General features: G+C 36.9%; 12 protein-coding genes across 14 annotated transcripts in view; 10 read left to right on the top strand and 2 right to left on the bottom strand.

The window, feature by feature from the left end:
- Positions 1 to 2,133, top strand: part of LOC126791496 (DNA polymerase I B, chloroplastic/mitochondrial-like) — a 7,751-nt gene extending 5,618 nt beyond the window's left edge. Inside the window, exons 8-12 of the mRNA XM_050517953.1 lie at positions 1 to 162; positions 553 to 645; positions 731 to 943; positions 1,039 to 1,128; positions 1,605 to 2,133. The exon at positions 1 to 162 is cut by the window's left edge and continues 33 nt beyond it. Of these exons, the coding sequence (XP_050373910.1) occupies positions 1 to 162; positions 553 to 645; positions 731 to 943; positions 1,039 to 1,128; positions 1,605 to 1,766 (720 nt within the window). The 3' untranslated portion in view covers positions 1,767 to 2,133. The remainder of the gene's footprint in view (positions 163 to 552; positions 646 to 730; positions 944 to 1,038; positions 1,129 to 1,604) is intronic.
- A 26,777-nt stretch (positions 2,134 to 28,910) lies between these two features.
- Positions 28,911 to 30,802, top strand: LOC126791499 (pentatricopeptide repeat-containing protein At1g60770). The gene is made up of 2 exons (XM_050517957.1): positions 28,911 to 29,149; positions 29,365 to 30,802. Exons 1-2 carry the CDS (start codon positions 28,922 to 28,924, stop codon positions 30,607 to 30,609), a joined length of 1,473 nt encoding a protein of 490 aa, XP_050373914.1. The 5' UTR covers positions 28,911 to 28,921; the 3' UTR covers positions 30,610 to 30,802.
- Positions 30,803 to 48,903: 18,101 nt separating this feature from the next.
- On the bottom strand, positions 48,904 to 49,709 carry LOC126792178 (protein FAR1-RELATED SEQUENCE 5-like). Its single transcript, XM_050518656.1, has 2 exons — positions 49,180 to 49,709; positions 48,904 to 49,105 (listed from the first exon to the last, which is right to left on the bottom strand). Exons 1-2 carry the CDS (start codon positions 49,707 to 49,709, stop codon positions 48,904 to 48,906), a joined length of 732 nt encoding a protein of 243 aa, XP_050374613.1.
- A 3,660-nt stretch (positions 49,710 to 53,369) lies between these two features.
- On the top strand, positions 53,370 to 57,014 carry LOC126791501 (uncharacterized). Its single transcript, XM_050517960.1, has 3 exons — positions 53,370 to 53,836; positions 54,335 to 55,233; positions 56,152 to 57,014. Exons 1-2 carry the CDS (start codon positions 53,733 to 53,735, stop codon positions 55,194 to 55,196), a joined length of 966 nt encoding a protein of 321 aa, XP_050373917.1. The 5' UTR covers positions 53,370 to 53,732; the 3' UTR covers positions 55,197 to 55,233; positions 56,152 to 57,014.
- A 2,373-nt stretch (positions 57,015 to 59,387) lies between these two features.
- Positions 59,388 to 66,154, top strand: LOC126791504 (protein WHAT'S THIS FACTOR 1 homolog, chloroplastic). The gene is given in 3 exon segments (XM_050517963.1): positions 59,388 to 60,508; positions 65,245 to 65,716; positions 65,718 to 66,154. Coding segments are annotated over 3 exon segments (1,431 nt in total). The 5' UTR covers positions 59,388 to 59,861; the 3' UTR covers positions 66,030 to 66,154.
- Positions 66,155 to 79,179: 13,025 nt separating this feature from the next.
- On the top strand, positions 79,180 to 81,727 carry LOC126791503 (glycolipid transfer protein 1-like). Its single transcript, XM_050517962.1, has 8 exons — positions 79,180 to 79,281; positions 79,384 to 79,434; positions 79,559 to 79,689; positions 79,841 to 79,896; positions 80,007 to 80,137; positions 80,245 to 80,380; positions 80,904 to 81,035; positions 81,366 to 81,727. Exons 3-8 carry the CDS (start codon positions 79,572 to 79,574, stop codon positions 81,399 to 81,401), a joined length of 609 nt encoding a protein of 202 aa, XP_050373919.1. The 5' UTR covers positions 79,180 to 79,281; positions 79,384 to 79,434; positions 79,559 to 79,571; the 3' UTR covers positions 81,402 to 81,727.
- A 1,477-nt stretch (positions 81,728 to 83,204) lies between these two features.
- Positions 83,205 to 91,344, top strand: LOC126791498 (fanconi-associated nuclease 1 homolog). Of its 2 annotated transcripts, XR_007671822.1 has the most exons (16): positions 83,205 to 83,364; positions 83,442 to 83,613; positions 83,765 to 84,192; positions 84,279 to 84,383; positions 84,802 to 85,060; positions 85,151 to 85,213; positions 85,847 to 85,921; positions 86,012 to 86,130; positions 86,958 to 87,028; positions 87,130 to 87,217; positions 87,309 to 87,449; positions 87,525 to 87,739; positions 89,115 to 89,388; positions 89,478 to 89,708; positions 90,404 to 90,892; positions 91,071 to 91,344. XR_007671822.1 is itself a non-coding variant. In XM_050517956.1 (15 exons), exons 1-15 carry the CDS (start codon positions 83,230 to 83,232, stop codon positions 90,839 to 90,841), a joined length of 2,814 nt encoding a protein of 937 aa, XP_050373913.1. In that variant the 5' UTR covers positions 83,205 to 83,229; the 3' UTR covers positions 90,842 to 91,344. The 2 variants fall into 2 exon arrangements, 1 of the variants encoding a protein (XP_050373913.1); XM_050517956.1 differs by having other exon boundaries at positions 90,404 to 91,344.
- A 1,401-nt stretch (positions 91,345 to 92,745) lies between these two features.
- Positions 92,746 to 98,687, top strand: LOC126791500 (uncharacterized WD repeat-containing protein C2A9.03-like). Of its 2 annotated transcripts, none has more exons than XM_050517959.1 (10): positions 92,746 to 92,870; positions 93,520 to 93,661; positions 93,762 to 93,920; positions 94,021 to 94,107; positions 94,205 to 94,339; positions 95,016 to 95,126; positions 96,771 to 96,862; positions 96,942 to 97,047; positions 97,237 to 97,323; positions 98,022 to 98,687. In XM_050517959.1, the coding sequence occupies exons 2-10, from the start codon at positions 93,527 to 93,529 to the stop codon at positions 98,433 to 98,435; spliced, it is 1,326 nt and encodes a 441-aa protein (XP_050373916.1). In that variant the 5' UTR covers positions 92,746 to 92,870; positions 93,520 to 93,526; the 3' UTR covers positions 98,436 to 98,687. The 2 variants fall into 2 exon arrangements, with proteins under 2 accessions (XP_050373916.1, XP_050373915.1); XM_050517958.1 differs by having other exon boundaries at positions 93,753 to 93,920.
- Positions 98,688 to 105,347: 6,660 nt separating this feature from the next.
- On the top strand, positions 105,348 to 108,874 carry LOC126791497 (probably inactive leucine-rich repeat receptor-like protein kinase At3g28040). The gene is made up of 2 exons (XM_050517954.1): positions 105,348 to 107,095; positions 107,199 to 108,874. Exons 1-2 carry the CDS (start codon positions 105,546 to 105,548, stop codon positions 108,676 to 108,678), a joined length of 3,030 nt encoding a protein of 1,009 aa, XP_050373911.1. The 5' UTR covers positions 105,348 to 105,545; the 3' UTR covers positions 108,679 to 108,874.
- A 3,262-nt stretch (positions 108,875 to 112,136) lies between these two features.
- Positions 112,137 to 113,960, top strand: LOC126791502 (uncharacterized). Its single transcript, XM_050517961.1, has 8 exons — positions 112,137 to 112,270; positions 112,378 to 112,423; positions 112,457 to 112,608; positions 112,714 to 112,822; positions 113,031 to 113,076; positions 113,352 to 113,437; positions 113,599 to 113,657; positions 113,737 to 113,960. Exons 1-8 carry the CDS (start codon positions 112,188 to 112,190, stop codon positions 113,840 to 113,842), a joined length of 687 nt encoding a protein of 228 aa, XP_050373918.1. The 5' UTR covers positions 112,137 to 112,187; the 3' UTR covers positions 113,843 to 113,960.
- Positions 113,961 to 124,728: 10,768 nt separating this feature from the next.
- On the bottom strand, positions 124,729 to 130,075 carry LOC126790654 (eukaryotic translation initiation factor 3 subunit H). Its single transcript, XM_050516978.1, has 12 exons — positions 130,046 to 130,075; positions 129,881 to 129,957; positions 129,659 to 129,775; positions 129,469 to 129,572; positions 128,414 to 128,480; positions 127,546 to 127,679; positions 127,398 to 127,446; positions 126,824 to 126,895; positions 126,638 to 126,739; positions 126,494 to 126,561; positions 125,745 to 125,897; positions 124,729 to 125,152 (listed from the first exon to the last, which is right to left on the bottom strand). Exons 1-12 carry the CDS (start codon positions 130,056 to 130,058, stop codon positions 125,095 to 125,097), a joined length of 1,014 nt encoding a protein of 337 aa, XP_050372935.1. The 5' UTR covers positions 130,059 to 130,075; the 3' UTR covers positions 124,729 to 125,094.
- Positions 130,076 to 141,192: 11,117 nt separating this feature from the next.
- Positions 141,193 to 143,396, top strand: LOC126790653 (amino acid transporter AVT1H). Its single transcript, XM_050516977.1, has 3 exons — positions 141,193 to 141,519; positions 141,887 to 142,494; positions 142,854 to 143,396. The coding sequence occupies exons 1-3, from the start codon at positions 141,267 to 141,269 to the stop codon at positions 143,388 to 143,390; spliced, it is 1,398 nt and encodes a 465-aa protein (XP_050372934.1). The 5' UTR covers positions 141,193 to 141,266; the 3' UTR covers positions 143,391 to 143,396.
- Positions 143,397 to 144,179: the final 783 nt, after the last annotated feature.

The following is a 144,179-nucleotide window of genomic DNA, read 5'->3' as shown; positions in this document are numbered from 1 at the left end:
TGTAAGAGCATGTTGGATGCCTTCAAAGCTGGTGGAGATTTCCATTCAAGGACTGCAATGAACATGTACCAGCATATTCGTGAAGCTGTTGAGAATGAGGAAGTACTACTCGAGTGGGATCCTCAACCTGGTCAAGAAAAACCTCCAGTTCCAATGTTGAAGGTTAGATGTGTCTTTGTGTGAGTATATATGTGACTGAGATTATAGTTAAATAAAATCAATTTGTGATTCCTTAGCAGGGAATCTTTTGTAGTTTTTTCATGGGAAAAGTTCTCTAATGGCCATCAAAAGAAAACTTTTATCTTACCTTTACGTCTCAACTGTTGCAAAGTTATGGTGAATTTATCCAATTTTTATTTTTCTATCAATTGTTTATTAACGTGTACTTGTTACCATCTACTTCATGTAACATCTAAATATATATTTTTTTCTTTCCTTTTTGCCAGTCAAATCTGATTTGTTGATGAGGTTACTTCTATATGTATAAGGAGTCCAAAGTAGATCTGGTTTAACTCCATATAGTCATCACGCATTCTAATTATTATGTTTCAGGATACATATGGATCTGAGAGAAGGAAAGCTAAAATGCTCAACTTTTCCATTGCATATGGGAAAACTCCAGTTGGGCTTTCCCGGGATTGGAAGGTATAGTAGCTTTAAATTATAATTTGGCAGTCATTTTCTTCATTTTAGCAATTTCCATGATCCATTAGTGTTTTGTGGTCCTCAGGTATCTGTCCAGGATGCAGAGAAAACAGTTGAACTCTGGTACAAAGAAAGAAAAGAAGTGAGAAACTGGCAAGAAGAACGTAAAAAAGAAGCTAAAGAATTCAGGTGCGTTCGAACATTGCTAGGACGGGCACGCTGGTTTCCCTCAATAACTCGTGCTAGCCGTGCTCAAAGAGGACATATTGAAAGGGCTGCTATTAATACTCCAGTCCAGGTATGTGTGCTACATTATCTATCTCCTTATTAATGCTCCAGTGCAGGTTCTATTGCTATCTATCTCTCAAGTTTTTAATTAGTTGACTGCAACAGGGTAGTGCTGCTGATGTTGCCATGTGTGCCATGTTAGAAATCTCCAATAATGAGCATTTGAAAGATCTTGGGTGGAGGCTGCTTTTACAGGTTAGAGCTCTCTCTCTCTCTCTCTCTCTCTATATATATATATTATCAAGCGAGTTATGAACCTGTCCCAATGCCAGAAGGATAATTGCGAGTCTTAAATATTCTACCAATAGCGGGGTTTGCAGAAATGGCCGTTTGCTCTGTCTGGTCTGGGTTCAAACCCCTCATGGTATATGGACCTAGGTTTGCTAGAGTTTCTGCTTTCCTCGCTTCTTCATGTTATACCTACCTGTCTAGGAACAGGTCTTGGGCTTTCTGCATTTCACATACATATAAACTACATATTGTACAAAAAGAATAAAAAAAAAAAAAGCTGAGAGCTTAAAACATGCTTCAAGTGTAATTTCATATATGAAAATGACTTTATGATAAAAAATTTGTCTCTGGAGAGTGGTGATTGACTTATTGGTAATTGGGGGATATTTGAGTGAAGTTCCTTTTGGCCGGACTCGAAATTAACTTTTTATGGAAAGCAGGTTCATGATGAAGTCATCTTAGAAGGGCCATCGGAATCAGCGGAGGTTGCAAAGGCCATAGTTGTTGACTGCATGTCAAAGCCCTTCGATGGCAAGAACATCCTCAATGTCGACCTCGCTGTTGATGCCAAGTGTGCACAGAACTGGTATGCTGCCAAGTAGATGTGGTCTGTTATAAAATGAATCCGACTTTTGGTCTATCAATTGTAAAGTTGCCTAAATTGCATTCACTCCCAAGAGGTTTTGCCCAATGAATCAGTTCATATAGCCTGCGGATGTGAAGTTGTCATTTTTGATGATGCGTTTGTCACACTTCGGGCCGAGGATTACTAGAAGGGGTGCTCTGCTTTTATGTCATCATATGGTTCTTGGACCAGGGAGGGCGATTTGAAAAGCACTTGTACATAGGTTATTCTAACCATTGACACATTCGTGTATTTAGGAGTCATGATATATTTGTGGTGACACAATGTGTAGTCTGAACAATTTGCAAAACAACAAAAAAGCATCTCGAGTTATATTTGAGTAATTTGTTAGAATTTCCAAATCTAATATTGGCAAACCATGCCAGAACTTCATTACAAAGTGAATTAGAAAACCTCATCAAGAAAACTAATCTGCAACCACATTGTTCACCTAAACCCATTGTCGGTGCACTCTCCGACGGATCCAACGTTTGAAACTTGTTTTGATTTTGTTTACCAAAATGTAGGGCATCAGAGAACAGACGAGAATAACGTGTGCCAAGAAACACAAATATCAGATCAGTTCAAGATCAGCAATATGTAATATAACTCCAGAATTATCTAACAAATAAGAGTAAACTTCATTATGCATGCTCTCTCTCTCTCTCCTCGAATATGAAATAGGTGCAGAGTCGAACTGTCTAATATATTCAAAAGCAGTATGTTGAGAGCTTGGCATTTGTAGATGCCCTGGGGAATCCATTTAATAAAGCAATGGTATCATCTAGGGCATTGGTGGGAGAGCAGTTCCGCTCCTCCAAAAATGAAGAATAATGTTTTGCAGACCTGTTCCATATTTGAGCATAATCTTTGCGAAAGTTAAAGCATTCTCAGATATGATCTTACCAAGGTGAATGTTGACTACCTTTAGGCGAATAAGAAAGGGGATCAAATATTGAACCTGAGTTTCCAACAAATCCAAGTTCCACTTATCCTCTTCTTCCCAAAGAAACCAAATACTGAGGGTGTGGAATACGGGAGAGCTCTTCAACAGGCATGCAAAACCCCGGAGATGGTTTTGCCTCATTGTGTAGTAAATTCTCATGGTTTCAAGTTTTCCGAATGAGAAAGGTAAGCCACCAAATTCAAGATATATTTCTGATAGAATCTCGAGGTAGTCATGGGATAATTCAAGGCTTCAGCTCGGGAGGAATTGGAAAGAAGATCGATCACAAAACTATGACTAGTCGTTTTAAACCTTGTACTGTCGAACAAGTGAGGCATGCGATATATTTTGGGCGTAGGAAAGTTGTGAATGGAATACTCATCAGTAATGTAATTTCCCCAATCTAAAGAATGTAGATTCGGTGCAGAAATGTGGACCCAACCACCGATGTGATTTCCATAAAAATACGTCTCTAGTCCCATTCCAGAGATCTGCATGCTATATAGATCCATTCTACAAACTCGTGTGTCCTTTAGGTTTGGACAACAAATATTCAGAGCAGTAAGTCCTATGCACCTGAGAAAAGGGAATGAAGACACAGTAAATAAATCCACACCTGAGAAATCTACCTCACTTAGAGTTAAATCTTGCAGCGAAAGGAGATACGACGAAACAGTATATGTAGAGGGAAACCCTAGCCATGCTTTTGAGCTCACACTGCTACTACTCATTGAGTGGCACTTAAGTTGACATCGAGGCAATGTAGATTTCTTTGCACTACTACTGAACGCATCGAGTACAAGTTCAAATATTACCCTTACCTCATTGTACACAATTTCTCTAATCTCTCATGCTGAGAACCTGAATACACCCACCTGCACATATAACCATACACCATGGATTGGTGCACCGGATTGTAAACACATAAAACGGCTAAGTTTTTAAAGCTTGTATGCGTAAACTTAACTACATAACACATGCTTTATATTTCTCAAACATAAGCAACGACATCTAACTCTACAAAGTACACGCAAACAAAACGCAAGATAATGATTAATGATTCCTGCATAAAAACATAGTTCAAGAATTTCCACAAGTACATCACCAGATGCTAGAAATGAGAAAACCAAAACCTCAACCCGAAATCAAGAACCCTCATTCAAAACCAAGAAAAATACTGCCACTTTGTTTTCTTTTAAAATACAACATCCCTTTCTCAAAAGGGAAAAGACATGACAAAATTCATGTCTTGGGAATTTAACAACTCAACAACCAACACAAACATAACACGGTTAAATTCTCTTTTAAAAACATGCACTCATGAGACCCAGATAACCCCACTAGGTTACCCCTCATGTCGTGCATTAGTAGATAGACTAGACCTATAACTGATCGTAATCAATCACCTGGCCAAAGGCTTGGTTCTCGATTTAATTGCCATCACCATGTTCGAAGACCAGAAAACGTTTTAATAAGACTCAAATGTTAAAACAACACGTACAATATAATCAATCCACTCATGATAATATTGTACAACAACTAAACGACTCTCACAATATCACAATATGAACAAGTCCTACAAATAAACCAATTTACTGGAAGATACATTTTCTTTCCTTCCGGTTTCTTCCGCCAATAAAATAAATATCACATTCAATAAATCAAATTACCAGAACGTATATTTTCTTCCCTTCCGGTCTCATCCACCAACAATATCAATTAATCACACTCAATCAACCAAATTACCAGAAGGTACATTTTCTTCCATTCCGGGCCCTTTCTCCACATTAAGATATAATCACATTCAATGATATAAAATATAATATAGCAACATATATATGTATATTATTACTACCATTTAATATCCATATATAAATTGGCTATATCATATCAATATCCACATGCATAACCCAATTTTATTCTCACATTCACCATAGTCCATAATCACCAAAACCTTTTAAAATTATTTTATTAAAATACCGTTTTACTTACCCATGAACCGTAGATGATCAAGTTCACGTAATTTAAACTAAAGCGTATTTTTAGAACAAATTTTATAAGCTAGTGATGCAAGGACTATGTTAACAACTCAAACTAAATTTAATAATTATAACACTACTTCGATCATGATGATTATTGTGAGGTTTACTCACCTCTTGCTCCTGCTGCGTTTTCAACACAAAACCAAAGACATTAGCCACCACAACCACACTATAGCACGCATCACATACCTAAACATGACAACATCGCAACTCAATACTCTTCACATACAAAACAACAATTAAAGTTCTATGTCCCCAATCGAAACTACAACTCTAAATCTAAGCCAGTCGAAGCTAAACTTTGTCCGGGTCTCCAAGATACCCTATCCTAGATCATAATAACAACTCAATCAAAAATTTCGAATCCACTTATATTAACATTAACCACTAACTAATTTGACCTTCCTACCATACAACTTATTACGTGACAACTGGAAACTATTCACCACTTATGGAAATACTAAACATCAACTAAAGCATGATAAATGAGATCAAATTGCCACAAGGTACTACCCAGATTAACCACTGCATGTCCACATGGTCACAAACTACAACTCTAGGCAACTCGACTCAACTATCAAATCAACAAGGCAGGAAGTTCATTTCGGTACCTAGTGTGACAATGAAATTGGTCGAAATCGTTGCTAAGAGATCACCCTTGGTCTGCAAATTTGAGGCTCCAACCTCAAGGTGATAGAAAGATCATTAAGAATCGGATGGAGTAAACACAGCATGTAAAACTAACCCAAAAACAGTACACTCACTGTCGGTATAGATGCAGGCTCACTATTCTGCCACCATTAACTTGCTACCTTGAAACATTATTGTGGCTTCGAGTTAGAGCGACCCACCGCATCATGGAGACGCGCAAAGGGAAAGGAAAGACGTCATGGCTGACTGCAGCGCTGGAAATGACATGAATTAGGTATGCTCACAACCGTGAAATAGTTGTCACTGTTCAGCTCGATTCACGCAATATGAGAGCAAAGTGGTCCAAGCAACTATCACTGTGGAGGTCGCCAGGAGGAGGAGATGGAAATTTGACCAATGTCGGAGCTTAGAATCGCCGGAACCGAAACCGGGTCAAAAGTTGAGTCATCGGATCTTCTTTCAACCTTCAATGTGCACAAACCAGCGTGAAACCGCACAATCCTCTAGCATAGGGAGGCGCACACAGAGGAGAGGAAGATTTCTAGGCTGGCCCCATCGGCTAGAATAGCCGGAGCCGGCCAGAAAAGTTGGGTCGGGTCAAAATGAATTTTTTTATAGTGAAGGCGTGCACGCGGAAGAGAAAGAAGAAGGAAATTTGTGTATGCGCAAAAATGAACGAACACTAGGACATTTTTCTACTTATACTCAAAATTTTCAAAACCCGAAACTTGTGTTGATTATAACTTCTTCATACTATCTCCAAATCAGGCGTGCTGCATGTCTACGAACTCGTATTGACAAGCTCTACGACTCTCATGAAAGAAGTTTTTCTAAGAAACCAAACGAGTTAAAAGTTAACTCTTAGACTCGTCAAATTGAACGTTCCCGAACAAATAATCGTTCGAACCCTTTCGTTTTCATCATCGTGAAATAAAATTGAACAACAACCGACTTAATAATATCCGGGAACTCATTGGAAATTAGATATAAATTTTCAGGGTATTACATTTTGTGTACCCGTAACACCACGCGGCACTGTCATGTGGTGTACCTAACCAATCATATTACTCCATGGTGTGGTAAACATGCACGCCGTGAAAGGGAAAAAGATTATTTAAATGAGTAACCAATCATAAAAGAACACAGTAAAAAATGGACCAATAATATTAAAGGGGTATGCCACGTAGACTATGTACCGGGTACATATAATAATTTTTCTTTTTTGACGCTCCATTTTATTTGAACGATTTACAAAAGTTTTCTCGTTTTGAAATTGGCTTTTCTTTAAATTTGTGTTTACGAATTAATCATGACTGTTGATCGAGCCATCACTTGATCTCAACCATTCATTCCCTTATTCCTTAAAATATTGCCAGCACACCCTCTCTTCTGTCTACACCTGACACCTCACTTCTTTCTTTTTCTCTCTGTGTTTTAAAAGAGGGATGGACTCAAGCTAATTGCTTGGTCCACTTATTTCATATAGCTTAATAATAATTTATATCGAGAATATATAAAACTAAAACCCCGAGCTACAAAATAGTAATGACTAATATCTTCATAGAGAACATCATGAATAATATCAAGAGTCTCATCAAACCAAAAATGGTAAATGACACCAATACTCGCTAGGTATGCTAATCTATGAGAAACATCATTTGCTTCCCTATATATGTGTCAGATGTTAAACAACTGGAACGTCTGTAAATACGCCCACAACAGACAGATCATCTCCAATTATGGGTAAAGCCGAAACCAGAAGGATAGTCACTCTCAATGTCTATATCCGACCAACCTTGGTGAATACCAAGAACCAACCCCGCCCTACCTATGATGCACGAGTACGGGTACGAGTACGAGATATAGATACGGCGAGATACGTTATATTCTAAAATGTAGTGTTTTGGATACGTTTTGTAAAATAATATTTAATATATATATTATATATATATATTCTAAAATTTGATCAAACAAGCAATTAAATCACCTAAATTTCATCAATTTTATAATAAACACAAGTTTATGAATTAAATACTTAATAAGTTCAAGCAAAATAGAAGATAATAAGTACTAAACGTAAGTTTATATATTTCCACAAGGGAGAACCCTTGCTATTTTCCCCTGTGGCTTCACCCTCACCCATGGCTTCACCATCACCCACTGCTTCACCCTCACCCACAAGGGAGGTACTAGACGGATCACTCATTTTGCTTTTTGCTACCTACCCAACGCTGCCTAGTCTGGTTCCAGAGAAGAAGACTTGCAGACTGCAGTTGGTAAGTGGTACCTCATATCACATAACTTTAAGAAAGCTCAACACAAACACAAACACACAGACAAGGGATTGAGGATACAAAAAAAAACATAAAGGTACAAACTTAATAAACTATATCAACAAGAGAGTGGCATGCAGTGAAACAAATATTAAAGACTATAATCTTTGACTAGCACAAAATTGTGCAAAGGTGGAAGATTTGGCAGGGATTGCCGGATGTGGATTATTATCAAATATACTGTGATACATTGCAAGAGACATATGGTTTGATTACAAGAGGAAGGTTATTATAACTTTGTTGCTAATGTCTCCAACTCTTTGAAAGACTGTAATCTTTGACTAGCACATGATCTTGGATTCTTGGTATTCACCTAGACCTGCAGAAGCTATGATTTGAACCACTTGAATCTAGTCATGTAATAACCCGAATTTTTCGGAACCATTTATCGAGTTGATTTTAATTTATAAAGTTTGTGAAATTCATTTAACACGATAATTGGTAGTTCGCGATATTTCGAAACGGAAACGGAAACGTTCTCTGAACGTTATTAAGAAAAACGTTACGTTTCCGCAATGTGTTTATCGACTTTTATTCCTTCACTCGTTTGAGAAAACTTCCTTCACGAAAGTTGTAAAGCTCGTTGATACGAGTTTGTAGACGCATCACGCGTTCGAGACGAACGTCGGACGTGAAAGTTATTAACGTCAGAAGTTAGTGTCCGATTTTAGAAACGAGTATAAAAGGGTAATGTTTCAGTTTAGGGTTTCCAAAATTGCAAACCCCTCACTCTCTCTCACTCTCTTCACCCCGCGCCTCCCTCTCTCCTTTTCTCTCTCTCTCTCTCTCCCCCGAGTTCCCTCTCTCTCCGGCGATCTTCCTCTCCGGTCGCCCGTGCCTCTCACCGCCGGGCTCTAAAGCATCGTGAGGACCTCCGCAGCAAGCCACGAGCTCACCACCCCGTGCCTCACCACCGTGAAACCGCACGAACGTAGCCAAGATCCTGTAATTCTCCGCCGGCAGCTCAAGCTCCCGGGCGACGATCCGACGGTCCAAAAGCTCGATTGAGGTGAGGGTTAGCTTAATTAGGTTGTTGTGATGCTTGGTTGTTGATTTGTTGTTGTTTGGTTTGGATTTGGAGGAGATCAGAGGAGGGAGGATACCGCCACCTAGTGGCGGCGTGTGTGGGTGCGTGTGTTAGCTTAGGGGTGGTCTGAGACTGTAGGAGGGTGGAGGAGGAGGAGAGGAAGGTTTTTGGGGCGGCAGTGGCGTGCTACGCGCCAGCCTTAGGCTCGGCGCGTGGGCCCCACGCGCCACCACGTGCGGCGACGCGTGAATAGTGTTTTCAAACAGTAATTTGTAAAAATTTATTTTTACGACGGTGCATGTAAAAAGGTGATTTACGTACTGTAAATGTAAATGTATTTTACGTACGGTAAATGTAAATTACTTTCAGTAAATGTAAAAAGTAATTTAGAAAAGGGTAAATCAGTAATTATTATTTACTGAGACAGTATTTACATTTGAATAGTATTCATACATACAAAAATATGTGAACAGTATGTATACGTACAAGAATACATAATGGATGTGTATTTGTACAGAATTACGTGAATAGTAAATTCATAAAACCAGTAATTGCTTAAGAGTAATATATTATTACTGTTTCAGCATTTAAAGGTTTACGTAACGATCCTAAATTCTTTTCTTATATTTTTAAGGTGATCGATAATTTAAGAAAAGGAATTACAATCGGAATTGTGAAATTACGCACGAGATTATAAGGTGAGTAAAATCTCACTTATTTACGAATCTACCCTTGCAGAGATTCAAGATGATGCAGAAATTTTAAAGAATGAAATATGACATGTATATGATATAGTGGAATATATATTTGCATAAATGGTAAATAGGCAGTCTCTATCCAAAGTGAAGCTTCACTCTGAAATTTCAGAGTGAAGTTCCAATTTTAGCACACTTTTCGGTCAAATTTTTTCAACATAAGCGATTCAATATTTAGGTATGCTATTCAAGATCATCTATACAAAAAAATTTCATCTAATTCGGACATCGTTAAAGTATTGAAATTAGATTAAATCAATGAATGAATTAAAACTATTCAACGTGAACCGTTCGTGTAAATCTCAATTTTAAAAGCTCATATCATTATCAAATTGGATGTAACTTTATAGAGATAATCTTGAATAGCATACCTAAATATTGAATTGCTTATGCTGAAAAAATTTGACCGAAAAGTGTGCCAAAATTGGAACTTCACTCTAAAATTTCAGAGTGAAGCTTCACTCTATAGTTTGCTATATTATTTACTGTCATGATTTCATTATGAATATATTCATTTTGATGATGAGATTATATATTGAGCATGTCGAGTTAATTTGTACAATATGAGGTGATGATTATTGTATGTGGTTTTAACATGGAGTTTGTTAAAACGTTTTGTCTTCGGACGTGATTGATGTCTTCAGATGAGTTTTTGTCTTCGGACGTGATTGATGTCTTCAGAAGAGTTTTTGTTTTCGGACGTGTTTATGTCTCCGGACGTGTTTGGCATGTCGGAACCTAGCCTTTAGCCGGACTAAAGTTACGATACAGTTAGAGCTCCAGTCTGTCTGCCGGGGTACTGCATATGAGGTAACAGATGGGTTAGCGGCTTATGAGTACCCATATATTTTTGATATTGGATAACAGATGGTTATCCAATATCGGCGGTGTACTACATGAGGGGTAACAGAGGTGTACCAGCGCTCATGAGTACCCGTATTATAAATGCATTTGGGTAAACAGAGGGGTTGCCCAATTCTCATGAGTTCATATATTTTCACATTATTAGATAACCAGATGGGCCGTCTAATTTGTCATGAGTGCATTTATATTTGTTGATTTGTGGATTTCCGTATATATTGATATGCGAGTGGTATTTGTTATTTTACTCATACGAGCTGTAAAACTTACCGGGTTTGTGTTTACAATCCCAGTGCACATATTCGATAGTGTAGGGGATAATTCCGCAGGTGTCGATTAGTGGAAATCGAAGGACAACTCTGAAGATTCGAAGTCGTTCATTTTCCATCTTGTGGTGAGGATTTGTGTGAGAATTTGTGAGAATTATTACATTTTCATTTGATGCAATGTTGAATTATAAATTTGTTTTGTAATAACTAGTTTGTCTGAGTTGTATTGTGAACTCAGTAATGATCCACTGAGACATTAAAACGATTTTCGATTTATTTAGATTTGTTTTAGCGTTTTTCATGACTTTGAAATTAGAGTTTCATACTCCAAATTTTAGGGTCGTGACAAGTCATCTATATACTAGGTCCTACTTAAGTGATACCATTATTTCCTATACCTTTACTCATTAATTTCCTACTTAAGTCATCTACATAGTGTCATCAGTTTACTTTTCTGTGTTTGTTTGAATAGTTGCAACTGATATGATGATTATTCTTCAGTCCTGCCTCCATTTCTCTATGTTGCTAAGGGAAACAGAAGATGCCTGTAAGGAGCGAGATATATCAATAGCTCATGTTAAACAGCTGTAGAAAAGTTGGAAATTTTGTGGAAACCAATACCAAACAAGATACATAAATCGAGTTTCTGAGGCAACATGTCCTGGGATATTCTAGCATGAAGAGGGAGTATGAATCCAAGCTTATTCATATGTTAAATGATGTTAGTCATCAGAGGCAGAAGGCTGAAATGTGGGAGAGCAAGTGGAAAGAGCAAGAGGCCTTGCATCAAGAGAAGGCTATTCGTCTGGAGGAGTTTTCCTGTAACCTAGAAGTGGTCTTAAAGCAACTTGGGGAAGCTAATGCTAATCTTTCTGAGGTCACTCATGGTCTTTGTGTGGCTGAGGAGGGTATTGGGAAAATGACTGGTTCCTTGACTCAGGCTGCAATCAAAGTACCTCCAAAAGAACTATGAAATGTATAGGAGGCTTTACAACAAGGAGATGGAAACGAAAGAAAAGACTGCTCTAAGTGATGAGCTCAATGAGGATCTCCAGAAGAAAGAAAACCATAAGCAGTACAACGATGGTACCTGAAAGGATACCCACTTAATACTTAATTGGATATCCAGCAATTGCGGATTTTGAAGTGTACATAGAAGTGCAAGATGCAACTGATACTCCATGTCAACAAACTGATAAGTAGTAATACATACGTACCTTAGCAGGTCGGAGCTCGGGAGACGATGGTGATCTGGCGTTAGTCCCTCAGATCCTCACTCCCTCTTTGTGAATTGGAAACAATAAGGCTGAGGATTAGATCTAGGTTTTCTGAGTTTTTTAATGTGGCCATGACAATTATTCTCCAAAATGTATCTAAAACGTATTTTTACCATATCTGGTGAGTTGACAATACACTACATATTTTGGGTGCGTATTTTCAGTCAAAATACATAAATGTAGCGTATCTATTCCGTACCTGTATCTGATACGGGTACGATACGGGTATTCAAATTTTGCCACGTATCCATGCATCACAACCCCCTACAAGCTTCTACCTCCATGCTAAATGTGGAGCGGCCATGTAGAAAAGGTTTAGCAACTGCGGCAACCCCACACCATCTGTATTGCGAACAATTACGCCAATTCCCCCAGTACCAACACTCGGGCTAAAAGATAAAGATAGAGACATAACTCATCTCTTCCTCCTCTCTTCTCCCTCTCGTTCTCTGCTCGCACCAGACCACCACCACCTCTATCCTCCGTCAACTCCACCGATTGGCGAAGCCAGCAAGCACCACCATCACCACCGTCTTCCTCTCGCCTTCCACTGTCCAATCATGTCAACAGATTTGACATGCAACATAGTCTGCCTCTAAACCGAAGATTCATACAGTAGCGTTCGAAGGAGGAACTCCGGTGATCGATCAAAGCTCCGATCAATCCAATATTTACTCTTTTGGTAAGTATAAACCTATTCTTTAAAACCCAAATCGAAGCCTAATTTCAGTTTCTCTTCTGCTGGCAAATTCTGTTCACCTCCGCCAAGGGATTGGAACTCCGACAACCCATTTGTTTATCCTGACCTTGTGAGAACCTTAGGAGCTGCTGGACGACTTCGAAGGAGAAGCAGCGCCGAGCTTTGGTGCAGAAACACAACGCAGCAAGGTCTAGGAATCACTCATCTCCAATCTTCAATTCTGGAAACCCGACGAGGTAGCAGACTTGTCCTTTTTGGTTTCTGAACTCGATTTCTATGCTTATATTGTGTTTGGGAACTTGGTGTTGCGAACTTTCGATTGCATGTTAGATTTAGGTGTTGTTATCAGTGGCGTAGCCATAATTTTTATCTAGGAGGGTCAAATTTTATTAACTAAAAAATAGAATCATTTTCTTAATCTCTAGTAATAAAATAATTGTAGTAGTGATTAATTGTGTGTATAGTCTTTCTTGTGTTAGTATCGAATTGAAAATTAAATGATGGTGAATAAATTTTTAAAACTCAAGAGATTATGATATATAGGAAATTTTGATATATTTGTCTTATTAAACAATGCAAAGGCATAAATGCCGATTTGTACCCCAAATTTAGCTGAAATTGTCAATTTGCATCCCGAACTTGCATTTGAGTCAATTTACCTCCTAAACTTGGTAAAAATTGCCGATTTACACCATGAACTTGCATTTGAGTCAATTTACCTCCTAAACTTGGTAAAAATTACCGATTTGCACCCTATCCGTCAAAGTTAATGTTTTCAATCCAATTTTAAGTCACATGTCATGCATTTAAGGGGTAATATTGTCATTATATATTTATTCATATTGAATAATGAAATAAATTAATAAAATTACTTAAGAGGAACACTTGTTACAATGTTTGTTTTTTCGAAACATGTTATTGATTTATATATTTATTATTTTATGTGATATGGTATGTTAAAAGATATTAGAACAAATATAAATAAATAAATACATTGAAAATTAAAAATAAATATGTGTTCCAAGAGAATTACTATTCTACCATTGTGTGTGTTAGCCTTATTAAGTTTCCTGTTAGAGATAGATTCACATCTCTGTAATAGATTAGGACTCTGAATCCTACTGATTGTGGTTATGTAATGCTTATATATTGACCTCATTATCAATCAATAAACGGTTACGTTCTGTTCTATTATGTCGTTATTATTCTCGTTTTATTCATCCTCCAACAATGTGTACATATAAAAATATATTTATACACAACACACTATATTTGAATGGGTGGGTATATTGAATATATAATTCAAAGTAGGGTTAAGTAGGTAGAAAAAAGATGTAAATAAATAATTTGATTAACAAAATAATCCTCATTTTAAAGAATATTTTTATTTGTTTTTAAAAAATATATAAATAGAAAATGATAACATTACCCCTCATGTGTATGACATGTGACGCAAAATTAGATAGAAATAGTTAAATTTAACATATGGGGTGCAAATCAGCAATTTTTACCAAGTTTAGGAGGTAAATTGACTCAAATACAAATTCGGGGTGTAAATCGGTAATTTTTACCAAGTTTAGGAGGTAAATTGACTCAAATGCAAGTTCGGGGTGTAAATTGACAATTTCAGCCAAGTTTGGGGTGCAAATCGGCATTTATGCCCAATGCAAAATGGTAATGAAAACATATATGTGTAAGGTAAGAAACCCATGGATTTGTATTATTAATTGGATTAAGCATATATCTACATGTTTGTGTAAATTTTATTTCATTTAATTAATTTTAAAGATATTTAAGGCTAATCAAGAATTTATCAAAACAGAGAATGATCAAATGTATAATTCAACATATAATTGCTTCATAGTTATTAAGATCCATTAAACATGATTCAAACATGAGTAGCTATGCCTATGGTTGTTATGCCGGATTTGTACAATATGTGTGATCGGAGAAGAGCAAGGGTAATATTCCTGGTTTTTATTGTTTTAAAGTTATCCTTGTACTTTTTTACCGCACTTGTGAATTGACCATACTGCGTTGATAGAATTATCGATTTACCTTTTAACTTTTACAGTTATATTAATTACCTTTTTACCAAAACAATTTTACTGAATATTATTTTCATTGTTTTACTTTTTACTTCGAATTAAGTTTTAAAAGTAAAACTCGATTTTACAAAATTGGCGACATAGTTTATAACTATTAACTTAGGTTAAAGAGTTAACCTCAATTTCCACCGTTTGGAACTCGTTAGGTTTCTCAACTTTAGAATAATGACGGAAAGTAATATAATTAAAATATCCATTAGTTTGACCAAGTCGATAATTGTCAAGTCCTCACTTCATTTGATATTCGATTCTTAACACATGTCATGAACCGATTCAGGTTTACCATAGCACTTGGAGTTTAACATAAAGTCTTGAAGCTCAGACTCTACAACATCATATCAGTTAGGGGGAGCCGTCCGTTAAGGTGAGTTAGAACATTCGAGTCAGTGGATTTTTTTGTGTAGTACTCATTTCTTTATTTTATTATAAAAATTGTTATTTTATCCGTATTTCAATCTCTACTTTAAGATTTACAGAATTCTCATATATTATTTTATCAAGACTAGACTTCATCAATAAAATATATTTCGTGAGTGAGTAGACCTGAGAGTGATGAGGTCCTATGATACCGGTCTAGGACACCTCGGTGTCGAAATCGTAAAACCTCTGAAAGGGAAATGCCCTGTTATTTTATTATCTCTTTCCGTGTATCACATGTAAGTTTGAGATTTGGATTCATCTTACATTGTTTAGGGCATTCCAGTTAAATGGACACTTTCACTCCTTCATTATTGCAACAAAGGAAGTTGGCCTCGACTTTTGAGGTCATCAGTTGGTCTCATTAGTCGTTAAATTCGGTCACCATGTCATTAATAAATTCTGCGGATCATTACCTCATTATTATTCTTTCTATTTTGGTGTAAACATTGCATATGGATTACCCTACCAATCATTAAAACCAAAACATTTTGGTTTTACTCTTTGAAGCCTTATTTATATGTTCAACATTTACGGGTACTACACCCTTCATCTTTTCAAACCCTGTTTTAGCTAGGTTCGCCCCTTTTTGGGTTAGCGAGGATGAGTGGTCACCCTCTACGTTTCAGGTGCTAGTGACATAGCTCAGAAGAGATCAGCTTGGAGCTGGAGACGTGGTAGTATCTGACATTCATCATTTTGTAGTAATCTTATCTTCTAAGATTTCCAAGCCTAGCGAACTCTCTACATGTTTGTATTCCAAAACTGTATATTACATAATTGGGCCAAATTGTCTATCTCAAATTACTTAGACTTTGTAAATTGTTGCCTCAGTCTCATACATCACCTTTTACATTCATATGGGTTGTTTGTTGTTGGCTATTATCCTTTCCCTTTTTGTCGATCTTTAATTGAACTTTATTCTTTAACCTTGTGTTTTCAGGTTGATAGATGATCAATACGCCTTTCTGACGTATTGTTTGTTTATTAACTTGAAATCATAGCGGTTGTTGCATGTTTCGGGTCTGTAAAATGGTCTCGGGATGTGACACTTTGGCTCCATTGATGATAACAAGTCCAATAGCGCCCGCTTAACTACGCACTCCTCCTTTTGCTCACCGACAATCAAGGTCATAGAGCACCCGCACCGGCGAGCAAAAGAGGAGGTGGTGCTCGAGCACCGACTAGGACCGCCAAGTTTGATCGAGCAAACCCATTTCCGATCTTGCACCGGACGAGATTTGCTCGCCTAGTCAACCAGAATGATTTGCTCGCCCCTCTGCTCGAGCAAATTTGCTATGGCGATTGCTCGACCGCCTGGCGGAGCTCACAACACGTGGGTGACGTCAGGCGTGTTTAAATTTTGTATTCTGTTAGGCGTGCGCATTCAGTAAAAGATTAAAAAATTAACGAGCCAATGAATAGCTCACACGTGGCTTACCGAATAGCCAACGGTTTAATAGATATGGGTCTTCCATTTTTAATCAGAAATTCCGATCAAATGGTCAGAATTAATAGGAAACTGTTACTATTTGATGATGACGGATATAAACTCAAAAAATAGTAAAAAAATCCCAAAAATTTCAAAAGTCTCCCAAACATTTGCCTATAAAATACTACTTCAGTATTTGATAAACTCACACCAATTTGTGCACAACAAATTTCACATCTTCTGTAACGACCCTAAATTTTCAAGTATAAATACTCGAAATATTAAGGTCGTACAACACTAAAACAATCTCAAATAAATCGAAACATTTTAAATGTACAGCGGATCATTACTGAGTTCACAATACAACTCAGACAACCAATTATTACAAACCAAATTTATAATATAACATTACATAAAATGGGAATGTAATAATCCTCAGAATCTCTCACAACTCAAAATAAATCCTCACAAGTTCTCACACACAAATCTACAATAGAAATCTCACCACAAGTAGGATAATGAACAACTTCGTGTCTCCGGAGTCGTCCTTCTATTCCCACTAATCGACACTGCAATAGTATCCCCTACACCATCGAATTGGTGCACCGGAATTATAAACACAAACCCGGTATACTTTACAGCTCGTATGAGTAAAATAAAACAATATATCTCGCATATCAACATACACGACAATCCACAAATCAACAAATATAAATGCACTCATGAGTCAATGGACGGCCCATCTGGTCGTCCCAAAAATACGAAATGATAGTGTTCATGAGAAATTGGGCAACCCCTCTGATTACCCAAATGCATTTATAATACGGGTACTAATGAGCGCTGGTACTCCTCTGTTACACCTCAAGTAGTACATCGCCGACGTTGGGTAACCTCCTCGCTACCCAACGCCCGACATTGGGCAACCTCCTCGCTACCCAACGTCCGACATAGAGCAACCTCCTCGCTACCCGATGTCCAAAAATATGAGTACTCATGAGCCGATAACCCATCTGTTACCTCACATGCAGTACCCCGGCAGACAGACTAGAGCTCTAACTGTATCGTAACTTTCGCCCGGCCAAAAGCTAGGTTCCGACATGCCACACACGTCCGAAGACTGGTCCGAAGACATAAACACGTACAATAATCTACTCATTATTGTACAAATTGCATCAGATGCTCAATATATAATTCTCATCACCACTGTGATCATAATTCATAAACGAAATACTAACAGTATATAATATAGCAAACTATATATATATATGTACCTATTTACCATTTATACGATATATATATAATCCACTTTATTATATACATGTCATATTTCTTAAACACGTCCGAAGACAAAACGATTTAACAATTCTCAACGTTAAAACCACGTATAATAATCTACTCATTATTTGTACAAAACGCATCACATGCTCAATATATAATTCTCGTCACCACTGTGATCATATTCACAAATGAAATCCTAACAGTATATAATATAGCAAACTATATATATATATGTACCTATTTACCATTTATACAATATATATATATAATCCACTTTATTATATACATGTCATATTTCGTTCTTTAATATTTTCCAAAACGTTGAATCTCCGTAAGGGTAGATTCGTAAATAAGTGAGATTTTACTCACCTTATCGATTCGAGCGTAATTCCCCAATTTCCGAAGATAATTTCTTTCCTTTATTTATCGATCACTGATTACTATTCACGTATTACTGTACAAATACACATCCAATACGTATTTCTGTACGAGTACATACTGTTTACGTATTTTTGTACGTATAAATACTATTGAAATGTACATATTGTCTCAGTAAATAATAATTACTGATTTACCCTTCCAAAATTAATTTTTTACATTTACTAAAAGTAATTTACATTTACCGTACGCAAATAAAATTTATATTTTACCTTACGTAAATCACCTTTTTACATTTACCGTACGTAAAAATAAATTACAAAATTACCCTTTCGGAAACACTGTTCACGCGCCACCGCACGTGGCGGCGCGTGGGGTACATGCGCCACGTCCAGCAGGCCGCGCGTGGCGCTTACGTGCCACTCAATGTGGCAGCGCGTGGGGCACACGCGCCGACACCAACCACGGCGCGTATCACGCCACCGCCGCCCCAAAACCCTTCTCCTTCCTCCCCTCTTCCTTCCCACAACATCACACCGTGCCTAGCCACCACCACGCGTTCACACTTCACACGCGCCCCCTAAGGTGGCGGTATCCCCAAATCTCCTCCTCCTCCGATCCTCCATCAATTCACCTCCGATTCAAACCCAAAATCACAACAACAATCATCACAACCAATAAAAATCAAATCCTCACCTAATCAACGTCTTGGGAGCACTGGAGTTTGTCGGATCGATCGTGCTAGAGTCAAGGTGATGAGCGGTGCGGCGTTGAGTTTCCCCTCCGATCGTAGGCGGTACTGCGGTTGAAGAGCGGCGGAGATGCACCTACCTTGAACCCTAGCTCGATCGGAGGAAGCTTGAGCGGCGGCTGTTCGTCGCAGCAGATGCAGGAGCTCGGCGTAGCTTCCAGGCGACTAAGGAGGTCGCGGCTTGCCTAGTAGAGGGAGGGGTCGAGCTTGCGGAGACTTGGGGAGTGGCGGTGTGAGCCACGGAGGCCGGAGCTTCCAGATCGCGGCGAAGGTTTTGAGAGAGGGAGAGAGAGCTCGGGGAGGGTGAGAGAGAAGGAGGGAGGCGCGGGGGGTGAGTGAAGGAGTGGGTTTCCGAAAATGGAAACCCTACTTCACAAAGTTTCCTTTTATACCCCCCTCTAAAATCGGAAACTAACTTCTGTCATTAATAACTTTTACGTACGACGACCGATTGGAACGCGTGATGCGTCCACGAACTCGTATCGGCGAGCTCTACAACTTTCGTGAAGAAAGTTTTCGCAACCGAGCGACGAAATAAAAGTCGATATATTAGTTCGGAAACATAACGTTTTTCTAATTAAACGTTCCGAGAACATTTCCGTTTTCGTTTCGTAAAGTTGCAACCAATTCCATTCATTGTAATTGAATTTCACAACTTTATAGAATTTAATCAAACCAAATATTGTTTTGAAAAACTAGGGTTATTACAATCTACCCCCCTTAAAGGAATTTCATCCCGAAATTCAAGTTCACTCAACAAACAACTGTGGATATCTGGTCATCATGTCCGATTCTAGCTCCCAAGATGCATCACCCTCATCATGGTGACTCCACAACACCTTGACTAGCTCTACTTCTTTCCTTCGAAGCTTCTTTGTGGATCTATCCAGAATACGAACCGGCTCAACAACAAATGTGGCATTTTCCTTCACTTCAATGGTGCTATGGTCGATCACATGTGACTCATCTGGTACATACTTCCTCAACATGGAAATGTGAAAGACGTTATGAACGCCCGACATGCTAGTAGGCAAGGCTAGTCGATATGCTAGTTCGCCCACCTTCTCAAGTATCTCAAAGGGCCCAACGTACCTCGGAGCCAACTTTCCCTTCTTGCCAAATCTCACTACACCCCTCATAGGTGAAACTTTCAAGAACACATGATCACCGATCTCAAATTCCACATGTCTCTTCTTCCTTAAGTCTGCATAGCTCTTCTGTCTACTCTGAGCGGTCCGGATCTTATTTCGAATGATCGAGATCTTCTCCGTGGTTTCCTGAACCACCTCTGGACCTATCAGTGCCTCATCACCAACTTCAGCCCAACAGATCGGTGATCGACATGGTCTACCATAAAGAGCCTCATATGGTGCCATGCCAATGCTAGAATGGTAGCTGTTGTTGTAGGCAAACTCAATCAATCTCAAATGATCTTCCCAGCTACCCTTGAAATCCAACACACATGCTCTCAACATGTCTTCCATCACCTGATTCACCATTTTCGTTTGTCCATCCGTCTGAGGGTGAAAAGCTGTACTCATATCCAAGGTAGTGGCCAACGCCTTTTGCAAACCACCCCAGACCTTCGAAGTGAAACGTGCATCTCGATCGGAAACAATAGAAACTGGAGCACCATGAAGTCTCACTACCTCATCCACATACAGTTTCCCTAGCACGTCCACTGAGTACTTCATCGACACTGGAAGAAAATGGGCCGACTTCGTCAACCGATCGACAATCACCCATATAGCATCGTGACCTTTCTTCGATCTAGGCAATCCAGTCACAAAATCCATAGATATCTGCTCCCACTTCCAAAGTGGAATAGTCAATGGTTTCAACATGCCAGCTAGTCGTTGATGTTCTGCTTTCACTTCCTGACACGTAAGGCACTTCGATACAAACTCTGCTACATCTTTCTTCATACCGTTCCACCAGAATTGCCTGCATAGGTCCTTGTACATCTTGGTGTTCCCTGGATGAACGGTATAACGTGATCGATGTGCCCTACGAAGGACCTCTTCCTTGAGATCACCACAATCTGGGACACACAATCTTGCCCCAAATCTCAACCCTCCATCGGGTCCAACTCTCCACTCGGAAGGGCACTCATCAAGCGTATCCACTACAAGGTCTGCCAACTGAGCTTGTGAGAATCTATCTCGTGCCTGACCCTGTATGATCCTCGTGATCAATGTGGGTTGCACCGTGACGCTACCAAGAAAGACCCTTGGTTCTCCTCCCGATGGTACCAAATCAAACTCTGATGCAGTTTCTAGCATGAACCATTCCTGGACCATAAGTGAAGCCACCACACCTCTCGGTTTCCTGCTCAAGGCATCGGCCACCACATTTGCCTTCCCCGGGTGGTACTCCAATGTGAAGTCATAGTCCTTGAGGAGTTCCATCCATCTCCTCTACCTCATATTCAACTCCTTCTGTGAGAACAAGTACTTCAAACTCTTATGATCTGAAAAGAGTTGAAATTTCTCACCATACAAGTAATGTCTCCAAATCTTCAGGGCAAACACTACTGCCACAAGCTCGAGGTTGTGTGTGGGGTAGTTCTTCTCATGAATCTTTAACTGTCTAGAGCCATATGCAACAACTCCTCCATGCTGCATCAACACACAACCCAAACCTTGAAGCGAAGTATTACTGTAGATGACATAATCGCCCCCACTTGAAGGAATCGTCAACACTGGAGCTGTGGTCAAACTGGTCTTCAGTTTGTTGAATGCTTCCTCACACGCTTCTGTCCACACAAACGGAGCATCTTTCTTGGTCAACTTGGTCAATGAAGATGCAATACTAGAAAACCCTTCGATAAATCTCCTGTAGTAACCTGCCAATCCGAGGAAACTATGAATCTCTGTAGGGTTCTTTGGACGACTCCAATTCTTTACTGCCTCCACCTTTGATGAGTCCACTAGTACTCCATCTTTTGAGACAACATGACCAAGGAATTTGACCTCTTCCTTCCAGAACTCACACTTCTCTAGCTTAGCATACAATCTTGCCTCCTTCAAGGTCTGCAACACCATTCTCAGATGCACCAAGTGTTCCTCTTGAGTCTTAGAGTATATCAGAATGTCATCCACAAACACTACCACAAACTCATCCAAGTACGGGCTAAATACTTGGTTCATCAAACTCATAAAGACAGCTGGAGCATTCGTTAGACCAAATGGCATGACAACAAACTCATAATGTCCATATCGGGTCCTGAAGGCTGTCTTCGATATATCTTCTTCCTTCACTCTGAGCTGATGATAACCGGATCTCAAATCAATCTTTGAGAACACCGTAGCACCCTTAAGCTGATCGAACAAGTCATCAATCCTAGGTAAGGGGTACCTATTCTTGATGGTCACCTTGTTCAGTTCTCTGTAGTCCACACATAACCACAGAGAACCATCTTTCTTCTTCACGAACAAAACCGGTGCTCCCCAAGGTGAAACACTAGGTCTAATGAACCCTTGGTCTAATAGCTCATCGATCTGCACCTTCAACTCCTTAAGTTCATTCTGCCCCATTCTATAGGGCGCCTTGGACACAAGTGCCGTGCCAGGTAGTACATCAATGCAGAAATCTACCACTCTTCGAGGAGGTAGCCCCGGTATCTCTCGGAACACCTCACTAAACTCAGATACTACCACAATGTCTGCAATAGTCACTTTCTGATCCACCGACTCCACATGTGCCAAAACTCCTGATCTCATGGCGTTATCTGACTTGAGGCAACGATAACGAAACACTGGCTCCCCAGGTATATGAAATGACACCACCATGTCAAAACAATCAATCACCACATGCTGCGGCCTCAACCAATCAATCCCCAAGATCACATCATACGTGTGGTCCGGAATCACAATCAACGAAGCAGAGAACTCTCTACTCCCTATCATAATCGGACAAGCCTTGCAGATTGTCTCTAATTCAAGGGACACCCCAAGGGGTGAAGTGACACATAAAGCGTTCTCAAGAGATGTAGGAATCAATCCTAGCATCTCTACTACCGAACTAGCAATAAATGAATGCATTACTCCCGTATCAAACAGTACTCTAGCAAGGTAGTCAAAAACCGATAATGTACCTTCCACCCCTGTGTCTCGTTGACCCACTGCGAACACTCTAGCTTGGCCCGCTGAAAGCTGTCTCTGCGGCTGTTCCTGTCTACCTTGAAGGGGTCGGGTACAATCCCTAGCAATGTGTCCCACTTGCCCGCATCGGTAGCAGCCAGCTCTCTTCTATTTCGGACATGCTGTTGCGTAGTGCCCCGCTTCATTGCATACATAACACCTTACCGATGCTAATGGTCTAACTGGTGCAGCCCTGATAGTTAGAGGTGCTGCTTTTGCTGGAATCTGATAGTGGGGTCTTGGCCTCTTCCATGACCTACCCGGCGGCCCCGAGTGCTCGCTGCCTGTACAGATTGCCTTGCCTTTTCCCTTTGCATCTCTACTTCCCACATCTCCTGCTTGAGTCTTATCAGCCTGCTCCAAGCTCATGGCGCTCTCAAATATCAACTCCTTAGTAGCCAGACAAAGAACTGATATCATGGTCTTGTACTCCTGTTTCAGCCCTCGTAGATACTTCTGAGCTAAGGAGGTCGCACCCATAGGTCTGACATACCGATACAGCTGTGAAAAACGTGCATCATACTCTCTAACTGTCATGTCTCCCTGCACCTGCGCAAGAAACTCAAGCTCTAAGTTTTCCTGTACTGAAGCTGGAAAATACTTCTCTCGGAAAAGAGCAGTGAAACCCTCCCATGTGAATGTAGATACATCCATTGTCTGTCTCATACTCTTCCACCAGTCTAGAGCATCATCTTTTAGAAAGAATGTGGCTATCTTTCTCTTCTCAATCTCTGTGCACTCTATCATCTCAAAATAAGTCTCCATACCCTCAATCCAATGGTCAGCTACCATATGATCTAGTCCTCCATGAAAGGTCGGCGCTGACAGTGCACTGATATCCTTGATCAGCTTCAACACTCGACCATCATCTCTAACCGCAACAACAGTCTCAACCTGTTCTTCCTGTGGAGCAGCCTCCTCATAAAGGTTCTCCATGTTACGGACTCGGCCTGTTGTCCTAGATCGACCTCGGCCTCTCACCCGTCCTCGGCCATGTCCTCGGCCCTTATCTAAGTTCATCACCTTCAAACAATGAAACACTTAGTCAATACTTGTGAAATCTCGAATTCAGCCACAACATATTCAATAGATATCAACATGAAATTCCAGAATAAGATGAATCATCGAAGTATCATCACAATACTCCATAGAGGACCAAACCATAAGGTATGGCTCCTAAAACACTCTCGCGTACCCGACAACATATCAATACCAAGGAGCATGTGATGGGTGCCCGTCTGCAGTCGGATCATCGCTCCCAGATGATATTGATAATCGCCAAATACGCACTTAGGCTCTGATACCAATTGTAACGACCCTAAAATTTCGAGTATAAATACTCGAAATATTAAGATCGTACAACACCAAAACAATCTCAAATAAATCGAAATCATTTTAAATATACAGCGGATCATTACTGAGTTCACAATACAACTCAGACAACCAATTATTACAAACCAAATTTATAATTCAACATTACATAAAATGGGAATGTAATAATCCTCACAATCTCTCACAACTCAAAATAAATCCTCACAAGTTCTCACACACAAATTTGCAATAGAAACCTCACCACAAGCAGGATAATGAACAACTTCGTGTCTCCGGAGTCGTCCTTCAATTCCCACTAATCGACACCTGCAGTAGTATCCCCTACACCATCGAATTGGTGCACCGGGATTATAAACACAAACCCGGTAAGCTTTACAGCTCGTATGAGTAAAATAAAACAATATATCTCGCATATCAACATATACGACAATCCACAAATCAACAAATATAAATGCACTCATGAGTCAATGGACGGCCCATCTGGTCGTCCCAAAAATACGAAATGATAGAGTTCATGAGAAATTGGGCAACCCCTCTGTTTACCCAAATGCATTTATAATACGGGTACTAATGAGCGCTGGTACTCCTCTGTTACCCCTTAAGTAGTACACCGCCGACGTTGGGTAACCTCCTCGCTACCCAACGCCCGGCATTGGGCAACCTCCTCGCTACCCAACGTCCGACATAGAGCAACCTCCTCGCTACCCGATGTCCAAAAATATGAGTACTCATGAGCCGATAACCCATCTGTTACCTCACATGCAGTACTCCGGCAGACAGACTAGAGCTCTAACTGTATCGTAACTTTCGTCCGGCCAAAGGCTAGGTTCCAACATGCCACACACGTCCGAAGACTGGTCCGAAGACATAAACACGTACAATAATCTACTCATTATTGTACAAATTGCATCAGATGCTCAATATATAATTCTCATCACCACTGTGATCATAATTCATAAACGAAATCCTAATAGTATATAATATAGCAAACTATATATATATGTACCTATTTACCATTTATACAATATATATATATAATCTACTTTAATATATACATGTCATATTTCGTTCTTTAATATTTTGCAAAATGTTGGATCTCCGCAAGGGTAGATTCGTAAATAAGTGAGATTTTACTCACCTTATCGATTCGAGCGTAATTCCCCAATCTCCGAAGATAATTCATTTCCTTGATTTATCGATCACCTTAAAAAGATAAGAAAAGAATTTAGAAACGTTTCGTAAACCTTTAAATGCCGAAACAGTAATAATCGGTTACTGTTAAACTTTTTTTGGTTTTACGAATTTACTGTTCACTGATTACGATTCACTGTTTACTATTCACGTATTTATTATTCATGTATTACTATACAAATACACATCCAATACATATTTCTGTACGAGCATGTACTGGTTACGTATTTTTGTACGTATAAATACTATTCAAATGTACATATTGTCTCAGTAAATAATAATTACTGAATTACCCTTCCAAAATTACTTTTTTACATTTACTAAAAGTAATTTATATTTACCGTACGTAAATAAAATTTATATTTACCGTACGTAAATCACCTTTTTACATTTACCGTACGTAAAAATAAATTACAAAATTACCCTTTCGGAAACACTGTTCGCAGCAGATGCAGGAGCTCGGCGTAGCTTCCAGGGGACGAAGGAGGTCGCGTCTTGCCTAGTAGAGGGAGGGGTCGAGCTTGCGGAGACTTGGGGAGTGGCGGTGTGAGCCACGGAGGCCGGAGCTTCCAGATCGTGGCGAAGGTTTTGAGAGAGGGAGAGAGAGCTCGGGGAGGGTGAGAGAGAAGGAGGGAGGTGCGGGGGTGAGTGAAGGAGTGGGTTTCCGAAAATGGAAACCCTACTTCACAAAGTTTCCTTTTATACCCCCCTCTAAAATCGGAAACTAACTTCCGTCATTAATAACTTTTACGTACGACGACCGATTCGAACGCGTGATGCGTCCACGAACTCGTATCGGTGAGATCTACAACTTTCGTGAATGAAGTTTTTGCAACCGAGCGACGAAATATATGTCGATATATTAGTTCGGAAACGTAACATTTTTCTAATTAAACGTTCCGAGAACATTTCCGTTTTCGTTTCGTAAAGTTGCAACCAATTCAATTCGAATTGAATTGAATTTCAAAACTTTATAGAATTTAATCAAACCAAATATTGTTTTGAAAAACTAGGGTTATTACATCTTTCTCAATTTCCTCTTTCATTTCGTTTAGCATTTTTTCCAAAATAATGGGCACCCATTGGCTTCCTTATGAAGATTTACAAATGTGCATCTCTTTTTTTCGTCATAGCATTGATGAATATGACGGTAACAAACAAATGAGGGACAAATTGTATGAGACAATTCATGCCGATTATATGCAAAATTGGGTGCTAACACCTAGGGGTGGATACGCAGACCCGAAAACAAAAAAAATCAAACCGAAAATAAGAAAATCAAACCGAATCGATTATGTTTGGGTTGGGTTTTGGGTTAAGTCCTTCATAAACCAAACGAAACCGAACGTACCCAAATAACCCGAAGTCAACGGTCAATGTCATCGTTTTGATATATTTTTACTTTTTATGAAAAAAATAGAACAAAACTAAAGTCAGCGTTAACCTAATTAGCCTAATCAATATTGTGACCTCTCTCGTATCTCAAACAAAAAAAAAACTTATGACTCTCTCTCACTTTCTAAACTCTCACTCCTTAGTTTAACGCTATACTACAAATACAATTCAATCTGCAATACCAGTCCACATAGCTTCTCCCTCGACCTCTATCTCATGTCGCCTCTCTTTGTATCTTGACTCTAGAATTGAATTCTTTGATCAATGATTTTGATAATGTTTCATATACTGTAAGCTCCTCTCTTATTTTAACGCAACAATGTTTTTTGTACTTGAGCTTAATATGGATTATGGAGATGTTAGAATTAATTAAGCTTAGAATAATCAATTGGACCTTTTATGTTTAATATTGACGTTAAACTTTGTACTTTTGAAATTAATGTCTAATATTACGTATTTTACGTATGGGTAAAACCGAAAAAAACCGAACCGAACCGAACTATACGAGTTGGGTTAGGTTGTTGGTCACAATCTCTAAAATGAGATAACTGAACCGAACTGAACTGAATTTCAAAATTAGGTTGGATTATGGGTTTTGCCCAAAACCGAACCGCATTGACCCGTGTCTACCCCTACTAGCACCGGGTGAGAAACCTCCGAAGGAGCCGAGGATCCGAATCGCGCTCGCTTCTCACTACAACAGGTTCAAACTACTCTTGCAAAAATGGGGCGAATGTTTGGTGGCGTCATGACAACGTACAGCTAGCGGCAATTCGCTAATGGACGAAGTAAGTTTACATTGTTTTATCATATATTATCATTTTTATTTGATTATATGAATTAAATTATGTAATTTATATCTAATTTATTTAAATATGTAGCAATGACATGTGTCAATTATCTATTAGTCGAAAATCTTATCGGAAATCTGCTCCAATTATTTTACCGACAATGACACGTGACAGTCACACATGTCAATTCTCTATTAGTCGAAAATCTTATCGGAAATTTTGGATAATATCGAGTCTATAACGACACGTGGCACATTATTATTGGTTGTAAATATATCCGGTAAAAAAAATTAATCATTTCACAACAAGACAAAATTGAATTGACCAAGTAAATTGTGAATGAGTGTAAAAAAATCGATTTGCTTGAAGCAAAATTTGCTTATGGAACCACCTTTTGCTTGAGCAAACCATTTTATGGGTACAGATGCTCTTAGGCAACCTTTGTGAACCGACCTACTCACTAAGTTAGGTCCAGTGTCAAAAGACACCTCTTGGCCGACACAAATAGAATCCCCGCCACCACATGCACACAGAACCTTGGTTTTAGTATATTCGTTTCACTATATTATAGACTTTTAAACATTAGTATTGTGAGAAAAATTCATAGTAGATAAACTTGTTCTGAGCAATATCATAGTAATTCCAGTTGTTATTGAATGAGTAAATTACGAGTGATCAACTGGTTATAGATATCAGTTATTGTACATAATAACATTTCTATTGTAGACCACATGTTGTGGATCTTGATTGTAAGTAATCTGTATAAGAGTAGGACTTTGCATCATATCAATATAAGAAATAAACTTTATTCGGTAGTTTCATTAATTAAAGTTTGACGGCAACCGACCAACCCTTTATTCAAAATGAATTTTCTTCAGCCGTTACCTTTGTTTAGTTATTTCAAATTACTTGGCTCATAATTTTCTTTTGTATAAAAAGTAAAAAAAAATGACACGAGTTTGGCAAAAGAGGAACCCGATCCAGAAACAACTGATTCTCACTGTGAGCAAAACCCCGCCCGTCTTTCTCAGTCCTTCAGAAGCCTAAATCAGAAAAATGGCGATGATGCAGCAGTTCGGTCGCACCAAGAGCGTGACGAAGCGTTCGTCGAAATACGTAGAAGAAGCTCTCTACGTCTGGCTCTTCAAAGACGGCGGCGACGAGCTCACCGTCCGCCAGAAGCTCAATGAATTCATCAAGAGCCGCAAGCGCGTCTTCAAATGGGAGGTCGGCGACACTCTCAAGAAGCTTCGCCAGCGCAAACTCTACTACCCTGCTCTCAAGGTAATCACCGTCCTCCATCTCAAATCACCATTATCATCTCCTAATTGATTCTTAGCAATATGTAGAGCTCAAAATTATTATTCGAGAGTTTAGAGGATTTGTGATTGGATTGGATGAAGTTGATGGCTATTTAAGTTGAGCTGTTAATCCTGTTATATGTGGTTTTTTTATATCTGAAATGTACAAGATAGATGCTAAGTTGTTTACTACTACAGCTTTCGGAAACTATGACTGAAAGGGGGATGAACAAGACAGTTAGTGATCAGGCAATACATCTCGATCTTGTTGCCAAGGCTCGAGGAATTCCTGCCGCCGAGGATTACTTCAAGAATCTTCCTGAATCGTCTAAGAATCATCTCAGTTACGGGGCTCTGCTTAATTGTTATTGTAAGGAATCAATGACGGAAGAGGCGGAGGCTCTTTTGGAGAAGATGAAGGAACTTAACCTTCCTCTGACGTCTATGCCGTATAATAGCCTGATGACGCTTTACACGAAGACTGCGAAGACGGGAAAGATCCCTGGCGTCATACAAGAAATGAAGGGTTGCAATGTCATGTTTGATTCGTATTCTTATAATGTCTGGATGCGGGCGCTAGCTGCTGCCGATGATATTTCCGGGGTTGAAAGGGTTGTTGATGAGATGAAGAGAAATGGACGAGTTGCCAGCAATTGGACAACTTATAGCAACTTAGCTTCCATCTATGTTGATGCCGGCATGCTTGAGAAGGCAGAAATTGCACTTAGTGAATTGGAGACGAAAAATTCCCACAAAGGTCTTTCAGCTTTCCAATTCCTTATTACGTTGTACGGTCGAACAGGGAACCTGCTTGAAGTATATAGGGTATGGCGTTCCTTGAGGCTTGCTTTCCCTAAAACAGAAAATGTAAGTTATCTGAATATGATCCAAGTGTTGGTTAAATTGGGAGATCTACCTGGTGCAGAGAAATGTTTCAGAGAATGGGAATCTCAGTGTTCAACCTATGATATTCGCATAGCAAATGTTCTGATTGCAGCTTATGCAAAGCAGGGTATGCTAGAGAAGGCTAAGGAGCTCAAGGAACAGGCACGTAGGAGAGGAGCCAAGCCTAATGCAAAAACCTGGGAGATCTTTGTGGACTATTATATAAAGAAGGCAGAATATAATTCAGCAGTTGAGTCTGTTGCCAATGCAATATCTATTGGAAAAGGGGATGGTAGGAAGTGGCTACCATCTCATGAGGCCATCAAAGCCTTGATGGAGAACTTTGAACAAGCTAAGGATGTCAAAGGTGCAGAAGGTTTTCTGGAGATTTTGAAGAAGTCTACAGAGTCCTTAGGGGCTGAGGTGTTTGAATCACTGATTAGAACTTATGCTGCTGCTGGAAAGACGACTCCAGCCATGCGACATCGATTGAAAATGGAGAATGTGGAGGTTAGTGAGGCCAGCAAGAAGTTGCTCGAGGCCATCTGTGTGGAGTGAGTTTCATTTGTCTCACAATTTTGCTTCAGGATTTTTGAATTTCTGGAAGAGCCCATTTCCTTGGTGTCAGTACTTGGGTTTTTATTTGTCTGATAATAAGTTGTACTTTTCAAGTACTAAGGTTAGGTTCTCTTTTTCTACAGTATTAGCCAAAGAAAAAAATGCATAATCATCTTTTCAAGTTACGGTTAAAAACTTGAGGTTTTTTTTTTCTAACCCCCCTACATTCAAGGTTTTCTCGTGGTCTTTTGTGCACGATAAGCTCTTGATTAGTGTGCAACGTTTTAGATGAAATACTACTGGTGAACCCTTTCGTAAATTCTGTGTCTATGCTCCATTTTTTTCACGACTGTTAAAGCTAAACAGATGTGGGAAGCTCTTACCCTCAGCTTAAGCTTCCTACATACTTTACAGATGCCCTGAAATAGCCAGATTCTATCAAACTTGCAGCCAAAAAGTTAGTATATGAAGCAGTCAAATTGGAATGTGTTTGTGTTTTGTTTTGTTTTGCTTTCTTTCTTTCTTTCAGGCTGCTAGTTTATGTGGAAAGTTATAAATGTGTACAAACTGAGAATCTCTCTTGGTGTAAGCCACACTGGTTATCCTGAATTGAATGTCTGATGGATCAAGATCTACACAGGACTTATGTGCAGATAGTGCAATTAGAGACCTGGATTTCGGCATAGTGGATGTTTTCACTTCACTGCTTCAGCCTGGTAGTAGTTTCAGAAACATATTTAATCTTCAGGTGGCGTCAGATTGTGAAGTCCGTCGCTAACAACAGAAAGATTTAATTAGAGATTCGTAGACCTAGGAGTACGGAGATTCATTTGGTATATTTCTGCCTTTAGAAAAGAGAGGGAGTTCATGGATCTCCAAGTCTCCCACAAAATCTGGAATAGCAAGCACTGGTTTGATCGGGTTTGATATCAACTAGAGTTTAAAATTTTTAGTGGAACGGACTCCGAAAATCTATAGGATTAGAATTTATTTCTGAGAATAAATAGATTCATTATGTGTGCCATGAAAACACGCTGGGAACAAGCTAATGTACTGTACAAAAATATGGCAGATTGGCAGGTACTCACTAAACAAGTTCATATATTCGAACTTTTATCTAAAGAATTGAAAGAAGAATAATAAACACTGTTAAAAAATATGGACAACTACGTACACAATCAATGGTGTACGACAGGAGAGTGTGAGACATTTTTCCTCCACCATGACAGACACATTGCGAAATACTCAAGAAAAAGATGAATTAGATCCAATGATTGCGCCGCGTGACGCCTTATGGCGGACACAAATTAACCTAGATGCAACCACTTGCTAAATCAAACCTACAATGTGTTTTAGTGTAAAATTTGCAAGCTGAATAGAGACAATTTCTTTGAATATACAGTCGAATCTCTATAAATTAATAACATTGAGACCGATGAAATTTATTAATTTAGTGAGATATTAATATATCGATAAATTAATATATATTAATTAATTAATTAATAACTTATTAATTTATCAAGGTATAATAAATATTTTATTTCACTTTTTCGAAAAAAAAAAGTTTTTAACTTTGTTTATGTACTACATTGTTTAATATATCATGTATACCTTATTAAAGTTTTTTCCGACGTATTATATTGTTTAAAATATTATATTAATAAAATTCTTAATGAAATCCTCAAAAATTTAAAAATTTATTATATAAATAATATTACTATTAATTTATATATTCGATGGGGGTCTATATGAATTTTCAAATTTCTATTATCTTATAAATTTAGCGAATTATTAATTTAGCATGTTGACCCCGAGTCGGGTCTTGTAAAAATTATTATTTTAACGAGGTTATTAATTAATCAGGTATTAATTTAACGATGTTTTACTGTATTTTTTAAAATTTTCTACACTAATTAGAAAATTCATGTCGGATTTTGTAATAGAAATGTTTTTCTTTCAAGGGAGAATTCATTCATAAGAACATGCATTCTAAGAAGACAATTACATATCCACTTGCTATCATCTTAACAAATTGATAAAAAGCTTCATGATGCATACACCATTGTGTTACATAGGATAGACAATTCAGATAAAGGAGTGCTTAAGATTCTAGTCGGAAATCATAGGAGGGGAAATTCTTCTTAGATTGGTATTCCTCTAATCTAATCACATATGCTGAGAAGATTCTAAAGCTTGCTCACTTACACCGAGGGGCATATCCAAGGTACGTGGGGCTCAAGCCCAACCAAGTTTTTTGGGGTTAAAAAAAACTAGGTATATATCATTATTTTGTGGTATTTTGCATTTGTTTTCAGCCAAATTCCTCCATATTTTACCCATCTTACGCATCTGACCTTTGTTATTTAGTTATTTTTTCCACACTTTCTTGTTTCAGTTCTTTGTTCTGGTTCCATTATAACGTCTTCTAGTTTTTGATTGATATATGTGTATATATATATATATATATTGTAAGATACTTTTCTTCTTAAATAATCAAAATTTCTCAAGTAAAAACTATTCTAAATATCTTCCCTCTATCTATTGATTTTGAAATTGCAAGTATGAGTTATTGAGGTTCAATCTAATCAATTTGAAAAGAAAAAATTGTTGCTTTTTCTAATGTCTTTGATTTTCATAATATTCTTTTATTTGAATTCACGCCCATTTTTTCATTTTAAAGACTCATTAATATTTACAGTTTACATGATTGTACCGGTAAAAATTGGCCTTCGGTCAAACTTGAAGCCTACCCCATATCCAAATCCTGGATCCGCCACTGCTTACACCCTCTATTATCATCTTAGTAAAAGTTGTATCACAATTATGAAGTGGATGCAATACATGGACACTTGGGATACACTCTCTATGTATGGCTGAGGAACATGTATAGGCGAGTGACATCTGTTTTCGACCGTTACAAGATCAACATTTGCATTCATTTACTAAGTGAACAAGTGAAAATAAGTCACACCACTGCCCACACTCCAGGAAACAAATTTGTCGCACACCCCTATCATGCCAAAGGTTCAAAATATCGGTATCGGGAGATATATTGTTTTTATAAAAGGGAGATATCGGATATATCGGAGATATATAGGGGATATTGGAAAAAAATATCGTTACTCTTCCGAAATTATTTATTTATTAATTTATTATTGAATTACATATAAACAAATACAATTATTAATTTTATCTAGTACCAGAAAGAGGCTCTAGGTGTTTGAAAAGATGCACGTTGGTCAATAAAACTACAATACTTTGCCCAAGACATACGAGCCATATAGTACGAATTGTAATGGTTAACATGATAGTCATATATCTCTTTTGAGCTACTAATAGTTTCTTCGAGAAGGGGATAGTAAGGATAATCCCAACTCGATAATTGATCATAAACGTCTCCAAACTGACCATAATTGTAAATAGAATGACTAGATTGATAGTTGACTTCATGTGATTCGTTTGACATCTTACTGTGCTATGTGCCTAAACTGTTAGAATCAAAACTTAAGGCAACTGAACTAACATCAGATGAAATATTTTGATCATCAATGGCTCTTCTTGTCCTCATCCTGCACCTATTTTACTGTTGCGCACCATGACCGCCTGCTTTAGATCCATGATTCTCATCTTGGGTAGCATGATCAAAATTAATTTCATAAGTAAACTGCTTAAATTCTCCACCTACATAAAATTACCACCTTGTTGACCACCAGCACCACCACCATCATCATTACTATCTGCACTATCTGGAGTTTCTACACTACCCCACACACTAGCATTATCCGAATCATCTCTCGGGTCTCCAACTTCATGAGATAATACCTTGTTTACATCAATTCCAAAATCAGTTGCATTTTCTACGACATGTGGAGGAGGGTTGTCATTTTCATCATCGAGGTGTGCATGCATAATCCAATCATGAAGAGGATCAATGTCATCCTGAAGTGGTTCACTAGCAACATGAAGTAGATCGATATAGTTGTTTTCATTGATCACATTATCCTTTGCTCGTTTATCACGTAGTCGTAACTTCATGTTATAGTAGTAGTATACGAGTTTTTCCAACTTCTGATATGCAAGATGGTTCATTTGCTTTGTATGAATAAGACCAAAAGTACTTCACTTTTTTTCACAAGCAGAAGAGGAAGCTGTTTGTGCTAAAATACGCATGTCAAATTTCAGTATTATCATTATTTCATGATGGGTTCACAGGCTGCTAGCAATCTATGAAGGTATGAGGGAACTTCTAGGAGACAAAGACTACAATGTGACTCATGTTTTCTTACTTTCCCCAATAGTGCTCAAGGAAAACACTCCTTATCTAGATATCTTTTGAGAGGACGTCAAGGAGATAAAGATTACTATTTCTATATTCCTCAAGGAGAACACTTGTTACTAAAATTCTCGATATTCCCTTATGATCGTCATGACTCGTTAGAGTGTGAGACTACGTTGTGACCCTTTATTTTGGATTCTCTCAAGGTTAAGGAGAGCATTGGTCACTGATATGGCTTGATTTTTAAGAGTTAAACTTGAACTTTCACTCCTCATCTCGATATTTTTTACGAAAAATTAAAAATTAGCCGATTGAAAGACTACTCTTCTAGTCTTATTTTTTATATCCCTCGAGGCTTGAGGTGATTAATTAATCTACAACTCCAGGTCAAGGAGAGTCTGAGACATCCTCAAATTGAGTTAAATTTTTTTAAGTAAAAATTTTCAAATATTTCTCTAAAATATCGAAGATATATCGGATATATTGTAAATATCAGAGAAATATCAGAGATATTTTATGTTATCGGAGAAATATTGCAGATACGAGAAAAATAAGATATTTACCCCTAAGATATATCGTTTTTTTTAAAGGAGATATCGGAGGATATATCGGAAATATCAGGGAGATTTTGTTCTTTGATCATACCCACTATCCTAAATAAATGCAAAGTGTCTTTTATAATACTATATTTATAAATTTGTCAAGAAAAATGAGACTTGACATTTACTTAGGGTAGTGGGCATAGGGTGGACATGATAGAAGTGGACAATAAATTTGCTTCCCACTGTCCACACACTACAACATCGCTATGAACCCTCTGCATTTCCACGTTTCCATTTGTATATATATATATATATATATATATATATATATATATATATTTAAATAGCTCGATTGTTTTGTAAAACAAAATGCCTAGAAATTTACGCTAATTGACATATGTAAATCGAGGAAAGCTTGATGTTGCAAACATTTTGAAATTTTGTGACGTTGAGGGTTTTAAGAGGTTCTTGATCTTCTTATTAGAATAAGATAGTACTTTGCGCATCGGGAAAAAAAAAGACAAAGTTTGAGGGCTACATCATAAACCTTCACACAGGGCCTCTGAAAAGTTTGAGACAGCTCTGGAACTAACATGAGCATATAAATCGTAATTGCATCTTTCTTATCCATCCATCTTTACTATGAGCTTGTGTATGAAAGTTGTTGTCAATCAAAACCAAATTGTAAATCCCTTATATCTTTTATATTGTATATTTTTATAGTGAATGATCGTTGGTTAGTATGTTGAAGCACCCTTAGTCCTCGGTTATAAAGACATGTGCTTACTCTTAGTTGAGAAGTCTTATATGCCTTGTGTGTCTAGGATGTCCCAGTCTCCATCATCAGCACCAAAACTACAGTCAAGTTTCTTCTCATTCCTAAGTCTCTCTCTACGGTGGTTGAGGGTGTTTCATATAGGCGAGGGGTGGCGGTCTTCATCTGCACTCAAGGAGTGCACAATCATGGCTGGGTGGCGCCAAGTACAAGAAGGATGATGGTTGGTTCAAGGAAGAAGCCGACAACATTGGTGTTGGGACCAGCGGGAGTCGGCAAGGAGGTATTATTGTGATGGATACTATTGGGATTAGGTCATTTGGCCTGATTTCAACCTAAATATGTTTTTCCCTAACAAGGGAAAAAGGATCGCTTAGATTCCTTTGTCACTCACCTAAGCTATGTGGGGATGAATCCTTTTTTATTTTACCCTGGATACTACTTGCTGCACACCAATTGAGGTCATAGGTGACGGTGATATCTTCTATAAGAGTTTAATAGACTGCTCGGTTCATCATTGGTATACGTAGTTTAGGTTTATTTGTGCGTAATCTATAATGAATGTTACATGTCATAGACTGTTACTTGTACCAGGTGGCTCCGATACCACATTTTAATCTAAGTTCAGGACAACTTATGATATACGTGTCTTCTGGCTGGTTAATAGAACTATTGTTTTCTAAAAAAAAAGTGCAGTATATGAGTGAGGAATTTAGTTAATTTCCATTGATCAGGGTCAAACAGAATGAGGATTATCTATTGGGGATGGGGAGGTGATTGAGTTTTTTGGATGAAAAATCATAAGCTGTTTTTTTTCCTTGGATTAATCGCACCTGTTGAGGCAATCTTAAAGCTTACTCGAACATGCTGGGAATCTACCCTATATCACCATCTCAACAAAAGTTGCAAGTAACTTGCTTAAGAATTATACAGTTGATTCAGCTATATACACATGGAGCTTAGGATATTACTCTTTACAGCTAAGAAACATGTATATGTGAGTAACATATGTTTTGGCCAATAGAAAATCAACATTTGTTGCCCAAATTGTATATCGGAGGACAAGAGAGTTTGGAATCAAAAGTTATTAAGAACTGGATCGAAGAAACAATATGAATAAATATCAATGTGGCTGCCATTGAGGTAAACCAAATTGCGTTGCATGCGTGCCAAGAGGTGAAGAGTGAAAACCAAGAAAATAAGGTGGTGTTCAGTAACGTTTTTCATGTCCATATTTTCATTTTTGAGGTTGAAAATGAGAAATGAAAATATTTTCAACTTTTACAAAGGAAAAGTGAAAACATCAATTTGACGTTTTCACTTTTTATTTTGAATTTAAAACTTATTTTTGAAAACTATTTTTAAAAACGTTACCGAACAAAGCCTAACTCATTTGCTTTTTTTGTGGGACCTCCGTCAAAACCGCATAAGAAAACCAATGGAGTTGCAAGGACGGAGGCATGTCCTATTGTCCTTGGTAGCAAAACACAAGTTTAATATTCAAATTGATCAATTTTTAAGGTCATGTATTAAATTATTGACTTGGTCACAACTCACAAGAGTTTGGACACTGATTGTGAAAATGATAGCCTATATACATCATCACGAATATGAGAAGAAAAACAAAGAAAGAAAAAAGACTATTGACTTCTCCTAGTAACTAGTATCCAGTGAGAAAGAGTGTGTGCAACATCAATTCCCTCTCAATACAAGTGAGTGAAGGTGCTGCTGGGCAGTTTAGAGTTGAGAGAACAACTCAAGCTCATTACCCCATAGGCCATTGTAAGTATGAGAAGTGTTGCCAGTTCTCTGTTTGAACAAAACACATACTTAAATGTGTAAGCTCAAGTTTATATGAATCAAGGCCCAAGACCAAGTTGAAGGCCTATCATGATCTCGTGGTAAAACTAGTAATTCATGCATATGACATCCTAACTTTCTGAGTCTATTATTTCATTAATCTGATCTATTTAGTCTTCTCTGTCAAGTCCTCTCTGAGTCTTTGTGGTTGTAATCAGATTATCTTTGTTCATATCATTTATTAGGCATGCATCACTTTTGTATAACTCTTATGTTTGAGGGTAAATCAAATGCTTCACTTCATTATCCGTTGGATAAAAGATAACTTTTTTTCTTGGGAACCGTCGAATGCAGATCTACATGCCTCATTAATGAAACTCAATGTGTTGAGTCGTGCTAATGAGATTCTTGTTCACTTAGTTGCATTTACTTCCTTTAGAGGAATGTTTTACCTAGGGTTCCTTGTAACCCTAACTAAGTATGTTTACTTGGTTTGGCTGAGTCATAAGCAGCTCCTTAGCTGTCTTGGAGAGCACCCTTGTGCTCCCTTGTCCTATAAAGATAGAGCAAAGGCTCTTATCTCGTTGGTTGTTGAATTTGTCTTAGTACATCTTTTTTAGGGCTAAGTTTCTTTTGTGTCTGCATTGTTCCTCATTTCCTCGTGCTCAGAGTCTTTCATGAGAATATAAATCTCTAAGCTTGAACAAACTGTTTACGAAAAACCATATTGCATTTGCATACTATGAGATCGTGATTGGTAGTGCACCAACCCGTGAAGTGTTCATAGTGAATTAGTTAGGTGCCAGCTAGATTATGTAGGTGAAACTTCAGTATATCTTTTATTCTTGTAAACACATGAGAGACAAGTGAGATAGAATAGATGAGAGACTTGTTGTCAAAGTCAGGATAGGTAAAGTGGATACTATCCCTGTGTTGCTACGATCTTGTAATCGTGTGAGTTTACTTAGTGGAAAGATTTGTCTCTCAAGAGTTAGAGGCATGTAGTTTTTCTCCCTGAGTTCAGGGTTTCTGCGAGTAAACAACAACTCTGTGTTATTTTTGTTACTGCAACTTTGCATTGTTATAATCGTATCCTTCTGATTCAGGATAGCACAATACATTGCCATCCTTAAGCTCGATCTCAAACGAAAAAATTGTCAGTGTCCTATTCACCCTATCTAAGACCTTTAGCCATAGATTCAACTTAATATAGAGATGAATGGTCTGCTTGAATGATTTCTAATGGAGTCAAACGCAAGGCATACTGGAGATGAACCTCAATTCAAATCTTATTAAATTGCAAGCTTCAATCTCTTCTACAAGCAGCCTAATATTTCCACCTGTGCAACAGTATAGAAGAACACCAGCTGCCTCAAGTTGAGAGCTTTCCCAAAATTTCTCTCATGGTTTTTTGAACTCGAGTCAATATTGAAGGCTCCGTTTAGACATACAATGAAACTGCTACGATCCAAGCGGTGGGTTTTGCCAATAGAAATCTAACTGTGCTGCATTTTCGTTTCCCCCATGCTACAAGTTATGTATTTAGTTTTGCAGATTGCTATCAATTGTGTGGAACATCAAGTCCAACGACTATCAATAAGATATTGAACAAGTGTCATTTTGTATACAAGCTAGCTAATATTGGTGCTACTTTGAGGAGACAGGCTAGGGTACCAGTGGGTACCTGATGCCCTCCTTTTTTTTTTTCATCTAACCCTTTAACTTGTTGAACGAGTCATTAGGTTACCCATTTAAATTTTGACATGTGGTTTTTTTTTACAAGTTTAACAACATTATTGATTTCATTTTGTAACTTTGTTAAAAAAACATGCATTACAGATGATTGACCTATTAATTACACCAAATGGGACAAATATTACAATTTACAATCAGGTTCGTGGTAATTTTTGTAATTAATTGATAAAACATATAAATAGAATAATTAGGACAGTTTCACACAATATTACACTATATTACATGAATAATGACAAGTTGATTATTATATGTGAATATTGTTGTAGGAAATATGGAATTGTCTACTCATCTTATTGATAATCCTCTTTATATAAGGGTCAGGATTACAATAGAAGTAAATGGTAATTACAATGGTAATTAAGACTAGATAATAGTGATTGATCTATTACGTCCGTTGACCATAAACGTCATTAACTCATTCCGTCATTTACTTTAACGAAGACACACTAATGGTGTTTTCTCTTCAACACTCCCACTTGTGCCAAGTTGAAAATATAATGGTGCATAAGGTGTTGCCTCATTAAAAACTTTGCCAAGTAACAGAATACAATGGGAGAAAATAAAACCTTGGTCGAAGGAGAAAAAAATACAACACACCTATTACATTTGAGATTAAAATATATGTGCTAGACTCCCCCTGATGTCTGCACCTCCCCTGATTTTTACATTAATCGTGGGAGCTTTGATAACTTTTACATATTTACTTTAAGCACATCTGGCGACAAGGTAGATAGTGTTCATCATTACCATGTCGTTTTCTCTTTTATATATAGGGACTAAATAAGCCTAAATTTTTTAGGTATTATTGTTGTGTGGGCAATGATGCATATTTGCACTTGTATAGGGAATCTTATTTCCCAACACTTACTCGTCATCTTCCATTTAGACAAAGACATATTTATCTTTAAAGACTTTGCTGATCATGGGAGTTATAGAAGCCTCACTTTTAACCTTTAGAGTGCTTAAAACCGATTGATGGTCAATCATCAATATTACAGTCCTCAAGATCCATTTTGAGACTGTGTCTTCCCAATGATCATTTTCATTCTCAACTTAGGATTTGTAATGGCGACATTTTTTTAGTTCATCAAAAGACTCTGAAATCCATATCGAATACGCAATGACATAATACATATGATCCCTATTCATAATCAATTTCTTACTTCGTGAACATTTCAATTCCTTTTGTAACGCTACGTGGTCTAGAACCATTTGTTGGTTAGATAAAGTATGTTCTATGACTTTCATGTATATCACTTAATTTCGATCCCCATAGAGATATCTTATTACAACATTCATAAGCTACATTTATCAGTTTTTCGTAAACTACCAAACTGATAAGGTAGTGGAGTGCAATGACACGCATTACGATAATATCTCATTGTGGTCCATTATAAATGAATATTTTCTCATAGTCGATTCCAGTGCGTTTGTGAAAAACCTTGTGCCATAAGGTGAGTCTAAGTTCTTATTTCTCATTACGCATCCTAACAAAGACATATGATAGGATTTACACTTGCGGTGTCGGCTTCACCTGCCGATATACCTATCTCTTTGTGAACGAACATTGATTCATGCTGGATCACTTCTTTCCATTGGGCCAAAATTACTACGTTGGTATTTCTCAACGAAACATAGTTCGATATCAAAACTCAATATCATACATCCTCATGTGGTTTGTATTTGTAGAGATATCTATATTTTCAAGGATTTGTTCTAACATTTGAGGCATCCCCCAGTGATAACCAAAATCCAGGAAACTCTCATGAGACGGATTTGAGATTATGGATTAATGGATCTAATTGTGCCAAACTCGTTTTCTTCCTTTAATCGAGTATATATCGAACATAAGGTGGTTTCCCCCTCTTCTTTGAAGAGTCACTGCCTATGACACCATTGATGCCACTTTATGACATCATCATGCCACCATTAATGGTGGCGACGCAATGCCTAATTCCTTTTGGGTGGCGTCATGTCCTCTTCTTAAGATATCTAACCTTGCAAACATATTTGCAGCTGATATGATGTCGTCATTTTGTGCAATAGTGGCGTTTAAGATGAGACACAGTGGGAACAAATCATGACAATTCATGTCATTCTATTTGAACATGTTTTGTTCTTATCTACCCCTAACGACGGGAAGACTGTCTCATCAAAGTGACAATCCGCATATCTAGCGGATAGAGATCGCATGTCAAGATTAAGATATGACAGACTATTTGGATGCTCGTCTCCAATAAAAAAACTTATTCACATTAATTAGCTTCATCATTATGCGATGTGGCGTCGCAATTTGGCACATAGGTTAATCTAGTTGGACTCAAGGATTGTAGATCCGTGTCAATCCTGGCGAGCTCAAATATTTCAATCATTCAATATCATTGATTGTAAGGTCGTTTACAATGATGATGGTGATTGACGGGAAACATTGGTACACATTACCACTATTAAGACTATTACTGTAGTCACTTTCTGTGAGACCAAGTGGGTTTGTATTTAATATAAACAACATTTGTTTTAGTAGTGAATAGTGTGATGACACATGACCAGTGTGTCGACACATCAACTAACACCATAAAGTATTTAAGGTGTCCGCAAATTAGTTGGATTCAATGTACTGTATGAACATAATGAGAATGCATGTGTCATTTGCATAAGATGGTCTCAATCCTTATTTCTTTAGTGGATAGGTTTTGAATGATTACCTCTACATACATAATCACAATGGACATAAGAAGCATAATATAGAGTTAGTGCATATACGTATGCATCAAACATTTCACAATTCAGCCTCAAGGAATGCTATGAAAATATGGGGATGAAATAACTTCAATTCCTCCATAAAATTATATTTGTAGGATTTTTAAAGTTCTTTATTTCTTTTGTTCTTGCTTCTATTTATCCAAAACATGAGTGTCTGTATGTAATTCCTTAAATATACATATACATATATCACAACTTAGGGTCCCAATGAATTGTGTCAAAGCCCATATACTTGCTAAATGGACATATACACTTCTCTAATACTCGGTTATATCCGCAGTCATTAGAGATAATGCAAAAAAAGTCAACTGTAATCTCATTTATTCATTTCACATGAAAAAGTCATTGACATAAAAACATTTAAAAATGTATAACGGTTCGATTGTCTCTTGTTGGCTCTTGTTACATAAAGTGTCAATGGACATAGTTGGGACATAAAAATTGAATATAAACTCAATTTCTTTAGAGTAATTTGATGGAATCGTAAAACGATATTCTCATCTCATAAGGTATGTACTTTGTGAATCCCAAATGATTAGAAATTACTGATCTTTAATAATATTATTAAGTTTAACCACGTATATAGTACTATTATTGTTCAGTACTACTACTTTTGGGGATCACAGATGCATTTTTTTTACATTCAGGTATTCATGTCATACTAATATTTTGTAAAGTTGCTTTATTTTATGCGGTATTTCGCAAAGTCTAAATATTAGAAATCGAACCATGTATATTAATATTCGAATAATCTTATTTCATTGAGAAAAATTTATTACCTTAGTTGTATGTCAACGATGGCATCAAGATCTTGTCCAATCCAAAGACACTTCAATACCGAAATCCATTTAAATATTTAGGCATATATAATAGCCGTTACAATTATATCTTGGAAAATTAGTGGCAGACTGTAATCGAAGTCTGAAACATTTTGAATTGACCGAGATTTGTGTCGCTCTTAAAATTGAGGAGCTTTCTCCTTTTAGTTTGATATTGAATATACTTTTTTAAATTACCGTACTCTCATTATTCTATACTCATTTTGTAAGATGACATTTAATTGCTCATGTCATATGCCCTATACATTTTTCAAACAATACATTGTTATCAAATACCATTGATCGATTTATATGAACCTACATGTTCATAATATTTTCCTATTGCTTTAGGGTTATTACTTCTTTATTATCCATAATTCGTTCGAAGAAAACTGTCTTGTCTTGAGAGACATTTCTTTGCATAATTAGATCATGGTTGAGCCTTGGTTGGCTTGTAGGGGAGGTTGGTACTCAAATTCTTTAGAGTCAAATATATGTTGTGCTGGTTTAACCAACTGTAGATAGAGTACGAGGCTTACTAGTTTCGCAGTCTAAAATTCTAAATAGCCTTGCACGAAAATTAAACATACCAAGATACATTATGACCACTTTGGAGTTTTATGAAGTTGCTTTATCACAGTAAAGATATATAATTTAATTAATTTCTAATAAATACGAATCGGATTGCAAGCCAAGAATTGAAATAGTCGTATTTTTTTATCACAAGAATATGTTTATCCTCTATTTGTTTTTGAAGTATAAAATTCTCATGAAATTTCGTTATCATGGAAATGCTCATATAATATGCTAAATAACATAATTATAAAAATTATATAAACATAGCATATGCAACAAATAGAGTATATCATTTAACGTGGGTAGATGATTTAGTAAGATTAAGCAGTATACACAAAATAATTTGCTCACATATGCTTAAATAATCATAATGCCAAAAAGTAGCATGATAGTTCATTCACATGCCTAGCAACAAAATTATTTAATAAAAATGGCATAGCATATAACATATTCAAAATTCGGAGAATACTTTGCTCACGTAACATGCATAATTTTATATATATGAATGAAATTCTATAAGCAAGAAATATAATTTAGATCTTACTTGCATGTGACTTTGTCATATAAACTGCATATTCAGCGATTCTTGATCTCATAATTCCATGTTGCTCGTCGCGTTGTTATTTGATAAATCACATACAAAAACAACGACATATATATGAAATCATGAAGTTGATTAGTTACTTTTAATCAATATAAATTGAATTAAATTTAATATTTTAAATTTTAATATTGTGAAACAGTAAATCGTAAACTAAGATTAATTATCTGGTAATTTTAAGAATTACCTTTAAAATGTGTTTTACCAACATAGGTAAATTCTGATATTACCATGGGCAAAATTCCTTTTTTTCGTGGTTGGGGTCGGGCACGTAGGATTGACGGATCCGGATGGAATCGGGGCCGGATCCGGGTCGGGCTTAATCTATAAGATTTGCGTCGTCGTGAAGGCTGACGGGGGGGGGGGGGGGTGCATGTTGCTGGGAAGCAAGGCATCGACGTAGGTCGTCGCCGGACTGGACATCATAGAGGTCCGACACAACACACAGTCGAAGCACCAGCTGGAAAAGAGGGACACCGATCTTGTCAATTTGAGTCGAACAAGATCCTCGGCTTTGAGCAAGTAGGGGAGGCACCAATCTAACTGTGGCATTGGGATCGTCTGCAGTGCTTAGCCACGCCGGTAAACTGGTCGCGGGTTCTTCGTCGAGGCCGGCCAAAATAAAGCGACGCCAGGTTGTCGTCGACGCTGGGTCAATGATGACCAGTTTGGGTCTGGGCAGATCCGACGCGTCATTGTCGCTAGCTCGTTGCTAAGCTAAGCAGGCGGGTACCAATTTGAAGACTACATCGATGCAAACGCCATTGCGGCTGCGATCTGGGGTGGAAGATATGACCGCCTTGATGGGAGATGATGATAGCTATGTAGATTGGCGCAAGCTGGTTTTGGTGCCCAGAGTGGAAATCTGGGTGCCCAAAGTAAATAACGAATGTTTTTTCTTCTTCTTCTTTCGCCAGAAGAAAGGACCCAGCAACCGTATGAAATTCTAGGGTTCTATTTCTTTCTTTCTCTTTGGCATATGGACTCAGATAGAAAGCAAAAGTGATGATAACGTGTTGTAGGAAATATGAAATTGTCTACTCATCTCATTGATTACAATAGAAATAAAAATAGTAATTACAATGGTAATTAAGGCTACATAATGGTGATTGATCTGTTACGTCTGTTGACCATCATTTACTGATTCCTTTATTTACTTTAACGAAGGAACACTAATGGTGTTTTTCCTTCAACAAATATGAAAATTTACCACATTTACAACACATTCGTCTTAATTTTTGTAAAATAAGCCATAAACATCTAAATATGGTAGTGACATTGTAATTACATCTTATAGAGCATTGATTACGATAATTTTATCAATTGTTCTTATTTTCGTAATAACAATGTAAAAAACGTAATAATCTAAAAGCGCACCCAATTACAAAACAAAACACTACTATTATTAATGAGGACAAATTGACATTTATATGTAAATATGAACATTTACTACTTTTACAACACATTTGTCCTCAAATTTGTAAATATGGTCATGACCTTGTAATTATAACTTATACGACATTTATTACAAAAATGTTTATCAATTTTCCTAATATTTGTAATAATAATGTAAAAAATATAATAATTTAGAATAATAGCCAATTTCTAAAATGAGTACTCTATTACATGAATGAGGATAATTTAGACTCTTTGATGTGAATATAGAAATTTACCACTTTTGCAACCCAATTGTCTTCAAATTTGTAAAATGAATCAGAATCATGTAAATATGGTCTTGACCTTGTAATTACAACTTTTACGACATTTATTACAAAACTGTTTATCAATTATCCTGATATTCGTAATAACAATGTAAAAAATGTAATAATTTAGAATAACAGCCAATTTCTAAAAGGAGTACTCTATTACATGAATGAGGATAATTTTGACTCTTTTATGTAAATATAGAAATTTATCACTTTTGCAACTCAATTGTCTTCAAATTTGTAAAATGAATCAGAATCATGTAAATATGATATTGACCTTGTAATTACAACTTTTACGACATTTATTACAAAAACGTTTATCAATTTTCTTAATATTTGTCAGAAAAATGTAAAAAATATAATAATTTAGAATAACACATTTTCTAAGATGAGGCCAATTCATACTCTTTTGTGTAAATTTAAAAATTTATCACTTTTGCAACCCAATTGTGTTCAAACTTGTAAAATGAGTCAGGAACATGTAAATATGTCATTGCATTGTCTATAATTTATATAACATTTATTAAGAAATTTTGTATGAATTGTTCTCTTATTCGTAATGACGTTGTGGAAAAATGTAATAATTTGTTGAGTAATGAAAATTACAAAATAAAACCATCCAAAAACACAAAATTAAAACTCTATTACATGAATTTGGTCACACGAATTCTTTTGTGTATATAGAATAAAAATTACCACATTCGGAACACATTCATCTTCGAATTTATAAAACGGTCATGAATATGTAAATATGGTCGTGCTCTTGTAATTACTACTCATAACATGTATTACAAAATAATTTATTTGTCGTCCTTATATATGTAAAAACGTTATAGAGAATGTGACAAGTTTGTCAATTATAAAAATTACACAAACTAACACTCTTTTACATGTACAAGGACTCATACTCTAATTATGTCCATGTTTTAAAAATCTACCACGTCAACCACAAATTTATCGACATTTTTATCAATTAATTGATGATCCTATAATTTTTGTTATTAACCTATAATTACCATAAATAAAAGGCATAAATGCCGATTTACACCCCAAATTTGGCTGAAAATGTCAATTTGCACCCCGAACTTGCATTTGAGTCAATTTATCTCCTAAACTTGGTAAAAATTGCCGATTTACACCCCGAACTTGTATTTGAGTCAATTTACCTCCTAAACTAGGTAAAAATTGCCGATTTGCACCCCATCCGTTAAATTTAACTGTTTCTATCCAATTTTGCGTCACATGTCATGCATTTAAGGGGTAGTATTGTCATTATATATTTATTCATATTGAATAATGAAATAAATTAATAAAATTACTTAAGAAGAACACTTGCTACAATGTTTGTTTTTTCGAAACATGTTATTGATTTATATATTTATTATTTTATGTGATATGGTATGTTAAAAGATATTAGAAAAAATATGAATAAATAAATACATTGAAAATTAAAAATAAATGTGTGTTCTAAGAGAATTACTATTCTACCATTGTGTGTGTCTTAGCCTTATTAGGTTTCCTGTTAGAGATAGATTCACATCTCTGTAATATATTAAGACTCCGAATCCTACGGGATTGTGGTTATGTAATGCATATATATTTGCCTCATTATCAATCAATAAACGGTTACGTTCTGTTCTATTATGTTGTTATTATTCTCGTTTTGTTCATCATCCAATAAAGTGTACATATAAAAATATATTTATACACAACACACTATATTTGAATGGGTGGATATATTTAATATATAATTCAAAGTAGGGTTAAGTAGGTAGAAAAAAAGATGTAAATAAATAATTTGATTAACAAAATAATCCTCATTTTAAAGAATATTTTTATTTGTTTTTAAGAAAAATATAAATAGAAAATGACAACATTACCCCTCATGTGCATGGCATGTGACGCAAAATTGGATAAAAACAGTTAAATTTAACGGATGTGGTGCAAATCGGCAATTTTTACCAAGTTTAGGAAGTAAATTGACTCAAATACAAGTTCGGGGTGTAAATCGGCAATTTTTACCAAGTTTAGGAGGTAAATTGACTCAAATGCAAGTTCATGGTGCAAATTGACAATTTCAGCCAAGTTTGGAGTGCAAATCGGCATTTATGCCTAAATAAAATGGTGAACGTAACTGTGCACATTACACAACACACCGCCCAATTACATAAGTATGGACGTACGCTCTGTTATGTGAATGAGGGTACCTTCTAGGCCGGTTAGTCAACACTGATGTTTAACATAATTCGAGAAAATAAGATAATAATTGAAACAAAATGTGTTGTAGAAACTATTCAAAACTCATAATTTTTGGTTAAAATGTAAAAATTGTAAGATAGTTGAATAGATGTGACAATTGAGAATATATTGAGGAATTATGAATATTCATTATAAGAATTAAAGCTCACCACAAAAGTAAAATATTGTATGTAAGAGTCATATAGGTCCTTATTTCATTACCAAAAAAAGAAAAAAGAAAAAAGAAAGAAGAGTACAATAGCTTGAAAAACTAGATTGTTCAAGTGTAGATCAATTTTCAGGATTTTAAAGGCTTTTTATTCTGTTCATTACGAGGACGGCCATGATCCTTTTTTGGTTTTGCTGGGTTTTCCCCTTCTACCTTCATCTTTTTGTTGCCAGCATTTTCTTCATCTCCATTAGTCAAAGCCTTCCTCACTTTCATCATTTATAAGTCTTAGCAGTTTCATCCTCCAACAATGCAAAACCAAAAATGACGGTTGATAGATGGTTGTTAGAACCCACAAATAATACTAAAGGCTTCCCATAGTGATTAGTTAGGTGGGTGCTATCAAATGCCAACACATCTCCAAAGCAATAATAGTCCTGGAACAAAGTTGAGTCTCTTCGGAACAAGTTAGCCAACCTATCAGCGAAATAGTAGTCATAGTTAATAAAGATTTAAAAAGATAGAATAGGAAGGGAAAGACAAATTCAGACCTTTTATTCGCATCTGTTGTATACTTAAAAAATAAGTTCTTATCTTCAACAACTTTTCTTTCAAGATATGCAAGTGTAGCTTTTGAATCCCCTCCAATTATGCTTTTATGTTTGTTTGAATCTAACTTGTTGTACAAGTCTTTAATAGTGAAGCCAACTTTTAAAAACCCTCTAGCTACATCACTCATATGTTGAAATGAATGACAAGTCCTAATTGGTACACTCTGCATTAATTTGGCCAAATCTAACTGAGAATCTGGAACATTACGATGTGACCTGAGCAAATGAGTCTGGTGTGGCAGTACAAGACCATGGGAATGATTTGTTCTAAACTTCATCACCACATTCGAGTTTTTCTCCTTAAAGTACCTTATCTTGAACATACATGGGCAACTGAATCTAGTCAGTTTCTTTGGCATGTGGACCCTCTTTCTGTTGTCCATATTTTTTTTATCGCCTTTGCCCTTCAGCTGAACAAACCCAATAGCGGATAGTGATTCTCCTAGTTCTTGAACTTGTTCACTTGTCATATCTTGTAACATCATAACCCATTGATTTAGCATAAGCATAGTAAAAATCCTATGCGTCTTCAATAGTTACAAACTCAGCGCCTAGAAGATCTTCTGATAACAACTTATCATATTTGATACCATTATACTGTGAACTACTATGTGTCACCTCCTGTTGAGGTTCATCTAAGTCTTCCTCTAACATCTGTAATTTTATTATATTATTAATAACAGAAACGAAATTATTATCACAAAAATATTTAAAAAAATTATCAAACTTATACAAGACAAAGGAGAGGAAACCAACAGTATGCTCAAGTAGAAATACTTTTTCAAAAGATTCATCTTCAATATCTAAATCAACTTCATCAACAACATCAGGTTGTGGGGGTTTTGTAAAGATTTATTTCCCCCTGACCGAAGCCACCTGAACCAGGTCACTTTAAATATATAATTTATAAATCTATTCTTTTCGGCGCTCACTAACTTATTATTTTTTTTTTTTGCATCTTCTAACTCCACTTCCCTACACATTAATGTATTTAAAATTAACACATATCATGTCATCACAATCACCAAATACATAATTCATTCTACGAAAAAATAAGACTTATATGAAGAAAACATCTACTTAATACTTTTTTCAGGCTAACCTAATCTTCTTAGCTTGTGCCTCTCTCCATTTAGCTCTAGCAGTAAGAACCTCGACCGATGTCATTGCAAGACTAATAGTTATGCAATGCAAACAATAAATAAATATAGGTGGGGAAGCAACAGTACAAAATAATATAAATTACAATATAAGAAAAATTCATCACTGACATAATGTAAGGACTGTATCAATTTCAATTCAAGATGCAAAAGGTTAAGTGTAGCTGAGACGCGGAAATTATAAGAATTAGAATGTAGCATGAACTTTGCTTTGATAGTTAAGTTATAAGTATCACCCATTTCTATTACATTGTTTGAGACAATTCTCTTCCAATATATTACCAAATTCTGTTAATATGGCTATGCTAAGTGAAATAATCTTGTTTCCCGTAGCATTCTCATTTACTAAGCTTAATGATTATACTCTAGACATTTAGTATAACTGTTCAATAAAAACATGGTTCCATTACAGAGTAAGAATTACAAAAGTTTCATTACATTAAAGATTGCACACCTGATATACATTTTAAGAAGACTAATTAACAGGTTTTCCGAAATCTGTATTATTTTCTGAAATCAAAGCCTCTAACACCATTAATGATGATTTCAAACTTAGAATGAAACAAGCTAGTACCAGCATCCACTATATCACTACTACTAATTTTACAATTTGAACACTCACAATCCCAAGAATCTGAATTGAGATTACAGACCTAAGTTTTATTTTGAAATAAAAAATAGAGGTGGGGGTACCTGAAACTTTCTTGAATTCAATAGCCGCCCCTATATGATCAACTCAATCTTACGACTGGATTGAAAGCGGCAAGATCGACAAAAAAGAAGAGTAGCCCAACTTCTTGTCCGAATTGCGAAACAGATTTTGCCCAAACCCTATTCTTCTTCGATTAAAACTAAATGATGCTCCCTCTCTCTCTATTGGAAGGAAATTGGGTCGTTCATTTCTTTATTGGAAGCCAACTCGAGAATGGGGCGGGGAGGAAGAAGAAGAAGAAGAAGAAGAAGAAGTTATTTCCTCCATTGTGCGTCTATTGAGTGTTCTGCCTTATTATTATTATTTTTTCTATGGTGACCCGGTCATCCGGTACTCACCTCTCTTTGAATATTTATGAACCATCATATATGATACAGATCCAATGGTCAAAATTATTCCAAAAACACCAGTATCTAATACCCCCCAGGCCCCAATACTGTATAATTTTCCCTACTTTGAGTGCCGTCTCTCCTTTAACTCTACATGCTAACTATATAGAGTATTTTCCCTCCCATATATATACTAGTTAGATTGGCGCATATGTAAGTATATGAAAAATTAATATGATTGATTCCTTGAAACTTAAAGCTAGGCATTCTAGAATCATCAAATAAGCACAGTACCTTGGTGGCGTTTTGTATACTTGTTGCCCCAGGTTAGTCGTGTATTTTCTCAGTTAATTTTGAAACCATATATGTGTTCTTTCATCACAAGTATAACTGTACGCCACAGCCACCATGCCATCTAGGCAGACAGCTACATAGGCGATCGAAGTGTATGCCGCTCCAGCTGTGGATAACAGGCATCTGAGAGACATACTTGGATATAACTTTTTCGGACTTAATTTCCAGTTACCAGAGACCGGAGTCGCATCCATCAGCATTTTACAGAACCTTATATGAGAAGGGATCGAGTTGAGTGTCCCCTAGAAGGAACTAGGCCATAAAGCTGAGTTCAATCTGTCTGTTAGAATATTAGTCAACTAAACTTGATATTATGTGTCAACTTCTCAAGTATTCTTTGTACATGCACACAATGTTCTACTAATCTTATAAGCTCATTCAGATTGATGTCATATTCTTTATAAGCATTCTTTTGAATACACACAAGGTTATTCCTGCAGTACTGTACATCTTTTCCTTAGCTCTGTTCTTCCAACCCGTAACTCTATTAATCAAGAATCTTGGAAGCAATCAATACGTTACGGATCCACTTTGAGCAGAATTGGGTCTCATGACTACAAAACTAACAAGATTCAAAACTGATTCGATGCAATCGATATATCCGCACTGCCAGCTTAGTCGCAAAATGCAAGGATTTCTATGCGGATTACTGAGATTAGTACTATAGCCTGAGGCTGAGAGCAGCACAAAAATTTGCAACTGACTTTCTTCTACAAAACAGTGCAGGCAATGAATCAACCTCATCAGCCAATGCATCTTCACTTTGATCACAAAGAAACAGTTGCAAAGCTACGTATATATAGCAAACTATGCAAAGTTTTCTAAAGAATTAATGAGAAATGTTCTACTCAGTGTTCGCTGATGGACTAACTGAGTATTCAACTTTGTTAAGTGTCGTGAAGATCGAACTTATTGAGGAATGGGGAGGCGCTAGCTAAAGCCACCCAACTTGAGCATCCAATAGAGTCATGATTCCAGGACATGGCCGCCATATCTAATACTGTACATATTTTCTTCTCCACTGGAGACAAAATTATACAAAGAGGAGGACCATGTTATCAAAAACGCTAGCTGGGAAATAATCCAGTAAACCTAGACAAGCAGCGATCCTTTCCGAGTCTGAAAAAGTAGTCCCTCACCATATTTATAGCTTCGATTTCAGACTTACGAGCAAAAGGGTAACCCACAGTATGTGTATACAGATTAACCATAGGTATGATGAGTACGATTTCCGCACAGACAAAGCTAGTTAGCTCCGACCTACCTTACGTAGAAACCAAGATGGAGGAGGAGCTTAATTGCATATATGAACCTGATCTCGATTTGTTCAAACTTTTCTCTCTGCCGAAAACAAAGAGGCCATTCAGTGAATGATCGATCGGAATCCAGTACTCTGGTCCTAGATCAGGCTTGCTGTGAAAACTTAACCTTTTACCTTATATTTCCTATTTTAGGAGGAAGATAAACAGAAGATAAATCACTCAACTTCTTTTTTTTTTGCCAGAAAAAGAATGAGAGAATAAATAGGGAAACTTAAACCCTCTCTCTTAATACTGTTAACAGACAAGACAGTCGTCGACGCAGCTCAGTCGTATTTCTCAAACCTAACAACTCACAACTCAACTCATCTTCTTCTTCTGTTCCTTACCTTCTACTTTTCTTCAAAGCCGATTTTGTCATCGATCCCCAAGTCAGAGATTTTCCTCTGTAATTTATTCCCTTTCAAAAATTCAACTTCTCAATTGTTTCCTTCATTCATTCCAGGCATTCCAATTTCAATTTATTATTAATTTATATTCTTCTTCTTCGACTGCTTGTTCTATCTGGGCTTAGGGTACTTGGATGAACCTGCGCCGTCATAATTGATTTAGCCTGGAGAATTGAAATTACATATTCCTCAGCTGATTATTTTCAACTGGGTTATTTTCCTACCCTACTATGCTATCTCCCCAGAAAAACCCAACTGGGGATTCGCAACCTCCGCCGGAACAGCCACAATTAGCTTCAAATGCTAAACCCGAGAACCCTCCATTCTTTTTAAGGTGATTATTTCATTTCCAATTTTTTTCATTATTTTTGTCATGCTTTGTTCTTTGTTTTCATTTGTAATTGTAGATGGACAATGACCACAGCCTCCATCTTAGTTCATTCTGAATTGCTTTTGCTTCAACTGTCTTGCAATTTCAAATTCGGGGTAGAATAAATTTTGTAGGTTCAGTTTTGCATGACGCATTTGGTCTGAGAATTCAATTATCTAGGCTGCAATCTAAATCCCAATTGTACTTCAATCCCATTCAATGAACTATTTTTGATCCCTCTGAATACTTTTCGGTTACTGAATGTCATGAATGGTGCTGCTTTGTGCTCTAGCATTCTGTTTTTTTTTTTTGTGTGCATTCTGTAAACATATTGTAATTTTTTTTTGTTGGGTCTCACAGTTCCTTAAAGATTTTAATGTGTCAAATAATGAGTTGCAATTCATTTATTTTGGATTATTTGCTGCATTGCATCCATCTAAATGCTAAATAGTTCTATTTCAGACAGCATGTTCTCGCTTGTCGTCAGAGGGATGTCATCTCTAACTGGCCATTTCCGAAGAAATATTTGCATCTGTGTCTCAGTTACGGTATCAAGGAGGTGTTGCCACCCCTTGAGTCCCATAAATCAGCTCTGCAATCAATTAGAGGAGTTGTAAGTTCTAATTGTGCTCAGCAAGAAGATAAGGCTGATGATCTCTTTCAGAACAAGTCATTGGGTACTGTTGTGCCAGAGAATGAACGTGAATGTGTATTGAACACTGAACCATCACTATCAGAAATTTCGATCCAGTATTGCCCTTCTTCTCCCCCAAATAGAAGTCATGAGCGTGAACAAAATGAGACTAATTTGAGTTCTGAAGTTGCTTCCAGTTCCATTTTCATATGTTCAACAGGTCAGCCTTCAGCTACAGTGTCAAACTCACGAAGGAAGAAGAAGAATGGTTTTAGTCCACATATTGGTTCCAGTTCCAGTGTCATAGTTTCAACGGATCAACCTTCAACTTCAATACAAACTACAACTACGTTGAGTTCTATTAGGCAGCAGAGTCGTAAGGAAAGACGGCGTAATGGAAAGCTGAAGAAGCGGACGATGGCTGCTATTTTAGATGTAGCTAAGCCATCTACATTAGAAGATCTTCTTAGAATTAAAAGATTGTGCTGTGTTTCTGGTGACCCTTTTGAGCTGGATGGTGAAGAAAAGAAATGTATCATTGATGATGAAAATAATTGTGAATCTGACCTAACCAAGGATAACTCGATTGAAAAACTTGAAGAGGAGTGTGAAGCTGCTAATCTCAGTACGCAATCCAGACAAAGATTGGTGGTGAAGTTCAACTTTAGCGGATGCAAATCCAATGTCTAAAACAAGAATGATACAACTTGGACTACTATGGATGGAGGTATCATCTCGGTTTTATGTTTTTCTTCTATAACTGACTCTAGATAACAATTTCAAAGCATTAGATGTAGTGTTACAACCATCAAAACTCTTCTTTTTATTTATTTTTCGTTTGCAAGAGACAATCATTAAAACTCTGCATGTAATGTGTACCACAAGAATGACCTCAATGTGAGATATATAACTATACACTGGTAGTATCCTTATCAGATAAAAAACGAAAAGAAAGAAAAGGACTGATAATGTCTTCAGATGTAGTTCTACATAATTTGTTTCGTCTTTATGTGCATATGTGTGGATAATATATATGTCTAGTTCAGGAGTGTCCGCTATTAGTTAACTTCTATGAATATTAGAAGTACTTCCTTCTGACATATTATATAACTTATCTGTGTTAAAAAGCAGTCAAGTTGGTGGGTTTATGTCTTGGATGTTGTATATTCCTAATTTAATATACTTGGTTTTTCTGGAAAAAGTAAGTTCTAAAATTGCCGAAACATTGGAAATAAGGTTGCTTGCTGATTGAAATGGAAAAGGTTAATCGAAGCTCATTCCTCAATAGCTTATATGAAGGTCAATATAATGGTGTGTGTGTGTGTGTGAAAGCTTATTTATAGTAAGGATCAAGTGTTTTTCTCATTAAATATATGAAGTTAATTGTTTTTCTGCATATGCAGTAAATCGGTCATTTTACTTTTGTTTATTCGGTACAATAATAAACATATTTCAATTTTTATATAAAAGCACCTATAGAGTTTTTTACTCGCCATAATTTCTGTCTTAATGCTCATAAAGATTCAATACATATTTAGTCACGTAGTTGATGCTTACATAGAAAGGATCAGTAATACACTAAATCATCTTCTATCTATGCATCCTTGTTGAAGTTCTATTAAAAGTGTGCTTGTGGTTTTGACAGGTTTAGGTAGAACAGTTAGTTTTAATGGCTGTTTTGGGACATTGAAGAAGGGTGGCTTACATATATACATGAAGCTGAGCTAAACCAGCTACTTTTTTTGCCACAAATTCCGTAGAACCTGAATTTTCCCCGTCAGGATGATAAAAGCAAAAAAGAAAGTAGTTGGTGTTTGCTGAAGAGGGACCAAACACAGAGATACAGAGAGAAAGACAGACGGAGAGAGCTAGCGGTTATCTCTGTCAAGTGTATGAGGATATTTCAGGGATTCCTTGACTGAATATACATGAATTTGAGTAAAACTTTACGTGAATGATGAGTTGGTCACTCCTGTGATCTAAGTATGCTACCTTAGGATGGTTTCTTATTGCTATGGAAATTCATGTTGGGTATTAATGCCGTATGATGATCTTAGTTTGTCCAGACTGCCTCTTTGACCAAGGATGTGCTTGAAGATCTTGGACAACATTCTTGTTTACAGATGACCACACAATTGTTCAAGCTGCTACTTGGGATGTCACTGTTAGCGTCACCTCTAAATGTTGCAAATTACAAATGTTCAGAAGTTGGAAGCCTCCGTTGTACACCCAGTTCCTCGGTTCCTGATGTTCCTATTATTGCTTAGGGATATTGTCTGATTATGACATTCTTAAGGTTCAAGAGTTGCTGAGGGACCATCCCAGGTTTGCTCTCAAAGTTGACCTCATGAAAGCCTGTATGGAGACTTTATTCTAAGCAGTTTTGGATCTTTCATATTTTTCGTTAAATTTTGTTTGCCTGTATCTGTCATAGCTACAGAAGTTCTCTGAAGAGAAAATTTTACATGTGACTAATAAGCCGTAAATGTAATTTTTAGAAATAGAGTAATAGAAGTAGTTCTACTTGATGGTGCTTTTATTTCTAGGATCCACTTCTCTCTTTATACATGTTCTCCGAGAAGCCTCACTTTGCTGCATTTGGTCATTCATTTTCCCATCTCACAATGTGGAATTATGGTCTCATAAATTCCTCTCTGCTTATAGTTTTGACGATACCAAGTGACAAAGTGCGAAGTACTATGACCTAATGATTTTGGCTTTAGAGCTCTAATTTAAAGAACTAGAAGAGGAACAATCAAATAACTAAAATATTAGCCATGATATTGGCTTTCCTCACAATAAGTACGAATAATAAGAGTTTACGAGGTATTCCGGTACACAGAATAATTATTTCGCTAACGCATGTCGGAAGTAATTTTATCATAGTCACGACCAACTAAGAGAATTTTTTTTGGTACTAAAGAGAGTATGTCTGATACCATAAAAATAGTGGCAGGATCAACTCAATAAATATTTTAAATAAATAAACAAAAAAAAATCTTCTATTTGAAAAGAATAAACAATAATATCTTAAATGAAACCGACCCTTATATATCCAAAATCAGCAAACTCGAGTTTTGTTTTGGCACATCGCCGGGAAATCGCCGAGCTGAGAGAAGAAGGGGATAAGAGGAGAGACTGTTGAAGTTGGACCTCTTAGAGTAGCTCTGTGTCCGGTAAGTCTCTCCGCTTGTTTTGTCTGGCTTCATCTGCACTAGTTTTGTATTGGGTCATTTCCTGCTGAAACTGCTGTTTTGATAGGGATAAGGCTTATGATTATGTCTTATGGTCCTAGTTTGAGTACAATGTCAACCAAATTTTATGGTGGACTAGAACTGCTACTTCCCTGTTTGTTCATGTTGTCTTGCTTTTCCTTTCCATTTGGAGAGACCAATTTCCTGCGCAAACACAGCTATAGTCAAAGCCATTTTCCATGTAGTCTTGTATCAAGTTATGGTGATATTGTTTATGGTTAATTTGGTTCATACTTCATACTATATCTCATGCAGTAGCTTCATTACACATACTGGGCATCAGGGCATGGTTGTTGATATTTGAATGAGAAACTATGGTATTCATCTGTCAACTATGAAGATATGTACTGGAGAGTTAATAGACCTAAGAGAACTTCTCTTATCGTAGAATCGCAGAGATTCTCCACGAGAAATTTGTAATTAGTTTGAATTTAGTTATCCATGGTTTTCTGGTAGGCATTTCTAGTTTGAATATTCACATACAAATTTTAACATACTACATTTTGGATTGGAATTTTATACCAGCAGCAAGAGTTGTGCAATAGCCATGTTGATTCTTCTTGCATAATAATGAGTTGTCTGATGCACTTCCATCTGTAACAATGGTTTTGTATGTTTCCCTTTCTTGATTCCATTATTAGTTAAGATTTAAGAGGTCATCAAATGGAACATTGTTCACATCCTCCTCATCACCAGCAACCATGTTTATCCTTTCAGTTAAGGTTATCATTTGATTCATTTCCAATTGAACACCATAAGAATCATTGTACCAGTCTCAAAATCCTCGAGTGTTATTATTTTACCTTCTTTTTTTTGGAGAGAAAACTAGTTTACCAATTTTGTTTTGGGACTTTTTATTTATTACTTTATTAGTGTTATCTGCTGGTTTTCACTTTTTGTCTTTTTGAAAGATGAGGGCAAACCTTTTGGGTTATAAAACAAAAGAAGAGAACCGGGGGTGCGGAAGGGGAGAAAGAAGATAAGAACAGAAAGAACTCAGAAGAAATGGAGGAATGATAGAATGGGAAACAGGAAAAATGAAGAGGCTTTCAAGAATGAAGTTTCGCCCTTCGATTTTGAATACCTGAAATTATGTCTTCTTGATTGTTACTGTTTCTGTTACATTCTTTCTACGGGTCTTGTGATTGTTAGGTTTCCTATCAGTATCTATGTGATTTGGGTGGTTTGATTCCTTGTTTTCCTGCTCACTCAGTCTTAGGAGTTGGGTTTTCTGTTAATATCTCGTTCATGTTTTTGTAGACGTACTGGTGTAAGTCTTCTGTGTATTTTTGCTTTACTACTGGAATCATTCTGAGTTCTTTCATATGTTGATGAAATTACCCATTTGCAAAATTTTAAAAAGTAAAAATTATAAAGAAAAGGGGAACTCTCTGAGAACAAAGTATGAACTGAGTGGCCACTCTTCTCTGATAATCCTATGCTTATGTCTCAGTGACATGAAGTAATGAAAGTAATTCACTTTATCGTTAGAACAGAAAAGGTGATGCTTCACTTCTTTTAAAAGCTCAGTATCGCTTTCATTGCTGATTGAACATGTGAATTTGGAGTAGGAGAGGAAATTCCTTTGTGGACAAGAATTATTGTTGGGGCGGCTCGACAGCTCGAGTACAGCATATATTTAAAAAATTGAAATGGTTGTTCATACTTTGTAGATTTTGTATTATGTCTATCTAATTGTGGCAATGCTGTTCATCGGTTATGCACAGTACTATTTCCACTCTGGATAGTATGTTTGCTATAATCTTCAATTTGATGCAGGTATTGTCAATCATTTTCCCTCGATTTTCTTTATACATCCATCTGATGTTTTTTTATTGGTATAGGAAGGTGAAGATGAAGATAATGGTTAAATGCTGCAACAAGATCTAGTACACTGTTTTCTACGGTAAATAAATGGGTGGCTGTATAATACACAATGGTATGATAGCTTTTCTTCATCCCAGTCATGAGAAACCATCATGGGGTAGTGCTGTGTTGCTATCATGTACACAATGCAAGATTGATGATGGTATTGTTACACCCAGGAGAGTCTCCCACAGAAATAGATTAGCGTAGGATAGAAAGCTTGTCATTGCATAGAATGGCGTTGTCGTTGCCTTTCTCATCACAAAATTGTTTGCCCATTGTTTCTTTCAGTTCTGACTTCCTTCCTTGGAATGCTCAGTTATTTGAAGCCAGCAGAAAACATAAAACAAGTAGTCGAACCAGAAAGATCTCCTATCCAATTTCTTGCTCATTAGTTAAAACTGTCCGTAGTCCTTCACTAGACAGGCATGTTGTGAAACAGAACAAGATTCGGTTTGTCCTAAAATTACAAACACTGCTCCTTTCCAAACCAAAGTGCTATATTCCGCTTCAGATTCTTAATAAATGTCGATCCTACCTTGCCTTATCAAAGCCTCGGTCCATCCTTTCGATGATTCATCGTTACCCTACCATTTTCGAAGTCTTCTCAATTCCAACAGCACCCATGCCATTCAATGCATCCAAGTCACTGTCGCAACTCTGTGTTCGTCTAACCCCAGCTGCAGCAGCTCTTGCTGCTCAGGAATCAAGTCTGAAATCAGCCATCTCTGACTCCTTGGCTATCAAACTTCAGAAACTTCTTATGCTTTCTTCTCATCACCGGCTAGTTCTGTCAAAGTTGGTTCACCTTGGTTCAGATCTTGGTCTTCTCCCTAATTTTCGGTCTCGTCTCTGCAATGACCATCCAGATAAATTCAAGACTATTAATATGAGCACTAACGGTATTGGAGCACCATGATAGTGGAGCACCAAGAGGAGTGGAGCAATCTTTATACATGTATATATAGAGATGATTGTTGTATGTAATTCAATCAAGATAGTGTAATACAAGTTTAATTTGGTATCAGAGCCTTTGCTCTGTTTTTCCTGGGTTTCTGTTTTTTGCGGATTTGTGGTACAAGCTCGTCGGCGACTTCAGCCAAGCTTGCTGCCACCCTCTCTGGAGCTCGTCGGCGACGTCAGCAAGCAATCTGTGCGAGCAACGTCACCAACAAGCCGGTCCCGGCCCAGCGACGTCACCAGCGAAGGATCTTCCGCCTAGCTCGTCTCGGCCCAGCTCTTCCTCTGCCTAGCTCGTCCCCGAAGCGTCCTCGCTGCCAGCCCAGTCGGCTCGTCCTCAAGAGGCGTCGCTCTCCGATCTCGTCGCCACCTCTCACGCCGGTACTCACGCCGGCACAATCCCGCTCCATCACTGCAAATTTGGTGCTTCTTCGTTCCCGGCGCTGCCAGCGATTTCACCGGTCTCCTCCTTCACTAGCACCGCCGCGTCACGCACCCCTCCTCCGCCGCGTCAAGCTCTCCACACAGCACCGTTGTTCTTCGCCTTCGAAGTCGTCGCTGCCGGATCGTCTGATTTCGATCCGATCTGCCCGGATCAGTCTCGACCCGCCCGGCCCAGCATCACATCGCCCGGCCCATCACACGAACGAAAATTCGGCCCGGCCCGAATCCCGACCCGGATCAAACCCGACCCGGATCAGACCCGATCCAGTTCCGAACCAGCCCAGAATTTTGTTTTTTTCTTGTGTCAGTGTAGGTTCACTGACAGTGCACGTGCACCCAAGACAGATTTATATCCTTTTTTTTTGTACTTCCGCTGTATAATTCCTGAATTCCTTTCTTTCAATGGGTTCTGGAGACGAAGCTGATGTTCCGAAATTTGAAATATCTGTCAAGAGTTCTGACAGTGGGTCCTTTGGGGGTACTAAACTTAATGGAACCAATGTCCGCAAATGGAAGAGACTTATGGCGGCTCATCTTCGAGGTATGCACAAGATTGGGCATGTAATCGGAGCCACTCATGCTCCTAGCAAAGATGATATTATTGCCTACACTAAGTGGGACGATGATGATGGTCTTGTGATGTCCGTCTTGTGGAAAGCTATGAATGACGAGATAATTGATCTGGTGGAGGCATGTGACACTGCGCAGGCAATATGGCTGACACTTGAAGGCTTATATACTAATGACTCTGATTTCATACAGGTTCACGAGTTAATATGCACCGCCTTGGCGATGCAACAGGATGGGCAACCAGTGGCCCAATATTTCACCAAATTAAGAAATATTTGGGCTGAGATTGATATGAAACGTCCTTGCCTGATCAAACATCAGGAGGATATTGTTTGGTATCAACGTGAGAAGGAGCTTGAGCGAATTCACCATTTCCTGAAAGGTCTTGATACTAAACATAACAGTGCAAAAGGGGAATTGCTCCGCCAAACCGAACCTCCTAGTTTAATTACAGCTTTTACATATATTCGTAAGGATGAATCTCACCAGGAAAGCCTTCATCAGGCACAAGTTGAAGTTTCAAGCCTTACTATCCGTGCTAGATCTTCCGCATCACCTCTTCAGCAGGCCACTTCATCTCCACTTCACCGAGGACTACCACCAGGTTTCGGGAATCAGCCACGCCCTCCTTGTTCTTATTGTCATGATACTAACCATGCTCGCGCAACCTGTTGGAAGCTGTATCCACATCTTCGGCCTAAGCGGCCCTATCATCATCCCAAGGTAAAAGCAGCTATTCAACTAGTCCAGGAACCCGATATCTATGGTGTGGTGGGACACGATCATCATACCGCAGGCGGAGCAAACCCTACTGCCTCCATAGCTGGTCGTGGAAAAATTGGTATGGCTTTAAATATCTCTCACTTTGTTGGTTTTGATACTTGGATTATTGATTCGGGTGCGTCTGATCATATGACTTATGACAAATCTTATTTTACCGTATTGTCTCCTCCACCAGTACCCTATGTTACTAATGCTAATGGTGAGGCATTTCCCGTATTAGGAAACGGGTCGGTTCGTATTACTCCCACAATAGAGCTTCAAAATGTGTTATATGTTCCTGCCTTATCTCATCATTTGATCTCTGTTCCCCAATTAAACGCTGACGCTAAGTGCTCTGTGACATTTTTTCCTATGTATGTAATTTTTCAGGATCTTCTCACCGGAGAGTTAATTGGTCGGGGGTATCTGAAGGACCGGTTGTTTCATCTGGATCAGACATATGCGGGGGCGAAACCAGGGGCACCATCTCGGACCGCTTTAATCTCCACTTCTGACAAGCTAAGTGAAGTTTGGTTATGGCATCGTCGCTTAGGGCATCCTTTTTTTAGTGTTATGAAATCATCTATGCCTACTTTGTTTCTTAGTGTGGATGAGTCCCTTTTACATTGTGAGACATGTGTTTTGGGTAAGAGTCATCGATCTACTTATTCCCGTAGTACTTCTAATAAACATCGTCTTCCTTTCGAATTAATTCATTCTGATGTTTGGGGACCCTCCCAAGAATCTACTGTGTCCGGGATGCGGTATTATGTGTCATTTATTGATGATTGCACCCGTCTTTCATGGATTGTTCTCCTCAAAACAAAAAATGAAGTTTTTCCTGCTTTCCAAACTTTCTATACCACTGTTAAAACACAATATGATGCCACAGTTCGAATTCTTCGTTCTGATAATGGGGGGGAATATGTGAATCATTTTTTTCGGGAGTTCCTTAACACACATGGGATTGTTCATCAAACAGCGTGTCCTTATACACCTGAGTAGAATGGAGTTTCTGAAAGGAAAAATCGTCATTTACTTGACATGGCTCGGTGTATTCTTTTTAGTGCCCATATCCCCAAATACCTTTGGGGTGATGTTGTCCTCACTTCTGCCCACCTCATTAATCGTCTTCCCTCTCGTGTTCTTCAAGGAAAAGTTCCATATGAGGTACTTGCCTCTCATATCTCCTTGCCCTCTTTTCATAATCTTCCTGCCCGTGTTTTCGGTTGTGTTGTTTTTGTCCATCTTCCAAAACATCAGAGATCTAAGTTAGATGCTCGGGCCGTTAAATGTGTGTTTGTTGGGTATGGAGGACATCAGAAAGGGTACTGGTGCTATCATCCACCTACCAAGAAGTACTATGTCACTATGGATGTCACTTTTTTTGAGGATATGAGTTATTTTCCCTCTTCCGATACTACTCTTCAGGGGGAGAATTCATACTTCGAAGAGATGTATCATGGAGAGGGGGAGACAAATAAGCCAGTAGATATGATGACCGGACCAATTGACATTACCGATATGTCCGTTATACAAGCACCACCGTGATTGCGATATAGTCACTCCAGCGATTCAAGCACCAGAAGATGACAACACAACTGCCCCTCATACTACTGACCGAAACTCTCCTGGTACGGAAGATCACTCATACGAGGTTAGTCATTCTATTGGGACTAATACTAGTGATACTAATAGTAGACAATATGTCTTGCCAAATAGGTCTACTCGGGGTCAGCCAACAAAAAAATATGAACCTACCCTTCAGGCGAAAGCTAAGTATCATGTGGCAAACTTTATGTCTACCAAAAGATTGTCTAAGTCATATGAATCATTTTTGAATCAAATATCTACTGTATCAGTACCTAACAAAGTGCAGGATGCATTGAGAGATCCAAAATGGAGAAAAACAATGGAGGAAGAGATGGAAGCATTACAAAAGAACAATACTTGGGAGCTTGTATCACCACCACATGGCAAGAAGACTGTGGGATGTCGTTGGGTGTTTACAATAAAGCATAATCCAGATGGGTCAGTGAGCCGGTATAAAGCACGCCTAGTAGCAAAAGGGTTCACCCAGACATATGGCATAGACTATGATGAGACATTTGCACCTGTTGCAAAGATGAACACTATTCGGGTTTTGCTCTCTTGTGCTGCTAACTTAAACTGAGGTAAGGATTTTGAGGTACTTGAAGTCAGCCCCAGGAAGAGGAGTAATGTTTTCTAAACACAAAAATATCTTTGAGGTTTGTGGCTTCACAGATGCAGATTGGGCTGGAAATATTACAGATCGGAGATCCACATCATGGTACTTTACCTTTGTTAGGGGTAATCTTGTTACATGGAAGAGTAAGAAACAAAAGGTGGTAGCTCGATCTAGTGCTGAAGCAGAGTACAGAGGTATGGCTCAGGGGGTATGTGAATTGTTATGGCTTAGAAACTTGTTACAAGATTTGGGTATTAAGCCTAAATGTGCGATGCAGCTGTACTGTGACAACAAAGCAGCTATTGATATTTCACAGAATCCTGTGCAACATGATCGTACAAAACGTGTGGAGGTTGATCGTCACTTTATAAAGGAAAAACTAGATGCGAAGATTATTAGTTTTCCTTTTGTTCCTACAGAAGAGCAACTTGCCGATATGCTCACAAAAGGAATATCTAAAACAAATTTTTATGACTCACTTGGCAAGTTGGGCATGGTTGATATGTATGCGCCAACTTGAGGGGGAGTATGAGCACTAACGGTATTGGAGCACCATGATAATGGAGCACCATGATAGTGGAGCACCAAGAGGAGTGGAGCAATCTTTATACATGTATATATAGAGATGATTGTTGTATGTAATTCAATCAAGATAGTGTAATACAAGTTTAATTATTAATACCTCCTATGGTCGTGCACTTGAGCTTGTATCCTGGGACCAAGACTTGGCAAAACCTCTACCGTCTCCAGAAGTTCAATCACGTGGACTGATAGTAGACAGGCCTTTGAAGTTCAAGCATTTGAATCTTCGGAAGGGGCTGAATTTAAAGAGGCAACACCAAGACTTTTTTATCATATTCGGAGAAATTCCAGGTGTGTGCCCTTACAATACCTCAGTTTTGGAATTGCCAAAAGAGTCAATTGAGGCAGAGGAAAGAGCTTGTTTGGTGGTGAGAGAAATGTTAGCGATGATGGTTGAAAAGAGAACATTGATAGACCACTTGACACATTTTAGAAAAGTGTTTGGTTTGCCTAACAAGTTGAGAGGGATGATCATGAGGCACCCTGAGTTATTCTATGTGAGCTTGAAAGGGCAAAGAGATTCTGTATTCTTGGTGGAGGCCTATGATAGGAATGGTTCACTCTTTAGACAAGAAGAAAGAAACTTTGGTGATAAATGAAAAGTTGATGGAGTTGGTCAGGGAAAGCAAGAGGTTGAGAAGAGAAAGGAGGAAAGCTCACCGTTATGACACTAAGATTGCTGTCTGTAATGGTGATAATAGTGACGAAGATGATGATGGCTTTGGGGATTTATTTGAGTGTGACGATCTGGATTTGGATGACCTTGATGATGAGAAGAGTGGGACATTAAACTACAGGGTGAATGGTCAGTTTTGGACTGCATAAGCTTATTCTGATCTTGAAGGCAGAGATGGGCAGCATTTGGATCCTTGGTAGTTGGTAGAAAAGAATTCTAAAATTGTACATATCGTCTCTGAACAAATACAGTCTAGAATGTTTTCTGCTGATGTGTGATATATCTGATTTTTTCCTTTGTTATATATAGTTTTGGACACACTTTCTCTTAAGTTACTCTAGCAGCAGTTTAGCTGTAAACTAAAAATGGTTGGTCTATAAGTAGAATTCATGACGTTGGTTCCGAACTTTTCTTTGGTTCAGGTGATGGAACGTTTAGTTGCCAAATTTTGTTGATCATGTTTCGTTTTTGCTCAAGTGGGTTAATTCATCCACCATCAATGCAGGATCAAATTGTGCAAGATTGGTCTACTGAAGGGATTTAGATGCTTCTAAGCTGAAAATGATGCCTTCGTAAAGATTAAATGGAAAGCATTTGTAATAACCCGAATTTTTAGAAACTAAATGTCGAGTATTTTTAAAGTGTTAAACTTGTGAAATTAATTCAAGACGACAATTGGAGGTTTGCGACATTTCGAAACGAAAACAGAAACGTTCTCGGACCGTTTAATTAGAAAACGTAACGTTACCGCAACGTATAGATCGACTTTTATTCCGTCACTCGGTTGCGAAAACTTCCTTCACGAAAGTCGTAGAGCTCATCGATACGAATTCGTGGACACGTCATGCGTTCGAATCGGACGTCGGACGCGAAAGTTATTAAGGTCGGAAGTTCGTTTCCGATTTTGGAATGAGAGGAGATTAAAAATCAGAAAATCCGATTTTTTCTAAAAATCAGCTCGGGTACTGTTCACCCGAGCGGGTACTGTTCACCCGACCCAAAAACCTTCTCCGGCCGATTTCTCCACCATCCGACGTCGCCTCGTGTCGTGCCACCTATCAAACTGACGAGCTCGACGAGCTCCATCTTTTGGGCTACGCCTTGCACTCCGGCGACAACCACACGCGGTGTAGCAACCGCCGGAAGTTACTGTTGTGGCGGCGCCGCCTCCTCCGGCCACCATGGCTCGAGATTCTTGGGGGGTTTTGCTTGTCTTAGTCCCAGCAACATTCCCACAAAAGGAATCGAGCCAAATCGAAGTGTAAGTACCCGAATCAAAATTTCAATTTCTAGGGTTTGTGAATAGTGCCGATTTTATGTTCTTCGTTGTTTGGACTGTTTAGACTCGGATTTAGACCTTGGTGTCAACTAGGAAGTTGTTGGAAATGTTGTTTAGATTGTGGTGGTGAAATTTGGTGATGATTGGTGGCGGTCGGTGAACAGTAACGTCGAATGAATAGTAACTGTGAATAGTAACTCCGCATGAATAGTGAACTGTAACAGTAACTGTGAATAGTGATCTGTAACAGTAATTGTGAATAGTGATCTGTAACAGTAACTGTGGATAGTGATATGTAACAGTAATTGTGAACAGTGCGTGGTAAAACAATACTATGAACAGTGTTTCGGTAAAACAATAACTGTGAACAGCAGTTTAGTAAAAACAGTGATTAGTAAACATGAACAGTGTTCCGTGAACAATGTTTTATGAACAATATTTAGCTGTGCTGAACTCGTCACCTGATATTTTAAGTATCATTTTCTAAGCATTTATCGTGCTATTAGGTGACTGACGAAACGAGCGAGGAAATTACTTTCAGGGTCGTGAAAGTTGCACGCAGGAAAGAAGGTGAGTAAAATCTCACATATTTACGAATCTACCCTTGTGGAGATTCAGGATTTTACAAGAGTTTTTAATATTGAATTACGACATGTATACGATATAGTGGATTACATATATATTGTATAAATGGTAATAAGTACATATATATATAGTTTGCTATATTATATACTGTTATGAATTCATTGGAATTGGTCATTTTGATGACGAGAATTAAATATTGAGCATGTGATTTGATTTTTGTACAATAAGATGTGTGATTATCGTACGTGGTTTTAACATGAGTTTGTTAAAATGTTTTGTCTTCGGACGAGTTTTGTCTTCCGACGAGTTTTTGTCTTCGGACGTGTTTATGAAATATGACATGTATATGATATAATGGATTATGTATATATTGTATAAATGGTAAATATGTACATATATATAGTTTGCTATATAATATACTGTTATGATTTTATCGTGTTTTATGTCATTTTGATGACGAGATTTATATATCGAGCATGTGATTTTGATTTGTACAATATGATGTGAGATTATTGTACGTGATTTTAACATGGAGATTGTTAAAATGTTGATTTGTCTTCGGACGTGATTTGGTACAATATGATGTGAGATTATTGTACGTGTTTGGCAAGTCAGAACCTAGCCTTTGGCCGGGCGAAAGTTACGATACAGTTAGAGCTCTAGTCTGTCTGCCTTAGTACTGCATGTGAGGTAACGGGTGGTTATCTGCTCATGGGTACTCAGATTGTTTTGGATGTTGGGTAGCGGGTGGCTATCCAATATCGGCGGTGTATTACGAGAGGGGTAACAGATGTGTACCAGCGTTCTTGGTACCCGTAATATAAATGGATTTGGGTAACCACAAGGGTTACTTAATTTCTCATGAGCGTTTTATTTCATATTTCTTTGGGACGACCAGATGAGCCGTCCATTGACTCATGAGTGCATTTATATTTGTTGATTTCTGGATTTTCGTATATATTAATATGCGAGTTATATTTTCATTTTACTCATACGAGCTGTAAAGCTTACCGGGTTTGTGTTTACAATCCCGGTGCACCAATTCGATGGTGTAGTGGATAACTCCGCAGGTGTGGATTAGCGGGAATTGACGGACCGCTCAGAGGACTTGAAGTTATTTATCTCCAGCTTGTGTGAGGATTTTGTGTGACTATCTTGTGAGGTTGTTGTGAGGATTATACATTTCCATTTGTTATAACGTTGAATTATAATTTGGTTTGTAATAATCGGTTTGACTGAGTTGTATTTTGAACTGAGAGATGATCCGCTGTGGCGTTTTAAATTATTTCGATTTTATCGAGATTGTTTGATGTTTAACGACTTTTAAATTTTGAGTTTTTAAGCTTGAAATTTTGGGGTCGTTACAGCATTGTTTCTCATTTGCATAAACTAGGGAATATGAAGGACATTCATTCGCATCAGAGATCCAAGGTAAATGGCTGTTTTCTCTTGCGACTAGAATTACAAGTTTTTCTTCTCAAGTTCAGTACTAAAATTATGTCTTACTGAGAAGAACTCCTATTTCTCAACAAGGTCAATAGGTAAGACTGTGAGCTCCAATTTCTCACATTAAATGCCCGGATAACCCCAAATATACTAGTCATAGTAAAGAAATATTGTACTTCAAGTGTGACTGGTACGAAAGTAAAAACGTTCCGGTTTCAATAATCAGATAACTTAATCCTACCTATTTGAATCTGATACAGAACTTGATACAACAAAGAAACAAATAAAAGCAAAATTTTGAATTCTTGAACTTTCATCAAGTATTCAGACTTTAACACTGAAAAAAGCCACAACTATTATAATCTCTTAGGGGTGATTCATGATATGATATATAAAATGGCTATAGATATTCATTTTGAGATATGTAGCAGCAGTTAAAGGAACATGCCCAATAGAAACCACTCATGAAAACCTAATTTATATATCATCCTATGTTACATTTTTACTATTTACTAAATGATTTTTAACGGTTTTATTTTTATCTACGGTAACTTAGTGAAAACCTAATTTATTTAAATGACGATGATTAAAGTAACTTTTATGTTACGATTAATGTTAGTTCTCAATTCTAAAAAGTACGGATACATACACGAGTGTCCGTATTTGATAAAATTCGATACGCAGACGCGCCAAATGAAATTTTTGTTGGATACTTACACGTTAATTAAATATTATTTTTAAATATATATACCTAATTAAGAAAAAAATAAGTAATATAGTTTATTAAACAACATCATCTCAAGAATACCCATAGCCAAATTTCACATTATAAACCGACTGTGTTCTCTTTATCGTAGTTCAAATGCACAAGAAAACCAATATTGGTGTAAATCAAGAATACCCATCAAAATAAGCCAAACTCTAATTGGTAAATATATAATCTTTACTCACCCACAGATCTCAAAACCTAATACCAATATATGAATCCACAGAAAATAAATCAAACTATGAATGTATGAATCAAGTAGAGGTAACCTTGTAGACATCATATGAAAAACTAAGGAAAGGCTGAAGACACAGTAACATTACTAAAAGCATAGGCCACACCTGTGTGTGATAATGAACATTCAGAGCTTGAATGGATTCCACCGGAGGCTTTACCTGTGTGTATATTCATTCCAAAGTCTCAAAGATTTCCAGAATGTTTGTATATCAAACACTGAATTGTTATCTCTGTTGTTCATTAAGACTGACATACGTTTAACAACGAAAACAAGTGTAATTGCTTCCCTCATTTACTCGAGCATAAGAAGGAACCATTTACAATTAGTGCCAAATACAGATGGAGAGGGTCAAATTACTGGGATAAAGACAATATCCTAGGTATGCAAGAATGCTCTCCCTCTTTACCATAAACCAAAGGTTAATGTGCACTATATCACATAAAGAGGACAAGGAGGTATGTACAATTTAATTAATACCACCAGGCTTCTCATCTGTAAGAGCACAAGTCGGATATAGGTCAATCAAACAGGGGCAAGTAGATATGGTTATTGTCTCTTCAATCTTAAGCTATAACTCACATGAGCATGTATTCATCACAGTCCCACACTCTCACATACATTTATTCAGCAGCAAAGGAGATAAAAACAAATTCAATTGGCGAACTTCAACTAAATTTATATGTTTCTATAACCTTAGACCATGTAGTGGAAGACCAAACTTAAGCATCCATACCAGAAACTAATGATATATTCTTTTAAAAAAATCAATTGAAGTGAATTTAGCAGTTGAATATCACTTCAAATAAATAGAGATAACTCACGATCAGTTGCAAGAATTGACTGAAAGAACGAGTTGCAAGTCTCGGTCCTCTAATGGATTTGCCTGCAGATTGTGAATACTTAGTACAATGTTGTAAACCAAACTGGAGTTGGAGCAGACATGAAACAAAAAACGAAAATTCAAGGAAATTTGCAGAAGAACAAACAAGAAACTGATTTGAAACCCCGAACTCCATAAATCCATAATCAATTACATCCACAACTCAATTCATCACAAATCAAAAAAATCTTGAAATTCTTATTTCAATCTATTGGAGCATATGAGCATATTAGAGCATTGGGCAGAGCTGCAAGTGACAGACATGGCTATGCATGCAGAGCTGTAATGATGCAAGACAAGGTGTGAGAGCAAAGTGTGAATAGTACGAAACTTATTATTCAAGCTACATTTAATTGTTGAGTTGTGGTTATTGCTCAGTGGTTTTTGGCATTAATTTCAGCATTAATTGTTGATTGAAGACTTCTCATTCTGCATTAATTGCTAGGGCTGGGACCGGTACAGTTCGGTTCGGGATTCGGCCGATACCGATACCGATAATTTATTCGGTTTCGGTTTCGGTTTCGGTTCGGGATCGTAAATTTGAAACTTAATACCGAACCGAACCCGTACATATTGATTCGGGATGAGTTCGGTTCGGTAAAATTGTACACTTTTGCATGTAAATCTATCTATTTATAACTATTAGGTAATGTAAATTAACATTCTAAGTCTTTAAAGGTACAATGTAGACCTAAAAAACTAAAAACAATATTGAAAATGCATATATTTTATACATTCGGTACGAATTATACATATACCGAACCGTACCGTTTATAAAATTTCGCTATTAGGTTCGGTACGGGATGAAGACATTTTACCGATTCATCCCGATCCTTTGGTATTCGGTACGGGGCGGTCGGTTTCGGTACCATTTGTTCGGTACCAACTCCCACCCCTATTAATTGCTGATTGAAGACTTCACATTCTGCATTAATTGTTGATTGAAGACTTCTCCCGTTCTGCATTAATTGATGATTGAAAACTTCTCCCGTTCTGCATTAATTGTTGATTGAAGACTTCACATTCTACATTAATTGATGATTGAAGACTTCTCCCGTTATGCATCAATTGTTGATTGAAGACTTCACATTCGTTTAGCTTGTTAAATAGGCAGAAATGTTACTCTTCGGTGTGAAGGAAAAATAGTTTCTTTCGAACTAGTTTCATTCTCTTTGTTCTTCTTTCTCCATTCTTCAACATGGTATCAAAGAGGGTTTCATGGCGTGTCTCTTTTACTCTGCATCTTGGATCAGAGCAGGCTTCCTCATAGGACATGTTTCTACAATCTTATTTCCGCAAAACTTCATCTTCCTTCTCCATTAATCATAATGGCCGGAGGAAGTAACTCTATCTCCATCTATCTAAAATCATTTTCGATAAGGAGTAGATCCAAGTCGGTCTCATTATCTGATTTCTTCTTCTATCATTGGGAGAGAAATATGTTGGAGTTCTTCCATATAACTCCTCATTTGTTCATTGTCATTTCATGATTTCCTCTTTTCATTTTGAAGAGAAATCAAGTTCTGATATTTCCATCTCATTCCATTTTGGAGGAGAGATCAGTTTAGAGTTCATAACTCCTTATTTCATTTCTCTTTGACCAATTTATTATTTCTTCTTTCATTTTGAAGAGATTTATTGTCCATGGCCAAGATCTGATTTCTTCATCTTTCATTTGGAGAAGAGATCTATTTAGAGGGTTTGTTTTAACCTCATTATTTTCCGATGACAGACATGGTTGTGCCGGCAGAGCTGCAATGATGCAAGGCAAGGTGTGAGAGCAAAGTGTGAACAGTACGAAACGTATTATTCATGGTACATTTAATTGTTGAGTTGTGGTCTTTGGCATTAATTTCAGCATTAATTACTGATTTAAGACTTCTCATTCTGCATTAATTGTTGATTGAAGACTTCACATTCTGCATTAATTGCTGATTGAAGATTGAAGACTTCTCTCGTTCTGCATTAATTGTTGATTGAATACTTCTCTCGTTCTGCATTAATTGTTGATTGAAGACTTCCTTCGTTTGGCATTAATTGCTTATTGAAAACTTCACATTCTGCATTAATTACCAATTGAAGACTTCACATTTGTTTAGCTTGTTAAATATGCAGAAATGTTGATCTTCGGTGTGAAGGAAAAATAGTTTCCTTCGAACTAGTTTCATTCTCTTTGATCTTCTGTCTTCATTCTACAACACAATAAACAAGACGAAGAAAGAGGAGAGAGTTGCAACTTGGAATTACCTTGCCGAAGAGATTGTCGTTGGCGGTGGTGGCGACAGGAGGAACAGGCTCAGCCATGACGACGGTGGGGACGAAGGGGTCCGAGGTTGAACTTGTCGGGGTTGGAGTGCTTTGGCTGCGTCGCGAGAGCAATGAGGCAAGGATCGGTCTTTAGGTCCAAAATCTATTTGAGGACAAAAATACCCCCTGTATCCTTCTTAATTGCGTGTCCAATGTGGACACACGCGTGTCCTTACATGTCTGAGGCGTGTCCAAGCCGTGTCTAATTTTAGTTCGTGTGTCTGACCGTATTTGGCGCGTGTCTGTGTCCGTGCATCATAGGTTTTATTCTTGCCCTGTTCGAGAATTAAGAATTCATCTAACTTAGAAATATGTCAGTAAAATAATATTATTGTCGAAACAATTTAGATTATGTTTTAAGACTAAATCATGCTTATTATCATTCAATAATTATAGTTGAACTGTTTTTGAGTCATTCGAGAATTAGTCGAGTATTGGTCAAATTCGGTCAACTTAGTCAACTCATGGTCAACAGAAAAGTCAAATTTGACTCTTTTTGGTTAAACTAGGAAAAGGATCGAGTCATTTATCTCCGATGTTTGGATTTGATATTGACTCATTTATGCTTCATGAATTCAGAAGTATCGGTTCGAACAAAGATCGTTCAGAGACTTGAAGCAGCAGTAGTAGCTATATTGGTATTTGCACATCGGCTGGGATTCTACATGTCATTCCAAGTAGGGGAGGTAACCCTCCTATGTTGAATTTGGGCCAAATATAATTACATAGTCTAGGTTTCGGATGAATATTCCAGGTAGGGGAGGTAATCCTACCTACTACTCCATCTTCATATACAAGTAGTTACCATGCTACTCCATCCGCAACCGAATCATCTCCATCCATCAATTTGGATGACGAATAAGTGAATTAGACACCTCAAAGCAACAAAGTAGCTCCCTCGAGTCTGCCTAGACCAATAGGAACCAAGGCGGCAAAGAAAGCTAGGCGCCAAAAGAAACAAGGTAAGACTCATATTGAGCAACGAGTTGAGGTTTTGCATTCCATTACAAGTGACCAAGCATCATGGCATACCAAGAGGCTAGCGCATAATGAAAGTGAGCTTAATTATTACGCGGAGTACATAGACATTCAAAAGTGGAAGGAAGCAAGGGCGGAAGAAGAGTTACGATTAAAGAAACAAGAGAATGACACAAGGATCATGACAATGGATTTGGAGGCTATGCCCCAATCTCGAAAAGGTATTTGACCAAGAGGAATCTACAAATCCTTGATGATGGAGAATCTAGTCAAGATCTACGATGCACGGAAGTTTCACCGGAGGTCTGATTCCCACTTCGAAATCGAAATCGGAAGCGCGGTTCCGAAAAAGAAGGTTTTAGAAGCGTCGCGGAAGCACAAGCTTCCGAATCGGAAGCGCCGTGGAAGCGTGAGAATTGTTGGGTTTTTATAGTTTTATTCTCTCTTTTCCGGCTCTAATATAAATCCCTCTAAAAATATCCATATTCTAAGGACTTGATAATTCATAAAGATAAATCAAAATCTAGAGTTGAATGAAAACCCATAAAACATACGGTTGAAGCCTCGTGTAAGCAAATTGAATGAGATTCGAGGATTTATTTGAGCTTTTAGTTTTGTGTGAGACAACAAGGGCATATACGATTATACATGAGTTTGATTTGGAGCAAGATACTGATTGAAACTAGATGAGTGAAAAATTAATGTTGTGGATTTTGGGACTATACTAGGATGAAGCTCAGAGAGAGAGAGAGAGAGCGCAAAGTCATTCAGCTTTAGGACACGCCGCTCATTGCAAAATGTATACACATATATTTTTGATTCCACATGCTTAGTTAGTGTCATTGGAGAGATCGACATGTATATGATGGATTAACTGAAAGGTGATGCTCATCATTTGTGATTAGCTACACTACTAATACATGTTAGTTATTGAAATGTTTATGTTGTTTATTCTAGGCCATTACAAAATGTTTATTGAGCTCATTTTCTATCATATTGTTCTTCTATAATGTTTTAGTAATTAATTTGTTATTTTATATAATATATTTTTAGAAATATATATATATATATATATATATATATCATTTTATTATGACGCTTCCACGTACCCGCACATGATTCCATGCAGCTTAGGTCAAGATCAACCTACTATGAAACATATACTGATTGTTATCACCCAAATCGCGTGTTATTTCCATAGTAGTTATAGTATTGTACTAAGAATACATATGAGTTTGGCTCGTCATTTTATGTAATTTAAATTTTCAAGAAATAAAAATGTAATTTATTTATTAAGATGAAATTGAAACAAACATAAATTAAAACACATACTTAAATTAAATAGAAGCTTAATAATTAAACACAAGCTGAATGAAAACACATAATAAAACATATTTAGAGAATTTCACCGGTTTCCACCCTCCAAATGTGTTTCACCAAGTCTCTACCGGAGCTCGTTATGGATGTAAACAAATTCGAGATCGCCAACACGCTTGTAAAACCGTTGTATATTGGTTTAATCTCTACTGATTGGCTACAAAATAATTTGATTCCCTTGTGCATTCACCGGAAAACCCGGAAAACCCTCGATGGATTTTGCAAGTCTTATTCTTCTTCCTCATCCTCCACGAACTCTTCCTCAACAATCATGTTATGTAATATAATACAAGCTAACATTATGGTAGTCATTATCGATTTGTGTTGCAATGTTCAACTATGTTGTATAATTGCATATCAAGATTGCAAGATGCCAAAGGCCCGGAACGACGCGTCTCTTGAATTTTTTTTTTAAATTTTTCCATGCCTGCTCAACTGCTCATCTCGCTTAAAACGAAAAGGCAGAAAGACTGAGGCTCTCTCTAAAACGATAACCTAAATCACCGCCTCCTCCCTCAAGGCCTCAATCTCGATCAGAAACCTAATACCCAAGCAGCCAATCCGGCGGTCACGCGCCTCCTCCAGTCCCAAAACGCAGCTCCCCGCAGCTCCGATTCGGCTCTTGCTCTCTCTTTAGCATCTCCATGCATCTTGTTTTCCCCGCATCAGTCTTTGCTCTCTCAAATTCTCCCAATCTCAACCCGACCTCTTGAGGTTTCTGGGTAAGATGCCAAATCTTCAATTGGGTTTTCAAATTTTATGTTTGTACTAATTGTTTTTTTTTTTTTACTTTTGTTGGTACTAATTTAATTATAAATTTGATGTATTTAGTATTCTTATCAATTTAATTTTAATTTTGTTCCAGAATTGCAGGTCATCGGAAGTTTCAAACTACTGCCTCTGGTAAGGACATATATATCTGGTTGTACAAGTCTTATTAAATGATTTAAACATGCATATGTGCATATTGTAGTAAAATGAGATGCAAACTTGTGTATGCTTCTGTTAATGCCATAATGCTTGTTTTTGTGTTGTTAATGTTCTAGAAATGAATTGCATAATTTTGTGAGTTTGTTGCATATCGTTCCGGAAATGAATATATTGTGGTATGCAGAAGTAGAATTGCAAGCATTAATGCATATATATTAAACTAGTTCTTAATATTTCTGTTTTGGTAATGGTTATATTTTTTTTATGTTGATTATGGCAGCTAACATTAATTCTTCATCCGCATCTAATGCAATGTTGGAGATGGATAGAGCGTTGAAGTGTGGTTCGGGTGGTGTTAGATGGGAATATGGGCAATTGGCGGAAGGTACAAACTTGGATCGAGTTCAATATTGTGTGGAAAAGTAGTGAGTGGTGGAATATATCGAATCAAGCAACATATTGATGGCATCAGATGGAATATGGCATCTTGTAAGAAGTCTACCGATGAGGACAAAGCCAAATACAGTTTAAGTTTGAGATCGATACGGAGGGAGTAGTGGAGGGAGTTAGAAAAGAAGAAAATGTGAGCCATAAGCTTGGAAAATTTTAATTTGCTTATTTACATTTCTCTTTTGTATTTTTTAAGAACATTGTTGCATGTTGAACATTTGATTCATCTATTTTTTCAGTATTTTTCTTGTTCTGAACCATTAAAAATATATTCTCATAAAGTTATGTTAATTTTTATATGTTATTAAAAATAAAATAAAAATTAAATATACAAACCGCTTGGTTGTGTTAGTTCATCGTCGTGTTGTGCTTCTGCCATGACCATATGATTGACAAATGATTGCTCTTTATCTTCATCCGCTTTTTGTTGACATTGTCTCCTCCTTGAATTTTGTGGAAGTTAAAAGGATTCATTAGAGTGATAAACAAGAAAATGTTGCTAAGTGTTTAGATAGAGGGATGAGTTATCTACTCAGATTCTTCACAATGGTGTGAGTATAAAATAAGTGATATTAGATGTTTTATAGCCAATTGGTTGAAAATCTTACCGGAAATCTGGTCTAATTATTTTGACGACAATGACACGTGTCAATTCACTATTAGTCGAAAATCTTATGAGAAATCTTGTATAATTATTAAGTCGATAACGACACGTGACACATTATTATTGGTTAGTAAATATATCCGGTAAATAATTTTTTATCATTTCACAATAAGATAAAATTGAATTGCACAAGTAAATTGTGAATGAGTGTGCAAAAATCGATGTAATTGAGCAAAATATGAAACTAATTTGCTTAGCGAAAAATTTGCTTATGCCCTCACTTATTGTTGGAGCAAAATCAATTTATGGGTGTAGATGCTCTTACAATACGTTTTGGTTTTTTAATTTTGTCGAGTCGTGGGTTAGGCTATCTCCAACCCAAAAGGCAAAAAAATCCTCAGGGCTAAAATTTTAGTCATGAAAAGTTAAATTATTTATTAACGTGACATCAACTGTCTCCAACTTATTATGGCTAAAAATTTAGCCATAAATCATATTTTAAGATTTGAAGATGTTATTATATATTTAGGTATTATAATTTTGTGTTAGATTTTTATTTCAAGTAAATAAGTTATTTTTATAATTATGAAATTAGTTCTAACATTTTAATTATATATATTGAAATTATTATAGCCTCTCACTTTCAAATTTTAGAAGATATATCATTCAACCATATTTGACATGATAGTATATTTAACAATTAAAAAAAGTAATCACATTGCGAATTCATATATCTCTTATGTCGAATAAAATGATAAATAAATCAACTGTGTTGTTATACATATGTTCATATTAGACTATTTTCTTTAATCTCCAAGTAGATATCGTTCATAGTTTTAATCATCAAAATTAAAATTAATCATATTAATCACCCAAGATTAAAAAATAAAATTAATTGTATTAAAATCATCAAAATTAAAGTTAATTGTATTAATTATCAAAATTTAAATTCATCATAGTTGATAATGAGAATTAGATGTAGGAAAACTATTGAATAAACAAATGAAATCAAAACTCACTCAAATGACTAAAAGATTTTAGCCCTTAACTTGGATTGGAGATGGCCTTAACGTCCATTAATTGACGCCTTCATTCATTATTCGTTGTTTTATAACTTTTATGGGGGCTTCTATCCATATCTCAAAAAACGGTATTTAGACTTACTTACTCAGTGCACCTCCATTTTGCTTTTACTTATACCTAGAATTCTATTTAGACCTGCATAGTTTTCCTAAAATGTCGATTATCTAATTTGATATATTAATATAAACTGATATCAATTATTTTCTTTCGTACTATATTACTCAATTAAATCATTTTATATAATTTGATATCTCATTTTAAAATTTTCTAACAATAAATATAAAAAATAATTATTTATATTTATTTAGAATAGATAGTTAAGAATTATTTTTTAATAATTTCATATCCATCAAAACTATTTAGGAAAATTAGAGAGGAGTGTAAGTGTCATTTGATGAGGTATTGGTATTAGTGAACAGAGTCACAGTCATAACAGTCGTAGTTTCCTTCACCTTCTTGGCTTCTTCTCTTCTGCTTTTAAACTTCAAATGCCTTGTTCAACCTCCACAGATTCCGATTCTGGCAACAGGTCTCTCATCTTCCCAATCTCAAATCCAAATCACGTTTTTTAATCAATTCTCTCCTTTCTATTCAATCTCTCTAAGTTTATTACTTTGATTCATATCTACAGCTTGTAAGATCCTCTATACTCAGATCCAACCAATCCAACAACAACTTCAATGTACGCTCCGTTCTCTAACTCACACTCTTTTACTTGTAATTGAAGCATTTGTTCATCCAAATCTTGATCTACTTGAGTACAACTTGACTAACGAATCATGTAATCCATTGATTTGGTTTCGCAGTGAATCCAAAAGGATGGAGGGGACTGTGTTCGCTCCGGCTCTGGAAGGAATGAAGAGTGTGAAATCAGCCGACGGCGAAATGCTCACCAAGCCCTTCTTGGATGTCTGCAAGCACATTTTGCCTGTTATAGGTAAAATTTTAGTGTAATTCTGCGGTTTTGAAGCTGTTTTTATTTTCGATTAAAAGTTCATGCATGATTTCTCAGCATAATGCTAAGTACTTATTTTCGTAGATTGTGGAGTCTGGTTGTTTAGTTTAATTTTGGTTATATATGATGGCAGAGAAGTTTGGAGCTGCTATGACTCTTGTTAAATCGGATGTCGGTGGTAATATAACGGTTAGATACCTTTCTGTCATTTGTGGTTTAGTAATTTCTTTCGGTTGGTGCCGAATTATGTTCAGTAGTGAAGGATAGTACTGACTATGGGACTTTTGCTTTGCTTGTAGAGGTTGGAAAACAAATATCTCACCAATCCTGCCGAGTTCAACCTCTTGTACAGTTTGGTACGGGTTGAGGTTGAAGCCAAGACGGCAAAAGCGTCGTCCAGCTGCACCAATGGTCTGTTGTGGTTGACGAGGTAAATGATGTAACTATTAGCTTGTTCTCTTTTTAGTTTTATATCCTGTTTTTTCTTGAAATGTTATCTCGCGTGAGTGTATGATGTACTTCTTAGTTTGGTTTCAGAGCAATGGACTTCTTGTTAGAGTTGTTCCGGAACTTACTGGAGCATCAAGATTGGACAATGTCACAGGCTTGTTCAGATTCCTATGCCAAGACCTTGAAACAATGGCATGGATGGCTTGCTAGTTCAAGTTTCAGTGTAATGCTCTGATGCCCCTTTAAATTGTTTGATGCACGGCCATTCTTGGTACTGACCTTTGCATAAACTGTACTTTGGCTTTATATCCTGCAAGTTGCACGCTTCTTCCTCTTTGATTTCTGAACAGATTAGTATAGAAACATTATCAATTATTTGGTTCTTTCTGTATCCTTATGTATTGCCTTCCCTTTTTACAGATTACCACTGAAACATTGTCAATTATTTGGTTCTTTCTGCAAGTTGCACGCTTCTTCCTCTTTGTATTCTTATTACTTCCTTTTTAAGAATTTAGGCATGTAGAGATTACAACACACATTTGTGTTTTTTTAATTATTATTATTATTATTATTTTTTTTTTTTACAAAACGTAAAGCTGTGTTTGTCCCCTTCTTAGATGAAAGTCCTTCCCTTTCAGTAGATTTACTTATGAGCTATACTATAAATACTACACGCAAGTCATCTTCCGATTATCACCCTGACTCATCATTACTTGTATTTCTCACATTTCTTTACTGATTGATAGGTTGCCATGAAGCTTGCTCCTGACAGGAAGAAGTTCATGGATGTGATCGGAGGCAATGGTGATATCATGGCTGATATAGAAAAATTTTGCACCAACTTCTCTCCCCTGCTTCAAGAGAATCACAAGATTTTGGTAAGATGTTTGATTCTGCTGCAAAATTTAGTGACTGAAGGTTGTATTATGTTGAAAGACTGAGAGTTGTTGAAGGCAAAATAATACTAATCAAATAGCTACATGAGATAGGGTTTGGAAGCATGATTCTCCATTTTGCAGTTTTCTCCTAGCTATCATGCTTAAGAGTCATGAAAATTAAGGGGTGGGGGAATTGAGTCATTTGGCTAGAAAGCTAGTTTCATATCTTATTTGTGTATCTTTTGTTTTGAAAACTATATGAAGTGATTGGCTATTGTAAACTGTTTGTTCTTGATATATGCTCACATGCATTACTCTTTTGACACACAGGCTAGTGTTGGCCTGGATGATATGAAGGCTTCATAATCACAAAGGTAAACTGATGAGTAGAGGCTTATCCATTCATACCCCATGCCTCCAGTTCAGCTTAAAATCATGACCTTGTGACCTAGCCAAAACCGTCTCAACTTAAAGCATGGAAAATAATGTGCGAGTTTTTCCTACACTTCATATATTTATGTGCTTAGTTCAATGTCAAATGTCCAATTATCCCTTACTTATAATTGGTTAAGTTTCCTTTTTCAAACATTTTATACTTGGTAATCACAGAGCCTTCAATCATTTGGTTTTGTATGCTAAATTGTGTGTCCCTTGTGCGATGACGATTGGTTTTTGAGTGCTCATTTTAAATTGCCGATGACCCTTCTGAAATCCAGTACTTCTCAGAATTGAAATTAGAATGTGATGTCAACGTAAATTTGGAGAAATTTTGCCATGGTTTTAGTTCTGTTTACATGATTAAACTTAGTTCCCTGCGACATAGAACAAGACAAGGGTGGAGCCTTTCACTTTTGCTGTATGTTGTAGCTTAGTTTAGGATGGTATCTTGAGCTTTTGATTGCTGCCCTGCCTGTGGCTGAAGTTGATATTCAAGTTCAGTGTTTCACGAGACAAGCTAAACATGTTGCTTAAGTAGTTTAATACATCTTTGTAGGTAGGATCTGGGTCACGTTGGTTTTCTAAGCCTCCGGAAATGGAGGAATTCAAATTTCAGGTTTTATATGTGAAACCTACGTAACGTGTAGACAACTTAATAGATTAAAAGTGATATGGGGTTCACCTTTAAAACCAATTAGTAACGGATGAAGTGAACTAAACTCTTATAAACCTACATGTTAGATTATAATTCTCAATGTGAGATGTATATTCTCAACACGCTCTCACACGTGTGGTGAATTTTCAAGCCATACATGTGAATAACATTTTGTGTGACGTGGAGTTTGTATGACCATTTGTGTTTTAAAGGTGGATGCGGATGACCCGCTCTGATAATATGATAAATTGATTGAGATTCATATCCAAAATCAATTGACAATGGATGAAGTGACTCAAACTCTTTTAAACTCATATATTAGGTTTCACATCCCAATATGAGATGTATATTCTCAAGTGCCACCAGCCAATTGACTAGTGACAAAAATCACGCTCTTTAGTTCTTTAACAATATCACACGGCTTCACATCAATGCTTATAAGTTTCCCATCACAAAGGTTAAGAAATTTAAGAAAATAGAGAGGTGAGACCTCTATTATTGATTCATCTTCGTTGTCGTAAAAGGACTTGCTATATTAAAGCATGAACATCCTAGAATTCTGGTCACATTTTGAAGCTCAAATTAGATAGTTTTGAGTCATTTCCAACTTGAGAACACAAGAACAGATGCAAAACTAGGCACAGACTGATGAAGTTAACCGCCTGGACCAAAAAAAGCATTCATCTGACCCATGAAATGGAACCTTAATGAGTATCCTGCTAATATATAACCAGTTTCAAACTTCATACTAAAGTTGCTAAATGGCAAGAGAAGCCAATTGAAGGTTAGACCTTCTCTAAGCTTCTTGGAGTGTACAAATGGAGTACTGGTCGTTCTCCAGTCTCCACCTTAACAATTGACATTGAACATGTTTGTTTTCATAATTTGCAGCCTCAATTGCAAAACTACCGAGGGCATAGTCATAATCAACCCTAAGGGCAATACAGACATTTCAATTTCAAGTGAACCAGTCATATCTTGACACTTAATAAGAGAACGGAGGCCGGGCGGAATTTGGAGGGAAAGAGATTAGGGCAGAAACAGAGAGAGAGAGAGAGAGAGAGAGAGAGAGAGAGAGAGAGAGAGAGAGCATATAAATATATGAAAAAAAAAAGAGAAAAAATTCGGAGGTCGAAGTCGGAAATGCTAAAGGGGAGAGAGAGCTTGACCCGATTGGTCGGCAAACGCCGCCGCTTCCTTCCCAATCGTCAATCACTCCTCTCCGCCCCTACCCAGGTACCCTTTCACCTTCTTCTTCTCTTCTTGTTTTCTTTCAACCCATTTTTCGTAATGTTCTAATTACAAACTTGCAGAGCTCATTGAATCTGGATGTCGATCGAAATGGGAAGCTTGTGTCAGTGGAACAAGGAGGCTCTTCGAATCGAGATGGAGAAGATAACTGTGTGGTGCAAGATGGTTCTGTTACTTGCCCTGTTTGCGGTGTCAAGCTCACTGCCCGAAACAGCCTCGTCAATTCCCATTTGGGTAAATTCTCCATTCACATCACACATTTTAAAGTGTTCGCACGATGTAAGGTTTTGTGATTTTCACATTACACATTTGCGACATTTGCGTCTTGAGAATTATGTCATTATGTAAATTCAGCAGGTTCTGATTAGCTTATGCTTCTTGGCAGATGAGTGTCTGTCTAGAGGAACCAAACGGAAGCTGACTCAGCGTACTCTTCTGGAGTTGAATTTCTCCCCATTGTCGACAATTAGAACTTATTCCACTGACTCTGTCCAAGAGTTTGGAAATGATTTATTTCCTGTTGTTCATGATGGTAATCCTGTTCAAGATGCATCCTGGGAGTTGTCCAACTTAGGGGCTGTTGAAGAAAGTCAGAATCGGGTTGATAGTCCTTCCGGAGACTTAGTCAATAAGGATGAGATCAGTGAGGTGCGAGATGTTGATGTGACCATCACTGAGGATGACATATATGGGGTGACTCTTGAAACTTTTATTGTTGGCCGCAAGTTTGGTGATGAAACCGAGTTATGTCTTGGTGCAAGAATTTATTTTACAAGAGACCCTGATAATGTTAAGGATCCCAATGCTATTAAGGTGCTCCCTATAATATGCGTTTTATTTTGCTATCTATATTAAATCAACTTTTACTTAAAATTGAACGCATACATTTCCTTGTTTAGGTTGTTTGTCAAGATTCAGGATTCCTTAAAGTGCTTGGTTTTCTCCCTCGCAAGCTAGCAGAATATTTGTCTCCTCTTATAGACAAGTACAGTCTCAATTTTGAGGTATTTTTTTTTCTTTCTTAAATCATCTTAAACTTCTCATGCAGTTGCATTGCTTGCTAAGTCTTATTTTGCAGATAATTTTGGGTCTTGCCTGCTCTAGTTGTTGCTCGATCTGCTAAATAAAAGAGCATGATTAGAGGTTTAATGTTGTTGGTATGTAATACAATTGTGTTACATTAAGGTGTACCATTAATATTTATGTCCCTTTAAATGAGGCTTAGTATTCTGAGGATTATAAGGGGTTCTGAAATAATATAATATGCATGTCTGACTCTATTACACGATGTGTATGGTTTGTAAAACATATGTTTCTCTTGGTTCTTAACATCCAAAATCCCAGGTCGTGTCAAAATTTGTATAATAGTTATCTTCTCTTAAAAATAGTTCCCATTGTCATTTCGGTGTGGTTTCCTTCCAGGGCAGCGTGACCTCTGTACCGAAGCATTCTATCGATGTTGTCCCAATACAGATAGTGTGCCACAAGAGTAATGATGCTAAGGACTTTAATGATGACAAGTCTTTTAAATGTTTATGGAGAAATGTTCAGCAAGTAATTGAATCCACCAAGTCCTGTCCGCCCTGTGCAATCAAATATCAGGATAATTTTTGTGTTTTCATACGTGAGGTTTTGAGAAACAGTTCTCACCTCTTGACAGATGATGAAAAAAGCTTCATCGGTATGTATTGAAATGCTTGTGTGGTGATATTGCTATTATTTCCTTTTAATCCTTTGCACAAGTTTTGACTTACATGTATAATGGTGGCAGAGTCTTTTACTTCAATGTCAGATGATAGTCAGAGGCTGTTTGTTCGGCTTTATACGCGGAAAGGTTTGTATATTTTAGATCATGTTAATTACAAGCACGGTTGTATTATGTTTTTTTTTTAATAATCTGCTGACTACTGTAAGAGAACTGGGGTCGTGGTTGTATAAGCTAGCCTATTTACTTTATAGTTTGAAAACCATAGCTTATGGAAACATGTCCCCATATTTTCTTAAAATAGTAGGCACAGTTTAAGCAAGCTTCATATTATGAACACTGCAGCTTCTGGTGTATGTTCTAGTTTTGCTGGTCATCACAAAACATTCACTTTTCTATTTTTCTTAACATACTATTGCTGTTCAAACTTTACTTGTGGGAGAATACAAAATTTTAGTATTAATTAACTCTTATTTTATTCTTGTGGAAATCGTTTGTGAAAATCAACATATACAGTATTGGCTCTGTATTAAGCTTCCCTTAACTTTCATATGAACTGTTCTGGTTTATACTTGCCAGATATGTAACTGAATTGGATTTTTGGTTCCTAGTTCACTTAATTTTTCCATGATTTATTCATTTTTACCAAAAGAGATTCAACTTTTTGGTTTGGCTATGATCTTTTTATCTTGTAGCTGATTTGAGTATCTCCCATTGTGCCGGAAAAAAAAACTGATTTGTTATACTATTTTTCTTGGGAAGGCCCATGGTTTCGGCTTTCTACTCTTTCATACCCCGAAGTTTTGGATCCCCAGCAAGCAGTGAAAGAGCTTTCTGGTAACAGAATACTATCAGTTGGATATGCTGTATGTTTTCTTGCATAATTCAGATTAAGGTTAATCGCAAATTTGTATGCAATAATTGCAGAGACGGGCTATATGTATTGCCTTAATATTACAAATAATCTATCGGATGACGCTATAACGGAGATTTTGGATTTGCTCACAGTATCTGAGCTACGTGAAATCTTGTGCATCCTTAAGCAGGTTGACACTAAAATTATAAATGTTGCCGTCAACTTTAAAGACATTATTTCAGTGATCATCTCTCATTAAATTCTATACGACAGGATTGACTACAAGTATCTTTTAAAGAAAAATAAAGGTCCCGAGCCATTAACAGTTTATACTTTCCAACTGAGATTGATTTCTGCATATGTACTATAAATTTCTTTAAACAAAACCTACAATGACGTCAAATACAATTCATAATTTTTGGGGAGTGATCACTTGAATGTACTTCCTCGAACTTACAAGGTTGTCCAGTTTGATTTCCCTTAAAGGTCATAGCCAAACTAGAAAGTTCAATCTATCTCGGTTCTGTATCAGCTTCTCTTAATTTTGTTTTAAGAAATAAGAACTGTCCTTTTTTATTATTGCCAAGTATGTTAGAAGTTGGAATTTTGGTTCATAGTTGACTTTGTTGAGTAAATTCGTTGATATTGAGTGGAGCATTTTCGGGTGGATAAATTTGGTTGTGTTCCTAGTTTATGCTCTGAAATTGATAAATTGGCTTTCGATGACTACACATGAAGAGCTACTTTGTGGACAGATACAGGTCAAACATTTTCTTCACTCTGTCAGATTAAGTTGCATAACAGTGTTTGTCTGCACTCATGTGTTCTTGTTTGTGAGCATACAAACATTTATGGATGCTTAGTGATGTATCTTGAGCTATTTCTTGTTGTTGATTCTGCCTTAAAATAACATATTCACATGCTATTGCTCTTCGATAGGAATGTGGTCTCATGAATTTTTTTTTCTTTAATATCTGATGGGTTTGCTCTAATTCTGCGATTCTACTGAGGCTACAGAGTTGCAATCGTGGCCTAAGAAAGCAGGATCTCATTGCATCTCTCATTTCACCATACAAAAATGATTTATGGTATATATATATCTTCTGATTTATGATCCTTTTGATGTGTAAATAATGTTAACTCATCAGTGTATTAATGATATCTTTCCTGTGATGTGCTAAATGTGCAGCCCAGTGCTCCCTAGTATGGTTTTGCATAGAACAGGATCCTGTGTTAGAATATCTTCAGATGCGGAGTCCCTTATCTGGCGTGCCGAGGTGCTTTGATTATGGCCAATGTTTGATTTAATCAAGAAGTTTCTTTACACATAACTTTTATCCTCATTTCTGACTTATTTGTTCTATGCAGAGGCTTTTCTTCCTGAATGGTGAACATGATTTGTCAGCATTTTTATTGGTGGATCTGGGAATAGTCAAATATCCAACATACAAGTGTATAGTATCACAACAAATTTTCTCAGCTCGAGATGACTTGCTTGGCTATGAAGAGGTGTCATTTTGTCTGTATGCAGAAGTATTGATGCCCACACTTGCCTTCACTATATCTAATAGATTTGTTTTGCAGGCCATTGAAGTGGCACAGATAATTGATGAAGCTCTTGATGGAAGCAACACGGGATTGGTCTTAAAGTGCATAAAGATAGCTGATTCCCATTTATCCATTCCAGTTCGATCCTTGATGTCTGAGGCAGTGGCTCCATTCCTTGTCCACTTTTCGGCAACTTTTGTCTACTCAAAGGTGGTTTTTCTAGGAATCTCTTTTCTTGAGCGTGAGCGTAGGTATGCATCTTGGAATTTCATATTCTTGATCGCATTGATGTTTCATTTCTGCTGAAAATTATATATCATTCTCTATCACTCTAGCGAGCATGTTATGAAATCTTATACACTATGTATGTGGTTGCCAAAAATTCGTTATCGTTTTCATTTTCAATAATTTGTGATCTCATATGCAAGTTTTATAATAATAAATTACTGCACACTCTGAACAAAAGATAGTAATAACACTGCAGATCATCATATCTGCCGCATAAGGAAAAAGTGTGGCATGCAAGCAATCATATTTTTGTACAGATTTTGGGAACTAATATTACTGTAGTGCAAATAAGTTAGTATGTGAGACAATGTTTTTGCATTTTATTATTTTATTGGTTCTTCTTTCCAAAATATGCTTGTCTTTCGTCCACCAACTGCTCTTAGTACAGAATATGAAGTCTTTATATTAGAGATAGCCTCTAGAATGATGGTAGTCAAAGGCAGATGACTGGTGTATGGCTTGGCTATGAAGGTTCCGTTGCAACAAGCTATGTGATTCATTTCACACCCTTATATTGATATCTGAATATAAGCTGCCCTGAGATAAAATACGTTTCCTACTTTGAGAAATTAGAGACACTTGCACAGTCCTTTTAGTTATATTAACATCAAGGTCGTCCATGTGGGTTATGGCTTATGTGAAATGATTTGGCAGTTGGTGTTAGTGTGGCAAGTTTTATGTTTAGTTTTATATCTCTTTGTTTATATCCTGATTGTGTTAAGCAGAGTCTTGATTGATCTGGCATCTGCTTTTGTGCTACGCTTATACTTATGTGATGTATATGCCAACTTCCTGAGTGAAGAGGTAGCTTTGGCAGAGTTTCTCAGTTGGTTTAAATTACACTTCACCTTGAAATTTGTTCCCCTTGTGTATCAAAACAGATTTTATCTTTTGATGTGGAGCGTGCCTCTTTTTATGTCTTAAAATACCTGTTTGGATTTACGTATTCCTGAGAGAACACACCCTTCACTAATCTGTTCAATACACTTGGTTCGAATAATACAGGGTCATTGTGCTTCGTGATTAATCACTTCATTCTCCAAATTAAGTATTGAAATTCCTTTCTTAATAACCAAGTGGAAGGTTTTACAGCAAAGTGTGGTGGGGTCTAGCCTTATAAAGCCTGTTTTTAAAGTTACTTGTGGCAGAATACACTTATGAGAACACCCTTCATTCCTCCAGTAACCTTTTTGAATGTTTGATACTGCTGTATATTAGTCTGGGTTTGCCCAATTTAAATGCTGGATAAGTGTGTTCATACAGAATAAATTTTGGGTCTTTAAATTACATTTTTGAAACAGTTTTGTTTAGCACACTGAATAACTTAGTTTTACACAGGTACAATGATGCTATCTATTTGTTGAAAAGGCTGCTTGATTGTTTTGCTCATGATCGTAGAAGAGGATACTGGAGACTACGGTTATCAATTGATTTGGAGCACATGGGCTATCTAAATGAGAGCCTTTTGGTTGCTGAAAATGGGTTATTAGATGAATGGGTGCGTGCTGGTTCAAGAGTGGCACTTCAGAGGAGAGTCCTTCGCTTGGGAAAACCACCAAGGCGATGGAAAACTCCTAGTTTTGCAGAGTCTGTCAAGAGGAAGATCATAGAGGTAATTGTCTGTGAAGTAGATGTTAACAAATTAAGATTATTTTATCAACATATTTGGTTAATACTCACGTCTTCTGTTCAACACGGTAGGTCAATGTTCAAGGGAGACCTTTAAATTATGCAATAGGCACAAAGAGCAGGTTTTATGGAGAAGATGGGGAGCAGTGTGGTGTAGAGCAGCTAGCTCTCCAGTATTATGCTGAGGAAGGTGGATGGCAGGGTATTCATACAGAGAGTGGCATTTGGTTGACTATTTTTGGACTTCTAATGTGGGAAATTATATTTTCCAGTGTACCAAATGTCTTCCGCACCAAATTTCAGGCATGTTTTCAACTCTTATTTTTTGTGATTGTAACTTTTGCATTCATGAGATGATGGTACAAAGAATTCTGTAGAGCACCGCTGGCAATACGCTTCTCGTATATAAAGTAAATCCCTTAGTAACTGTAGGTTTGCCAATATTGCTTTGCCTTAGGTTAATTATAATGTTAACTACTGTCATCAACCTTGCTGTCATATAATTAAGCATCATGAGCTCCTGGCACATCATCCCATACAGATAAGGGATGAAATTAACACCTCCTCTTTTACAATCCACACCCCTCCCCATGCATGTCTTTTGAAAAAATAAAGAAGGTGGTGTGGTTTGTAAAAAAGGAGGTGCTAATTCCACTTGCCAAATCACTTTTTGATCTGGTATTCTCAGGATCAATAAAATTATGTATTCTTATTTACATACAATGCCTAAAGATATAAACTTATCTGATCCTGGGCATAAATTTAACATATGTTTGGATACAAGTTGTCGGGTCCTTGCGGTTTTTGGAGGTCTGATGGTTTTCCCGTTGTGATTGTTTCACAGTTTGTAATAAACATGTGTCCCTCTAACATTGTTATTATTTTACATTGTAATTTTATTTTCTGTCATTAATATATCTAGTATGTATGGTCTTTTTGTCAATAGATAGATAATGCTCTCATTAATAGATTAAGAAAGCACAAGCTTTATTTTGCAGACTGCTCCTTTGGATTTAGAGACTGATAGCTTTTATCTAGTGAGAAAGAACCATATCGAGTCTCACTTACAGAAAGTTCATGATGGAATGGCTGAGGAGATTCTCATCACTTCATGGGAGTTACATGAGGGAACAGCATGTAGAGGGGTTAACTGGGGAAGACATTCCCTCTCTGAGCTTCGGGCTGCTGTTACATGCATTGGTGGCCCATGTTTGGCTGCATTTTGTCGACATCTTGCACAAGATTATCGGAGTTGGTCGAGTGGAATGCCGGATTTACTTCTGTGGCGCTTCCATGGAAATTACAGAGGTGAAGCAAAGCTTGTCGAAGTCAAAGGTCCCAGGGATAAACTCTCTGAGCAGCAGCGAGCATGGCTATTGCTATTAATGGATTGTGGGTTCAATGCTGAGGTATGTAAAGTGAGCCCTGTTGTGTGAAGATCCTAGGCTGATTTGTTTTCCGATAGGAAGGAGAATGTCATACATGAGGTAAGAAAGACTAGCACTGACTCACTGACTGCTCTTAAATAATGAGTTTACCCTTCATACTCAGGGTTATTATCGAATTATTATATGATTGGCAAGTACTGCACTAGCAAGCTTTCATCTTGAACATGGTTTATCAGTGATAGAAGTCAAGTGAAGCTATTCATAATGCATTTCTCAGGCTGGACTCATGCTTTTCTGGATATCAGAGAAAGATGACCATTGCAGTGTGACGCGACTTTAAAGTCCATGCGCTCAAGCACTTTATGTCCCCATTTTATACAAGCTTTATTAGTAAGAGGACATTATGTAACAAGTCAAAAGCGGGCTTAATCTCTGTTGTTGTGTATGCTGATATGGGATAACTGGTTTACTCTATTAATATGCACTCGTTTGTATTCATCCACCGATAATTCAAATGGAATGAAATTATGATTCAAGCATTTTGGATCTTAAACGTCTTTTCCTGGTTCCCGGTGGAGTATGGACCAAAGTAACTGTAGAGTTTCATCCAGGTTGCTTGTGCCGAGTGTTATAAATATCAAGTTTATATATGGGATTACGGTGCAGTTCTATTTATGAGGTCTTGTTTACTATTTTTCATTTCAAGTGAAGTTTGGTCAACCACAAAATAGAGAGCAAAGGTGCACTATGAATCATCAAGAATGGCCATATCAAAGCCCTTGCTGGATTTATTTTTGCAGCTTAAGAAAATGAGCTTCAGTGTAGTTCTAAGTCGATCATCCAATGATCATGGTGGGGGACCGTTTATTTAACTCCATATTTAGTTGTTCTATTCCACCGAGTAAGGCTAGGCATGTGACGAGATTGTGCTAAACCATGTCTCGTCCTACTCGTTAAACTTGGGACGGGATCGCGATAGGTCTTATATTTTTTTTAGTTCAATCCCACTTGGAATCAACGCGTCTCATCCCGTCCCGGAACTTAAAATAAAAACCTATAATTTTGAATTTCTCATCAACAAATCAACAACGATATATTTTTAACAAAAATAATCCATATGATGTTCCAAAGTATCACAAATTGTCCTCATTACACATATTGAACTTAGAAGCCTTATTAACATAAATAAATTTTATTTTGGCACAAATATATGTAAACTAAAAGTTTTTATTTAACAACGAGACGAAACGGAATTTGAGCAACTAGTCCCTCATCGCGTCCCATCAAAATTAAATGGGACGAACTATATCTAGATTTCAATCTCGTCTTGTCCCGATAAATTTTGGGATGGGTTCGAGATTACGTGTATTTGTGCCCACCCTACCATCGAGTAAACACCTTACATTTTGCTGGGTAAAATTGACCTAATAAATAAGGAGTCCTCAAAAATTTGATCATCGACACATTTATATATTTGGAATGAAATTCATTAGCAATGGAATTCGGAAGAAATGAAAGTTACCAAACTAAATGGCGGCCCCTTGTAAGACCCCTAGACAATATGGGTTTTCTATTTGGCCTTGTAAACTCTGTTTGTATTTGAGAATTGAGAGACAAGAATTGGAAGAGTGACCAAACCAAACATCATAGTGGGGATGGGGGAAGTATAGACAAATTCATAGTGCTTTTGGTGGCTTTGCTTGAGAGTTGAGATCTGCAACTTCCTATACTTGGTGCTCCAAGTTTAGATGATGATGATGCTAACTAAAGTGTTGTTACTTGTTACCCAATAACCAAGATAGGAAGGGCTCTCTCTTTGCCGACAAATACCACGTGACGCTTAAAATCATGATCATCATCACTGAAAATTGCAAATATCATCCTCCTCCGTTATTTTTCTATTTATTATTATTATTATTATTATTATTGCTAATTAGTATTCATTGTTCCTCTACGACTTCATCTCTCTCTCTCTCTCTCTCTCTCTCTCTCTCTCAATTCACAAAGGACCCGCTCGCGGATAGAGAGAGCAGCACAATCATACCATCCACAAATTGGCCTTCATACTTTATTCCAGGTCATTGATCTCTCCCCCCTCCCCCCCCCCCCCCTTGGTCTCTCTCCTTCAATTTCATTCCTACGTTGTCTGGGTCTGTGTTTTATGTTCTTGTTGTTTCAATTTGGTTTGAATAGTTTGATACGAATTTTTTGAAACCCAGTTGGGGTTTTGTCTTCAAAGTCAGGCTGTTTTGTTGTTTTGGTGGCTGTTTGCAATCTCTTTGTGTTGTACTTGTGTTTTGTTTTGTTTCTTTGTTCATTCATGGGTTGTATATACATATTGCATGCCCCCACTTTGATTATGCTTCGAGTTTTGATAGCTTCATAGCTCTCATCTCTTGCCAAAAGTTATGATAAACAATTTTCTGTTGTATGAAAGTACTTGTTTTCGATATCTGTAGTTGGGTTTTGCATAGAGTCAGCTCAAGGAGTTGTTTCCTCTGAGGATGCTTTGTAGCTTTCAAATACTAATAAGAGATAGGACAGTTGGAATTTCGGGTTTTTTCGACCTTCATTTCCTAGGAATTTGGGTTTTGCTTTCTTTTTGTTGTCTATAACTAATGTGTATATGGAGAGAGGAGGGATGATTGTTCATGTCTGTAGTGTGGTGGGGGGTTTGTGAATTTACTCCGTCTGTTAATGATGCTGAGTTTCGGACTTGATTGCAGATAGTCCATGGCTTTTGAGCAGCCTCATCAGTTCGAATATATGGCGGATGAAGGTGACTTGTCTGATTTTGTGGAGGATGTAGATGGGGATGCAGATGAAGAAAACCATGGCAGAGATATGGTTCGTGACGAGTATGACATGGTATGTTTTGCCTCATCTCTTGGCGCCCATTGTTTCTGTTATGATATTCACTGATGGGACCTGAAATTCTCTTGCCTTGATCTCGTTCAAGCTTAATCAGGGGTCAGATACATCATCTTCCCAAGCAAGAAAGGGAAAGGATATTCAAGGTATTCCATGGGATAGATTGAACATCACGAGAGAAAAGTACAGATTGACGAGGCTTGAACAGTACAAAAATTATGAGAATATCCCTTTATCTGGGGAAGCTGTGGACAAGGTTTCAATTTGTTCTCAAGTTCTCTCGTTTTCATTTATAATTTATCAACTGCGTATTGGAATAAGTGGGCACTACTAATGAATGTAATCTTCGACACTAGGAGTGTCAACTTATGCAGAAGGGTGGCAACTACTATGAATTCTTCCACAACACAAGACTAGTTAAACCTACAATCCTTCATTTTCAGGTTAGTAGACTTGCAAACGCGTATTTGTACTCTTTCTTCTCATTATATTCTTGATGAGTAAACTTTGCTGACAACTTTGACTGATGTTGTCATACAGCTCAGAAATCTGGTTTGGGCTACTTCAAAACATGATGTCTATCTCATGTCCAATTATTCAATTATGCACTGGTCTTCTCTATCTGGCAATTTGTCTGAAGTCCTCAATTTTTCAGGACATGTTGCACCAACTGAGGTAGTAAAGTTACCTACACATAAACTTTATCATCTCAGGTCTTTTCATCCTTAAAATAAGGAAAAGCAAATGGTTTTTATTTGTTATGTCTTTTTTTTCCGAACATATTTCTTGTTCTTAGCTTTCATTTACACTTGTACTGTGGCCCTTATTTATGTACTAGCCTTCATATCCGTGCATTTTGCGCATAGAGGACGTTATACATCAGACATCAAAACTAAACAATTGGGAAAACCATATGGTTTTAAATTATAGACTAGTATATCATAAGAAGGAGAAAGCATACATATAGGATCTGCCTTAAGTTTTCTTAAGAGAAGTTGAAGGTATGATGCGAATTAAGTAATTTATACTATTTGTTTAGTGGTAGACTAGTATCACGTTAATATGTAGTTGTTATTTTTCCTTCTCATATGTAGCTGTTTCTTTCTTCTTTTGAGAAGTTAGTGGGTAGTTTACATGTTCTCTTTCAGGTTATCCTAAAAAAATGATTATTTACTCTTTAACTGCTTATCATTTGATTTGCTAAGTTACTTTAGTAAGATATATAGATGCTGTCTTTCTTATCAAAGGTTATTTTGGTTGAATTAAAGTTTGGGTTACATTTTTGAGGGCCTCCGTGCTATTGTAGTAAAGATATTGTTTGATTTTTCCAAGTGCTATGGTGGGTGTGCAGAAACATGCTGGAAGTCTGTTGGAGGGTTTTATGCAGACTCAGATAAGCACACTAGCAGTCAAGGACAATTTTCTTGTTGCTGGAGGTTTCCAAGGAGAGCTTACTTGCAAGGTTAGTTTTCAGTTTATATCTCACTGGTACATTGACCCCCGGTCATTTGGATAAAGTGTCCAAAGTGGATTTTTTTTTTTGGTATTATACATTCTTTTTCTAAGAGGACAACCATTTGATGTCTTTTGGTATTACGAACCACCTCCTTGCTTGGGACTTATTTTATAAATTAATATCTAAAATATATAATTCCCCCCCCCCCCCCCCCCCCCCCCCCCCGCCGCCATTAAGATGATCTTTATACTTAGAGGAATGATGTATCGAAAACCAAAATTGGGTTGCTGCAGTTGGTTCTGTGTCATCTTTGAAATATATTAATTACAGGAATGAGAACCTCAAAACTCTTTGGTATGATATTTTCTGTGAATCTCCTTGAAATATAAACTGTATATGTGTCTTAAAATCCTGGAAGAGTATTTGATGGCCTTTGAAGTAAGTTTTGATTGGCAACTTGAGAGATATCAGCAAGCCTAATAGAACTGAATTTAGCACTGGGCATTCCCAATAGGGGTTTTTTTTTCCTGTTTTTTCTTTGGTGAATAAATAGTGAAACTGATGTAATGTATAAGGAGATATGTGTGTGTGTGTGTGTGTGTGTGTGGTTAAACTTTCGAAGAGTATTCATGCCCATGGAAGTAAGTTTTGTTTGGGATCTTGTGGGGTATCAGTGGGCCTAATAGACCTGAATGTAGCACTGGAATTCCTGATAGGGTTGGTTTAGAATAAAGTGATGTGATCTTAAAGGAGATGATATGATTTTGAGTTTTGGAGTTTTGGCAAAGAGAAGCTGCTTTTGTTGCTCTTTGGATTAACTAATCGGTTCTTATATTCGTTTCTAGAAGTGTCTTACTATTTGTTTTTTAGTTTTCATCATATATTGACAGAGTTGTTCTTATGTGTTTTTTTTATTGTTTAACCTAAAAATTAGATATGTAGTCTCTCTTGCGTACAATTTGGCCATCAGTACTAATCTGGGAACTTGGAAGTAGCACCTGATGCTAAGCGTGGGGCTGTTTACTATAATTTGGCATTTTTTCCATAATGTAGAAGGAACAAAGTGACGTGCAATTGATTATGTTTGACTGATTCTCAGTTTATGAGATACTCTGTCAATTTTAAGTAATACTAGGAGGTTCCATTTGCTTGGTCAGTGTTTACTTATCATGTAAGGATCATAACAGAGTGAGTTTTTCAACTTGATAGTATTTGGTTATTTAATTTAGTTTGTCATCTTCTGACTTACTTTTGTTTGATCGTCATCACTGTGGCGGTGGCAGTGACACTCTTACCCAAGATCAAATTGGTGATTTTCTTTCTTCGTTCTAAAGAACAATAATGTGAATAAACTGCAAAACGACACATTTTTTTGGTTCTCCTTTGTGTGTTCCACAGTTGAATGGTCATTTTTCACCTGGTCTTATATTCCTTTGTGTGCATATATATATATGATTTCCTCAATGGTGTATAATTCACTGAAGGTGACGACTTCACTTGAATTGTTAGATACCAATGGAAGTCTGTTCATTGTTCCAAGTGTTTGGGGCCCTTTTGTGGTTGCCAACAATTTGTGTTTGTAATTGGGATAAGATTAGTGCGTTAGCTTTGTTAAAGGATCTTTATAATGTTGCTTCTCTTTTGATGCAGCGTCTTGATAAAGAAGGAGTGAGTTTTTGTACCAGAACCACATACGATGACAATGCCATTACAAATGCTGTTGAAATATATGATAGCCTGGGGTATCTATTCCTGAAAGCTCCTTATCTAAATGTTATTGCTTTTTATAAGTGACATAGTCTGAGCTGCTAACTCTTTCAGGGGTGGAATGCATTTCATGGCATCCAATAATGATTGTGGTATTAGAGAATTTGACATGGAGAGATTTCAGCTTCTTAATGACTTTAGATTCCCCTGGCCAGTAAATGTGAGTCATCATAAGCATAATTGAATATATGTATTGTAATGCATACATAGTTGTCAATGCCTGGCAACTATTCTTTCCTTAAAGATTACTATTAGAACCAGTTCTGTTGCTCCTATTGGTTGTGTGTTGAAGAGTACTGGGTTTTTGGCAATTTATTTCATTGTGATGGTGAACTCACTTTCTTTGCAGCATACATCAATAAGCCCTGATCGCAGGCTTGTTGCCGTAGTTGGAGATCACGTGGATGGATTGCTTATGGATTCTCAGAACGGAAAGGTACCAACATATTATTTTACTAATGCAAATGTTTTAGAGCAGTTATATTGTTGCTTGGAAGGTCAGACTGTCAGTCATTAGGATCTCTGAAGATGATTTATGGGGAAAAGTTATTAGTATGGCTGTTGTGTTGTTTAGGCTGGTGCCCTTTCTTCGAATGATATAGATTTCTAGAGATTTAGGGAAAAAAACCTTATGCCAGTTTTGTTGCTATGCCTAGAAGGAGTGCATCTTATAATCCTAAGCTCAACCCATATTATTTTGCCAATGTCTTTGTTTTTGACTTTTTGTTTTTGTTTTTGTTTTTTGTTTTTTGTTTTCTGTTTTTTGTTTTTTTGTTTTTTTTTTGTTTTTTTCAAAAGGTTGCCAATGTTTATATAACTGCTATATCATATAATAAAATCAATCTAAATGCACGTATGAGCGATACTGACTTCAACAATTAACCCAGACACTAATCCTTCCATTGGGAGCATAAATGATCTTGAAGTTACAACACCTCTTGCTAAAACAGTTCTCTTGTAAATTGCCTATAACATAGGTTTATACTTTCTATTAGTTCTTGTAACCACTGATTATTCCTGCATTTGATTAGTAAAGTATCAAATTCAATCCAAAGTTTTCACCTAAAGGAAAGCATATAGTACTGCAATACTGGAACTTGTCACTAACTAGATGCACATTGCTTATCTTTCCAGACTATTGCTAAGGTTGTTGGTCATCTAGATTACTCCTTTGCTTCTGCATGGCATCCTGATGGCCACATATTTGCCACTGGAAATCAGGACAAGACTTCCCGAGTTTGGGACATAAGAAATCTTTCATCACCCATTGCAGTTCTGAAGAATAACTTGGGTGCTTGTCGGTCTATTCGGTTTTCATCAGATGGTGAGTTTATGATGGTTGCAGAACCTGCAGATTTTGTGCATATATATAGTACAAAGGGAGATTACAAGAAAAGGCAAGAGATTGATTTCTTTGGGGAGATTTCGGGTGTATCAGCAAGTCCGGATGACGAGTCCTTGTACATAGGAATCTGGGACCGAACGTACGCAAGCTTGTTGCAATATAACAGAAGGCATACATATGGATACCTTGATTCCTATTTTTGATTGATCGGCAAAGGGATGTCCACCAGCGCAATGTGATCAAAAGGTTTAGGGTACGAGTGCTTTCCTTTCAAGCCTATCTTTCTGAATTCTATATTCTATTTTTAGTTGTTATAAATCAAGTTCACAGTAGAATAAGCCATAATCAGACTACATGTACAGTGAATATTCAAATTTGTTTGAAAACGAAAATCTTGATAATGAACTTTGCTCTTTTGATGTCTTGTATTTCAACTCGAAGCAGCTGTTTAGGCATTTTGTTGGGGAAGAGGTATTTGCATCATCATGGCGTATAAAGTCATCTCCCGCCAAATTCACTCTACATGGTTCATTTCACAGTTAATTTTTCCAAAATTTACTGGTTGTCCAAGCTGTCCTTATTTTCCCTGCAACTTTCTCCCCTCTTTCTCTCGTCGTCCTCCGTCTCGCAAGTAACAAGTACCCAATTGCCATTTAGCCTTATTTCATTTACTTCCTCAACTCTATTCTTATTTCATCTCTATATCATTTTAAAGATTCGAAGCAGAATAAAAAATAGAAGAAAATAGATTGCATACGAATGACCATGTCCTATGTATAAATTCTGCTATATCGTGTGCTAACTTGCATAGGCACCAATTCTAATAGCTGCATTTTTGCATAGTATATCAGTTCTATGACTTCTATCCACTAGGAACCACGAAAACAACAATTTGGAACATTGGAGTGGTTTATGTTTTGATTAGATGTGATGGTGCATGTAATTTTTTCAACAGTCATGGTATACATGTTTACGGATCCTATCTACGTGAAAGCATTTTTGTCACCACGGTAATGAATATCAACCAGCAACGATTATCTCATCCTTCGCGTGCATTATCAAAGACGCTGGCAACTTTCCAAGTAGGTAATAGAAACAAGTCATTTGGTTATGCCCCAGGGACTTGGAATATAGAATTGAAGGCTGGAAAGTACTGGACATTAATCTGTAGGAATTATTTATTTGACCAGTTTGGATCTAAAGTCCTAGTAGATGCTTTGTCTGGCGTCTCTTGAGAACGGTTCTGTTCTGTTTAATGAATGAATTCATATTTGATTCAATGATGTGAGAAATACTGGATCACAATACTCGTAATGGTTCTTCGCACTAGGCCTCATTATTTAGCTCGCGGATCCAAAAAACCCATGGAGGCCCGCAAAGCTGACCCAACCCGGCCCGTGAGAAAACCCGTCAAAGCCCGCTTTCGTGAGTAAAAGACCGGGCTTAGTTTAGAGGAGTGAAACCCGGCTCGGCCCACCAAAAGCCCGCAAGGCCTGGCCTGTAAAAGCCCGCTAAAAATAAAATATTATATATGTATATAATATATTATACATATATCAATTATGTGTTTTTTAGTAATAATTATACATAATATATTATATATGTTAATAATACTAGATTTAAAATTTTATATTTCTTTATATTATAATTGTATACTAGATTCAAAATAAAATTGTAGCATTATGAAACAACTATATGAAGTATATGAAGTAAACTTCTCGGGATTAATCGACACCAGTTGATATTATCGGTACTAATATTTCAGGACTGTTAAAAATTCATCTAATTCGGACCTCATCTGACCGTCAGAATTTCAAATAAATCGAAAACACCACTAATATGCCCTAAGGGATGACGCATTACTAGGATGCGAACGTCGAAAGTCGTTTGCATATATGAAATCATCTAATTTTTGTCACCGATCGTGAGTGGTCGCACTAAGGAAACTCATTTGGCAAATCCTAGTCAATGGTGGTTTAATATGTCAAATGTCTTTTTTTTTTGACCGTAGGTACAGACAGTCAAACTATGTCCAAAACGGACGAAATTTTTACGGGGTCGCTAAATATATATACCGATCACATCTATTGGTGTTGATCGACCGTATTTAGAACCAGAGTTGTCGATCGTCGAAATGTCCACTAATGTATCATAACTTTTATACTAAGTTTTTAAAATAAAACTATCGCATTATGAAAGTGACTATAAGAAGGAAACTTCTCGGGATTAATCAACACCAGTCGATGTGATCGGTACTTATATTTAGTGACTCTGTAAAAAAATTATCTATTTTAGACCTCGTTTGACTGTTGGAATTTCCGGTAAACCGAAAACACCACTAATCTGTCATAAGGGAAGACCCATTACAAAGATATGAACGCCGAAAGCCGTTTGCATATATGAAATCACCTAATTTTTGTCACTGATCGTACGTGGTCACACTGAGGAATCCCATTTGGCGAAGCCCCGGTCAATGGGTGTTTCAATATGTCAAAACGCATCTTTTTTGGTTGACCGTAGGTATGAACAGCTAAACCATGTTCAAAACAGACGAAATTTTTACAGGGTCTCTAAATAAATATACTGATCGCATCTGCTAGTGTCGATCGACCATATTTCAAACTGGAGTTGTTGATTGCCTAAGTGTTCACTAATGTATCATAACCTTTATATTATGTTTATAATAAAACTATCGCATTATAAAGCAACTATATGAAGGAAACTTCTCGGGATCAATCGACACCAGCCGATATGATTGGTATATATATATAGTAACCCTGAAAAATTTCATCTAATTCAGACCTCGTTTGACCGTAAGAATGTCCAGTAAACCAAAAACACCACTAATATGCCCTAAGGGAAGACCTATTACCAAGATGCGAATATCGAAAAACGTTTGCATATCTGAAATCACATATTTTTTTGTCACCGATCTTGCACGGTCGCACCGAGGAAACCCATTTGGCAAAGCCTCGGTTAATGAGGGTTTTAATATGTCAAAACGCTTTTTTTTACCGTAGGTACGGGCGGTCAAACCATGTCAAAAACGGATGAAATTTTTACGTGTTCCCTAAATATATATACCGATCACATCTGCTGGTGTCGATCGATCATATTTAAAACTAGAGTTGTCGATTGCCGAAGTGTCCACTAATGTATTATAACATTTTTATATTAGGTTTTATAATAAAACTATCGCATTTTGAAGCGACTATATAAATAAAATTTCTTGGAATCGATCGACACCATCTAATGTGATCGGTATATATATTTAGTAACCATTTTAAAATTTCATCCAATTCGAACCTCGTTTGACTGTCGAAATTTCTGGTAAATCAAAACCACTAATATTCCCTAAGGGATGACCCATTTCCAAGATGCGAATGCCGAAAGTTGTTTACATATTTGAAATCACCTAATTTTTGTCAATAATCGTGCGTAGTGGCAAAAGAAAACTCATTTGTCAAAGTCCCGGTCAATGAGGTTTTATTATGTCAAAACACCTCTTTTTTGGTTGACCGTAGGTACGGATGATCAAACCATGTTCAAAATGGGAAAAATGTTTACATGATCCCTAAAAAAAAAATATATATATATATATATATCGATCACATTTAGGTGTCGATCAACAATATTTTGAAATAAGAATTTATTTGTGACTTTTTTTAGAATGTTTTCTAATAATTATTTTATTATTCCAAATTCTTAAATAAGAGTATTATGTTTTTTTTTTCTAATACAAGTGCGCAAGGTCCGGTCCGGCCCGGCCCGACCCATTGACGAGCCCTACTTCACACTATTACGATTAGTTAGTGTCGAAATTAAGTGGAAATTAACCAATGTCTAGTGGTCTGGGACTGAATTGATTGGCGTATGTAGAACATAAAGTTGCGACTTGCAAGAGGGTACAAACACTAGATATGACTATTAACGTGAACTAAATCAAATTAATCAACTAAGTAAAAATAAAATTTGAACCGAAGAATATATGAAATTGATCATGAACATCATCATAAAATATGGTGATCGATGACAAAGGTACCTTTTTCAACAGTTGTGTTAGCTTCATTCGTTAGCTGACTAGCTATTTAATAACCAGATTAACTGCATAATCAAGCTGTGCCATTTTGTCTTCAAGTTCTCAGTTATGCTTTCATTCCAGTTTCGGTCAATTCGGTGTACTTCTTTTTGGATACAACACTATTGTGATCCAGTATTTCTCACATCATTGGATCAAATATGAATTCATTCAATAAACAGAACAGAACCGTTCTCAAGAGAGGCCAGACAAAGCATCGACTAGGACTTTAGATCCGTCAATTTGGTGTACTTTTGTGCAGGGCGGATCTAGGATTTCAAAATAGTATAGGCTAATTGTAAGACTATTTATTTCTTCATGTCCCCTATTTGCCTAAATTTGGTGTACACTAAAGCAAAGTTGCTTATACGAATTCATTTTTATCTATATTACTTCAAAGATTTTATATTCTTAATGATATTTGAGTCATATACAAGATAATAAACCTACAATCCAAGAGTAAATATATATTTTCCTCAATAGCCAATTACTGAGGGAGAAGAAATTGACATAAAGTAAGAAACAAAGTAAAAATACTAATAAACAATATTGTAAGAAACAAAAAAGAGAAATGAATACAAAAAAAAGAAATAGGAAGAAAGGAAGCTGGAATCGAACCACCTACCTAGAATAGAGTTCTCTAACAATTCCGCTCTGCCAACTTGACAAGGATACCATTGATGATGAGGAGCACAAATGCAAATTTTATCAAAGACAATTTCTGTCTAGGCTAGCTTGACCCCATAAAGCCCCTACATAGATCTGCCCATGCTTTTGTGTTCATGGAAATTTGAAATTTCAGGTTTCTGGTATACAAGCCAAAACAAAATAAGAAAAAGAATAACAGAATCACTGCTTAAGGTGCTCATGTACTTGGTTGGCAACCTTATAGCTAAGTGTACGTTTAGGTTTGCATGATAATACATGTAGCTTCACCGGCGGTACTAGTTACCGTTGGTCATGTAAAATTGCTGGTCGGGTACGTAAGCATCAGATATATAGATAGATACAAAAGTACTCATAGATGAATAGATAGCAAAAATAAATAGCGATAAATAGATAGATTTTTCAGAACGGTTCCCTGTCAGGTGATCGATCATAATGGAAGCGAGGATGAAGTGTGTGATTGAAGTAGTAGGGAAGCTGGAGATCGAAAAGGACAGAGCAAGGAAGACCCTCCCGGCGGAATCGAAGTTACGAAAACGCCATGACAGCTAGGGCATCTCCGTTGAGAGTGCATGGGACCCCGGTCACGGTGGTTTTGTCTTTGCCGGGGGACATGCATATTGGCTCTGCTAGGCGACAAGAATAGCTAGGGCATATCTCCGATTCCCCATCCGTGATTGAAATGAACAGCTAGCCAGCCATTCGCCCCCATATTGGTGATGTCTACTGTTCCTTCCTTATGAATCCATGTGATCCATTCATCGAGCTGGTCGACCCGGCACGTAACACATTCCCACCCCTATGTATAATGCATACATATCATGACATTTAAGCAATTACCTAGCGTAGCCTACCGAGTTCTTTTTCATTTTTCGATCTTCTACTTAATCGTTATTAATCAGTTGCTAGTTTGCTACTCTCTCTCTCTCTCTCTCTCTCTCTCTCTCTAGTTAGAGTAAGGCGGGGTAAATGTTAGGGCTAGGCGAGCAATTAATTGATTATATATCCAATCGAAAAAAAACTAATTGATTGTATATATTAATTGCAAATGCAAGCATCAACGAACATTTGATGTTTACTCACGAAATTTTAGTTAGTACCAGCATAATGTTTCAAATAAGGTTTTTGAAGGACACAAAAGGATGAATGAGACCACCTGTTGTTTGTGCTTGAAATTTAGAATCACATTCTTGATTAGTTTGTTGATTAGTATACTAAATAACAGCATCATGCATGCATGCATGCATGGGCATGCAAATGAGTGAATAAGAACGGGTGGTCAGTGTCTTTTGCAAAGATTGATTCACATATATTGGCCATAATGGGGCATAGCTAGAAAGGACTGCATGTTTTATCAAAGCCATCAATAATTGAAAAATATGCAGATACGAACACAGGGTTAAAGCTTAATCACTTGGACTTATTATGCTTGAAATACGTGGAGAAAGCTAAGTATATGATTCAAATTCTTGCTATGTTTGAGGCAAATTAAGACAACTTGCATTATAGGTCTTAAACTAAAGTTTGTGTGGAAATGAAAGGGAAGGAACAGAGCAAGAAGAAGCTGAAGCAAGCGACAAACAGAAAATGCATAGATGTTCGTTCGGCATATGATATGTCAGGACTTAGTAGAGCCCCATGGTTCACTTTCGACCACCAAATTCCTATATTGACTTGACGCTTCTAAATTATGTGATTGCATTAGGTTTCATAAAATGTTTCTTCACTAGCGACTAAATGATGGTGTAGATTGTATTAGTCCTCACCATCCAAACGTCTTTGTAGTAATTTGTCTGGGTGAGATTCTTAAATATCTATGTACTAATGTGTTTGATCATTTCTAAAAGTCAAAGGTTTAGAGTTCGAAATTTCGAATAACGTATGTGACGGACCCTTAGTTCTTAAATAATCAGCTATTTACCTATTAAAAAGAAAGCCTTAATTGTTGCTACATAATCATGAAATACATTTGATTGTACAATGTACTTTTCCAGTTAAAATTAAAAGGAGAACCAATCTCATGAGGTTAGTTAATATTAGTAGCGTACATAGATCAAGGTCGTCGTCTATAATATTAGAATGTATACTATATAATTATTTTACAATCAATTAAATAAATTATCACTTTAATACAGCTTAATTAAATTACCTTATGACATTAACAATAAAATTATTAAGTACATTTTACCTATTTACATAGAACAAAATTCCTGGTGACTGTTTTTCATTGTTGGTGGTTGTTGTTTTCACTCGGTAAAACTCCATTTTAATTTGGCGCTTTGCGAACCCACCATCATTTCAGCAATATTCTCTGGCTTCCTTTTTCTCTCTCTCTCTCTCTCTCTCTCTCTCTCTCTCTCTCGTGAGCTCACAGCTGCAACTTCATTTTCTTCGTTGTACCAGTGCAACCTCCCAAATCCAGTACTACTCTTCCATGGCAGGTTTTCCATGACACACCGAGTCTCCAAAAGTAATGCATCACTGGACACACTCCCATATTCAGAAAACAACCCAGTACGTCGTCGATCCCATCATTGCTTGACTTAACCTCGTTACATTGCACTCAACAATGGCTTTTCTCAGATTACTCATATACACACTGGCCATAACGTCCATGGCTTCCCTGCAACTTTGTATGGCCGACGACCCCATCCCGGCACAGCTAAACTACGACGTTCTGGGCCTCCTCGTCTTCAAATCCGACCTCCACGATCCTTCATCCTACCTGGCTTCCTGGAACGAAGATGACGACTCCCCATGTTCGTGGAACTTCATCCAATGCAACCCTGCCAACGGAAGAGTCTCTCAGCTCTCCCTCGACGGCTTAGGCCTCGAGGGCAAGATCGGAAAAGGTCTTCAGAATCTTCAACACCTTAAGGTACTCTCTTTATCCGGCAACAACTTAACTGGTGAGCTTAGTCCGGAGAAGCTTGCTCTTCCTCCAAATCTCCAAACACTGAACTTAAGCCGGAACAGTTTCTCAGGACTAGTTCCTACTAGTCTTGTCAACTTCAGTTCCGTTAGATTTCTTGACCTTTCTCAGAACTCACTCTCTGGTTCACTCCCTGATACCCTCTTTGATTCTTGTTTTTCGCTTCGCTACCTTTCTCTATCTGGAAACTTGCTAGAAGGAAACTTGCCTAGTACTCTTTCTAAATGCTCTTCTTTGAATAGCCTCAACATCTCCAACAACCGTTTCTCCGGTAACCCGGATTTCCAATCCGGGATTTGGTCCTTGACACGGCTTCGTTCTTTGGATCTCTCCAACAATGCTCTTTCTGGGTTTGTACCAAAAGGCATATCAGCCATACATAATTTGAAGGAGCTTTTGATCCAGAAGAACCACTTTTCTGGGCCAATGCCTTTTGATATTGGACTGTGTCCACACTTGGGTGTGATAGATTTCAGTGAAAATCTATTCACTGGTGAGTTACCACAGTCACTTCAGAAGTTGAATTCCTTGAGATTTATGAGTGTTTCAGATAACTTGTTCAATGGTTATTTTCCTCAATGGATTGGGAACTTGAGTAGCCTAGAGTACTTGGACTTCTCCAACAATGGCCTCAATGGAAGCCTCCCACCATCAATGGGTGACCTTAGATCTCTTAGTCATCTAAGTTTGTCTAACAACAAACTTGTTGGTACACTTCCAACTTCTCTTGTCTACTGCAACAAGTTGTCTGTGATTAGATTGAGGGGTAATGATTTCGGTGGGAGCATACCAGAAGGTTTATTTGATCTGGGGTTGGAAGAGATAGACTTGTCGAATATGGGACTTACAGGTTCAATTCCACCCGGATCGAGTAAGTTGTTTGAGTCTTTGAAGAAGTTGGATCTGTCAAGGAACAACCTCAAAGGCAACATTCCAGCAGAGGTGGGACTTTTCAGCAACTTGAGGTACTTGAACTTGTCATGGAACAATCTTCAATCAAGGATTCCACCAGAGCTCGGATTCTTTTCGAATCTAACTGTGCTAGATCTCCGGAGTAGCGCATTGTCTGGTCCAATCCCTGGAGATATATGTGATTCTGGGAGCTTGGATATTCTCCAATTGGATGGAAATTCATTGACTGGCCCAATTCCTGATGAGATTGGGAATTGTTCATCTCTTTACTTGATGTAAGTCTGATCATTTCTCTGTTATCTAAATTTTTGTGCAATGAAGTTTGAATTGTATATACCAATTACTAACTGATCAATTTTCTTTTTGTTTCAATTGCAGGAGTCTGTCACATAACAACTTAAATGGTGTTCTTCCGAAATCCATTTCGAAGTTGAGCAAGCTCGTGATTCTCAAGTTAGAGTTCAATGAGTTGGGTGGAGAGATACCACAAGAGCTTGGAAAGTTAGAAAATCTTCTTGCTGTGAATATTTCCTACAACAGATTAACAGGGAGGCTTCCTGTAGGGAGTGTGTTTCAGAGTTTGGATCAAAGTGCTTTGCAAGGAAACTTGGGTATCTGCTCACCATTGTTGGAGGGGCCATGTACAATGAATGTTCCTAAGCCTCTTGTTCTTGATCCAACTGCCTACCCCAACCAAATGGGTGGTGGCGATCATAGATACCATGGTGAATCTTCAGAGTCTAGAAATGGACATCATCATATGTTTCTTAGCATATCTGCTATTGTGGCTATTTCAGCTGCTACTCTGATTGCTGTTGGAGTAATTGTCATTAGCCTTCTAAATGCATCTGCAAGAAGGAGGCCTGCATTTGTGGAAACTGCCTTGGAAAGCATGTGCTCGATGTCTTCACGGTCGAGTAGTTTGGCATCAGGGAAGCTCATTCTGTTCGACTCAAGGTCATCGCCGGAATGGATCAGCAGTCCTGATGCACTACTAAACAAGGCCTCTGAGCTTGGGGAAGGAGTCTTTGGGACAGTCTACAAAGTTCCACTGGGAGCTCAGGGGAGAATGGTGGCAATCAAAAAGCTAGTGACAACAAACATACTCCAATGTCTTGAAGACTTTGACAGAGAAGTTCGAGTCCTTGGGAAGGCGAGACACCCGAATTTAGTCGCATTGAAAGGGTACTACTGGACTCCACAGATGCAGCTACTTGTAAATGAGTATGCCCCCAATGGCAGTCTGCAATCCAAGCTCCATGATAGGCTTCATTCAAGTTCACCTCTTTCATGGGATGAAAGATTCAAAATCCTGCTTGGAACAGCAAAGGGACTTTCTCATTTGCATTCTTTCCGCCCTCCCATCATTCACTACAACATAAAGCCAAGTAACATATTGCTCGATGAAAACCTCAACCCGAAGATTTCAGATTTTGCGCTTGCAAGGCTACTAACCAAGATCGACAGGCATGTAGTGAGTAACCGATTTCAGAGCGCACTAGGGTATGTGGCGCCGGAGCTGGCTTGCCAGAGCCTAAGGGTGAATGAGAAATGTGATGTGTATGGTTTCGGTGTGTTGATCCTTGAGCTTGTCACTGGTAGAAGGCCAGTGGAATATGGGGAAGACAATGTTGTGATATTAAGCGATCATGTGAAGGTTTTACTTGAACAAGGCAATGTGTTGGGATGCATTGATGTTACCATGGGGGAGTATCCCGAAGATGAAGTCCTACCCGTCTTCAAGTTGGCCTTGGTGTGCACTTCTCAGATACCATCTTGCAGACCAACCATGGCAGAAGTTGCGCAAATTCTTCAGATTATCAAGACCCCACTTCCTCAAAGAATTGAGCGTTTCTAATTTTCTAAGAGCACTTTTAGCAATCTTGCATAACATGATAGAGATTGCTCCTTGTTAATTACTATTTTCCTTTTTATTCGGATTGATAGATAGGGACCTCCTCCACTTGTTAATTTTGCTGTTCTCCTCAACTGTCAGCAGATTTCCTGCTTGCTATTTGCAGATATCTAATTCGGAATGGACTGTGGCTTTCATTGCACTGTGCATTTGGAACACAATTATAGTTTGAAACTGGTTTAGACGAAGTCTTGCAAGTCAAGGAAAATGTAGCGCCAGGTTTTATGATCAGTGAAGATGATCACTGATTTAGGGTCTACTTATTCACTTTCTCACCTTGTGCAAATTATAAGCTACTTATTTTCTTAATTCTTTTAGCTAAATCACAATATAGAGATATAAAGTTATAAACTAGAGCTCTTCTAATATGCAGTAGACCTTTGTCGATCAATTTGAATAGGAAGTGTTTTCCTTAGCATTGTGCACACACGTGTAAATCTATAACAGTTCAGGGTTCACGTACAGATCTATCTATCAATTTGAATAAACGTACTTGTACTGATATTGGAACTGGGTGTTTCACGGGGTTGTAAAAGAGTGTAGGTCAAGAATCACAATCAAACTGTGATGTTCCATAATGTAAAATAATTGTATCAATATGACCCTACATAGGAGAGGTGACTTTATCATGACTATATGTATCGCTTTCATTTTCAATAAGGTAGACGACAGATAATACTTCACGGGTTTCTTTATAATTCAGCTTCATATCATGTGTGATTTTATATATCACAACAAGATGAAAATCACATTGCAGAGTATACAATAATCAATAATGTATGTGAAAGAATCTCCATCAACATCCCTATACAATAACAAGCTAGGGAACAGAACAGGACCAACCAATATAAACGACAGATACAATTATGCCAATCCAATGTGATACATGTCAAAATTCATCAGCCATTCTCTTATAATCAAAACTATTAAAGTACAACCTCTTATTTCCGCAATGAATTTAAAAATAAACCAAACTACGACTTGGTTTTCAAAATTCTTGGAGTAGATTATACAATATGAATCAGTCCCATTGTTGCACCATGGCAATATATGAGTAACCTAATAATGCTATAGAGTATGGGGTACTCGATCTACTAATCAATTTTCATAGCATAGATCATGTTCCGAGGATATTTCTCAGGTGCGGAGGCCCGCACCAATGGTTTTGGTGCAGATTTCTATTTTTGCATCACTTTTAGATCGATTTTCTCATCTTCACCGTCTACTATCTAGATAATATAGTGTAGATCATTTATACAAAATTTCAGCCAATTTGATGATCATTAAGGCCCTCAAAATCTAAAAACAAATGAACGGACTGAATTCTGTCAAACATGAACCGTTCATGTTTTTAACAGAAAAACTCAATTTTGAAAGCCTTAATAATTACAAAATTTTCTGAATTTTTTCAAAGATGATCTACACAATATTATCTAGATACTAGACTGTGAAGATGAGAAAATTTGATCAAAAAGTGATGCAAAAATGGAAATCCGCACCAAAACCATTGGTGCGGACCTCCGCAGCCAAGAAGGCCTGCGTGTTCTGAAATTATTTCTTGTTTATGAGTTTTATCAGTGAAAACCTTGGTTGTTTGTAGGTAAGATTTCAAGTTTTATTGAAGGACTATTTTCACTTATCAAAGCAACTCTGAATTGTCATCTAATGTGGTTTCCTTCCAAAAGTATTTTATATATGATGTACATTTTCCATCTCTAGCTAGAGTTTTCAACGTACTTTAAAAACCTGAGAATCATTTATGTTCATGACAAACAGCATGGAAATACGGTCCTATATAAGCTTATCCTTCAATACACTTGAGAGTTGAGACCGCAGAATTTGAAAGTTATGGTCATCAACATGTCAGTAATTTTGATTTTATAATATTCTACCAACTGTATTGAATTGAAAAGTCACAGCAGAGACAACAAAGTATAAGCTTACAGTCTGCATTTATGTTTCTTGGAAATTTTAGCTGACATGAAGCAAAGGGTTCTGAGCCTTCTCAGGCGTCAAGATTGCTGCATATATGGCTTGTCATCTGTAGGTACGTGCTGATTCACCAAGTCAGCTACAATAGTATGTAACAAATATCATTGTATCAAGGATAAGAAGACAGGCCGATATTAATGGTTAAAACCTGGTCGCCATTATAGACACAGCCCGTTTCGATAAGAGACTTCTAGTTCTGATAGCAATCCTACATTAATTCCTACCAGAAACAATAGATTCGTCTTCGAAACATGCAATACAAATTCAATTCTGCCTATTACCAAATAAAAATTTCAATTCTGCCTGAATTGAATCTCCTGTGCGACAGTACGTACTTGAGGAGCCTTTCTTTCGGGGTTTCAAATGATTGGCTGCTTCAGTAGCCTGACAACATTACGTACGCGCGAACATGAAATGTTTGATGTCTTTTTTTCTTTTTTCTTTTTTTTTTTTAAATTGGAAAGTTTTGTGTTCCTCTAATTCGTTTTTAAGTTTTACATGCAAAGTTCACGTAAATGCGACTACGTGAGGAGATAGCGAAAGTGGAAAATTTTCCAGTGACAATTGTACAGGGAAATTTCAGTTCTCACGCATGTTCCATCTGCGACAACTAATTTTTTCACATGAAGTAGGTAATGCGAACTTATGTGACAAAAAGGATTTGGGGACAGGAGTTAGACTGATGTGACTATGTGTTTTACCAACCGATAAGGGTAATACATTCACTGTCAATATTTTATTTCCCTTTGTTTGCCATAGCTAATGTATTTAGTTTTAACTTATTATCTGCTGCAGGGTTTTGAGTTCTATTGTGACATCAGCTACACTGCTGTCTTTATGTAATAGAAAGCCATTGATGAAATCTTGAGGAACCCCCTCATTTTATGTAGATTTATATGAATTCATGTCTTCGAGTGTCTGGCTGTGATTTTTCCCATTTCATATCTATGTTGAGAATGCGTAATATTTCAACCTTCAATTTAAAGAGATCAGTGCTACATTTATTCGAATGGGAATGATGGTTCTTTGAGCTTTGCTAATCAAAGTTTCAAGCTTGGAATTTATTTCAATGCTATGTATAAATCGGCTAGGACTCTTATGCAAAATTGGTAACCTGTAAGTTTTTCTCACAATTTTTTTTTTGGATACATTTTTCTCACAAAATTGTGGTAACACAATCTTCAAAAGTGCATATAATTTACTGTGAGAGCTGATTTGTCAAGGCCTTTCCAGAATCCACTTCTACCTTATCTGAATATCTGCATGGTCCCCTGCAATCCCAGTGGCATTTCCGCAATATTGCACACAAAACTGCATAGCTGGAAAACAAAGAAGCTTTTCAGAGAACAAAATTCTGGTGAATTTCTTTTCCCCTTCTGTATTCTCCCATTTTTCAATTAGAACTCTATACAAGATTTTATATACTTAACAATAATACATTAGCAGCAAAGGTTATAATCATGTCACTAAGTATCAAGTGGCATGAACAACTACAAGGCTTTACTTCATTACCATTTCCTACTACTCCAACTTTCAATACCAGGTTCCTTCTCTTCACCTTAAATTTTTGGTGCAATTGCTATTTATATAACAGGTCCTACTTAAGGGCAATTGTTTAATATATATATATATATATAATTTTTTTTTCAGGAAGAGAGTTCAAGTGATAAGGGTAATAACTAAAGAAGCAAATTTGGGTTCTGAATCATATGCAAAGAAAGCAAATTTGTGTGCTGCAAAGAAGGAACGAATTAAGCTACCAAGTTTTGATGATGACAGATTTCACATAAGAGAGTTTCTAAGCCACCCATCAGGAACTGAAGACATGCTCAATACTCGAGCTCTGCAAAGTTTTGAACCCCTTGGTACTGATACTTACAGGTCAGTCCTTTTCCTTAAATTTTGTTGCTTTTGCGAACTTGTGAACTTTTAATGTGTGATTCCATGTATTCTCAAATCATCAAAACTAGTTCCCTGTTATTGCAGATGCGCTTTGCCTAAGCTTAAACTTTTAAATTTTGAAGCTTCCCCTGTGGTGGATTTAAGAGTTAAGCCAACCAATGAGGATTGTATGGTTGAGATGCTCTCTTGCATGGTGAGAAACTGTGTTTTACATTCCATATATATATTCATATACATATGAAACTGGACTTCTACTAGTGAAAAATAGATGATTGGATTGCTCACTTGGTCATAAACAAATGCATTTGTTGTCTTTTGAATGTTCAAATGCATAAGCTCATTACAAAAGTTGAAGTTCATGTAAAATTGCTTGCTTAAAACTTTACCAATATGGTTTGCAGTTTGAGGGTTCACAAGCCGTTGAACGACAAAACAGCCGTTTTTCAGGTGAATAAGGTTTGGTGAGACTCTTTAATTTTGTTTCTTTCCCTTGTCCTCATCAGATTCAACTCCCTAATTTGAAGCTTAAGAGTTCAACAAATGCTCATAAATTGTTGAGAACCTGCCATTGTTTCCTACTAAATTTCACATTTGAGATGGCAAGTCAAGTTTTCACCATGGATATACATATATGTCCCTAGGATATCAGATATAATGCTTGCAGCAAGGACCTTATTATGTATTACAGTAATGCAAAGTATGAGTATGATTTCTATCCACAGCAATAATGACAAACCACATGTCGTGGGGAACAGACGACTCTGAATCGTTTCTGGAAGTTGATGTGAACCTAAAGCTCACCCTTGAGGTTGTCTATCTTCCCCTAAACGACCTTCTTTGTTCTCTTCTTCCTGCTTAGAAACCTACAATATCAGTATGCAACTTCTGTTAGCTTGATGTGCATCTTAGTCCATTCTCGAACAACTTAAGCTTTGGCCTATATGTTTCAACATCATATGTTACATGCAGATCTATACACACCCTTTTACCATGATGCCAGTATCAGCTGTTGAGCGTCCGGGAAACTTGTAAGTGATTCACTCTCTAGATTGTAGTATTTACAATGGCTAGAGCCCCACTCACATTGTGGCTGTGATTACAATGCAGAATGATACAAGCATTACTGGATAGGCTAGTACCACTGCTTTTGCAACAACTCCTACAAGATTATGAGGAATGGGTTCATAAGCAATTAAATGATGATCTTCCATGAAATGGTCCATTTCTACATTGTTAAGTGAGTACACGTCTAGCCTTCAAACAGTTGGTTTCTATGTCTAAAACCGTTCGAAACGACTTCTAATGGTACTGGTGATTCTCTGCTTGGAGGCGGTTTGCATTATTTGTTTTGTTTTAACAGGAGGCCGGCCCTTGGTAAAGGCAAAGAAGACACCGCAAGAGCATTACTCTAACCAATTATCTCTAATTCACATTTCTTGACATCGTGGTATTTTTATCACGCTTCGATAAGACTTGAGCCTCATTTGACTAAACTCAACCAAAAGAGTCAAGGAACATAACAATATACCCTGAAATATCCTAGGATTGTGTTAACTTCAATGTTGTTAAGTTGAGATTTGTACCAACGAATTTTGGTCAAGCAATGTAATTTTTCAACTTCTCTCAAAATCCAAACTAGCTAGGCTATGATGATAAAGGAGAAATAAATCAAGGGAAAACTCTATCTTTGTTCATTAATAATAAACCTGCCAAAACTTTCATTCTGTAACTCAAAAACATATATTTCATATAGCACGAGCAGTCACTAATTATTCAATGTTACCTCAATGAAATTAAGAATTTTAAATGAGTGTAAGTCGATTGATGGGGCTTTTAATGTCTCCTCTGCTCAAGGTTTATGAGTAACCCACACCAACTAATTGTAGGTAGAAAGCTCCAGAACTACTCGGGACTCCTGGATGTTTTTCGATTTCTTCACTTTAAGTCGAGCCCGTTAGTTATCAACTGTCACCGAATTATACGTATTGATCCAGTCTTGGAATTTGCTATGGAGACCCTAAAGTCTATACGCACCAATTATATGCTGTTGTAGCATAACTGTACTCTCCCATCATGGTTGTGAACACCAAAGTTCATGCTTGCTTCAATAGTGAGGAGCTTATTCAGAACACTGAGATGTACTTATACCAACTTATGCTTGCTTCAATAGTGAGGAGCTTATTCAGAACACTGAGATGTACTTATACCAACTTAAATGAACGGTCAAATTTAATTAAAAATACATTTTATCATTAAAAATGAATATTTATAGATATAAATGGTTGAAATTGTATAATAAATGTTGGTTCATTGCACTTGGTGCATTGAATAATTTCCCTCCATAGTGCCACAAAATCTAACAAAATCAGGGAAACCAAAAGGAAACATAAACCTCTAATACCAACTCATTCAATCTTTCAGTTACCCAACTCCGCCAATCACCCAACCTTCTTATTTTCAGAATTTAAGCCATAATCAACAACACAAAGTAGGATCACCAGTGACCTTAATTATCAAGCCAACTTCATAACTTTAACTATTAATCAATATCCTTTTCTCTACAGAACCCAAGGTGACCGACCTACCTCTTGCCCAACTATTCCATTTACCAAGTCAACCTACAATCATGAAAAAAATTATATAGCTCAACTACTCTTCTTTAATCTTAGACAATACAATTCAACCTTCGAATGACTACTCCAAATTGTTATTTCCTAATAAATCCCAATTTCACAACCACCAACGTTCTCTCTTCGTTTATACGTACACAAGCTTCATTTCAAGACCGACATGAATATTTTTTCAACATACTAATTCCCTTGATCAGAATCCAACCTATTGAACATCTTCTCCATAATCAGACACCACTACAAATGAATGAGGTCTCATACTAACAAGATGTGCAGTTCAACCTCTTCAATTAATTCAAATCCTTTCTCCAAATTCATATAAGAAAGACAATTAAAATCCCCACCAGAAACAGTGAGCATGAAATGAACAGAACCTCATATGAAATCAAAGCTTGTCGGAATACCGAATCATGGTTGAGAATTGCATGACTTCTTCTCCTCGTTTCGATCTTCTGACTCCTCCTCTCAAAAAACCAACACTATAGACATAACTAGGACGACGAGGTGAAGCTACTATTATTGGTTTCACTCGCTGCTGTTGTCGAAATCAGAAAACCCATCGGAAGAACACCCACCCTTTCTCTTCTTCAATTCTCTCTCACCCTAGCCACTCTAAAACCCAATACCACATATGCGTCCACGATGTCAAGGTAAGAAAAACCAAGGCCAGGTTGTCGCCAAGCCATCGTCGGAGGACAGAGGAGCAACACACCTCCGTCACTGTAGAGGGAGAGATCGAGACGTAGTCAGTCCGGAGTGCTGATCAACTGGTCAGCTGTTGAGCACTAAGTGGCGCTCAACAGCCATCCGATATGACTGTTTAGCCACTATTTGACCAGATCGGACGGCTGTTGAGCGTCACCTGGTGCTCAACAGCTGACCAGGTGATCAGCAGCGAGTCGGTTCGACCTTATTCCCATTCCCTCTTATTATTTTACATAAAAAAACTCATAAATTGAAGCTTTCGTTTGTGACCAAAATTTGCACAAAATCACTGGCATCCATATATCTATAGGGTTCAAATATGTTTCTAAACTTACTATGTTTATGATAGAGCGTTAATTAAAACGTCTATAATAAATCCTGTAAAATATTATCGTTAGAATAGAATAAGCAATAATCGTTCAGTCCGGGGAATTGAATGAAACTCTAAACTTGTAGTATTAACAAATAATATGGGATTTGAGATTGATTATTAACTACTAAAATATAAGGCAAAAATGCCGATTTGCACCATAAACTTTGTCATAATTGTCAATTTGCACATTTAACTTGCATTTGAGTCAATTTACCTCCTAAACTTGGTAAAAATTGCATATTTGCACCATATCCGTTAAATTTAATATTTTACATCCAATTTTAAGTCACATGTCATGCATTTGAGGGGCAATATTGTCATTATATATTTATTCATATTTAATAATGAAATAAATTAATAAAATTACTTAAAATGAACACTTGTTACAATTGTTTTTTTCAAAACATGTTATTGATTTATATATTTATTATTTTACGTAATATAGTATGTTAAAATATATTAGAAATATATAAATAAATACATTGAAAATTAAAAATAAATGTGTGTTCTTAGAGAATTACTATTCTACCACTGTGTGTGTCTTAGCCTTTTAGAGATAGATTCGCATTTATGTAATAGATTAGGACTCTGAATCCTACGGGATTTTAGTTATGTAATGCCTATATATATGTCTCATTATCAATAATTAAATGGTTACGTTTTATTCCATTACGTCGTTATTATTCTCGTTTCGTTCCTCCTCCAACAATGTGTACATATATATATATATACACAACACACTATATTTGAATGAGTGGGTATGTTGAATATATAATTCGAAGTATGGTTAAGTATGTAGAAAAAATATGTAAATAAATAATTTGATTAAAAAATAATCCTCCTTTTAAAGAATATTTGTATATATTTTTAAGAAAAATATAAATAGAAAATGACAACATTACCCCTCATGTGCATGACATTTTACGCAAAATTGGATGAAAACAGTTAAATTTAACGGATGTGGTGCAAATCGGTAATTTTTACCAAGTTTATGAGGTAAATTGACTCAAATACAAGTTTAGGATGCAAATTGACAATTTTAGCCAAGTTTGGGGTGTATTTTGCCAATTTTGCCAAAATAAAACCTAAATTACTATTTACATGATCGACTTCTCTTTAACAAAGTTAAACCAAATTTACCATTACACCACATAATTACAAGTTCGAACCTATCATGTATTATAATTTGACCAATTACATATTTTTTAGACACCAATACAATTAGAGTCTTAGGGGATCATCTAATTATGCAAGATTTCATTTAACATTTAGATTGACTTAAGGCCTAATCTAAATTTGCATGCAATTGAATTTAATAACACTTAGAGTAGAAATCAAACAAGATTACATTTAAGCACCAAATCTTTATTAGAGACATGTTTCATGTGTGGCGTCACCCACCATGGTTTCACATACAAATTTCCAGAATTTTTACCATTTTTAATCAACACAAACCGAACCTACTTAGGGCATGATTCAATTTGTGTCAATATGGTTATGAATCTAGCACTCAAACACAATATTAGGGACTGCATCCAAGCACTAAATTTATATGCACATATCTGAAAATTATCTAAAAGTATGAGAAATATGATTAGAACAGAACAATAGAAATACAAACTCAATAATTATAGAAAACCATCAATTCGGCAAAGATCCAAAAATCCAATAAAACAATCTGAAAATTTCGATTCTTAATACGAAACAATAATCACACACAAACATCATACTACAACCTTCATAGACAAAGTATTGTAGAAAAAAAAACAAACAAACCCATGGAGATGAGTTGCGAGAATCACACATTGTAAGAACCTTGTCGGTGTAGATGGAATTAGTATATGGGGGAGAACGGCTTGCTGTTTTGGTGAATGATGTTTGAGGTAGTATTTTGGTAGAGTTTTGGCTTTTGAATGCAAAGGAGAAGTGATATGGAGATGAGTTGAAGCTGTGTATATATAGGATGCACGGTTTGGTTTCTCTCTTTGATGTTGCATCTTCCTTCCTATTATAATGTCATGTTTTATTCCCTTAATAATCATTTTCTATTTAATTGTTGCATGACTTGGCTCCATCTCTCTTCTTTTCACTTAATTAATCTTCACATTTATTTTTTGCTTCTTCTTTTCTTCTTCCCACGACAAGGACTCATGCTTTAATCCCTTAAATTATGTCATGCTTTATTTTACTTAATGATCATCTTCTATTTAATTATTGCATGACTTGCCTCCATCTATTTTTCTTTAATTATCTCTTCTATTTAATTATTGCATGACTTATTGATGATAGGACTCCATGTGCATGGCTTCTCCTTGTTACACTATTTCCCAAGCCGTGAGTAACTCTCCTTTATTTTCTCTAGTATTATCTCTTAAATCAAATCTAAAAATAAGAAAATAAAATCATAAGTAAAAGATAATTAGTTTCGAAAATTATGTCCTAATCTAAACAATTGTTCTTAAAAAGACACGTAATATATGAGCTCAGCTAGATTATGAAAGTTTCTAATTTGCAAAAAGGAAACTTACTAGAACAAGAAAGTTACTAGAACATAAAAGTTCATTTAGGAAAATTTCGCAAAAAAAGTTTCAAATCAAGTAGAACTCTCCCAAATGATAGGTTTCCTAGTCTAACAAGGATTCCTAGTGCAAGAAGGATTCTCAAAATATCGCCAATGCGACTAAAACGTAGAAAGATGAAGACTCCTAATCCAACTAGGTTTCTTAGTCCTACAAGGATTCCTACTCAAACTATTACTCTAGACCAATTATGCGTTTTTAACTCATGTAAGCACAAAAAATGCATCCAATACCGCCCAAGACTCTTACTACGACTCAATAACTCAATAGTAGAACAATAAGGGCTAAGCAAAGTACAAATGAAGGTAAAAATATGTTAAGAACGTTGCACAAAGTACTCTTATTAGTTTACGAGCCGCGTAAATTACTAAAATATACTACTTATGAAACATACATTCGGGGCATTACAGATTTGGAGTCTTATATATATATATATATATATATATATATATATATATATATATATATATATTACATCAAATATCTCGATAAATCTAGAATAAGTCTTAACTAGGTAGGCTATACTAATTAGGTCAAAATATACTAAGAATATCTAGGAGTTGATTTTTCTAACACTTCCTCTTGTATCCCGATCCTAATATGACACAGTGCAATATTGTTGCCTCAGTAAAAACCTTTCCAAGAAAAACAAACAATTTTTGGGTAAAATAAAAGTCTTGGACGAAAGACACAAAGAGCATAATGTACTAACTACAAATGATCAATGCATGTGGCGTAGACTCCCCCTGATGTCTACAAAACTGCCCTCTCTGATCTCTAACCCAATCTTTGAGCTCTAATAAATGAGGCAAACCAATGTGTTTCACATGCTTCACAAATGTAGATTTAGGGGTAGTGATTTAGTAAACAAATCAGCCACATTATCCTCAGAACGAATATGATTAACTTGGATATTCAACATATCTTGTTGTTGCTGATTATAGAATAACTTTTGTAAAATATCATTTGTGTTATTACCCTTAATGTAACCTAAACTTCATCTTCTCAATGCAAGCTGCATTATCTTCGTAGGTTCGACTATAGTAATGATTAATCCACTAGCATCCCGAATGTGAGTAATGATTTCTCAAAACTAAATGCACTCTTTGACTGCTTCATGCAATGCAATAATCTCATAATGATTCGATAAAGTAGAAAAAAAGGTTTGCTAGGTAGATCTCCAATAAATCGTCGTATTCCCAATGGTAAAAATATAACCAGTTTGAAAACGTCCTTTGTGTGGATCTGAAATGTATCCAACATCAGCGAATCCTATCAACTTATCACTAGAAGTTGTAGGAAATGAGGATTTTTTGTTCAAGTGTTGAGAACCAACACCGGCAGCGACATCGGTGGCGGCAGCGGCAGATCCGTGTCCAGCTTTCTGAGCGGTGACAGTGGCAACTCGTTCACTTACAAGCATGACATCTCCATCTAAACTTACTAAAATAGCACTTTTCTTGTCAGAATACTGATAGTACAACCTCATGTCAATGGAAGCGTTCAAATACCTGAAAATGTTCTTAATATTGTTCCAATGATGAATGGTTGGTGCAGAATTAAACCTTGCCAAAAATTTCACTGAGAATGCAATGTCTGGACGAGTGCACTGAGCTAGATAAAACAAACCTCCTATAGCACTTAAATATGGATACTCAGGTCCAAGGATCTCTTCATTGTCTTATTTCGAACGAAATAGATCTTACTTGATCTCTAGACTTCTTATGACCATGGGAGTACTAGAAGGATGCCTAACCATGTCAATACTAAAGTGCATGAGCATCTTTCGTACATATGCATGCTGGTGTACAAGGATTCCACCAACTCTATGCTCAATTTCCAAATCTAAGTAAAATCGAGTATTTCCTATGTCTTTCATCTCAAATTCTCCATTTAAGTAGCTTATCGTCTCTCCAATCTTATTCAGAGGTCCTATGATATTCATGTCATCGACATAAACAACTAATATAGAAAAACCAGAACTATTGCGTTTGATAAACACGCAAGGGCATAGTTCATCGTTCTTGTATCCATTCCTAATCAAGTATTCGCTCAAACTTGTAAACCACATTCTACAGGACTGCTTCAATCCATAAACTGAGCGTTGTAACCTAATAGCATAAGCTTTGTGTGGTTTACTTGATTTGGGTACTTAAAGTCCCTCAAGAAACCTCATCTATCTTTGTATCTAGATCCCCATAAAGATACGCGGTTACCACATCTAATAGTTGTATGTCTAGCTTTTCAGAAACCACTAGACTTATCAGATATCAGAAGATCATGATCTCCATAACTGGATAATATGTCTCCTCATAGTCAACACCAGGACGTTGAGAGAATCCTTGAGTGACGAGTTGTGTTTTATACCGCATGACTTCGCCTTTCTCATTCAGTTTTTGAACAAATACCCATTTATGTCCAACCAGCTTAATGATTTGAGCAAGGAGTTTCGAAAATGCAGCATTGCGTGTCGACAATAGATCAACATATGATCAGCATGTCGATGCATCCACCAGAACCATGAAGTATCTAAATGGTCCGCACTCTAGTGTTATAGGTTCACAAATATCATTTTGGATCCTTTGTAAGAATGGTATGTTCTGTGTATTATCAACTGTAAAAGGAAGGCTTTGTCTACTTCTTTGCGAATGCACAAGCTTTGCAAACGTTTTTGGGCATTAAAGATCACGGTAAATGCATCACATATCTCCATGGGCTCAGTCACAGCCGTGGGAGGCCGTGGGAGAGCACCGACAGGCCTAGAGGCCGAGTCATGGTCAGGCACACTTGCCAGGGCCGTGCTACCATCTTTTATGGCATGTGGGATTCCCACATGCTTTCTGGCTTTGAAAAATGGATGACCGTGTGAAGTTTTGAGTATACGGATCATCATATCACGTCCAGAATGACCCAGACGTTCATGTCATAGCTTTAAGCGTCAGAATCGCAGAAAAACTTGCTAATTGCATTAGATTCATGGCACGTAATGTGATAAATACAACTCACTACGAACATGCTTAAACTTCTCTAAAGTGCGACATTTACGTCTGACGGTATTAGAGGTAACACAAAGATATTCAATTTCATTCTCAACTTTGGTGTTCAAGTGTTAATCGTTAGCATGAATAACCTTTTAAAACTGAGCAAGGTTCGGTTTCCTCTAGTGCATATAGTGCATCTTTGACTTGTATGTGGATGTCATTCGGTAGCAAGAATCCTGCTACTCCGCGCCCATGGATCAACTGATCCGTCCCAATGAGACAAGTCACAAATGATTTGTAAGGCACAAATTTCGTAAAAAAGTTGTTTATCCCGTAAAAATGTGTGGGTAGTCCCACAATCTGCTAAGCACTCAATCTTGCTGGATGACATCTACAAGTGAATTGTAAAACTTAATTAGTCTTTGAAAAAGACAATGCAAACATTCTCTAATGAAAGAGAAAAATTTAATAACTAAGGATCAAAACATGTTGTGATCCCTTAAATGTGCACAATGGCATCATAGAAACTTAAAAAAATCACATGAGAAACATGATTACTAAGGATCAAAACATGTTGTGATCCCTTAAATGTGCACAATGGCATCATAGAAACTTAAAAAAATCACATGAGAAACATGGGATCGGCATAAGATAATGAAGGATTTTTCCATGACCCTAACCGGGGGGGGGGGGGGGGGGGGGGGGTGCTGCAGGACTGTGGGAGGCCTACAGGGCTGCGGTAGAGCAGCTGCAGTGCCGGGCCGCAGGGGGGTTTACAGAGAAAAGGTAGGCCCTGTAGGGGTGCCGAGGCGGGGCAGCGAGGCTGCAGGGGACCGAGGCAGGGGGTCCTTCAGGGCCAGCAGCGGAGATGCTGCGGTACAGCAGGGCTGCGGCGGCCGAAAAAAAATTGGTTTTTTTTTTCTTTTTTCTTTTCATTTAACGTCTTGGTAGGGGTATATTGTGTCTGCTGAATCTAGATTTCTTAGGTTTTGGTATACGAAATGCTTGTAAGTGTGTGCATAATAGCGTGATCTGACATCAAAATGTTTTGAGTCAAGTGTTTCTCTACTATTGCATAGGTTTTGAACATTCTGTAGATTTCCTTGCAAGATTTGGATAGTTCTGCTCGTGTGCCAAAATTGTTGGCGACGCCTTTGTGGGATCTTATTACCATTTTCTTTGCCATTGCACCAGAAGACATTTACAAGATTTATCCAGTTCCTAGTGCGCCATGTAATGACAATATGACAACGGTGGATGTAAATGTACTTTGATATGTAGTTGTGCTCCCTCACCTAATTTCACTTCAATTCTGTGGCCATCAACCTGATTTTATCTTTTCCATATTCAGTTTTGACTTGAAGGCCTTACCACGTTAATCAGATAATTTTTTAAGTTTTAAATGCCTTTTAGCTCTTCATCCTATAAAATTGGGGCTTCTTTAACAAATGAAGCCAATTAAATGAATTAACAAAATGATTATTTGATACTCCATTGTTAGACCAATTATTATGCTCAGTTTGTAATGGTGTGTGTGTCAGTGATCTTGTTTGAATCTATAGTGAAGTCTCCTCTTGGAATGAATTGGAAGAATATTGATCGGCTGTTGTGAGTACCGAGTGTTGATGAAGTCATTTTTTATTTTTGTAACAGGCAATTAAAGTTAAAAGTGGTGAGTGTCTTACATGTGAAATAAAGAGTGTAGATGCTCAGGAATGTCCTCACAAAGAGGTGATTGTATTGGTAACCAGATACTTGGTTGGGAAAGACAACGTGGGAAGGAATTTTACCCAAACATTCACCCTTGCTCCACAAGAAAATGGGTACTTCGTCTTCAGGGATATGTTAGGTATATTAAGGACAATGATTCATCACAATCAAACATCAATTAATAAACAAGGTGAGCATAATTTTTCTATGGATAAAATACTGGTCACTCTTCAAAATTTTACAAACTCGACAGTTTACTCTTTCAAGTTTCAATTTCAACTGATCACTCCTTATACTTTTTAAATTCGAGCAATTTGGTCCTCCCGTCATTTTTTTATCCAATTTGGGTATTAAGTTCATCCAATTTCTGCTTGCCCAAAAAACAACTTGAACACTCAAATTGGATGGAAAGATGACGGAATGACTAGATTGCTCGAATTTGAAAAGTATAAGAAGTGATCAGTCGAAATTGAAACTTGAAGGAATAAACATTGAATTTGTAAAACGGTGAGAAGTGACCAGTATTTTGTTCTTTTTTTTATTAGTGTTTTTTTTTATCTATGGCATATAGATTACTATTGCTTCACTGTTGTCTTCTGAACCCCTAATGATCATGTTTTATAATCCTTCGGATTTTGAACAAGGATCAGTTATTCAATGAAGTCAGAGTAGAGATGCTGCAGATACAACCCCGAAGTCCAGGAGGATGTTCCAACCTCCTACACGTGTTTTTTCTTTTTTTAAGGTTACGATTCATGTGTTAGATGACTTGCTGAAGTCCTCAGTCTGCTGAAGACTAAGGGGCTCGGGGCATGTTATTGTTATTGGTCACCATTCTTCCTTCTACCCTCTCCATCTAACAATTACAGAAAGGGCAAATGCCGTCTCAAGAATTTTGGAGCAAAGAGATTTTGATAAAAATCCAAGAGCTTACTCGCCAAAGAAAAGATCTCTAGAACTTTGGATCACTGGGTATGTAATCAAACTGGTTTGATCCTTTTCTATCCTACGGTCCTACCCATATCCACCTATCTAATTCAGGCAGTCTTAAAACTAAGTACAACCATGAAGATCCAATTTGACAAAGTATAGTTTCTGATTATAGCTTGGACAGGCAGTAGTAATCAAATAGAATCCATTCCAAGCAAAATATCATATCCAAGACGCACAAGTCATTTGAACCAAATGAATTTAATCATTTGTGCCAAACTTTTAAAACTCAGAAATGGCAAAGTACTGAATATGAACTGCCTTACAAATAAAAAATAATTAAAAAAGAAAATATAGGTGATGAGTATAGAACTGTTTTTTTGGCATGCATCCCCCGTTAGTATTTTACATCCCAATTTGCCTTCTAATTGTATATAATATTTGTTCAAAATTTGACAGATCGGCAAACTTTAAATTAAGAGACATAAAAAGCACATGAAGAGGACGTATTTCTCCGCACTACAAACACTTGAAATATCTCACATTGCAGCATTACATCAGTTCTCATGCAAAGCCTTTGTCAAATATAATCTGCTGAAGCTCTGTCCAGCAACCCTGTAATTGTTTTTTTCAATACAAACATAAAATTGACATTAGTAAAAATATATCATAGATTAAAAACCGTAACCCATGATCACCAATAATCATGTATAATTTTTCAGACCACAGTTAAACAGTCAGATGTGCGGGCAGAGAGCAGACATGATCTAACAGTAAATGAAAGTCATCATGAATTTAAACGGTATCGACTGTTAAATTCTCTTGGCCAAAATGTCACAGGTTGTTCAATAGAAGGGTAAGAAAAGAGCTCAAACTTGCTATTTACAGTTCGACACAGTTTAATGGCAACGAAATGAACAAAGGCTCAAGCATTTAATAGTTGACAATCTTCTAAAGATGGTTCCAGACAATAATTTTTCTCTGAAGAATTAACAAAGTCATACACATCAGTGAAAATATAGTGTGACCACGAGCCCATGCATACACTTATGCAGGTCTCTTCATTGAAGTGCTTCCAAAGTAGAATTTTCAACTATATATACATATTAATAAGGCAAGATAGCATCTTACTTTTGTAATTTTACTAATTTCTTTTTGTATTTACCCAGTGGCGAAATAGCATATAAACACTAGTAATGAAACATACCCATTAATCTGGTTGCAGTAGTTTGAGATTTGATTTGTTATCAGATAGCTGTCCAACCGTGATGGCTCAGGGAGTGGCTTGAAAATGGCGTTTGAAGGATCCTCTTCAGGAAGAGGTTCTTCTCCGGCAGCCTTCCGTGCCATGTTTTCAGTCCTACAAAATCAATTAAAAAAGGTAAAGGTCTAGTACACGTAGGATAAGTGATAACCACAGTTTGTTGCTTGAGAAACAAGTGCTCCCCAATCTTGATCCAAAAATCACAAGTGTGTGATGCAGACAACCTTCCTCTAATAGAATCGGTATCCTTCAAGTAACTATTACTAACGACAATGAAACTGACTAACTATTTTGAAACTAACTTGTCACCAATCTATAATGACCACCACTTTTTATATTTCACATCAACCTTATTCAATATAGAAATCTACATGGGTATGTAGTTTAACATCATATTACTTCATCCACTTTAAAACATCATACCTATTTGTTTACATAAAATTCACTCGCAGAAATTATATGCAAAGTTTGGTCAAATTATAGCTCCACATATGAACCATTCTGATTCAAAAATCATATATTTTCATAAATTATTAACCAAATAAGATCATAATATGATCATATTCAAGCCGCTTTTATGTATGCATGCACAATTGCTCTCAACTAGTGTTGACAAAAGAAAATGCAAATGTTAACTCACATATATCCCAAAACCATAATGCCAAGAATTCATTCTGCAGACAATGTCTTACCTTCTCTTTTGAAGCCATGCTTGCTGTTGGGCTTGCTGGCGTGACAGGTTTCTGTAATAGTATTGGAACTGAAACAGGATATACATCAAGATAGGAAAAACACCAACCTCAACAGGACTAGCATTCAGGTGAAGAGTGATATACCTTCTGCTGTTCCATAGACAAATCATCCATACACTCAATAAGAAATTCCATATTTCTCTCCATAAATGGACTAGTGGATAATTGCAGACGATCACAATCACACTGAAACAGAGGTATATAATAAAGTGAGTACTCAAACCACCGCAAAGTCATGTAGAACTTCCAATAAAAGGATCACATATAAACCTGGGTAACAGGTGTATCAGCTTCCAACTCCGTCATAAATGCACTGATAAGTGCAGAGTTTGAAACTTTGATCTGTCAACAGGCAAAATAAAGAATTTAAAACCCAGGGGCAAACATCAAGCAAAACTGAAAAAGCACAGAAGCTTCAAACGTCAGCATGTGCTACAAGAATTAAGGGTTAGTAAAAACAATATTCATTGAAAATAATATTTAGGAGAAACGAATAACTAACAGAATAAAAAAACATGATACACCCTTTGAAATTCTATCATAGTATACACTCCGGACTCCAGGACAGGCCTTCTTCTTTTTTTCTCAAAACGTTATTAGTATATTTTATCTTAAAACACAAAAATTAGAGTTTGCAATGTTTGAGACTGACATCAAAAAAATCATTACGGTTTAATTTCTATAGCATCTACGTTAACAATAAATCATTGGTCAAGTATCATCTGTGAATGATAATATAGAGGGATAACATAGAGACAAACATGAGAAAAGGAAGAAGAGGGAAAATAGAATTGATACAATATGAAACAATTATTCTTCAGTTAAAGACTGATATAGAACTTACAGGTATTTCCTCAAAGATATCCACCCATGAAAGGTTTTTCTCCCTTAGCCTATTGCACCAAAACAAATTATAGATGAATTGCATGTAATATTATAAAGTTATAAACTATAAATGTAGACAATAACATCAGAATGGAAAATTTTCATACTTCTCTCCTGTAAAATTGTTGCTGCGGTAGAGCTCCATGAATGAATCAGATAGCTTCAACGCCTTCAGTGCTAAGACTCCCTGATTGGATTTCAATGGATCATAAATGATGCACACACACCGTCTAATATTTTCCTGCAAAGAATATAAGAAAAAAGCATAAATGAGAAGCACATCAACTATGTCTACAAGAGAATTAAAATAGAACACAGAAGGAAAAACTATAACTCATCAGAATTGATTCTGAAGCAGTATCACTTCAGCTAAATAACAAAGTAGACCTTATGGGTAATTTCAGGAAAACAATGGCATCACCAATAACAATTGCAACAAAAAATTTCACTCTCATTCTAAACACAAGTCTTCCCATGAGTTTTTGGATATCGAAACTACGTAACCTTGTAATTGACTATTTGATGGACCTGTTACTTCTGCAACTACAATAACTTTAAGCATCTATGAGTGAGACTGACCTGGATTACTAGTAATCCTTTTGTTACTGCAGGATCACTACTCTTTCAATGAAATTTGAATTTAGACAGTTACACTTCCATATCAAGTTCTAAGATGTAATGTGACAAATGCAAACTCTCTCTCTCTCTCTCTCTCTCTCTCTCTTTCCCTCCCAAAGTAGACGGGTCATGATAACCACAATTAGTAGGAGGATAAGCAGATTTTAACACTGTATTTTCAAGGAAAATGAAACTTAGATTATTTAATATACAAAAAACTATTTAAATGGACAACATAGAGCTTTTAAAATTACAGAAAACAATACAAACAAATTAACTTATAAGATATGACTCGAAAGATCTTGTTTAAATGATCTTGATATTATATTACAAGAACATTAATCTGCGAATAATTACCTGGTAGTTCAAGAATGTCTCAATTAACTCTGCTGTTTGAAAAGAACCCAACAATGTGGACTGGTACCTGAAAAGCATTTCCAAGAGTTTAAAAAAAATTGGAAATTTTCAGCAGTATCTACCCTTTTAGTGTTTCACAAACACCATTCGATGTGCCCCCCACATAATCGTATATCTGATCAGTACATGTAAAGATTGGGTTTCAGTCATGCACATGTTGGAAGCAAAGGAAAAAGTTATAATAACATGATCATCACCCAAAAGATTCAAACAGAACCAAATACAGTACAAAGAGCCTCTACCCAACTGTCCTATCTTTTAGAAAGTTCCGATACAAACCCATTAGTTGTCAGTACAAGAACAGTTTCCCCTACATCTGTTTAATATAATCCGCCTAATATAAATCGTAGCTCTCCAAAATGTAACTACCCCATAACATGCATGCATCAGATTTCTATAACAAGTCGAGAGACATATAGTATAGCTTCTCTTGTATAGATTTCAATAAACACATGGATGTTGTCAACAAATAACATTCTATCTGGGCAAATGATTAGGCCAATAGGGTTTACACTCAAAACAAAATAAGAATTATTCAGAACTATTGCAAACCACTGCAGGAAACGTACAGCCTACCAAACCAAGGTTCATAAGCACAGTTTAATCCAGCTATGGCTTTCCCACAATGACAAAACTTAAGCCAAAGAATGTGTAACTTTTGAAATCCTAGTTAAGATTCTTCCATCTCTGGTGGAAACATCAGATTCCAATGATTTCAGAAACTATAGTCTACTGAGTGAGATAAAAATCCTGATTAAAAAAATTCTACGATTCAAATGAACTCTAATCAGATACATTATCGAAATGACGAAATGACTGAGCCGACTCGATTAACTAATCTAGTGAATGGCAAACCATGGGATCATAATTTAAAACGAGCTACCGAAAGCTTCCTAATTGATCTAGATTCATAATTCAACAATTTATAAGCTTCCAAATCGTCACAGAGAATTTTAAAAAAAAAAAAAACAGTAATGAGCAAATCAAAAACTGACCATCCAACAGTGTTATTGTCAACATTGACCTCTCTCAAACACCTCATCATTTCAAGCTGGTAATTAGCACCATCAGCTTCAATCTCCTCATCCTCCTCCCGAATCTGCAATGCATTACCACATCAACACACACAAACCACATTCAAACATCATCCGAATACCGCAAAACGGGAAGCAATCGAAAGCTCACCGGGAAGGGGAAGCAATTAGTAACTTCGAGAACACTGCCAACATCCAACCCAAGCAGCTGCCCGGTGACCAGAGCCGGTGAAAACTCCCTGCAGTGTTTGATTATCTTCAAAATAACCTGTTTCCGGGTAACAAATTCAATCAGAACGAATCAATTTGCAGAAATTGAACAATAAATTACGAACAATCCGAGCTTAGTTTCTGTCAAATCGTATAGAATTACCAGTCCTTCGATCTGAACAACTCGGAGAGGAGGAGCGACCTCTTCGGTGGCAGCAACCTGAAGGAAGGATCTAACCACTGCAGCGAAAAACAAAAACAAGTGAGAAAGCTATGGGGAGTTTGAAATTTGGAGATGGAAATAGAGGTTTAGGGTTTCAGGACGCACAGTTGGCCGCCATGATTGGAGTGGAGGAGAGAAAAGTAGGGAGGTGGAAGAGGAAGAAGAAGCTGGGTGAGAGAAAGAGAGTGTGAATGGTTTGAGAGAGACACTAAAACCCTAGTTCTCGACGGATTTGTGACATTGGGCCTAGTTCATTTATTCGGCTATGTAACAAATCTATTTGCTTTTTGATAAGGCTTCATATAAAAATTTCAGTTTAGAATCAGGTAATTATTATGAAATTCTACTTGCACCTCTAAAATTACTAATTATACATGTATTATTTATTGCACTTTTTTTTTACTTTTTAATTATTTGAAAACACAAGTATACCACCTAATGATTAACAAAATACCCTCTAACCTTAAATGAGAAACTGAAAACTTGCAAGGTTCTTGTTTTGACACTTTTGTGTGTGCAGAGGATGATATCCCAAATGGTTTTGGCAGGCTGGCATTAAGTACTGTTGATGATCGAAATTCCAGTTCTTTGTATATAGAGGTGTCTGCAATATTATTGATAAAGGAAATTATTTGCTGTTGTGCGGTACTATTGTGAGAGAAAGGTTTTGTAATTATGCAAGATCATCGAGGCTAATGAGTGTACCATTTTTCCCTTTACTCCAAAAGGTGATCAAGATAGTAATACTGAATCGTTCGTCCATACAACATGATAACAAACCTCGAGATTTAACAATTGACAGCTCAAACCATCACCAATAATCCAATATGATTACAATGGAGGGGAAAGTAAACTGAAAAACAATAATATGAAATCCTCTTGCGTCAATTTATTTATAGAAAGTGAAAAAAAAAAAAAAAAGATAGAAGTCGATGGAGGGAGTGAAAAATTGGAGCCCATAAAATTCTTCTTTTTGAATTCATCTTGTCCTTCTATGTCGTTTTATATAGGTTGACAAAACTAAATACAAGTAGAAAAATTAGGGAGGTATGTTTGATAGTAAATTTAGAGGTGCAAATAGAACCACTCTTCACAATTATTAAAAAAAAATCACCTCATAAAAAAAAACATAATTGTTGCAACAAATTTTAGCAAAAATTACGAATAATGCCAGGGCCAATTTTTGTTCAGTTTCCCACATATCGTCATTGCTGCCTCCAAAACTTTTCACTAGCTTCGTCTAGTCGATGACTACCACGAACATCTCCGACGTTGCGCCCTTTAAGTCGAGATTAGGGTCCACCATGTCACGTCGTCGATAGCGAGGTCGATTATGGGGTGGTTGTTGTGGATGGAGAGAGGGATCCCCAAGTTGTGGGCTTGGTCGTCTATTTGTTTTGAGGTCTGGACGCCAAAAATATCGCTGAGTTTGCCAGACATGAGAGATTGGTTGAGTTTTGAGACGACAAAGGCAACGGTGGAGCTGGTGACGAGGATGAGGACCATGCCAAACTTGACGTACTCAATGGCTTTGTCAGCAACGAGCTTAGGAGAGGAAAGGACGACGATCCTGAAGGCGGTGACCACGATGACGACGACGCATAGGATAGGAGAGGATGACGATGGTTGCCGATGCAACTTGCTAAAAGACGACCTAGATCATCTCCAAATCTTGACAGGGGTGCCCAAAACAATTTTTTTGGTACCCATAAAAATGTTTTTATTATTTTTCTTTTTCATTTCTTTAGTTCTTTACTTTCAGCTTTTCATCCAATTTCATCTAGTAGAGTTAGAATTGGGGGTTACACAAATTACTATGTTGAGCCACAATTCACTACATTAATCACACAACCCGTCACAAAACAATGTTAGTGTGACATGTAATGTAGCTGACTAGTTTTCTAGTCACAAAAGTAATGAAACTTCTAACTGATGTGACTCCTAATGTGACATCTAATGGTGTGATTACTATTGTGGCTCGTGGTGTGACTACCAGTGTGATAACGTCAATGTCGATATTTAGATCGTATTAGTTTATATGAGAACTTCAAGATCACATAACAGCAGATAAATGTTAGTTATTTTTAGTCATTCTAATATTCTTGCTTTTTTCATATTTTCTTCTTGCCACAACATAGTCACATAAATCAGTCACAAATGTTGTCATACTACCAAATACAACGGTAGTCACAATGTCGATATTGTAACTAGTTAGTAGTGTGTCATGCAGTGTAATTGCAAGTGTGATATGCCAAGAGAAATGTCTAATTTGCGAAATTATGTTAAAATTCAAATGTGAAGAGAATGTCAAGAGATATGCATGTATTCATAATGAAGAGAATAACTATAATTCAGAAGCCTTGAGGTCCGGTTTCACCAGAGTAGCTTGGAGCACCATCATGGACGCTGGTAGTCTCTTGCAAGGATTGCTACACTTTGTACAGTAGTCAGTTCAAAGAGGGTATAATATCAAATATATTAGGGGAGAGAACTTTCTAAAGTTACCAATTACACTCAAACAAGTCGCCGGATGGCTAAGTTATGGACGAAATTAGAAGAAGAGGCAACACGGTCAGAAAAAAATAAATTAAAAATTGATTGTTTTCTAATTTTGTTTAACATTTTAATTTCCATTTATTAAGTTTATGAATTTTCTCATTCAATCATGACTCTAGGACCTCTCGTGTTATTTCTCATTTGATTAAATTTTATGTGAGATATGTGTTTTTCATGCGATTGGAATAACAATGCACAACAGATTTCGATTGGTTCGATTACTTGGGGTTTCATATGCCCATATAATACTGGATTTTTGGGCATCGCACTGGCACTGAAAAACCAACAAACCCGAACAAAATAGATCCATTACTGCCTGAAAACCACACTGATGACATATAGTGCATCAGATATTTCGGTGGTGATTTGTTGTTTAATAGAACTAACATATATATATATATATACTTACTTATTATAGTTTTAATGTTCATGATTATTAGACGATGGTTACAAAAGATATGCTTGTACGCACAAATTTTATGAGCTCTAAGTCTATCCTAATTCCTCCTAGTAATGTTAAGAGTTTTCTATCTAAGTTTTTCACTTTATGTCAAAACTCTCTCTCTCTCTCTCTCTCTCTCTCTCTCTCTCTCTCTCTCTCTCTCTCTCCACTTAATTTTTGTTAGCAGTGACAACTGACAAGTTCTTGTATGGAGTGGGTGACGACTTTGTTAGGATGACAACCTTGCATGTAGTCCAGCATTAAGATGGCGTTTGCCATCTTATTTTTCCTCATGCCTCGCTCTAAGATTTACTTACAGGATCAAGGGTTGGGCTCTTATGGGATCGGGTTTCTGACTAGTTGGCATTGCATTAAGACAATAGTGTGGTGGTGATTATGTCCAAGTGCGGCGAGATGGTTGATTTATGGTACTACAAAGTTGAAGTGATAATTAATTTTAAAATGCAAGTGATTAAGTGAGTCTTGAATCACGGGTGTATTAGACATACACTAGTCCCTAATAGTCAGGTGTATCTCAGCCACATCCAAATACGTGCTTATAATATCGATGATAGTTACATGTGATCTATTTAAAGGAAGTTTTATTCATACTTCCTAAATTGGCACCTAAATCTTTTTTTTTTTCATATCAACGTTGAAAAAGTCAATCCATATAAAATGACCAAAAAGACATTCAAATGACAAATATAAATTTAAAAAATAAAATAATATGAGTCTAAGAACTATATATCAAGAATGATTCACAATCGATGATTGAGTAAAATTTTATATCATTTTGAAAGGTTATATAATTTGTCGGTAGTGACTGATGTATTTTCTAAAATATGATGTTTGCGCACTCATTTTAAATATATTTTTGTGGTTTTTATTTTCTAATTACAGTGAATTTATTTTTCGGTTCTCCCGCATTTTTCATGATTAATGATGAAATCAAAGAATCTGGAGATAAATATTTGATGATGTACTGTAATCTAAACAAACAGGCTTTGAATCTCGACAAATATTAAGGACTTATTGATTAAAAAAATATCATTGTCGAATGTTCAAAATTAAAGGAGGTCTAATCAACAATCATTAATTCAATTGGACTATGGGCATTTTGAGAAAAATATGGATGTCTAAATAGCATTTCAATATATTGTAAAAGAAAATTAGAGGTCTGCTCATCAAAAGGTCTATGTGCAAATTTGGAGATATGGATATATTACAAATGATTACAAAATGTATATTTGATACAGAAATTTGAGGCAACTAAACAGCGAATACAAAAGATGTTCAACAAGGTTGAACTTTCTATTTCCTCATATGACACTACTTGGGTGGCAAGAGTCCCTTCTCCAAATTCTGCAAAGGAGCCCTTTTTCCCTGAATGCGTAAATTGGTTGATGGATAATCAACTCCACGATGGCTCATGGGGTTCTCCTAATTTGCATCCATTGCCAATAAAAGATGCTCTCTCATCCACCTTGGCATGTATACTTGCACTAAAGCAATGGAGTGTTGGTGAAGAACAAATTAACAAGGGTATATTTATTGACTTTGCATATTTGTTTATCCTTTGCTGGTGCTGTTTGTATAATTAACCCTCTGTTTCTTTTGTAGGGCTGCATTTTATTGAGTCAAACTTAGCTTCAGCTACTGATGAAGAGCAGTCATCGCCTGGGTTTGATATAATATTTCCTGCTATGATTGAATATGCAATGAGTTTGAATATGAATTTTCCCCAGGGTGGATCAACATTAAAGCATTTGTTTGACATAAGAGATTTTGAGCTTAAAAGGTATTTTATTTGCTTTATCTCTTGTACCTATCTTTTGGTAAACTTATCTAATTAACTTACCTAGTCAAGCTACTGACCTCAAATCTGCATATATAGGTTTGGATTTCTTTTTACAACCTTATGATATTTTTTTTTCTTTTATGATATTTAGTCAGTATGAAGTGAAAGCATATGAAATGCATTCTGTACCGCATCCTAACTCTTCCTTATTTAAATGTATATTACAAATTTTGTTAAACTTAGACCCTGAATTTGTACCAAGGTAAAGTTATTGTTCATATTGTTTGTTAAACTTAGACTTCATGTTGTTATAGAGTGTTGTTCTTTGATCATTTGTAACTTGCTGCATTTGCTTCTTGTAGTGGGATTTAGAGGCAGAGCTGGTTGTCTTGATTGCAAAGTTGGTGATATTGATCAAGTCCAAGAAGAATGTGCTTTGGAGAAGGCCACCCAATGTCTTAGAGCAACAAATGTGATAATAATCAGTAGGACTTAGAAAAATATTTTTGTGTATATACATATAACTGAACAATTATATGCATGCATTTAATTTATTACGGTCAAGTTAGCTTCTAGATAAGTTTTTGCTTTTGGTTTAGGTATGTAGAACAATTATGTTCTAGGCATTTACTCTTAGTTAATAGTTATGGTTTTCTAAAGCCAACTACTTATGACAGAGTGTATTTGGGTTTAAATGCAATAAGAATTACATTTTTTTTTCTTTTTGAATGAAATTTAGTTATTAATAGGAATATTGCATATTCAAATGTAGTAATTATAGGATATATATATATATATATGACACGATCCACCCCAAATATTAACCTAATATCTAGGATAAGTCGTGCAAGGACTATTGACAAAGGGGCATATCCAAAAAAAAAATCGGCATAGCCTCCCTTAAAAGTAGCCAACCCAACCTGCAAGAAAAACTGCACTTCTAACAATATCCAACCATATTCAACTTCTATAACAAATAATTCAACTTAGTTACACAACTTAAATCCAACCTCTTAAACATCAGAAAATCATCCAAATAAATTCAGAGTATCAGAGCAACTAAACGGCATAAAAGAAATCAAACGACTTGTAGGCTAAACAGATAACCTACAGTCCGGCAGTCGGTGGAAGAGAACGCTGCCTCACGGTAGCTATAGAGCGTCTGTAAGCCTGTGAACTGGGCATTTAAAACGAATGGCCCAGGGGAAAGCATTTAAAATATTAGAGTGAGTGGACAAAATCAAGTATCAATAAATAACGATATATTTTATACTTCCCCATTTTCTTTTTATACCAAGAAAATCCAATGCATGCACATTTTTATTAAAAAGCTTTCATAAATAGAAATATTCTCATTAAAATAGGACTAGACCCCGCTAGTCAAATAAAGGATGTCATACCATATGCCCCTCGGGCCAGAATATATATATATATATATATATATATATATACACATCTATCAAATCTCAAATTCTCAATACCGTCACGTTACGTTCACGGAGAGGGTATTGAGTCGTCATATCAGTGCCGGCTAAATCACCTCGCCTCCCCGGGCAGCATCGCCTCTCAGGCGAAAGAGTGAATTCTTATGCTAGCATAATTATCTCAAGTATGGTCACAAAAAAATAACTAAGTGAACTAGCCCCGCTAGTCACAAAATAATAAATGAGCGAAATCACAGAAAATTGACAACATTCTTATCCGTTGATCATACCTCCTTTATAAGCTTAAAAGAGAGGATACCGGAAGAATGGATACGATTCCGTTGATCGTGCCCCCTCTATACAATTAAAGGAGAGGATACTGGAATAAAATAGAAAATCATTCTTATCCATTGATCGTACCCCCTTTAAATAATTAAAGGGCATGAACCGGATTAAGAATCGATAGAGCGAGTACGGTTCCCCACCGTACGTATAAATCTCAAATTATAAACAACAATTTCCGAGAATCTCATTCTCGGATAAAAATCCACAATTTCCGATTAAATCAAATAAGGCGTTATAAATATTCCAAGACAAATAAATGGAAATATCATTGCAAATAATCCAGGAAAGCAATTAAATTCATATAACGCCAAATTCACTTGAATAAATATTCATGCATGCATTTAATTCAAAATAAAAGTACACTCACAGTAACCGAGCTACGCCGAGGGTCGGTCTGAAGTTTCCTCAACTCGAGTCTCTCCACCTCATATTGCAGAGACATAAAGAATTAATTACCGCAACCCGGTAATATTTAATAAACGAAAAACAACAACTCTCACTCGCCCAAAACCGTTATCTCTTCCACCAAAAATTCCTCAACTCCACTAACAACCTCCATACACTTCCCACAATATTCTAACATTCTAATACTGTGAGTTCCCCAATTCATGGGTTAAACCACAACCTAATTTCGGATAAAATACGGACAATAGTCGCCCAAACTATCCCACAACTCCTCCAAAAATTCCACAAATATTCATACAACATCCTCAACCATCACAAAGCTTAAAAATGCCATCGAAAATTCTTCGGCATGGCGGCAGCTGCCTTTGGCGCCGCCGGAAGTGGCGGCCGGCCGGCCAAAATCCGACCACCACCCATGGCTACCAAATTTCACCACCACAATCCAAATAACATTCCTAACAAATTTCTAGTTCACAACATCAATTTCAACTCTAAATCGTCCAATTTCAACAGTTCCGAAAACCCCCAAATTCAAAACCCTAGAAATTCAATTCGTCGATTCGATCACTTACCCTTTGAATTGGTTCAATTCCTTCGATGAGATTGGAGCATGGAACGAGCCCTTCAAAACGCACCAAGCATCCCGGCCTATGGTAGCCGGAGGAGGGAGTTCTGACAAGAAGACGCAGTCGGCAGGCGGACCTTCTAGGCGGCACCGCTCGCTCACGGCGGCGAGACATGGCCGGTCACCAACCCAGAACGGAAGGATTTCCTCCAAGCTTTCGAACGGTACTCGTGCGGCGGCCTGGAGTGGTCGGACGGCGGAGAACCGTCACTGCTACAGTGACGGGGTCGGGGGGTCGGCTCGGGGGAAATCGCTGCTCTCCTTTTTTTTTTTCTTTCTTCTTCCTTTCTAAAAAAGGAAACTTACCCCCTATATACAAAATCTCCACCGTGAATAGTAACTTTCCTAAAGGGGCGTTTCTCCGACGACACACTTTTACGAGAATATCCGAACCCCAATATATTAAAATCGGATTTCGGTTACGAACGTACCTAAATTTGGACGATAATACTATTTAATGAAAATAAAAAGATTGAGGTCGTATCAATATATATATATGCTAGTATTGGTATCATTTAGACATCATATGAGAAATTCTTGCGTGCGCTGAGCGTACCAAGTGGCACTGTATCCCTCGAATAACAAGGCGACACGTGTTACTTTTTTCCCACCCCGACATCTCCCTTGCTTCTGTTTCCAGATTTGTTAAGAGCTTCATCTCTCTTTCTCCGGAAGCAATCAAGATGTTCATCCTCATCAAAACATAAACCACAAAGCATGTCGAAATTAACCTGACCCAACCATTTCACCCTCAGGTTATGCTTCACCTGAACCTTCTTTTTTGTTTGATCAGATTGAGCTCTTGCCAGGGGGGGTTATCAGATGTGAAATTGGGGTTAATGATGATTATATATTGTAGCTCATATGATAATGTTGAATTTAAAATGTCATTAATAAGAGAGAAGAAAGAGGTGCATAGGGAGTTTGGTAGTCATACTGTATTAGAGACATAGTTCTTGTTAAGAAGAAGAGACTCGAGCTATCCGGAAACAAAGAAGAAGAAGAACTTCGAAGAAGAAGAATGAAAAAAAAAGAACCGTGTTGAGATGGGGATACAATAACACATGTTGCATTACTATTGGATGGATATAAGGCACGTGGTACGCTCAGCGCACGCAAGAATTTCTCACATCATATATATGTTGTCTTGGTATCATTCAGACATCACATATATTTGGTCAACATATATATATTGTCTTAGTCAGCATATATCTGTTGTCTTAGTATCATTCAGACTGCACATATATGTGGTCTGTTTGAATCTCATTCAACAGATAGCCTATATTTGTCTCAGTTTTAGGTGAATTTGGGATGATTCAGACAATAGTTGACCAGAAAAAATATGTCATATGATAATTGTTCAGACGTCAATCTAAAATTGCTATCTGAGTGGTTATCACATAACACCGGCTTAGACGACAGTAAGGGTTTGATTCAGTCAGCAATTCGGCACTATTATCAGAAGTTCCCGCAAATTACCTTCACGATGTATATACATAATAAAATAATAGATGTGGCCTGTGGACCGGGGTTTCTAGTATCTACCAGTAATGAGCCACTAGCATACAGATCGAGAGAGCACCTCGGAGAAAATATGGATTTTTAGTGATTCTGATTCTTCAGATCACTTGCATGAGGACATATGAGGATCGATCTGTACCAAGTGAATTCACTGGTTGATTTGCTGCCTAGACTCCACGCATGTATACTTTCCTTTTTGAATGGTGTCAATATTAATTATGCAAAGTATGAATGGTGTCAATATTAACTTTAGTCCCAGCAGCTGGGAATGAAACGAGTTTAAGTTTGGTAATGTGTTTGGTAGTTAAAGCATCACATTCCTTTAGCATCTATTGTGTAAGCAAGCATATGTAACATGCATTTTCCCACGTAAAAATTTTGTGGTATTATCCCAACTAGGTCATGCATGTCACAATATGAAATCAACTCACTCATGGCTTTGGTATCATGCATTCCTACAAGCATTTCCACCTTAGGGAATCCGATCTAATAGGGATACCAAAAGAATATATGGCTTGTAGTGGAAAGAGGGTACCTAACATGATTCTTGTACGCGATTCCTTTTCTTTTCCTATTTTGTAACAGCCATATATACGACATTTCTAGTAGCATGCTTAATTGCTTATGATCTCATTCACTTAATAATTGACAATTGTGATCACGACGGCAGAGAATCACACATATGGTTATTGAGTATTAACACACATGCTTAATTTGGCCAACTAGGTGAGCTAGCCAGCAGCCCACAATATACTGTTCTGGAGCTAATTGCATGTACATCTTTTCCAGCTATCAGACTAACGTAGTTAATGATCAAAACCGATCTTACTTATATCATAATATAGTAATTTGGCAACTCTTAATATTACTAGCTCATAATCTCCAATTTTATACCTATATTACCATCAACTCAATCACATGAGATAATGCTGAAAGAATATATGTGAGAATTGAGTTGGTGTTCGACTTTATAATTAGCTATGGAGTTCAATCTCCTAAATCCAATATAAATAAATAAATAAATATATATATAGCCTTAGCTACGTAGAATTTCTATTTTTTCACCACTTTTTGATCAAATTTCCTCATCTCCACCATCTAGTATCTAGATAATGTTGTGTAGATCATCTCTATAAAATTTCAGCAAATTTGGTAAACGCTAAAACCCTCAAAATTGCGTTTTTCTGTTAAAAATATGAACAGTTCATGTGTGACATAATTCAGTTCGTCCATTTGTTTTTCGATTTTAAGGGTCTTAACGATCACCAAATTGACTGACATTTTTCAGAGATGATTTACACAATATTATCTAGATACTAGATGGTGGAGATGAGGAAATTTGATGATAAAGTGGTGAAAAAATAGAAATCCGCACTAAAACTATTGGTGAGGACCTCCTTAGCTGAGAAAAATGGAAATCCTATATATAAAATGGAAATCCTATATATAACAGTTTTTACTTCTGTACATCAAAGTATAAGTAAATATCCACGTATTCCAACTAATCTGCTTCCATGTTATCCGAGCAGTATTGCATCTAATCTCTTTCGTCTGGAAGTTTCGAACTTATTTTATACAGTTTCAAACTTTCAATTGTGAAAATGGTTAGATATTGCGTGAAACACTTTATTTGCTCGACAGAAAAACACACTATCCATGCATATGTCGTCGACGGTTAGTAATTTCTGATTGAGAAAACACTCCTATTTCCATATCACAGTTGTTGCTTTAAATATTAAATGATCGATTGAAAGCAACTTGATTCCATTTGCCAATATACCATCTCGTGCAAATTCCCCATAGGCACGAACCAGGTTGACACCTTAAATCTTTCTCATCGATCAGTTAGGGATCTGTAGTATCTGTACCACTTAGCTGATGACGATCGAGATGAGATCTTTAATTTATTCATCACACTCTACTAGTTATAGATTCTTACAAGTATATGGTAGCTAATTTAACGTATCCAAGTTTCATTTTTGTCAAAATATACCATTTGATCTCTTTTCTCCATTTGCAATATCACAAAGTATCTGAACATTCATCTCCCAGAAAACCTACTCTTTCACTTTTGTTCGGTTATAAATATATCCACACCCTTTAGCTTATCATATCGATCCATTTAAGATTAAGGTTTACCAAGTATCTTTCTAGTTTTTCTTGTTTTGTCTTGAGCTATAGCTCTTGATCGAACTCGTAAGAGCAATATGTTCAACTGGTTTCAATCAGAGTGTCTTCCGCACCCAAACCAAGTTGCGAGTGACTCGGTGCACGGCAGGAACTTGGCTCTGAACGAGCTGAGCTGTAGTGTTTGCCTGGAGGAAAACAAAGTGTGCAAATGTGAGCAAAGTTTCGAGAGCTGTAAGAAAGTCGACTCAGATGTTGGCGATCATGAGCACCACGGAGAGGCCAATAATTCTGTTACTCATGCTGTGATCAACATGACTGGGATGCTCATAGGTACATAAAAATGTCTTCTACAACTCGATCAGTACGTACAATTGTACAATAAACCTTTGGCTTTGTGTTCTGCAAGATAGTTATCATTTCAGGTTCATCTCATGACCACGAACTGCACGTGTTTGTTAGCACAATTCAGTTCAATGACTCACCCATTTTCCATATGATTGATTAATTTTCTTGTCTAGAGTCCGTTATTTATATATATACTTGAGAGAAGAGACGTACGTAAGAAACAGCATGCATGTGAGTATATCAAGTATATAGTATAGACGTAATTGATGAACATGAGTTACGTATTGATTTGGTTAATTTTTTCTTAATAACAATAAAATCAATGATTAATTTTTTATGGTGTGTGCTACAGGTTTGGGGCAGCTATCAACTCCATATGCCATAGAATCTGGAGGTTGGGTTTCTGCATTCTTAATGATAGGACTTGGTGCTATATGTGCTTATTGTTCTCATCTGCTGGGGAAATGCTTAGACAAAAATCCTAAGTCAAGAAGCTACACAGATATTGGACAAAATGCCTTTGGAACCAAGGGAAAACTCCTAGCAGCAACCTTCATTTACTTAGAGATCTTCATGGCCCTTGTGTCCTACACCATCTCATTGCATGACAATATAAATAGAGTTTTCTCAGGAACCCAAGTTCAGATTCCATGGGCCAAATTATCGAAATCTCAGCTCCTGACGTTGTTGGCGGTTTTGGTTGCTCTGCCGAGTCTGTGGTTGAGAGATCTCTCTTCCATATCATTCCTCTCCTTTGGTGGTGTTCTCATGTCACTTGCCATTTTTTCATCAGTGGCATGCACAGGCATTTTTGGTGGGGTGAAAGCTAATCATATTATACCAGCCCTTCAGATTCAAAACATTCCTGCAATATCTGGCCTTTATATCTTCAGCTATGCAGGACATATTGTCTTCCCTAATTTATACAAGGCCATGAAAGATCCTTCCAAGTTCACCAAGGTACTTTACCCCTCAAAATTTTAATATATAGCCACAATCTATATTGGTTTCTTGTTTATCAAGGGTTATATATATGCTCCGACAGTTAATTTGATACCCTACACAAAATCTAACTTATTTCGAGTCCTAATAACTAGTGACTAGATAGTGTCGATCTTGATATTTGTATATTTTCTTCGAATGCGACTCTTATTTTTATTTGCATATCCTTATTTAGCATCATAACAACTTAAGATACTTGACGAATCGAACAAGAGGATAAATTCGTTATAACTAGGCCAAGAATGCATGTTTGTTGCGGGTACTTTGCTTCATTCTTCCCTGAAACTTTTGACTTATGTTTTCAAATTTTCCTGCAGGTATCTATAATAAGCTTCAGCATAGTCACTTTGCTTTACAGCTCTCTAGCCTTCATGGGTGCCAAGTTGTATGGTCCCCAAGTAAATCCCCAAATAACTCTAAGCATGCCTCCCCATCTTATAGTTACAAAGATTGCACTATGGGCTACAGTGCTCACACCAATGACCAAATATGCTCTGGAATTTGCACCTATGGCAATCCAGGTTGAGCATAACCTCCCAGATTCTATGAGTTCAAGAACAAAGTTGATTGTCAGAGGTACAGTTGGTTCCTTTCTACTTCTGATGATTCTCGCACTAGCCCTGTCAGTCCCATATTTTCAGTATGTTCTCAGCCTCACTGGATCGCTTGTGAGCATTGCTATCTGTGTCATTTTCCCTTGTGCCTTCTACCTCAAGATCTGTTGGCCTCAGATATCAAGGCCTCTTCTGGTCCTAAACTTCATTCTGATTGCATTTGGGTTTGTTCTTGGAGTGCTTGGAACCCTTTCCTCATCAAAGTTGCTCATGCAGAATCTGAGTAGAGCTCACTCATAAGCTGAGACAAATATGTAACGTGACGTACAATTAGCTTAATCTTGTAAATCCCAGATGAGCTGAGTTTATGTACTGTCGTCCTCTTTTTCTTTTCTTTTGTTTGAGATTCATATATGGTGTGTCTATCAGTAATTAATGTATATGTATATGCGGTTGTTAGTTGTTACAAGAATAAGATTATCAGAGAACATGCTTTTACTTAGACATATTACAAGTTGCTAGAGGTGTAAATGAGCCGAGCCGAGCCGAATATTAGGTTGTTTATATTTGGCTCGTTTTCATTCGATTGAGCTCGAGCTGGGCCAAAATTAAATTTTTGTACTTCATGTTCAAGCTCAGTTCGGCTTGAAAAAACTCGAGCTGGGCTCGAGCCGGCTCATTTTATTAGATGAGATTGAATTCGAATTGAGTCGGTTTGAATCATACGAAATTAAAATTTTAAAATCTAGAAATTAAAAAGAAAATTCAAAATCTAATGTCATTGCATCACACAAAATCTCTTTTATATATAATAAACTAAAAATAACAAATCAAACTCGTTATAAAACTTAAAGTTTTTAACTAATTATTCTAAAAAGAAACCTTTCAACTCTTTCAAACTAATATTATTCCTCATCTAAAAATTATGCTTTATATATACTATAAAAATTAATAAGTCAAACTTAATTAATAAACGAGCCGAGTTTTTAACAAGCCTGAAGTAGCTCGTGAGCTAAACGAGTTGAACGGGCTGGATACTTGTTAGTCAAGTTCCGCTCATTTTCAAGATCGGGCTAAATATCGAGCTCA

Source organism: Argentina anserina, chromosome 4, assembly GCF_933775445.1.
Source record: "Argentina anserina chromosome 4, drPotAnse1.1, whole genome shotgun sequence".
In the NCBI taxonomy this organism is placed as follows: domain Eukaryota; kingdom Viridiplantae; phylum Streptophyta; class Magnoliopsida; order Rosales; family Rosaceae; genus Argentina; species Argentina anserina.
Note: the sequence above shows the minus strand (reverse complement) of the source record. Positions and strands in the feature narration are given on the sequence as shown.

Bases quoted from the DNA above. Each gene is read 5' to 3' on its own strand.
- LOC126791503 (XM_050517962.1), top strand. From the start codon at position 79,572: ATGGAGGGGACTGTGTTCGCTCCGGCTCTGGAAGGAATGAAGAGTGTG. The intron at 79,690-79,840 runs GTAAAATTTTAG...ATATGATGGCAG, and splicing joins GCACATTTTGCCTGTTATAG to AGAAGTTTGGAGCTGCTATG. The intron at 80,138-80,244 runs GTAAATGATGTA...GTTTGGTTTCAG, and splicing joins GGTCTGTTGTGGTTGACGAG to AGCAATGGACTTCTTGTTAG.
- LOC126791502 (XM_050517961.1), top strand. From the start codon at position 112,188: ATGTCACTAAGTATCAAGTGGCATGAACAACTACAAGGCTTTACTTCA. The intron at 112,823-113,030 runs GTGAGAAACTGT...TATGGTTTGCAG, and splicing joins TTGAGATGCTCTCTTGCATG to TTTGAGGGTTCACAAGCCGT. The intron at 113,438-113,598 runs GTTGTCTATCTT...TGTTACATGCAG, and splicing joins ACCTAAAGCTCACCCTTGAG to ATCTATACACACCCTTTTAC.
- LOC126792178 (XM_050518656.1), bottom strand. From the start codon at position 49,709: ATGACAAGTGAACAAGTTCAAGAACTAGGAGAATCACTATCCGCTATT. The intron at 49,106-49,179 runs GTCTGAATTTGT...TTTCGCTGATAG, and splicing joins ACAACAGATGCGAATAAAAG to GTTGGCTAACTTGTTCCGAA.
- LOC126790654 (XM_050516978.1), bottom strand. The intron at 128,481-129,468 runs GTCAGTTTTTGA...AATGCTTTTCAG, and splicing joins GACAATAACACTGTTGGATG to GTACCAGTCCACATTGTTGG. The intron at 125,153-125,744 runs GTATGTTTCATT...AAACAATTACAG, and splicing joins TACTGCAACCAGATTAATGG to GGTTGCTGGACAGAGCTTCA.
- LOC126791501 (XM_050517960.1), top strand. From the start codon at position 53,733: ATGCTATCTCCCCAGAAAAACCCAACTGGGGATTCGCAACCTCCGCCG. The intron at 53,837-54,334 runs GTGATTATTTCA...GTTCTATTTCAG, and splicing joins AACCCTCCATTCTTTTTAAG to ACAGCATGTTCTCGCTTGTC.
- LOC126791498 (XM_050517956.1), top strand. From the start codon at position 83,230: ATGAAAAAAAAAAGAGAAAAAATTCGGAGGTCGAAGTCGGAAATGCTA. The intron at 85,061-85,150 runs GTATGTATTGAA...TAATGGTGGCAG, and splicing joins TGATGAAAAAAGCTTCATCG to AGTCTTTTACTTCAATGTCA. The intron at 85,214-85,846 runs GTTTGTATATTT...TTTCTTGGGAAG, and splicing joins TCGGCTTTATACGCGGAAAG to GCCCATGGTTTCGGCTTTCT.
- LOC126791500 (XM_050517958.1), top strand. From the start codon at position 93,527: ATGGCTTTTGAGCAGCCTCATCAGTTCGAATATATGGCGGATGAAGGT. The intron at 94,340-95,015 runs GTAGTAAAGTTA...GTGGGTGTGCAG, and splicing joins GACATGTTGCACCAACTGAG to AAACATGCTGGAAGTCTGTT. The intron at 97,324-98,021 runs GTACCAACATAT...TTATCTTTCCAG, and splicing joins TGGATTCTCAGAACGGAAAG to ACTATTGCTAAGGTTGTTGG.
- LOC126791499 (XM_050517957.1), top strand. From the start codon at position 28,922: ATGGCGATGATGCAGCAGTTCGGTCGCACCAAGAGCGTGACGAAGCGT. The intron at 29,150-29,364 runs GTAATCACCGTC...TTACTACTACAG, and splicing joins TCTACTACCCTGCTCTCAAG to CTTTCGGAAACTATGACTGA.
- LOC126791497 (XM_050517954.1), top strand. From the start codon at position 105,546: ATGGCTTTTCTCAGATTACTCATATACACACTGGCCATAACGTCCATG. The intron at 107,096-107,198 runs GTAAGTCTGATC...TTTCAATTGCAG, and splicing joins TGTTCATCTCTTTACTTGAT to GAGTCTGTCACATAACAACT.
- LOC126790653 (XM_050516977.1), top strand. From the start codon at position 141,267: ATGTTCAACTGGTTTCAATCAGAGTGTCTTCCGCACCCAAACCAAGTT. The intron at 141,520-141,886 runs GTACATAAAAAT...TGTGTGCTACAG, and splicing joins CATGACTGGGATGCTCATAG to GTTTGGGGCAGCTATCAACT. The intron at 142,495-142,853 runs GTACTTTACCCC...ATTTTCCTGCAG, and splicing joins ATCCTTCCAAGTTCACCAAG to GTATCTATAATAAGCTTCAG.